At 36.1% G+C, this 144,179-nt stretch overlaps 3 protein-coding genes and 1 non-coding gene across 4 annotated transcripts; 1 reads left to right on the forward strand and 3 right to left on the reverse strand.

The window, feature by feature from the left end:
* Nucleotides 1-39,250: 39,250 nt before the first annotated feature.
* Nucleotides 39,251-47,985, reverse strand: LOC134846594 (uncharacterized). Its single transcript, XM_063863978.1, has 7 exons — nucleotides 46,590-47,985; nucleotides 46,028-46,205; nucleotides 45,445-45,673; nucleotides 44,147-45,066; nucleotides 43,599-43,894; nucleotides 40,214-40,524; nucleotides 39,251-39,949 (listed from the first exon to the last, which is right to left on the reverse strand). The coding sequence occupies exons 1-7, from the start codon at nucleotides 47,912-47,914 to the stop codon at nucleotides 39,534-39,536; spliced, it is 3,675 nt and encodes a 1,224-aa protein (XP_063720048.1). The 5' UTR covers nucleotides 47,915-47,985; the 3' UTR covers nucleotides 39,251-39,533.
* An 823-nt stretch (nucleotides 47,986-48,808) lies between these two features.
* LOC134846873 (cAMP-dependent protein kinase catalytic subunit 1-like) lies at nucleotides 48,809-95,944 on the reverse strand. Its single transcript, XM_063864284.1, has 9 exons — nucleotides 95,923-95,944; nucleotides 91,281-91,342; nucleotides 88,627-88,731; nucleotides 71,408-71,539; nucleotides 70,940-71,022; nucleotides 70,524-70,746; nucleotides 69,899-70,081; nucleotides 69,333-69,437; nucleotides 48,809-48,934 (listed from the first exon to the last, which is right to left on the reverse strand). Exons 1-9 carry the CDS (start codon nucleotides 95,942-95,944, stop codon nucleotides 48,809-48,811), a joined length of 1,041 nt encoding a protein of 346 aa, XP_063720354.1.
* Trnai-uau (transfer RNA isoleucine (anticodon UAU)) lies at nucleotides 94,766-94,852 on the reverse strand. The gene is given in 2 exon segments: nucleotides 94,766-94,801; nucleotides 94,815-94,852. It is a non-coding gene; the product is annotated as a tRNA-Ile (tRNA).
* Nucleotides 95,945-114,412: 18,468 nt separating the features above from the next.
* LOC134846595 (uncharacterized) lies at nucleotides 114,413-120,105 on the forward strand. The gene is made up of 9 exons (XM_063863979.1): nucleotides 114,413-114,512; nucleotides 115,227-115,373; nucleotides 115,646-115,751; nucleotides 116,017-116,144; nucleotides 116,409-116,520; nucleotides 117,431-117,597; nucleotides 118,557-118,752; nucleotides 119,078-119,367; nucleotides 119,622-120,105. Exons 2-9 carry the CDS (start codon nucleotides 115,234-115,236, stop codon nucleotides 120,103-120,105), a joined length of 1,623 nt encoding a protein of 540 aa, XP_063720049.1. The 5' UTR covers nucleotides 114,413-114,512; nucleotides 115,227-115,233.
* Nucleotides 120,106-144,179: the final 24,074 nt, after the last annotated feature.

A 144,179-nucleotide genomic window follows, 5' to 3' on the forward strand; every position in this document is an offset into this window, starting at 1 on the left:
AACTGCCTATTGTAATATTTCATTGTACGGAAAAAGTACTTGTTTTGCTATTTTTCTAGCTTTTTTGATGTATAAAGTATTATCAAATAGTATGACAAGCGTTTTTTCATAATATGAAGTGTTACATCACTTACTAAAAACTATGTTCATCAACTACCTGTTGACTTGCCTAATGTTCGATCTCATTTTCTGTCAAACGCCACGCTTCAGTATTTGGGGTTGATGGAGTTCGGTAATACGCTGTGCATTGTATTTCTATCCACACTAAACCCAATGACTGCAAATAATGATTTTAATCCATATTTATTGAATATTTATTCCATATTATTCCAGTATTTGTGATTCCATCAATCCCAAATGCTGACCGATATTCAGCATTGATAAAATCCCCAAAACTGACAAAAGTTGGCGATATGTTCTGCGGTGTATTTCTAAACACTCTCAACCCAATGACTCCAAAGAATGAATTCTTTCCATATTCAATCCGTATTTTTCCAGTTTTTTGGTTTCCATCAACTCCAAATACAGACCAATAATTGGGATCGATGGAATCCCAAACACTGACAAAATTGGCGATATTGTGTGCGTCGTGTTTCTAAACATTCTCCGGCCAATGACTCCAAATAACTAATTCACTCGGTTTTACTTCGATCCCTAAATTTGCTTACTGGGATATGTATCCCAAGTATAAAAAGACGACATCCACCAATTTAGCTAACCAATGTTTTAAGAATTGTTCTTGGATTCTACTGACAGTGCTTAAGTCCTTGCCTTGAAAAATTTCATTGCTATAGATAAGAATTCAAGCTCTAGCGTGTAATTGTACATATGCAAGTTCAGTTTTAATCAAAATTCGGAATCCACTTACAGTTTGCGGATTCCACTTACATATGCGGATTCTACTCACATTTCGCGGAATCCCTTTATCATTGCGGAATCCAGAACAACTAGCTATATTTGCTTGTTGCGGAAACCGCGACCCAACAAACGCGCCAGCAAATTTTATGTTACAGTTTTTGTACGCAGAATCCTCGGAAAATTTGTAAAAGGAATCCACTTACATTTTGGAACACGTTCATAGATTAGTTTCTGGAAACCAGGAACATGCAAAAATAGAATTGTGCGTCTAGGCAGTGTGCAGTGCCCAGTTTGGCCTCGTAATGATGAGATTTTTTATCTTCAATTTCTGCTAAAGAAAGAAATGAAATTCTGTAAAAAGGAGTAAGAAAAAAAGTTCAGTCGTTTTTTTTTCGAATCAGTAACAAGTTTTTGAGCTAGATACTTAGTGAGCTCGTGAAACATTTTTCATTTTTTACAAGACACAATTTTGAACGACTACCTCAAATTTAAATTGAAATTGAAGCAAAACTGAAACTTTATAGTCAGAAGTTTAAAACAAAGAAGTGGAAAATTCCTTAAATTTCCCTTTTTGTAAGCCTTTTAGGCGCACTTCTGATTTAGCCGTTTGAACAGTCCCGAACCGAGCGCCCATGGGTTTTATTCAAATAGAATGGCTTGACGAGACAAAAATCATCCTTTATAATCCATAACAGATGTAAACATCAGATCACGAAACTATATTGCCATCATAATCGGTTGTTTTTGAAAACATATCTACTATAATCCAAAAAAAAACGATCTTAATCCATTAATTTTTGCACTCAAATCGAATATTTTTGCCATGATAAAGATTTAGCCATTGAAATTAATTTTTTTGAAAGGTAAAAACCCTCTATAATCCATTATAATCGATTACAATCCATTTTTTTTAGAACTAACTTTGAATGATTTTGCAAAAATTTTGCAAAGTTTGCAAAAAATTTGCAAAATTTTTTCTCTGCCATTTACTAAACGCCATGTGTTAAGTTGTTAAGATCACCTGCTCAAGTTTTTTTTACCTCCCCCAACTGGAGAGGGGGCGTAAACTGGGGGGTGTCAATCATTAACCCCATCCACGAAATCAAATTATAATTTGTTAAACTATAGGGGGACGGGGGAATGGCAGCTGTGGTAAACTGGCAAGGGGGCTGTAAACGTGGGGGGTTAAAACAAACGGTGGATGGGGTGGTGTAAAGTAAACTGGGTGGGGCGGCGGTAAAGTAAATTGGGGATGTTCAATCAGAATATATAAGACAAAAAACATATAAATTTTAGTAAGTAATCTAGTTGTGACGGAGTAAGTATACTAGTTATGACAGAGATTGGCGATCAACGATGGATTGTAGATGAATTTCACCAAAGTAACCGACAAATTTTTTTGATTGTTGTTGGGTTGACTTGAGCTACTTAAAAGACATCTCGGGCAACCCGGGATTACTTAGAAGAAAACATCGGTGAGTGAATTATGTTCGAAACACTCACGTGAGAAGACTCTCATGCACTTGGACTGCGTGAGAGCTTTTGCATGATTGCTTTCAATTACTTATAGGACAGCTCGGGCAATCGCAGAACATAGAAAAAAACTTCGATAGCAGAAAGGCACTCACTTGATATGACCATTGTACTGAACTTCGTTCATTTGAGGGAAGACTTTTCTCTAAGATTAGCTATTACTTCATCCTCACTGAAATCACGACTGCTTTTTTTTAAATAAGGATTGCTTGATTGTAAAACTTGGCTGTTATTTGACAAATCTACCGCGGTAATTTGATACTGATACGAAAGATTGCCGTCACCTTAAGGGTAGGTGTTTTCATTCGCGTTGGTTGTGTATCGATCATTGTGCCTTATAAACATTTTAGATATTCTTATAAAGTAAGTGTTTGAGCTAAAGGAAAATTATCTCATCACTTAACAAAACCGTTGTTTAGTCATGAGTTATTTACAATTTATAGTTTTTTTTGAAAGAATTGATTTTTGATATAAATTTTTCTGAACTTGTGAACTGCCGTCAAAAACTTATAATACGTCACTCATCACAGGACATGGGACGAAAAATTTGGGGGGGGGGGCAAATTAGGATACCTAGGCTTAGCACGGCTAGTACGCGAAAGTTTAAATCGAGATGTATGTGAATGGACGAAAATGCAGACATGAAATTTTAGCAGTTAACCCTCCGAATTGGCAGTTTTGAAGCATTAGCGGTGTGTTATTAGAACGATTAGCCAAACAGTGAAGGCTAGAATATTCTGGTGTTTCAAAATTTTTGAATTTTCGAAGTCTGACGTCATATTTCTGAGAAATGCCAGAAACGGCCACTTTGGCAAAAAACCGAAATAAAACAGAACAACAACAGCAGTCGTTGCGACGAGAACAACAGAAAACTTAGAATCAGAACTAGAGACGAGCAGAAATAGCAGAGACCGTTCCGAGTTGCAACTATTGTGTCACTACAATAGTTGCAAGGCCGTTGCGAACAACGGTGAAGGGTAGAAGACATCCTTCCGGAAGGAAATGAGTGGTCTTATTTCCCCGGATTCAAGAATCCATCTAATTCCCCGGATCCATCAATACGTGGATAGCGAGACCTGGTTATCCGATGACGTTTCAATCAGAAAATGGAACATTTTTCGTAGGAGAGCTTACGAAAGAGCTTATGAGACGCTCACAGGTTGCTCAAGCTCACTGCACGACATACCACCCACAGAAAGATACCACTCTCAGACCAACTAAGGGCGCAGAGAAATGACCGCATGACAAGCAACCTGAAAAGGTGCATAGAAAATGGTGCACCAGACAAAGGTGACCTGGAAGAAGACAGTTACCGTATCCTGAGACAGTACTTCATGCAGAAGGAGGGGAGGATATATTTGAACAAGGACGTGATTGTGGCTTGCAAGAGAAGAGAAGAAGACAAAGTCCTATACAAGAATATTGCGATAGTGTTGCCGCAACTCTATCAGGCAGGACTATTATTCAAGTCGCATGATCAGATAGGCCATCAGGGGATCGACAAAGCGTATCAGAGGATCCTGAAGCGCTTTGAGTGGCCTCGAATGAAAAAGGCATGTGAGAAGTGGGTAACAACGTGCCTGTCATGCCAACAGGTCAAGGATCCAAGGAAATTGCGATTTCCTTTACAATCGGTCGAGTCGTCTGAATTCAACGAGGTGGTGCAGATAGATCACCAAAAGATATGCATGACAGACAGCGGTTATAACCAAGTCCTGGTCATGATAGATCACTTCACGAAGTACGCAGAGGCCGTGCCCTGCATAACTGCCTCGGCAAAAGAGACATGCGACCACCTGATCAATACGTGGATAGCGAGACCTGGTTGTCCGATGACGTTTCAATCAGATAATGGAACAGCTTTCGTAGGAGAGCTTACAAAAGAGCTTATGAGACGCTTACAGGTTGCTCAAGCTCACTCCACGACATACCACCCCCAGACGAATGCCTAAGTGGAAAGACAGAATAGAACGTTAGTGTCGATGCTGAGGGTATATTGTTCCAGGTACATGACCGATTGGGACAGATACCTTCCACAGGTGATGGGAGCCTATAATAGCACGCAACACTCCACCACAGGACTTAGTCCACACATGATGCTAACTGGACACGAGAAGTCTTTACCCTTAACCTTTTTCTACCCAGAGTATGAGGGAAAGAAAACGTCTCCACAGGTCTACGTGAGGGATGTGATCAGACGTCAACAGGAATTGAACGATTTGTGTAGACGAAATACTGAGCAAGCACAGGCAAGGCAGAGGAAAAAAAATCGACAAGAAAGCAGCTGGTGCAAAAGCTTACTCGGTGGGGGACTACGTGTGGGTATTTCAGAACGTTATACCACCGAGAGGAACGAAAAAGCTCCTAAAAAAGTGGAGGGGACCCTTCATAATTACGGAAGTGCACCAGGAGGGACGCTTTTATAGACTGAGTACTGGCAGAGCCGCCCACTACGAGAACATTAAGCCAAACAATCCATCGACAGAAGACTGGTGTATACCCGGAGACATGGAAGAAGGGGATTATCTAATAATGGATCCTGCTTGTGAGGTCAACGAGAAGGGCACCAGGGAGAAGAACGATGGAAACGAAGTCGTAGAGGAAGGAACAAATACACCACTGGACCTGCATCTAAACGAGGTGATCGAAGCAGATGATGAATCCTTACCCTACGCAGAAGAAGATTGGCAAGATCCCGAACAGATGGAGGTTCCCAAGAATTTGGAACCAGATCTCCCGCTCACGATACACACCCGACAGGGCGACGGGACAAGACCCAAAAAGAAATATAACCCTTTCGGTGACGACTTTGTAGTAGACAGGATAGATCTGAAAAAGATAGTGGAAGAAATGATGGGTCTTGAAGGCATAACAGTCTCACAAGACATCGACATATTAGATTATCACGACCAGGAATGGATCGAGGACCGATCGAAACCCGAAGTAGAATTCGACGACGAGCAACTGGAGTCCTACGAAGAAGATCTCAATAATCTGCGAGTCTTGGAGTGGCTGAACGAAATGACATCAGACCCTAAAGAGACCAGTGTCTCGATTCAAGACGTAGATCGTGAAAGCATGAAATACATCAAGACCGAACGAGATAATCCTTCCTGGGCTGCCCAGGAAGGGCAACTACTCATTCCGGCTTCTGACCTCGACTTGATATCCGGTATGCGATCGACGGGGACGTCGATGGATAGTTTTGTCCGGGTAGTGGGGGTAGGACTTACCCACACTGAAAACTTGAAAAGAAAAAAATAGCAAGAGAGACAGGAGACTTAGAAGCAGAAACAGGCCAGGAACCTAAGAAACCTGACCTAGGGAGGGTAGTTGAGTCATATTTTAACTGACCCAATGGGTATTCAAGTAACATAAAAAAAAGACAGTGAATTCATACTCACAAATAGAACATGTGCGATAGGAATCACAGCAGACATGATTTTTAGGACAGCGTTAGCGGCAGATTTTAAGAGAGAATAGAAAAACGTGGAATTCCTTTGGAAGCAAAGACCAGGAGTAGGTGGCGTAGCAGCCTTACCTCCGGCCGTGTCACAGATACCGGGAAAATCCTATGCTCCTTGGCGACGAGGTCGACGGAGAAGCAGCACGTGGACCCAGAGAACCTAGTCTTGTCCTTGACGAGGTTGGGAGCCTTCCTCGTGGAAATGGACGTGAAGGAGCTCTCACTTCCAGTGTACGATCCGAACAGAGGACGACTGCATCCTCGGAAATTGTACGCACTTGTACACGTGATATTCTCTGATACTAATATACAAGTATATTTACATAAGAATTATTACTTAAGTATAGGCTGAGTGACGTGCAAGAGGGTGTTAGGCTGAAGACTAAGTTGTGTGATATGTGATATGTTTGTTATGTTATGTTATGTGTTATATTATTAAGTTCTTGGGTAACAAGGGGTTAGTGACCATGAACAACTGACTGATGATCTTAGGAATAGATCCAAAGTTTGAACTGTCCAATCTTTGGTCGAATTCCAAGATTTTAGAGACCGATTGATATTAATTAATTTTAGGATCAAAATCTTTTTATCTGACTGTTTTTAAATGAGTTTTAACGAGAAGTTAAGGCGAAACTGACAAGTGTGATATTCGCGACCTCTTTTCTAGATCGTGACCTCTTTTCTAAATGAGTCAAACCTTGGAATCAAATCAATTCGAACTTAAAGAACAGAATGGAGAATTTCAATTTGGATGAATTATTGGACCTGGCAGAGGCATATGTAGGACCGATGGTAGATGCGATCCATCGTCGGCTAATGGAACGAGACTTCGCTCTGGAGGACCCGGAAGGTAGTCATGTTGCTGACCGCCCTGATAAACATCTTGGGGCATGACAACCGTGGGGACCGCCCCACGGAAGTCCTATTGATGGCAGCATACGGAGAGAGGGGAGTACTAGACCGCCCGAATATGAGAGTGATGAGGTGGAGAAACGGGACTCTCTCAGGGAGCCACTTGGCGAATGAGCCTGGGTTGGGAAGTTCTAAGACTTATCAACCAGGTGAAATGCCTATGCCCTCCAAACCCAAACCTGGGGTGACGAGAATGCATCAGGAGATGAACAGGGAGGCACGTAGAGCAAGGGCTTCAAACTAACCGAACCAGGCAAGACCTGGATGGAGTAGAAGACGAACTGGAAAGGACGAGAAGGGAGCTGGATGAGATGACTAAGACCATGCTCAGTACGGAGGAAGATAGGGACATGTAAAAGAGATTGTTCAAAGACTGCAGCAAAAAAGCAGAGAGAAGAGGTTGAGCGCTTGAGACGTGATTACAAAGAACGGATGGCGTTGACAACAGCCGTGGAGAAGGTGATACCTGCAAGGAGTGTTCCTCGTGGGCAGTCCCCGATGGAATTCTTGACGCCTCGAGAAATGAGTCAGACCACGGAAACACGACTCCCGACAGTAACAGGTCGAGTGACAATCCCGGACCCTAGTGACATCTTGGGTGATCCAGACGTGGAACAAACGGTGAAGAGGCTGATAGAAATAGCTGGACGACTAGTCGCCAACAAGAATGCACAAGGTTCCGGGGTGACTGCACCCTATGGAACAATCGAAGATGCGGGTAGAGTACGGCTCTCCCGAGGCGTGATGATCAGAGAGGGAGTTTGCGACACGACACCACGAATGGGGACGTCTAAGGCCTCAGAGAGAAAAATACGGAAGATGCCAGTGAAGAAAGTGTCTCGAGTAATAGACGTACAGAAGAATAATCAGTTGAGATATAACTTCACGGGAGTCCCAGAGACAGATCCGAGAGCTTGCTTCAATCGAGCGACTTGAAACCCGGCAGTAAACCTACAGCAAACGCCACTGGGGACATCACATCTGATACTGGGAGACAGCTTAGTCAGAGTGCTCTCGAATTTGAGGACCTCTTGGGTCACCACGGTGATGGCCTTCGGAGGCGCGACAATAGCCCAGTTATATCGGATGGTGGAACTAATGAATCCAGGGAGGATCCCCAATGTGATGATCCTGGTTGGAACGAACAACATCTCGAGAAGTTCGGATGAGGAGGAAGCACTATGGGAATTGATGATGGTGAGCTTGTTTACTACTCTCTGGCAGAAGTTCAACTGCGCGGTACTGACCGTTTGCACTGTGCCAATGAATGCAAGGAGCTTGACAGCAACAGGGAGAAGGCACAACGAAGGAGTGGTCAGGTGGAACAATATCTCGAGGAATCTCGCAAGTCGGAATGCCGGAAGGATGATCCTCATGGATATCGAACATGAGTTGAGAGCTATGGATCAGGCCAGGCTGACCACGGACGGCATCCACTTCGATAGCATAGAAGGACAGGCTTGGCTGAACAGAGTCTTCCAGGAGCGATTGGATGAGTTGGAAGTAGAACTCTTTGACACAGGAATGCTAAAGGAGGAAGGAGCATCGAACGAAACGGTGATTACCACCTTTGTGCCTCCTAACCTGGAAACACGATTGGGAACTATAGACAGCAGAGCTCCAGCGAACCAGGTCAAAGAACAGATGTTCAGGATCGATTGGGAGAAGCGCCGGTGGGGAGGACCATTCATCCTAGGAGAAGACTAGGACCTGTCAACCCAATGGAAGAGACAACTAGCACGTCTAGACCAGACACGAGATTGGAGACGACAAGTAGCGTGCGCGAAATGGAGAGACGCTCTCTGTTTCATTCGATTCATGATAGAGCAGATTTCAGTACCAGCATTGAACACCTGTGTCAAGATGCTGAGGGAGGGCGATGAGCGAGCAAAAGCCTTACTCTTGCTAGCACTGCAATCAAAGCAAACCAATGAGGGTGAATATGAAAGAACCTGAGGAGTTAGAGCCCATGATAAAGATAGGCGAAATCAGGAGATTTTCAAACAAGGAGCGGAGACTCGCTAAGGAATCTATTGGCGCACTGCCGAAATCCAGTGAGTACTGTGGACCGATCAAGAAGAAGTCGTCCGGAATCATAGGGATAGCGTACAACCCGTTCCCGAGTGAAGACATACGCGATTGCTTCTTTGATTACGAGCAGGCAGTGTTGCTAAGATTCTGGACGTCGAGAATTGTGACGATTAAGAGCGCTCCCAATCCGCAGACCAAATTGGGACTGGTCTTGGAAGAAGAGGTGACTGCACCTTCCGTACCAAAATCCGACAAAAGAGTGGAGTTTGGGTTGGGATTCTCAAATGAATTACTGAGAACGAGCTTGATGGTAGTGTGGGAACTGATGAGACCATCATGGTGTCATAGTCCCAACGCTAACTCGATATTACGGGAGATACAAGCTGTGCAGAGGGAGCTGAATGCAGACTGTAACCTGCGTGACCTTACCATCATATATAATGTGATGAAAACGGCCTCTAGGAGCAACGAGGAAAACAAAGTGGAGTTGCCTGGCTGGAGACCAGAAGACTGGGTCAAACCTGGTAGCTGTCTAGCGGAAGTCTGTGGACTGGAAGGTCACGTTTGTGGAGGTCTGGATTGTGTGAAAACCCTAGAGAGACAACACAAGCAATTGACGATATTGTTTGGGAATGTCGCGATGAAAACAAGGACGGAAACGGAACTGATCGCGGATTGCCATGGAGGAACCGAGGTGATTCTAGTGACTGCACTAGGATTCTACAGCATGTTTGGCTCTTTAGAGTCACTATTGATTCTAGAACAGAGACATGAGATGGTCACAGCCATCAGTGTAGAAGTGTTCCCAGGAGTTTTGCAAACTGAGCAGAAACACATAGGAAAATGGAGGGAAGCGATCGAGGCGGAAATGAACATCAGACACAGTGAGAGTTATTGTAGACCATCAGGAGCACGATATTTGTTGGGATCGACATTGGCTCCAATATGCAAGAGCAGATACCCGTTGCATTTTGTAGCTGTGGATGTAAAGAGTACGAGAACGATCGTGGATCAAGCCTTCTCAGTGCCAAAGTGTGTGAGACTAACGAGAATGTCCGAAAAATTGTACGAGTTGCTATGTAAGATGTTCTCAGCAGTTCCAGAAAGAACAAAGGAGGAGTTGGAATCGATACTGGGAAGGAAGTTCATGAGATACGTGAGTGGGAACTTCAGTGACTTTGAGAGACAGAAACAGAGAGGAGGATCAACTGTTACAGATTACAATACGGTAGACGACAATAATGAAGTCCACCGAGTGATGATGGAAGTGGAACCATTACTGGAAGCTTCGGGAAAACGTAATTGGAGGAGCATCATGTTGACACATGGCGAGTTTCCCTGCCACTGCTTGCTGCAGACTTGGTGGTATCCCGAGCGTAGTAATCTGGTGTTGATCTGGGACTCTGGAGAGGTGCTCTCCATGTGTTTACCAGACTCATCATGGCCCATAAAAATAGTGATAGTGAGAGTTATGATGGCGATACGATGGCTGGAAGCTCATGTAAGAGAGAACAATGGACAGGAAGCGCCAACGAGAGAACAGTTGCAGAAATTGGATTGTCTGAAAGATTTAGATCATTTTGAGACAATGTGCAAGATTCTAAACATTCCGATGGAAGTAAAGAAGATATGAGCAAGAAGACGATTGAGGCCATGGTTCAGAGCTAACATGACTGCATGGTTGTACGATTATGCTAAAAAGCATATGTCGAAGCACGGCAGAGTGTACAGTGGATATCAGCTGAACATTGGAGCAGGAGCTTTCAAGCGAGCTTTCGTGACTCATCGGAATGCAGTGACCACCGCTGTGAAAAAAATTTCCAGGACAAGTGAACGTAGTGGAAAGGAGAAGGAAGAGATGTTGAAGGAAGATTTGGAGAGAAACGTGACGTTGTGTCTCCACAACAGCTTCTGCAGGAACAGAGAATATAACGTGAATCCCCCACCTTGTTGCAAACAGAGGGTAGAAGAGCAGAAGTGTTGGAGGACTGCTTCCAACAGCGTCAGAATAGCTAACGATGTGTTGCAAGACACAGAAACTGAAAGTGCAGAGTCTGTGTCACAGGAGGAAGATATGGAACATAGACAAATGGTCGAAGGAACAAGATGCAAAAAGAAAGAAAATTAGAAGAATTTAGAAGTTTTAGAACTTCTAAACGACGAAAAGAGAAGAAACAAAGAAGTGACGAAAAAAAGTTAAAACTCAGAAATGATTTATGTTTGTGAAACAACTCAAGTGAGAAACCAAGCAACCAAGTTGTAATTGAAAACTGAAACATTTAGTTGAGTTTTGAACATTAAAGCATTTGTTGCATTTATAAATTTGCATTTTGATTTTTAGTTAGTGGCTTTAGAGACACTTACTACTTATTTAGAAAGGCTTGAGTAAAGAGTATATTTAAATATTCCAGGCTGCATGATTGTTTGTAATCAATTAGGACGACTGATCACTTTGTGGTGACCTGAAGGACTTGGATAATCTCTTGAAAAGGAAGATTGTTTCATTGTGCTTTCTAACTACAGAGTTAACTAGTTTTAATATTCAGGACAATGACAAGCAAGATTTCCGAAGGGAAGAAGCATAGTAGGATAACTTTAGCTTGTTGGTTGGCGGGACTGTCCTGCAAACCAACAACTTATAAAATCTCGGAGAAAAAGTTTTAAAATCAGGACATTGACATTGGAAGTCAGAAAAGATGTTTTTATCTTAGGTCATATCCTCAATGTGCAGATTAGTGAAAAAATTTGAAGGCTACAGTGATATAGTATGATGCCATTTATATTCTACAGTGAGTCGATATGACGCGGATAAAAGTATTTTCGTGCATTTTGTAAATTCTGTTCGATGACACTGTACCAATTTTACGAACATTGCGAGATTCAATGGGGACATTGACCGGACTGTCCGGGGAGTATGTGACACGAAACTTTAGCAGTTAACCTTCCGAATTGGCAGTTTTGAAGGATTAGCTGTGTTATTAGAACGATTAGCCAAACGGTGAAGGCTAGAATAATCTGGTGTTTCAAATTTTTAAATTTTTGAAGTATGACGTCATTTTTCTGAGAAATCCAGAGACGGCCATTTTGGCAAAAAAAACCGAAATAAAACAGAACAACAACAGCTGTCGTTGCGACGAGAACAACAGAAAACTTAGAATCGGAACTAGAGACGAGCAGAAATAGCAGAGACCGTTCCGAGTTGCAACTAATGTGTCGCTACAATAGTTGCAAGGCCGTTGCGAACAACGGTGAAGGGTAGAAGACATCCTTCCGGAAGGAAAATAGTGGTCTTATTTCCCCGGATTCAAGAATCGGGAGGGGTCTCGGGACTGAAACTCATAGTGTTTTACATAAACTTTTAGCTTCCCTGTCATGTCCTGAGTTGAATTTAATTAACATCTGAATTCTTCATTTTGATAGGATGAGAAGGTAGGAGTTGGGGGAAAGGGTTGATCCATCTTCGATGGAGATGATGATTTTTATCTACTGATCAAAAACAATAATAATTCAATAAGTAGAAGTAGCCCTGTTTTTAGGAGTGACCTCGTGGTCTGGGGATGCTGAGAACCAGCCATGAGCTCACTAATGTTGCATGTAATTAAGTTAATTTGGGCGTTCTGGTCGAAGCCGGAGAACAGTAACGTTTTTGTCGACCCGATGTTAGAAAGACCACCAAAAGAACTGGCTTGGTAGAGACGGTTAAAAGCACGTAAAACTTTGTTTAGACGTTGGCCAACGGTCTTAGGACCTAGCTTCATTTTCCGTCGATATGTGTCTTCCGGGTGAATGTTACATTAGCCAATCAGTTGTGATCACTTCCTCTAAAACTTTTGTTATTGACATAACAAATGAAATGCGCGATGATCTCTTAGTGATCGGCAGGAAACTAATTAGCGAATAGAAATGGCGATAAAGGGCGCAGCGCCGATGCCGGGCGGCGAACGCAAAACAGCCTGGTCCCTTCGAGGAAGAGGAAGAAACGTTAATCCAACCCGAACAGCGCTATCAATTGGATCTCGAAGGAACCGACGACAACTCTGAGCAATAAAGAATCGAAACACATGCAAGGACATCGGAGCGTTCCGAGAGTTTTTCAGAAACTTTGAGCAAGAAAAAATGAAACACAGGTAAGGATACCGAAGCGTTCCGAGACTGATTGAAGAGAAGAACTGTTGCCTTGTCTGAGACCAAGAGCCATACTCTGAGAAAGGAGATACTCACTGGCTGAACAAAGCAAGAAAGCGATGATTTCGGGCTCAAATCCTTGGGAAGAAGGTTCAAGTTCAAATACCAAGACGCTATATGATGAACGGATGACAGTGATCTAATCTAGTGGATAGCCTTGCGATTTTGCCCTTTTGGGACCAATGCACTCGATCACAGACTTTACTCCTGTCCCGCAGCAGGAGAAGAACAAATAGTCAGTGTCCACTTCGCCACTGAAGCCAGCATCGGATGGAATAACGATAGGAATGTCATCGAAATTTGATAGGCTATTGATGTCGATGGGATCAGCAACAGGCTGCAACCCCAATCGACGTCGTTGTCTCTGGGTCTGATCCCAGTGCTGGGCTCGGCTAGCAACATCAATGGCTTTTTTGCCGATGCTACCTCAGGTCTCAAAGAACTGTGCTAGGATATGACAAAGACAATAGATAGAATGGATTAGAGAGCTCAATATTGCCATGAAAAACTGAGAAACAAATTAGCTGATGCGAAATCGCAGACTAAGTATGACCAGGCTCTGCTGGCTCAAAAAGTCGATCAGTGCGTTGCAGAAAATTTAGCTCCAGACACAAAAGGGTCTGAAGAGGACGTATTATGATGCAGGAACATTCCAAGTCTGTTGAAAGAAAAAGACCCAGAGCAGCGCCACCAAGGTCAGACTGGACGAATCCACCGAAGCCGTATACATTGGCCTGCGATGACCCAGATCAGATTGGTTCCAGATCTGACAAAAATATAACAAAATAATACGATAATTGCGTCCATGTTTGAACCGCTCAACAAGTCCCTTAAAAAGTTCATCACGAAACTCTCGAAGTCTACTGAAAGAGCAAACTGATCAAGAAGGACACTCCAAAGTCATACAAGGTCATCCACGAAACCAAGGTCATACAAGGAATAGTAGGAAGGCTTCATTGACACCAGGATAGAGTTGATGAAGCTCCTTTTCGGGGAAGAAAATCTCTCCAAAAAACAAGAATGCAGCGCACTGAGAAGTAACCTAGAGGGCACGGACCTGAACATTGTCATGACAAAAAGGGCCACGGAATGTGATAGTATTAGGAACATTTTCGATATTTTGTTGAACCGTTTCGGCTCTTGAGTATAACGACATCTGGCGATGGCGAAGTTTGAGAACAGGCGCCAAAGGTATGATGGGTCTATTGACAACTTTATGGCCGATCTCGAACTACTGAGAAAAAGAAGTAACCCTGACAAAAAAGTTTCAGAGAGAAACCCGGGCATAGTTACCAAGTTAATGAAAGGGGTTGAAAACGACAAGGTGAAGATCATGCAGGTCACTCACTTCATTCTATCAGCGGATTCTATGCCCACACAAGATGACTTGCGAATAAATCTGTGTGAGTACCTGCAAATCAAGCCGACAGCCCAAAATCGTTACCAAAAATTATGACAATTAAAGTGGAATGAACACCGGCGCTGGTTCCGTTTGGTATAAACCTCGTCACGACATGGACAAAAGGGGCTCATGAGACAATTGCTGCTCACTAGAGCATCACGTGTCAGCTTGCACTATATACAATTAGAGCATGAAAGGCCATTAATTACTTCCTTGACAATGTGGACGCGGCAGATGAGGACCATGAAGAATTTGTGAGAGGACTAATCTTGAAATACATTCCACACTTTAAATCAGACTGAGATCAATTTTGGAAAGCAGTTTTGGAATGCAAATTAGGTTTTTTATAAATCATTTTGCTTTTAGAACTGAGTTTGAATAATTTTTGCAGAATTTTTGCAAAATTTGCAGGAGACCTGCAAAATATAAGCTATCCTTTTTACTAAACGCGATGTCTCAAAGCCAACCCAAGTTTTTTACCCTCCCTAAAACTAAATGGGGTGGGGGTGTAAATTGGGGTTGCCAATCATTAACCCCTACTAAAATCAACCAATAAATAAACCCCCTGGTTTAATTTCAAGGGGGCGAATGACAGTTGTGGTAAATTGAAAGGGGGCGAATGGCAATTGTGGTAAACTGGTAGGAGGTAGAGGGGGGAGGAATAGAAAACGAGGGGAGGGAGTTAAAATAAATTGAAGGTGGGTGTGGGTTAAATTAAATGTGGGCAGTAAGTAAACAAGAAGGAGGGGGGAGGTTCAATCAGACTGCACTAGACAAAAATTAGTCCAAATGTTAATGTGAAACTTACCATTTTATGAAACTTACCTCGCAACTGAACTAAAGACGAAATGAGATAACTTTAAAAAAAAGGGAAAATTTGTGACTAACATCTCGATAAAATCCATTATAAGGGATTACTTTGGCATAAAAAATATAAAGGTTATAATCCAATTTCAATGTATTATAATTGATTATAATGCGTTATGATGATATAAAAAATAGTTTTGATTAAAATCTAGGGGCGGATCCAGGATTTTCTCGAGGGTGGGGCGGTTTTTCAAAAAAACAATTCAAAAGTTTTTTAAATTTTTGTAGGTCGACCAAACAGATTATCCAAGCTCTCCTAAACTACTATAAAGACCCTGTTTTTGCAAAATATTCTGCGTTCTAAGTATATGATTATTGATGCAATATGAACACGACTTTTTTGCAATAAGATGAGCGCTGAAAAATTCAAGTTCAATGATATTTTGTCAGGGTAATATTGAACTTAAATACCTGCACTCAGTAAAAAGAGAAAATAATCGATTATGATATAATTATAATCGTACTTTTAGCAAAGTTATAATTCATTATGAGCGCAAACTTTAGATGTTTAAACGATTTATAATCCATTTTAATCATAAATTTTTTGTTGAAATTTAAGAAATTATAATCAATTATAATTAATTATAATTTTCCAGAAAATCTCTTATAATCTCCTATAATCTATTATAATAAATCATAATCCCTTTTTCTATCAAAAAATTAATAAAAAGAAAAATGAGATACAATGGATTACAATTTAGCTATACTGCATCAAAACACAGTAAAATCAGTGAAAAGTAAGAAATCATTAATCCAGGGGCGCATTTGACATTTTCTCGAAGGGTGGAGGCGGATTTTCAAAAATTTTGCAAAAATTTTATCGACCATTTTTAGGTCGATTAAATTGATTTTCCGAGCTCTCCCAAGGCAATTAGAAGACCCTGGGAGGACCTTTTGGGTCGGTAGGGGATCGAAATCTTGAGGAGGGGAGCGTACGCCAACCCCCCCCCCCCCCCCCCCCCCTTAGTCCGCCCCTGTTATAATCCAAATTTGATAGATTATATCTGATTATTTTTGAAATTTATAGATACAGACCATATTATGACAAAACAGTTGATTAAGATCCATGGGCGCTCGGTGCGGAGTTTCAATTCAATTCAAAATAGTTACAGTTTGCTAACACACATTTTGAAACGTACATAAATGAGAATGTTTTTGGTTTTTCCTTTTACATTTTTTTCATATACGTATTTTTTGCTTGTGAAATTTAGCTGACATGTTGATACACTCTCCTTTATTCAAATTACGTCCATTCTTCAACCTTTCCTCATTGCATTCCTATGTTTAACCCCCTATAGGTCCAGCTGCAATGAACGCCTAACCACTTTTACCCTACCCCTATCAACTTTACCCTCATTAACCATCGAGGAGAGAAGGGGTGAAATTGCGGTTGTGGTAAACTAGGGGGGTTGTGTAAATGAGGCCCGGGTTGACCAAAACTTCATATCCTACAATTTCCATATATGAAAAACTTCTTACCATACAATTCCATATAATGCCATACGTACAGAAAATTTTATGAAATCTCTATGATAAGCATTTTCCCATATATGAAAATTGTATAATAACTTTTCCATAAATTCCGAATAATTTTGAACTGTGTTCGTAACCGAACGCAAGTGGCAAAAACCTTAACTTACCACATAAATGGGAATTGTATAATGATCATTTTTTTTCTTCAAAAAACAAAATTTGGTAAATCCTTCACCAGACTAATATATTTGAATCAAACAGCCACAGAAGTCAGTTTATATCTTTTTTCAATCATATTTTGAAATTGAATGAAAATTGTATGACCAACAGTTTTTCATGCGCTTGATGTATGGAATTGTATGATAAGCATTTTCGGTGTAAGGAGGTCAACCCGGGGGGTCGGGGGAAGTGGGGTGTGAAAGTAGCAGGGGATGTCGAACGTTGGGGGAGGGGTTGTACACTAGGATGAAAATGTTCGTTCGGTTTCTAGTTTTGTAGTACGGAGATGGATTCTAATGCAATACAATGGATAATCGATTATAATATGGATTTTGAATTTGAATAACTTAGTGAAAAAACTTTATTAGAATCCCCCAAAAAAATCCATTCTCGTTGTTAAATGGGCCATGAACATCGATCAAAATGACCAATTTTTTGCTGATTTAATTCTAAAAATCTAGTGCAGATACTTAAACCAAAAGGAATGATGTTCACTTTTTTGGCTTGCAATCATTCCGTAGGTTTGGATGGTTTGATCAAGTTGGTTGATCAAAAATATAAGACTTGTTTGGTAAATCCGGGCATACACGTAATGACTATAGATTTTTCATGGTTTTGTATAGCTATTGCTCTGTAAAATGTTTGCACGACAATGAAAGTTTCACTCCCTTACTGATTGAAACTCCTCTATAAGTTTAGGCCATAATTTCAAAATTAATATCAACATCCATCTAACGTCGGAGTTTTACCGCTTACAGATCGGAAGGAAAGTTGAACTCTAATTTTGACAGCCTACGGGAATCAGAAAAGGGTTCCTTTTGATTTTAAACCAACTGATCAAACATGAAAAGTGAAAAATGAAATCATAAAAATTATAAAATTGGAATGATGTAAATGACCAATGCAAGGACGTTTGAATTATTTTTTTTAAAGCGCAGTTGAAAGGAAAATCAGAACTAATTTGAACCATGATTTATTGTGCCAAACCAGGAAGGCTCCGTTTTGGCCTGCGCCAATTTAATAGCCAGCATTTATTCAATAAAATCGATTCGATTTTGAAATTTCAATTTATGGTTGTTCCGACTTTCGTAACGAAAGTAACGGAATAATTGTGCTTAGGTTGGTATTTTTCTTCAGACTATTTTCAATTTTTAATAGCCTTTTTTGACGGAACTTTTTATATCATTCAAAAGGTATTGTTGTCCTGCCCGCACTGAAGTTTCATGGATAATAATCGATTTTATTAGATTTTCATTGTCAGTCTCTATGAAATAACAAAAATAATCGATTATAATCGATTGAAAATGGATTATAGTCAGAATAATTTTTAAACCACAAAATCCCAATGTAATCGATTGTTTTCGGTAATCGATTATTTTATTTTTTTTTTCAAAAATTTATCAAAGAAAAATAATCCATTTTGATCGACTATAAAAGATTTTAATCCTATTGCTTATATCTTTTTGTATTTTGTTTTCGTTTTTTCGTAATAATGTTACCTAAAGTAGTTATTTTTTTCTCTCGCTAAAATTAATTTTTTCCTATTTTCAATCGCATTCATGAAATTTTACAAAAGTTACCTATGGATCACCACCCCGCACGTGTAGCCGTACCCGCGGGGAGTACGTGGCGGGGGTACATGGGGGGTTGGGGTACGTGGGGGGCACATGGGGGGGGGGTTGGGGATGTTACGTGGGGGTGGGGGGGGGGGGGGGGGGGGTTGGGGGGTACAGGGGGTACAGGGGGTACAGGGGGGTTGCGTGGGGAAGTGGTAAAAAATTAAAAGCCGTTTTTCGCCCCTTTTTGGAAAACTACCACAAATTGGCCTCTTCAAAACTACTACATATTGGCAGCCCCCTGGATGAAAGTGTTCGTTCGAGTTTTGCAAAAAAATTGCAAAAAGTAAAGTCATTTGTTTACAAAATTTAATCATTTTACCTGAATTTCATGTACGAAAAATAATCCATTATTTTAAAAACAAAAATGGACTATAGTAGCATGAAACTTCCATACCCTGTTCTAGTAACTTCCCATATTTTGACATTTTCTAAAAAAAAATGATTTTCTAGCGCGCGAAAAAAGACCATGTTCAGACGCTTTATTATCCGAGTATTGTTTTTGTGATGATTGGATGCCGCAGACTGTCATTCATAATTTATATCACAAAAGGATGACCGATTTTTTTAAAGATCATTCCGCTATTTTATGTTATTAAATTTCAAGCATGAAAAGGTTTTTTTTTAGTTTCTTCTTATAGTTTTGGCCTAAAAGAATTGATTAACGCTTGGATCTACTCGGAGTCCCAAGAAAAATTGGTAAAAAGAAATTGATTTATTATGAATAATCAAACGCTAATTACAAAGCTATAAGATAAAATTTCAATACGAACTCAGTTTTCAATTTGATCAAAGCCGCAAGGTGTGAGGTTTAAAGCCGCGTTAAATCGATAGTGAGCTTGCATTGTTTCACCTACAGCTTTAAAGCGAGCTTGCATTTTTGCTCTTGTCATTGATTTTCCTTTAATATGATTTAACTTTTTCTTTGGTTGTTTTGTTGGCTCTTCTAAGGCTTCATCATCATTTAAGCGAGCTTGCATTTTTGCTTTTGTCATTGATTTTCCTTTAATATGATTTAACTTTTTCTTGGGTTGTTTTGTTGGCTCTTCTAGGCCTTCATCATCATTAAAAGGACATTTTTATGAAGTTTCTGATGTATAGGTGCATCCCAGTCAGCAACATCACTCTCATCACTGCTTCTTTCTGCAGTACCAGCAAATCCAGGGTTCGGTGAATCGATGACAAAATCTGTTTCTTCAGAAAAAGATTTATCAGAGTTGTATTGAACGTCTTTACAAGTTTCAGTATCTTGTGATTGCTCAGAGTCCGTTTTTTCGAAAGCATACTTGTTTTTGATTTCACCTTCGTCTACTGAGATGTATTGTTGACACTTGTCATCAATTTCTGACTTCTGCTTACTTCTTGGTAGATAAGAAACTTTTTGAGTTTGACCTGTTTTGTAGTGTCCAAAAGCAAACGAGTTGATTCTATCATCATCGTAAAAACGCTTTGTACCGAAGCGTGATAGAACAATTTTGTTCACCTCGTTAACTGACAAAACATGTTTGTCACTGAAGATATTGTTCATGAATTGTCTGATGATCTTACTCTCAAACAAGGCAGATTTGAATATTTTATGATGTAGTGTGCTTTTAACAAAATTGTTGACACCTTTAGCACTCCCTTTTGATTTCGTCGAATTGTCACTGACATAGGCAAGAGAATACGCATTCGGCTTCAAAAAAACGGCTTCATCAATTATACACCTTTTCAGCTAATCTGCCATTTTCAGTGGAAATTTTTTGTTCATTTCACTGAAAAGGAAATGATTTTCCGGATAGGACTGAAATCCAAGTCTTCTTTAAGAGATTCAAGGTCTTCATACACATCTTTCGTTTCTATTTCGTAAAAAAGAGATCGGTATCCTTATACATAACTCTTGCTTTTCTCCCGTACATGAACAAATTTGTAAGGTTGCAGCTTCGAAACGTCTCAGATAACGTTTCGAAATGTATAGGTGCATCCCAGTCAGCAACATCACTCTCATCACTGCTTCTTTCTGCAGTACCAGCAAATCCAGGGTCCGTTGAATCGATGACAAAATCTGTTTCTTCAGAAAAAGATTTATCAGAGTTGTATTGAACGTCTTTACAAGTTTCAGTATCTTGTGATTGCTCAGAGTCCGTTTTTTCGAAAGCATACTTGTTTTTGATTTCACCTTCGTCTACTGAGATGTATTGTTGACACTTGTCATCAATTTCTGACTTCTGCTTACTTCTTGGTAGATAAGAAACTTTTTGAGTTTGACCTGTTTTGTAGTGTCCAAAAGCAAACGAGTTGATTCTATCATCATCGTAAAAACGCTTTGTACCGAAGCGTGATAGAACAATTTTGTTCACCTCGTTAACTGACAAAACATGTTTGTCACTGAAGATATTGTTCATGAATTGTCTGATGATCTTACTCTCAAACAAGGCAGATTTGAATATTTTATGATGTAGTGTGCTTTTAACAAAATTGTTGACAACTTTAGCACTCCCTTTTGATTTCGTCGAATTGTCACTGACATAGGCAAGAGAATACGCCTTCGGCTTCAAAAAAACGGCTTCATCAATTATACACTTTTTCAGCTAATCTGCCATTTTCAGTGGAAATTTTTTGTTCATTTCACTGAAAAGGAAATGATTTTCCGGATAGGACTGAAATCCAAGTCTTCTTTAAGAGATTCAAGGTCTTCATACACATCTTTCGTTTCTATTTCGTAAAAAAGAGATCGGTATCCTTATACATAACTCTTGCTTTTCTCCCGTACATGAACGAATTTGTAAGGTTGCAGCTTCGAAACGTCTAAGATAACGTTTCGAAATGTATAGGTGCATCCCAGTCAGCAACATCACTCTCATCACTGCTTCTTTCTGCAGTACCAGCAAATCCAGGGTCCGGTGAATCGATGACAAAATCGGTTTCTTCAGAAAAAGATTTATCAGAGTTGTATTGAACGTCTTTACAAGTTTCAGTATCTTGTGATTGCTCAGAGTCCGTTTTTTCGAAAGCATACTTGTTTTTGATTTCACCTTCGTCTACTGAGATGTATTGTTGACACTTGTCATCAATTTCTGACTTCTGCTTACTTCTTGGTAGATAAGAAACTTTTTGAGTTTGACCTGTTTTGTAGTGTCCAAAAGCAAACGAGTTGATTCTATCATCATCGTAAAAACGCTTTGTACCGAAGCGTGATAGAACAATTTTGTTCACCTCGTTATCTGACAAAACATGTTTGTCACTGAAGATATTGTTCATGAATTGTCTGATGATCTTACTCTCAAACAAGGCAGATTTGAATATTTTATGATGTAGTGTGCTTTTAACAAAATTATTGACACCTTTAGCACTCCCTTTTGATTTCGTCGAATTGTCACTGACATAGGCAAGAGAATACGCCTTCGGCTTCAAAAAAACGGCTTCATCAATTATACACCTTTTCAGCTAATCTGCCATTTTCAGTGGAAATTTTTTGTTCATTTCACTGAAAAGGAAATGATTTTCCGGATAGGACTGAAATCCAAGTCTTCTTTAAGAGATTCAAGGTCTTCATACACATCTTTCGTTTCTATTTCGTAAAAAAGAGATCGGTATCCTTATACATAACTCTTGCTTTTCTCCCGTACATGAACGAATTTGTAAGGTTGCAGCTTCGAAACGTCTAAGATAACAGCTCCAAGGTAAATCTTTAAAGATTTTGAAATGGTTAAAATTGAACTTATTACAGTAAAATTTCGCTTGCTGCTCATTATTTACCATAATGAGCTGCTTACGACGTCTTAGGTTCTCCATGGTTTTTCCGAAGCAAGAGTTGATAAGAAGCTTGAAAAAATTCTTTTTGAAATCGGAGATGCCTGATTGTTGTCGTAATTTCGTGTTCAATTCAACGTACGGTTTCAGGAAATAGGACTGTTTAAAATGAAGGATTTTACTCACTTTTTATTTTCAAACCCTGTTGTACAGAAAAATTCGAAATTGAATTTTGACAGACATAATCTGTTTTGTTGAAGAGAGTTTCCATCAGTTTTTCAGTTGTTGCTTCATGGCGGCTGAATGATATTTGGTAACTGGAAAAATAAGACTGATGAATTTTCAGTTTTCCTGCTGCCAATTGTGAAGTCGTTGTTGCTATCGTGTAGAATTTGAGGATACTCCAAGTCAACCATTACAAAATAACCTCTGTCAGAATCGTCTTGCTCTTCAAATATTTCACTCAAAGGTTTCTTTACCCAGTGAAAGTCTCCGGTAGGCAAGTACTTGGTCATAGTTCCACCATACAGATTTACAACATCCAAAAAAAGTCCAAAAACTGGTGGTTTTGTCTGATCAGAATCTGAAACATACTTGTTGTTGGCTTTCATGAACCTTTTTTCTCCGATGCCATTGAGTCCACCGCGAATGGCTTTTTCACAGAACAACAGCATGTCAATATCAGATACCAGCTCGAGATTGACTCCTGTTGTCTTGAACATTGCATCCCAGGGAGCTCAAAATATAACAGCTCAATATATGATTTGTTGGTTTTTTGCTTTCTGTTACTAATTTTCTGACTACTTTGTTTTGCAAAATGTTAAACTCGAAGAAAATTTGATTTTTTAAAATTGTTTGTTGGATTTGTAATTACGATAAATTAAAAAACTAGAAGTTTTTGGAGTTTCATAGTTTTCAGCAAAAAAACTTTAATCTTCTAGATTATTCTAGAAAAAAAGAGAAAAAATGAGATTCTAATTTAGTTTTAGTTTCAAAATCATTACCATCAATTTCTAGACTAAATACATAGAAGCATACACACATACAAACAAACATACATGTAAAAAACATATATACATACATACATACATACATACATACATACATACATACATACATACATATATACATACATACTTACATACATACATACAGACAATATTTCATTCATACATATATACATACATACATACATACATATATACATACATACATACATACATACGTAAATACACACTTACATACATGCTTGCTCAATTACCCTCTTACATATGTACCTTTATTCATTCTTACTTACAAATATAACCTAAATTATTGACGAGTAGTTTAGATGTGTTTTTTTTTTCAAATAAAAACATATACAAAAAATATGAATGACAAATACTTCATTAATATCATAATAACGATTCAGCGCATCAGTGAAAAAAGCAATAGAATTGTTCAACTTCCATTGATTCAAGAAATCTAAAATTAGCAACACTGCCCAAAAGATAGATTTAAAATTAAAAAGCAGAAAATTGTTCTGAGACTACATGGGAAAAAATCCAAGCTTTCGTGAGCAAGAGAAGATGTGCAATTTGCTAGTTGCATTTGAAATAAGAGATTGATCTGTTGAATCTATCAATTTTTGAAAATGAGGAGCTTCAACAGCGTAGGAAAAGTTTTGCTCAAAATCAGGAAATACAAAAATAGCATATAAAAAAATACAAAATCTTTATGATTGAGTTTCCAAACAGAAATTTCATTTCAACTATGCCAGTAAGTGGGCAGTTTTGCATTTCTTACAGAAGAAAAATTATGCTTCTGTGAACATTAATTTTTTGAAAATGAGCTTATCTAAAAAAAACCTTCAGAAGCAAAAAATTATTTTTCAAGATATGGTCAAACATAGTTTCAAAATTCTGATAACTAAAAACAAAATTCTCAGCTCATACTTTTTTGTGTAAATACGCTCCGCAAAAAATTCCGCAGAAAGTTTTTTTTTGAACATAATTAGTAATGACGAAATGACAGAACAAAAACTGAAAATAGCAAAAGTGTCTGGGAATATCATGCTGTAGAAAAAAGAGGGTCGCAAAAGCCGACACGCGATAGTTGGAAAACTTTTATCTGACCCGGTGTGAACAAAAAAAACTGTCAATGATAAAAGATTATCTGAAAAAAATTTTAGGTCAAAGATATTGGTAATCCAATTTGATGAAACTTCCGATCTAATCAAGCAGGATGTGATTTTTTTTGTGATTTCGTTAAGAAAAAATAAAATTAATCAAAATTTTTTTGATGTGTTTTCATACTTTTTCTTCAAGAAAATTCTTAAAGTTATTTACATTCACAGTTGATTTATCGAGGTTTGACTTATGATTTTTTTGCAGTTCAGTTTTTTTCTAGTGTTCTAGTGTCAAACAGAAAACGTGTAGAGATCATGAAAAAGTGATCGACTTTTATTTTTAGAGCAGGATTTTTATTTTTAAGTTTCTCAACGGAATCAAAATTTTACCTTTTGATCCAGTTTTTTCAAATGGGGATAAATTTATCAAAAAGTGTCACATTTTCCCACAATCAAAAGTTCACTTTTCTTTTTACCGTTTTAGAGTTACAGTTTTAGCTTATCATGGTCGAAAATTATCTTGAGCATCTGAAATGTTTTTAAGTTTTTTTGCAAAAAATTAACACTATCAATTTTTTTGATGATCGCAAACAATCATGAATTTTCTCGTAGAATTTGTAGATGTGCCCTTGTGTTGCCTAATTAATTGGTTCATAATATGATAAAAAGATAGAGTATTTTCATTTTAAAAGTTTTTGCTGTTTTTTTGCTAACAAAGTATGAAGTTTTGGTTCTCAAATAAAAATTAAAAGTTTTCCATTAATCTAAAGATTTTTCCTTAGTTTAGAGAGTGAAGGTTAATAAATTGTCTTTTTAGGAGGGTTTTGGGGGCGCATTTAGTTTTGTCTGAGGCTGTTATTTCACAAAGAGTGATTATAACTTCTGTTCTTAAAAAAAATGACAAAACATTTGTGATATGTGTAGTTATCCTAAACAGTCGAACTTTTGATTTTTCAGCTGGCAGTTAATGATGGAGATTTTTTCTACATCCTGACACAAATGAATGTCTTGATTGAATATCAGAAAGATTCAGTGACCAGATATACGTTAAGGCTTATTTTGTTAACAACTATGGCAAATCTTGGAAACAGCGAAATTGGGATAGCTTACAAAAAATCCATCTGCATTAAGTTATGTGTTATCTAATTTTTGCAGCGTACTTTTGGTGATTTTGGGTCCTCAAAAACAAGAAAATTTTCAATAAAAAAAATCATTTCGCAGAGTTTAAAAATGATCCAAAACTATAGAAATACCTCATACATATTTTTGCACTCACGAATTTTTTTGCCATTAATGCATTTTTCAGTTTAATTCAAGTTTATTTGCTGCAAGGTTAAAAATTACAATTTGAGATGACAAAAAACAAAAATAACAAAAAAAAAGTTTGTTTAAGTACGAAAATCATTTTGCGGTTGAAAAAAACTCTAAAAAATTTTCGAGGGCAACTTCAAAAATACTTTGTTGTCGCCATCAAAAAAATGCTAGTCATACATTATGGACATTGTATATAGTGTACATGTGTATATGTACAGATATGGAAATTGTATGATTAGCATTTTTTCTGACAAAAAGTTTTTCTTTTTTATCTTTATCGATACACCAAAAATTATGCCAAAACAAGAGAAAAGTTCTTCGAAAATTCGATGACACCATTTAAGCAAAATGTATGAAATTTGTATGATTAGTATTTTTCCATAGACTTAGTTTATGGAATTGTATGATTAGCATTTTTGGTCTATAGAAGTCAACCCGTGTATGTAGTGTGTACTGTCTTCGGGTTAAAAAAAACAGTAGAAAACAGTTAGAAACCAGAAAACCAGAAAAAATAGCCAGGAGAAAACAGAAAGTTTTTTGCATTTTTTTGCGCTGAGATTAATTGAGTAAAAGTTCACTGATCAAAATAATTTTTATTAAATAAGTGATTTAATGATTAATAAAGAAAATTGATCGATTGATTTAATAGACACAGAGGCGAAACGAAGCTTGTCATGTCATCAACTGAAATCATCGCAAATTTATTGGCCTTATTGTAACTGTTTTGGAATAGTCCAATTTGCTCATTAAGCCTTTTGAAGATGTGATATCATATGCAAACTCAACTTAGATTTCAGTGCTCATTTAAGAATCGAAGTAACAGTTAGCAGATTACTAAAATGAGCCAGAAATATCAAGCATGAAATATTTTATTACAACTCTGCATTGAATATATGCAGTCAGTTTTCTTCAAACTTTTTAGTTTTTTGGTTTCCTTGACTTCGAGCCTTGTTTTTTTGATGCAATAATTGAATGATGCTTGTCTTTTGATTATATCTTTTGATGGTTGATAGAGAGCAACTTTAATATTTGTTTATACTCGGAAAATTATAAGTTAATGAGTCAATATTTAGAAACAAAGTCCCAATGGCGTTTGTTTCTAATTCAGCTCAATAACTGCTGTATCCATGCGAAATATAACACAAAAAAGAAGAGCTGAAAGCGGGGTGCCGGACACAAGCCGATGGGACTTGAAGCCGAATCGTAAAATTAGGGACTTCAAGCCGAAACTTTTCTCTCCAAGTCATGAAACATGATTAATTTGAAAATTTTTTCGAAGAATTTATCAATTTCATGATCTTTATTCGGTAATTATTAGCGTTTTCATTAAATTTAAGCCTCTAAATGATGTTTAGGAAAGTTGAAAAATAAAAGACGGTTGAAGGTAATTTTCTTGTCTATAATTTATGCATTTCAAAAACCGGCTGATAATATTAACGGATGCCAATCCCAAGTGATTCATTGTCATAAATAACGCTTATTATGGAGTAAAATAGCCTATGATTTTGACAAGCAACGTTTTACAGATGAGAAAATAATGATTTGAGGTGCTTGTTAAGTTTAATTTTCTGCCTGAAGTCCCTTCGGCTTGAAATCCCGTCGGCTTGTTGTCCTAGACCCCCCTATGGTACCTACCTAAAAATCTCCCTCTATAACTTACGCGCTCATTTGCTAAGTTCATTTTACATACTTATTTGCTAAGTGTAACAGCTGTTGCCAATTAGAACTTTCTCGGTTTCAGAATTGGCTGCATTTTGATTGGCTGAAAGTTCGATAAATTTGCTTGTAATTTGCTAGCTGAACCTCTCAGGTTGACAAAAAATGCTTATCATAATATTTCATAAAATTTCATAGAGCAAAATTAAGTGTATGAAAATAGCAAAATAGGCATGTTTTCCATAAATTAAATTGTATGATAAGCATTTTTTCTACACTATGAAATTGTATGATGACTATTTTTTCCATAACTTTTGTTTCGAAACTTCGGGTTTCAACCGAAACACCAACCAAGAAGTTTTTGTCATAAGATAACCCAGAGTTTAACTGGCAGTTACCATGCAGATAAACTGCATTTGGTTATTTTAGCCATAAAAGGTAATTTTTCATTTTCACATGGAATTATTTACCAAAAAAGTAACTTTTAAAACATGGCCATGGTTTTTCCGAAGCAAGAGTTGATAGGAAGCTTGAAAAAATTCTCTTTGAAATCGGAGATGCCTGATTGTTGTCGTAATTTCGTGTTCAATTCAACGTACGGTTTCAGGAAATAGGACTGTTTAAAATGAAGGATTTTACTCACTTTTTATTTTCAAACCCTGTTGTACAGAAAAATTCGAAATTGAATTTTGACAGACATAATCTGTTTTGTTGAAGAGAGTTTCCATCAGTTTTTCAGTTGTTGCTTCATGGCGGCTGAATGATTTTTGGTAACTGGAAAAATAAGACTGATGAATTTTCAGTTTTCCTGCTGCCAATTTTGAAGTCGTTGTTGCTATCGTGTAGAATTTGAGGATACTCCAAGTCAACCATTACAAAATAACCTCTGTCAGAATCGTCTTGCTCTTCAAATATTTCACTCAAAGGTTTCTTTACCCAGTGAAAGTCTCCGGTAGGCAAGTACTTGGTCATAGTTCCACCATACAGATTTACAACATCCAAAAAAAGTCCAAAAACTGGTGGTTTTGTCTGATCAGAATCTGAAACAAACTTGTTGTTGGCTTTCATGAACCTTTTTTCTCCGATGCCATTGAGTCCACCGCGAATGGCTTTTTCACAGAACAACAGCATGTCAATATCAGATACCAGCTCGAGATTGACTCCTGTTGTCTTGAACATTGCATCCCAGGGAGCTCAATATATAACAGCTCAATATATGATTTGTTGGTTTTTTGCTTTCTGCTACTAATTTTCTGACTACTTTGTTTTGCAAAATGTTAAACTCGAAGAAAATTTGATTTTTTAAAATTGTTTGTTGGATTTGTAATTACGATAAATTAAAAAACTAGAAGTTTTTGGAGTTTCATAGTTTTCAGCAAAAAAACTTTAATCTTCTAGATTATTCTAGAAAAAAAAAAGAAAAAATGAGATTCTAATTTAGTTTTAGTTTCAAAATCATTACCATCAATTTCTAGACTAAATACATAGAAGCATACACACATACAAACAAACATACATGTAAAAAACATATATACATACATACATACATACATACATACATACATACATACATACATACATACATATATACATACATACTTACATACATACATACAGACAATATTTCATTCATACATATATACATACATACATACATACATACATACATACATACATACGTAAATACACACTTACATGCATGCTTGCTCAATTACCCTCTTACATATGTACCTTTATTCATTCTTACTTACAAATATAACCTAAATTATTGACGAGTAGTTTAGATGTGTTTTTTTTCAAATAGTAACATATACAAAAAATATGAATGACAAATACTTCATTAATATCATAATAACGATTCAGCGCATCAGTGAAAAAAGCAATAGAATTGTTCAACTTCCATTGATTCAAGAAATCTAAAATTAGCAACACTGCCCAAAAGATAGATTTAAAATTAAAAAGCAGAAAATTGTTCTGAGACTACATGGGAAAAAATCCAAGCTTTCGTGAGCAAGAGAAGATGTGCAATTTGCTAGTTGCATTTGAAATAAGAGATTGATCTGTTGAATCTATCAATTTTTGAAAATGAGGAGCTTCAACAGCGTAGGAAAAGTTTTGCTCAAAATCAGGAAATACAAAAATAGCATATAAAAAAATACAAAATCTTTATGATTGAGTTTCCAAACAGAAATTTCATTTCAACTATGCCAGTAAGTGGGCAGTTTTGCATTTCTTACAGAAGAAAAATTATGCTTCTGTGAACATTAATTTTTTGAAAATGAGCTTATCTAAAAAAAACCTTCAGAAGCAAAAAATTATTTTTCAAGATATGGTCAAACATAGTTTCAAAATTCTGATAACTAAAAACAAAATTCTCAGCTCATACTTTTTTGTGTAAATACGCTCCGCAAAAAATTCCGCAGAAAGTTTTTTTGAACATAATTAGTAATGACGAAATGACAGAACAAAAACTGAAAATAGCAAAAGTGTCTGGGAATATCATGCTGTAGAAAAAAGAGGGTCGCAAAAGCCGACACGCGATAGTTGGAAAACTTTTATCTGACCCGGTGTGAACAAAAAAAACTATCAATGATAAAAGATTATCTGAAAAAAATTTTAGGTCAAAGATATTGGTAATCCAATTTGATGAAACTTCCGATCTAATCAAGCAGGATGTGATTTTTTTTGTGATTTCGTTAAGAAAAAATAAAATTAATCAAAATTTTTTTGATGTGTTTTCATACTTTTTCTTCAAGAAAATTCTTAAAGTTATTTACATTCACAGTTGATTTATCGAGGTTTGACTTATGATTTTTTTGCAGTTCAGTTTTTTTCTAGTGTTCTAGTGTCAAACAGAAAACGTGTAGAGATCATGAAAAAGTGATCGACTTTTATTTTTAGAGCAGGATTTTTATTTTTAAGTTTCTCAACGGAATCAAAATTTTACCTTTTGATCCAGTTTTTTCAAATGGGGATAAATTTATCAAAAAGTGTCACATTTTCCCACAATCAAAAGTTCACTTTTCTTTTTACCGTTTTAGAGTTACAGTTTTAGCTTATCATGGTCGAAAATTATCTTGAGCATCTGAAATGTTTTTAAGTTTTTTTGCAAAAAATTAACACTATCAATTTTTTTGATGATCGCAAACAATCATGAATTTTCTCGTAGAATTTGTAGATGTGCCCTTGTGTTGCCTAATTAATTGGTTCATAATATGATAAAAAGATAGAGTATTTTCATTTTAAAAGTTTTTGCTGTTTTTTTGCTAACAAAGTATGAAGTTTTGGTTCTCAAATAAAAATTAAAAGTTTTCCATTAATCTAAAGATTTTTCCTTAGTTTAGAGAGTGAAGGTTAATAAATTGTCTTTTTAGGAGGGTTTTGGGGGCGCATTTAGTTTTGTCTGAGGCTGTTATTTCACAAAGAGTGATTATAACTTCTGTTCTTAAAAAAAATGACAAAACATTTGTGATATGTGTAGTTATCCTAAACAGTCGAACTTTTGATTTTTCAGCTGGCAGTTAATGATGGAGATTTTTTCTACATCCTGACACAAATGAATGTCTTGATTGAATATCAGAAAGATTCAGTGACCAGATATACGTTAAGGCTTATTTTGTTAACAACTATGGCAAATCTTGGAAACAGCGAAATTGGGATAGCTTACAAAAAATCCATCTGCATTAAGTTATGTGTTATCTAATTTTTGCAGCGTACTTTTGGTGATTTTGGGTCCTCAAAAACAAGAAAATTTTCAATAAAAAAAATCATTTCGCAGAGTTTAAAAATGATCCAAAACTATAGAAATACCTCATACATATTTTTGCACTCACGAATTTTTTTGCCATTAATGCATTTTTCAGTTTAATTCAAGTTTATTTGCTGCAAGGTTAAAAATTACAATTTGAGATGACAAAAAACAAAAATAACAAAAAAAAAGTTTGTTTAAGTACGAAAATCATTTTGCGGTTGAAAAAAACTCTAAAAAATTTTCGAGGGCAACTTCAAAAATACTTTGTTGTCGCCATCAAAAAAATGCTAGTCATACATTATGGACATTGTATATAGTGTACATGTGTATATGTACAGATATGGAAATTGTATGATTAGCATTTTTTCTGACAAAAAGTTTTTCTTTTTTATCTTTATCGATACACCAAAAATTATGCCAAAACAAGAGAAAAGTTCTTCGAAAATTCGATGACACCATTTAAGCAAAATGTATGAAATTTGTATGATTAGTATTTTTCCATAGACTTAGTTTATGGAATTGTATGATTAGCATTTTTGGTCTATAGAAGTCAACCCGTGTATGTAGTGTGTACTGTCTTCGGGTTAAAAAAAAACAGTAGAAAACAGTTAGAAACCAGAAAACCAGAAAAAATAGCCAGGAGAAAACAGAAAGTTTTTTGCATTTTTTTGCGCTGAGATTAATTGAGTAAAAGTTCACTGATCAAAATAATTTTTATTAAATAAGTGATTTAATGATTAATAAAGAAAATTGATCGATTGATTTAATAGACACAGAGGCGAAACGAAGCTTGTCATGTCATCAACTGAAATCATCGCAAATTTATTGGCCTTATTGTAACTGTTTTGGAATAGTCCAATTTGCTCATTAAGCCTTTTGAAGATGTGATATCATATGCAAACTCAACTTAGATTTCAGTGCTCATTTAAGAATCGAAGTAACAGTTAGCAGATTACTAAAATGAGCCAGAAATATCAAGCATGAAATATTTTATTACAACTCTGCATTGAATATATGCAGTCAGTTTTCTTCAAACTTTTTAGTTTTTTGGTTTCTTTGACTTCGAGCCTTGTTTTTTTGATGCAATAATTGAATGATGCTTGTCTTTTGATTATATCTTTTGATGGTTGATAGAGAGCAACTTTAATATTTGTTTATACTCGGAAAATTATAAGTTAATGAGTCAATATTTAGAAACAAAGTCCCAATGGCGTTTGTTTCTAATTCAGCTCAATAACTGCTGTATCCATGCGAAATATAACACAAAAAAGAAGAGCTGAAAGCGGGGTGCCGGACACAAGCCGATGGGACTTGAAGCCGAATCGTAAAATTAGGGACTTCAAGCCGAAACTTTTCTCTCCAAGTCATGAAACATGATTAATTTGAAAATTTTTTCGAAGAATTTATCAATTTCATGATCTTTATTCGGTAATTATTAGCGTTTTCATTAAATTTAAGCCTCTAAATGATGTTTAGGAAAGTTGAAAAATAAAAGACGGTTGAAGGTAATTTTCTTGTCTATAATTTATGCATTTCAAAAACCGGCTGATATTATTAACGGATGCCAATCCCAAGTGATTCATTGTCATAAATAACGCTTATTATGGAGTAAAATAGCCTATGATTTTGACAAGCAACGTTTTACAGATGACAAAATAATGATTTGAGGTGCTTGTTAAGTTTAATTTTCTGCCTGAAGTCCCTTCGGCTTGAAATCCCGTCGGCTTGTTGTCCTAGACCCCCCCCTATGGTACCTACCTAAAAATCTCCCTCTATAACTTACGCGCTCATTTGCTACGTTCATTTTACATACTTATTTGCTAAGTGTAACAGCTGTTGCCAATTAGAACTTTCTCGGTTTCAGAATTGGCTGCATTTTGATTGGCTGAAAGTTCGATAAATTTGCTTGTAATTTGCTAGCTGAACCTCTCAGGTTGACAAAAAATGCTTATCATAATATTTCATAAAATTTCATAGAGCAAAATTAAGTGTATGAAAATAGCAAAATAGGCATGTTTTCCATAAATTAAATTGTATGATAAGCATTTTTTCTACACTATGAAATTGTATGATGACTATTTTTTCCATAACTTTTGTTTCGAAACATCGGGTTTCAACCGAAACACCAACCAAGAAGTTTTTGTCATAAGATAACCCAGAGTTTAACTGGCAGTTACCACGCAGATAAACTGCATTTGGTTATTTTAGCCATAAAAGGTAATTTTTCATTTTCACATGGAATTATTTACCAAAAAAGTAACTTTTAAAATATGGCTAGATAATTTTTAATAATAAAAAAAATATATATATGAAAATTTTTTATATAGTTATTTTTATTTTAGCAAGTGAAACAAAAGATAATAATCGTGTTTACAAAAAAAAACACATTCTTGTGATTTTTGAATTTTTTGGGTGAAAAACTCATCCTGGACTACGTTATAAACACAAAAAGTCAAATTTTGCATGCAAAATTTTTTTTCGTAAAAATTATCTTTCAGCACGAAAGCAAGTTTGCAACCAAAAAAAAGGAAATAAATATTTTTTCCTCAATTTTTTTTTGTTTCTGGAAAAAAAGCATATCATATAATTTTCATATATGAAAATTGTATGAAAAACAATTTTTGTATAAAAAATTTTAAATCATTTTTTAATGACCAGGAAGATGCAAAAGAGGCAAATAGACCAAAAAAATTCATTAAAAATTTTAAAGCACTATGAAAAAAAATTAAATTTTTCAGCTGCCGATAAAAGTTTTGAAGGTTTTCATCAAAATTTTTTGGCTTAGAATCTTCCCTGTCGAGCCCAAATTGAGATACTTTTGTTTGACTCTTTCCTTACTGCCTCGCTTTCTTTTAAATAAAAAAAGATTTTTGTCATTTTTTGTCGCCTAAATACTTACCCGCACTTATAATTGAAATTATAATCGAAATTATAATCGAAGTTATTATAATCGATTAAAAATGGATTATAACTTTACTATTTTTCGAAACAATAAAAATCATTATAATCGATTATAAACGATTATTTTATGAAAGATTGTTTTATCAATTTTTATTGATTTATAATCAATAATATTGGATTACAATTCATTATAATTCAACAAACGTCATCGCTCCATGTCGTTTTAATTTTGTTTTGCTTTGTGTGCTTTTCAGTTGGTTACCGAACTACAAAAACTGTTTTTTTTGTACCTATAGCCACCAGCGGATATAGGAACGGGGCGTCAGGGGGCAACGCCCCCTCCCCCCTCAGGGATTCGACCCTCTGCCGACCAAAAAGGTCTGCCCCCACTATTTTTTTGAGATCCCCCCACTATTTTGAGGTCCCCCACTACTTTGAGATATCCATTTTCGGCTTAGTGCCCCTAAAATTGCTTAACGGCGCCTAATATCTACTAATTTTGAGGGGGTGCGCACTGGCAAAAATGAATTTTCTTGGTCAAATTTTTCGAAAAAATGCCTGAAAAAGCTTTGCCCGTTTTTTTCAAAATTTTGCCTGCGACGCGTAAAAGTTTGCCGAAAAGGGTCTTTTAAAGGTTTTGGGAGAGCTTGAAATCAATGGAATCTTTGTAGGGTTTAGGAGACCCCCCCTTTTTGTCCCTTCTGTGAAAATCCTAGATCCACCCTGAAACGCACGTTTATGCATGTTTCAGGTCTTCCCCCACCATATTTTGATAAAAAAATTAAATAATTTTTAAATTAGTTTTATTATCAAAATATGGTTTATTGAGTTTTACTGATTTTTACTGTGTTTTTATGCAAAATTCCGATATAATTGATTTTTCTTGTGAAATAACAATTCGATAGAAAAAGTTATTATAACATATTATAATAGATTATAATAGTTTATAAGAGATTATAACAGATTGTAAGGATTTTCGGAAAAAAAAAGAAATAATTAAAATTGATTATAATTTATTAAACCGTCACCAAAAATGTTATCTTTAAAATGGATTATAAGACGTTTAAATATCTAAAATTGGCGCTTATAGTTAATTATAACTTTGCTAAGAGTACGACTATAATTATAATATGATCGATAATTTTCTTTTTTTAGGCGGGTAGTTTCGCGGGTAACAGTGCGTGGTTGGTTATGTCAAGTTCTATTCCAATAATTGTACGATAACCTGAATCCTTGTTTTTTATCATGAAATGAGTTTTTTTGGTCATTTTATTAGTTCCCATTCACTTTTTAATTTGATTTGAATTCTCTTCTAGTGAATCTTTTTTGTTTATTTTGCCGCTTAACTTCATATCATCTGCAAATAAAATGATGCTAGCATTCTTAACTGAGAAGTTATATCTTTGATGTAAAATTACGAAAAAAAAACAAAAAAAATAACAATTGCTTACACTGAACCCTGGTGCATTCTGCACTTTAAATTTAATTTAGCCTAAGCTTTACCATAGTTCAACGCCCTTAGCTTTACCGTAGTTTATGAATTGAGCCAATGGGCATTTCACTATCAAAACTAACTCTCTCTCCATCAACCTTAGGTCTATATCATAACAGGTCTTTTAAAAAAAACTGGAAAAGGCCAGACATTGGTTTGACTTTTCATTGGTTTGACCTTTCTAGGATTCAAACAGATTTAAACATTGATTTAAAAAGGTTATCCACTGGTTTACTAGTTCTCACTTTTTACTGATTTTTACTGTGTTTTCATGCAAAATTCCGTTATAATTGATTTTTCTTGTGAAACAACAATTCGATAGAAAAAGTTATTATAACATATTATAATAGATTATAATAGTTTATATGAGATTATAACAGATTGTAAGATATTTTCGGAAAAATTATAAATAAATATAATTGCTTACAATTTATTTAATTGTTACCAAAAATGTTATCTTTATAATGGATTATAAGTCGTTTAAACATCTAAAGTTGGCGCTGATAAATAAATTTAATTTTGCTAAAAGTACGAAAATAATTATAATATAATTGAAATTTTTCTTTATTTACTGAGTGCGGGTAACAGTGCGTGGATGGTTATGATAAGTTCTAGTCCAGTAATTGTACGATAACCTGAATCCTTGCATTTTATCATGAAATGAGTTTTTTTGTCATTTTATTAGCCCTCATTCACTTTTCAATTTGATTTGGATTCTCTCCTAGTGAATGTTTTTTGTTTAGTTTGCCGCCTAACTTCGTATCATCTGCAAATAAAATCATGCTAACATTTTTAACTGCGATGTTATATCTTTGATATAAAATTTCAAGAAAAAACAAAAAAATAACAATTGCTTATACTGAACCCTGGGGCATTCTCCACTTTAAATTTAATTTAGCCTAAACTTTACCATAGTTTAACGCCCTAAGCTTCACCAAAGTTTATGAATTGAGCCAATGGCCATTTCATCATCAAAACTAACGCTCCATCAACCCTCAAACCAAACTGAAGGGGTTTACATGGAGCCCGAGCAGACTCAGCTAGGTCTATATCATAACAAGTTTTCCAAAAAAGCTGAAAATGGTCAACCATTGGTTTGAGTTTTCAATGTTTTGACCTTTCTTGGATTCAAACAGATTTAAACAATGTAAGAACTTGGGAAGCAGAAAACAGAAATGGTTTCAATTATGCAAATTTGAACAAAATATAAATCAAACTCAAACAAGCGATTCCCTTCAAGCGATCTTGATTTTAGTTTTAGAAGACACTGTAAAAGATTTTTGTGTTTAATGCAATTTCAAAATGTGATGGATACACCATATCACCGAAAGGCTTAAAAAAGCAAACATGCAGTTTGATTACATCAGAAGATCTTCGCCAAACTCTTCGAGTAGCTCTGTTTGGGTTTCACTTTTCAAAAAATGCCGACTATCAATAATTTTTGATGCATCTCCAGTTGGGTTTGCGACTAGAACCAATGTAAGCGAATAGAAAAGTTTCAACGACATATAATGGTTTTACAAGAAACATGATTTGAATGATGAGGCTTATGTTTCTTACTTATTAATAAAAGCAACTTGTTGTCAGTTTCACTGACGTTATTTAAAAATGATTGAAGTTTGCTGAGTAACCTTTTTAATAACGAGTTGCCGATAAAATGTCTTGGTTTTTGGGCAATCGATAAAGGCCTTGATTCAAATTGAACGGGAAACAAGACATTTTTGAGAAAACCAATGATAACAAGGAGCAAGCTTTCTGAAAATTTGTTTTACCGTGTCTCAGAAATGTTAAAGACCTTCGCGACATCGAACAATTTGCCTGGCTATGATCTTTATAGGAGACTATATCTTTATATATCAAGAATCTGTAATCTTTAGAAAGAATTTGAACCTGTTATTTGTTGACAAACAACAAACATTTAAATATTCCAATTTTTTTTACTCACTTTGTTTTCAATAACTAAGAGCAACTGATCGCCGCCTTGCGGGTTTAATTCAATCTTATTATTATGATTATTAATATGATTATTTTTTAATTATTATTATGATTATTATTATGATTATGATTATCATTATTATTACCTCAAAATGTATGCCGACAATTAGCATCTTTCATCCTATGCCATGGCGAAAAGGAGGCCGATAGGGGTAGTTCCTCGCGGGCCTGATATACATCCTTTGCGTGTTTAAATCTTCTGGGTTACAGATTTTTGTTCCAAATTTTGTAACGAAAGTAACTGATTGTTTGTGCACGGGGTGGGATTTTTTATCTTCAAACAAACTTCGACTTTTTAACCAGCCGTTTTTGATGAGTTTTTTAAAAGCCATTCAAACGATATGGTTGTCTTGAGCTTAAACTTGAATTGATATTTCACCAGTGATCATTTTTCATAATTTTATTGGGGTTTAAAGATTGCCAATTTGGGACTGTTAACGCATGATTTGTTTCGCGCTAATAACGCGTCAGCGGAGATTTAATCCGTCTTAGAAAACGATCCAAACTGATTGAACGAAGCTTAATTGCCATAATTGATTTTTTACCAGGAGCGAATATTATCAATTTGAGTTTTGTATGGCGTGGGTGGGTATGATTTTCACAACAAATCTCAAATTTAAAAAAAGAATTTCAGTTTTTTAATGAATCTAATTTTTTCATGTTATCACTGTTCCACAGACCTTAAAAGGCAGTCGGAACGTTCAGTGCTTTGCCCTGATACGATCAGTTTTGTTATTCATTTCTTTTTGAAAAAAAAATAATTTTTGGTATCAAATGTCAGTTTGGAAAACTTTTTTTTCTTCTTTCTTTTTTAATAAATTTTTATCGAGATTTAAGAACTGAATTTTAAACGAATGGCATGAATTGGTTCAAAAAGAGAACAAAACGATTAGTTTTTGTCTAAGTCATCTTTAATCATGGAAAAAAAAAGAACTATAACGGTGCCAAATTTCTAAATTATTAGAATAATAAGTTCAAAATTTCAGGATTGATCGCTTAAAAACAAACATTTTTAGCTCGTTGCTGTTTTTCTACAATTTTTTTTCATTTTGCTTAAATTTCTTAAGAGTGGGCGCAATCGACCTAACCGGTAGAAAACAAGGAAGTTGAGTCTGGGACAAATTTTTAGCCGAGTAGAAACTTGATTGGTTTTATTATGAGCCATTGCAGTTTTTATGCACTCACAGAATCATGCTTGTATCTCTAGGAAATCAGGAAACCAGCCTTCAAACATGAGGAAATTTGAGCTGCCTTTCGTCTTCGATCGTGCGGTAGAATTTATAAGCGTATACGTCGCGATGTACACTGTGTCGTTGCTTACAACCAGAAAATAATCAAAAAATGAATTAAAAAATCGGAAATTTTTTTAAACTTTTTTGAAACTTTTTCTGATGAGAAAGATATTTCAGCGGTTTTGAAGCTCTGCAAAGTTACAATAGTTTGAATATGGGAGTCTTTTGACGACTGAAATAGGAATAATTAGCACGCGATGTAATTCGACATATCAAGTGACAAATTAAATTGAACTGACACAAGCCATTCGCAAATTATATCATTATAAGCTTCACGTATCATGTGCACGGATAAATTAAGGAAAAATAAGGGAAAAAATTAAAATACTTACATTAAAAGACTTTTCTCAATGAATTTTTTTGACAAAGCTTTTAATCGATGTCAGAGATTATTCGAATCTTTCAAGATTTTACCCTGATACGAGCAGTCGCTAAAAATTTGGTTAGCTTAAAAATTTGCCCAGTAGCAAAGAAAAAAGCCTCGTTTCCTCTATAGCATTGTCAAGGAATCCGCATAATACGCCAAAAGGTGAACTGATAATTACAGGTTTCTAATAATGATAAATAAATTTTAAAATGGTTAAATAAGGATGAACTTGAATAGTCAAGTGAAATTAGTATGCAGTGAGTTAAATATTTGGTGATGGTTGCGCATTAAGTTAAATATTTCCGGTGGAAACTTTTGCGGTGGATTTCAACTGGTTAATTTAATTTTCTGCGCCGCAGACAGTTTAAAATCTTCGAAAATTTCCATTTCCATAGGGCAAATTATGTCTCGGCAACGGACTCCTGGCACGCCTCTCGGGTACCGGAGACCTGGAGGAATCCCTGGATCCAGGGTTCGCAAAATTAGTCATTCCTTCATTGGCCCCGTTGTAAAATCTCGTCTGATTCTGGTCCAGATAAGTTACGTGAGATCGGTCACGAGGTTTGAATTCGTCAATTGGTGTATGTTGTTCAGGTGTTGTGGTGGTGGGCTTGAACGAGTGTTCGGATCGGGGTGGTTTGGGACTGTTGAAAATGTGGGTGCTGACGTTCTCAGAGGATGGTTTGTTGTTGTTGTGGTGGTGGCTAAGTTGGTTGGATAACATAGTTGGACTGAAAAGATTGTCGCGGGAGGATTTCTTCGATTGCATTTCGTCCGCCGCTGAAAAAAAAACAATCCAAATCAATTTTAGTAAAGAGTTATTGATCAACAACTTGGAGCTTAAATAAAATTGAGCCGGCGAATCAAAATTTGCTACATATTCCCATTCATTTTTTGAACTCAATCATTGGATTTTATTTGAAGTCTAAACTCACAATTAATTTCAACGGGAATAAATACTATACAGAATGAAAAAAGTTCCCATAAACAGGAAAAAAACAATCAATAGAACTTTTGAAAAATTACAAAATAGTTGTCGCAAACCCTTCATAATGTCATCAATATCGTTGTCTGGTGGGTCCCATGGAATGACCAGAGAGTCCAGCAGAGCGTCCAGATCTATCGGGATGTTGACACCGTCCATATTTGGAAAACCACTCGAAGCCTTGTAGTTCGGAGGACTTGTGGTTTCGCCAAAATCTTTATTTTTATTGGTTGAATTGTTCTCGCTTGTGATTGGTCGCTGTCTTTCCATGCGTTTTGTATCGGCCAATGAGGTGTAATGCTCCGGCTCTGATTGGTTGACGTTCTCTTTTTGATGTTGGATGCTGCTGGCGCCATACAAGGTGGTCGAACTATAACATTGCAAAGTCCCAAAATCTCAAGAGAAACAATGGTTTGTGAACAAATTGTGTAACGAGTTACTTAACATACTTCGAAGCTAGATATGACGACCCTACATAATTGTGATCGCCTAATTACACTGGTTGACCTTTTTCACCGAAAACGCTTATCATACAATTCCATACATCAATTTATGGAAAAAATGCTTGTCATACAATTTTCATACAGTTTTGAAAAATGGTTCAAAAAAGGTTTAAACTATTTCTGAGCTTTATTGATTCTTATAAATAATTGTGTGTTAAAATCATTTTTTTCCTTATTGATAATGTTTTTAGATATCTTTTGAAAATGTTTTTTAAGAAACTGTATATGAGTCACAAGCGTTTTTTGGTGAATGTAAGCTGTTTTTCATCGAAAACAGCATTTCAGTTTGAAATGAAAAATGCTTATCATACAAATCCGGTATATGAGAATTGTTTGATAAGAGTTTTTTTGATTAAAAAAATCAAAAAAATGCTAAAAACAATTTTCAAAAACTTTTAAGCGAGCTAATAGCATTATCGTTCAACAGAAGCGCTTTGAAGCGCTAATTCACAGATCTTCTGAAAAGAACTTATGGAACAATTATGGGTTAATAAAGCGTTTTTTTAAATAAAAACACGCTAAAAATCGGGGAAAAAATCATTTGAAAAAAACTCAACTTCATAGATGGAGCGCCTCAAGAACAATCGGTTCTTGAGGCGCTTCATCTAAGAAATTTTAATTATTTTAAATTTAGTTGGAAAATGTTTCTTAACGTTTTACATTCTTGCACGATAAAAATGACTAGTACTTTATGAAAATAAATGCAAAACTGGTGTTAGGTGAGAGAGTTTGGAGCAAATCACTGGAATGGTTGAATCTCTAGTTTTTGTCAGTTTCTGGGTTTTGGGTAGTCCGACTCACGTACAGGTTTGTTTTTAGTCCCAGGTACTAATTTCCATTAAATTAGGCTTAGGAATTTGATGGTTGCTCAAGAGTTGAAAACAATTACTTGCATGGAAAGCAGAAATTGATCATCAAACCTCTAAATACTGCAATTTTTCTCAAGTTTTCTTTTCTGTTCGGAGATTGCACGTTTTATGTGATAGACTTTGACGTATATTTTACCTCACTTTATTTTTAAAAGTTGTTAATCATACAGTTTTCATAAACGACCAACATCTAGTCATACATTTATCATATATGGGAAACTTCTAGTTTTCCCTATATGAACAAATATTTTTCACAGATATTTCAGATAATTTTCTGTAAGTATGGAAATGTATAAATTATGTGACAAGAATTTTCTCATGTACGGAAATTGTATGATAAGAGTTTTTGGTCATCCCGTGTAAGGTATGTACTAATTTGCCTCACTTCATTTTAAAAAAATGTTAATCATACACTTTTCATAAATGACAAACATCTAGTCATACAATTTTCATAAATGGGAAATTTCTAGTTTTCCGTATATTAACAAAAATTTATCACAGATATTTCATATAATTTTCTGTAAGTATGGAAATGTATAAATAATGTGACAAGAATTTTCTCATGTACGGAAATTGTATGATAAGAAGTTTTGGTCAACCCGGGTAGGGTATGTACTAATTTTCCGAAGAAATTGACATGGTGAAATTTGCAAGTAATGAATTGCAGACGGTGAGTAAAAAGAAAAACAAATAACCATATTAAACAAAAATCTATTTTATAGACAACCAAAAGTTATTTACTCATAATTTCATAACATAATTTCATAACTATTGCATCATTCAGTTGCGTTATCCAATGAACTGAAGAATGAGATTTGTATCATATACTTCCTCATCAGTAGCAAACAATAAAAAAATATATTAAATAAAATTTCTGATGTCACGAGCCCAAAATGTTAAGCAATTTGATCTATCTCGGGCTTAACTAATTCTAACAACCTTCAATTCCGCAATTAAAATATTTCTTTCTAAACCCAAAAGCTACTGACAACTCGGTTTACTGGAAATACACCTGAAAATTGATTCGGCTGACCAAGGTATTTGGGTTCTTTTAGCAAGATTGTTTCCAGTCGAATTGAAATTTTCACCGCTCGAATTTCCGTACACTTTTTAACATTACGACCCCCCAAAAAAAATTTTCATCGATTTTTTTTTAGATTCTTATGGTTTTCAGCATCTTGCAGAAATATAATCATTAAGATTTTTCAGGCAAAGGAAACATTTGTTTGTATAATGAAAGACCTTTAGCTCCTTTGTAGATCAATTTGGTTAATTAAATATGGTTTACACGATTGAAAATTATACTGGTAAATCTCAAAGTTTTTGTGCTGGGATTCTTAAAGTTTTCTAATTCTCTCATGTGTTAAATTCAAAGAAACTATCATGTCATCTAATGAGTGTCTCGACAATTTTTATATTCGTTTAATGCTTTAAGGCCTTTTTTATAGCCTTTTTGGCGTTCACGGAAGACTGCTTACGATTATAAAAGTTGCTGGCGTATTTTAATGAAAACAGATTTTTTAAGAATATCTTTATTTAAGTTTCACCATTTGAAATCAACTTTCTTTCTGTGTAAAATAACGCGTTCTCTTTCTTTTGTAGCGAGTTGTCGAATTACACTTGCAACCCGGGACGAGATTAAAGTTTTATGATCGGACGGTTAGGACCAAATGATATCTTTCCTTCGGTAATTCCAGTCGCGGTTAAAATTCCGTCGGTTGCGCCGGTCGCGATTAATTTTGCTTCAATCATACCGGTTGCGGACACATTGCCTTAGTCTGCAAGGTATAAAAAAAATCCAATTTTGCTCTGAAAACATCGAATTTTTGTCACCTCTGTCTGAAAATACCAGTTTTCACACCAAAACTTGATGTTTTCAGATTTTACAGACTGAGGCAATGCGTCCGCAACCAGTGCAGTCGAAGGAAAATTTATCGCGACCGTCGCAACCGAAGGAAAATTAATCGCGACCGGAGCAACCGAAGGAAAATTAATCGCGACCGTCGCAACCGAAGGAAAGTTAGCCACGACTGGAGCTACCGAAGGAAAGATATCATTGGAGATCTTATAACCTGTCGTATTGTTGTTGCTGAGATGGCTGCTGTAAGAACTTGTGCTGTCTCTCCGCCTGGGAATGCCCCTGCTCCCCTGTCCCTTCCCCTCCCCCCTCATGATTCACACTAGTTTGTCTGCTACTCCCAAACAGCTCCGGGTCCAGTTGGGCGGCAGCTGCTGTGACCACGCCCTCTATCATTCGGGTAAGAGTGAAGTGGTCCAGAGTGTTCACGAGGAGTTCCGCACACTCTCGGCTGCTCATTCGGGACAACTGGCTGCTCGAGGCTATTCTGGTCTCCCTCTTTATAGATGCCTGAAAGCAAAGTAACTTCAAACTAAATTTCAGAATACGTTTCAAGTGGTATTCTGTTCAAGTACTTTAAACAAATATTTTACATAACAAGCACAGCAATTAAAAATCTAAAAGTCTTAGCTGGGGAAAAATCCTAAATAGTTTAATCATCTCTAACAGCAATCACCATTAAGTTCCAACAAATGTTCATTTTTGATGTTCAATTGAAAAATCTTCGACGTTCAAAAAGAAACTAAACAACAAAGTGTTCACCTCTCGCGTTCTTTTGCGAAGTGTAACAGGTGTCAGCGAGCTGGCCAAACTATCAGTCGACGTCTGGAAGCGAGAACTCCTAAAGTGCCCAAGATCCGGCTTCTGAGGAATTGGAGGAGGCATCCTGAATTCCTCCAGGTCTTCACACAACCCTCGTCGTTTTTCCAACTTCAAAGTGTCAGTTCCGAAATCCAAACTTCCACTTTGTTTGTAGTTCAGCGACTCTTTCGACATTTGCTCTTCGTTTTGAAAACGAACCAAGTTTTCATCCAGCGATTGGGGAGCTCCGAAAGATTTCAAAATTGACCCCTTTTGCCGAGGTGGTGGTACTGGTTTTTGACGATACCTGGATCTTCTTCCTTCTTGTGACATATCGCGACCGCTAGAGGGCGATTCAAGGTAATCAGAATGATCGACACTCGAAATTTTACTCGGTTGTTCCAACCTTGTTGAAACATAATTTTCCTTCTCTTTGGTATCAACACCACAGTAAGCTGAAGATGAGCATGCGTTCTGATTCAGTGCACTCGAACTGCTCGCTTTGTTTTCTTCATCAATTCGCATTTTTTCTTTCTCAATCTGGCTTTTCAAATTGGCCAGAAATCCAGGGTTTAATCCACCGGTAACACCTGCAGCATCGCCTGTTCCAGGGTCGTCAGGGTCATTCGGGTCCTTTTTAACCAAGTTTTTCTTCAGTAGTTTTGTCATCATTTCCGGTTTCTTCCCGACCAGAAGTTTGCTCGCTTCTCGGAAGCGACTGGCAGATTTGCCGTATTGTTTCGCAACCTGTCGAGTGCGTTCTTTGATTGCTTTTTGAGCTGCTGGGTACTCTTTAGTTAGTTCGTACAAGTCGGACTTCTCAAGGACGAATAAGTTTGCGAAACCAGGTGAGATTATGTCGGCTGTTCGTCTGCTCATTCCTAAAAAGAGGGAAATCCAATTAGTAAATTTGACTTTCATTTGTCACGAGAACAAACTTCTTTTTTTTAACAATCGAGAGGTTGTTAATTGATTAATGAATTAGTATTGAGTTGCTTTTTGTATATAAAGCACTGTAAGGGTCAAAAAGAATCAAAGGTTTTTTGATTTTTTTTTCTCTTTTGAACTGCATTAAACGCTTCATTTGCTAAATGTAAGAAAAAATAAGCTTATATGATATTTGTTTTATTATAAAAGGTTTTCAGTTTTCTAAGATGAACAAAACTTTGACTATTTAACTTTTCAAAAAAAAAAAAAAAAGTTTTTTTTTGGCTCCAAAAATGCGCCAAAAATTCATATACTAAGTCTGAACCACCAACCTTTGATGCCTAACAAGCTGACTTCTCCAAACACAGCCCCCGGCTGCAGAGTGGCCAGAATGACCCTCTTCCCAGATGCCTCATCTTCCCCCGCCACCTGGACCACACCCCTGCTCACAATGTACATCTCCTTGCCCACCTCCCCCTTCTTGCACACATAGTCCCCTGGGATGTAGATTATGGGACGCAGTCGAAGCACAAGGTCATTCAGAAACATCTCACTCAGGCCCTGCAAAGAGGCAAAGAGCTCAAAAAGTTTTCATTTTTCCAGTTAATTTCAGGAGATTTCGATTTAATTACTTTAAAAAAAAAGATTAAAAGACTGTATTTATCCTTTCTATGTTACTCATTATTCGTTAGTATTGGCTACTAACTGTTTAACGCATCTGAATTATCTGATGATAAGTTCTTTACACCTCTTGCATTTCATCGTTCAAGAACTTTAGAAGAGCGATGTCAAAATTTATGTCAATGGACTTGCGAAAAAGGCAGTTTCCGCATATGAAGGATCACTTTGATACACTTTTTGATCATAGAAGGTAGAATTTTCTACAGCCGATTATTCTGATACTTTTTTCGTTACCTGGAATATGGTGACCTTCTTGAGTATTTTCAGATTGACGTCCAATCTCAGCTCTGCCTTGAGGTTGTCTGGGAGGGAGTCCAGAGCCTCCCTGTTGTCCACCATGTTCTGTGTCTCCCACACGTAGTCGAACCACATGCGCACCTTCAGCAACATGTAGTCCGGCACCTTCCTCGCTCTGGAACACAAAAACAATAGTCATTTTTGAATCTGGATTCTAGATTGAATGAACCCTCATAAGGTTCAAGTAAGTGCAAGTAGTGATTTTAAGGACTCAGGGGCTTTAAGAGTGAACGTAGATATCACGCCATTCTTGGAAATGTAATTTGCTCATAATCCAAAGGAACCCCTTTGGCACTTATTCACGACTCACTTTTTGTCTGACCATCTTCATTTTTTTCTGCTGTATAATTCGCGCGCATGTAAACTCCCATTTTGCGGAGATGAGAAAAGCTTTTATTCGAAATTGTTTTGAAAATCAACAAAAAAGTTTTAAGCTTTTTTCCATCATGGCTAGGGATATTTAATTTAAATCTTCGGGGTGCTAAATAGAGTCATTTACCTGAGGTAGTTCAGTGTCGCATCGCACTGTCCTCTGAAAGCATTCTGAGTACTAGTGGCCGCATCCAACACCTCCCGTAATTGACCAATCACAATCGCGAAAAAGAACACACCCACTAAGTAATTAGTCATACTGAACAACAGCTCACGTGACGTAATCGGAAAATCAGAATTACCGATCGCAGTTACCGTTTTCAAACCCCAGTAGAAACAGCGTAAATACGCCGAAACAAATGGAATCTGAATATCTCCCTGGTAAACCCAAGGATTTTTCCCAATACCGAAATCGGTTGACATTGCAAAATACAAACAAGCAGTCATGTGAATTACAAAAATAAGGTACATTAAAGTTTTCGTGATTCGAAATAAATGCGGACTTTTCAAATGTTGTTCACACTTGACGACGAACTCCGAGTAATCTTTGTATCGGAGAATTCGAACAAAACGAAGAAGACAAGGCCATCCTTTATACCCAAATAAAAAATACAAAACATCCAAAGGTAAAAGTGACATTCCGTCAACTCTAAATTGAAACGAAGCAAAATAAAAAGCTCGAGTTTGTTCATAAACACAAACTTTTTTGCCCTTGTCAATAAACTCAAGTCGGGTTTTGAACAGTAAGATATCCATCAGATATATAGTGTCGCACATATAGTCTAGACAAAACCAGAAATAGACGTTGTCGTAAATCCAGGGTTTTGAGTTGTCAAGTTGGAAGGCCCAGCGAACAGGTACAATCCATAGATTGTATAACCAAGCACAACTGGTAACAAATAACCATATAAGGTAAACATTACTTTGGGGATCAATTGTTGATGTAAACATACCAATGAATTTTTCACAACAATTTCGTTCGTCTGTAGATTTTTCATCATCATTTTCATCGTCTTCTTTATCTTCGTGATTTTCTTTGTCGAGTAAATGTTGAATTTGGTCGGCTAATCTAGATGTCGGCATAGTGCGCCCGTTTTCCTCTATGTTCGCTTTCGTTTCACGACGTTTCTTGCTATTTTTCAACGAAGAGTTTCTAACCGATACTCGATTCAGTTCTATGTTTGCGGTTGTATTGAATATTTCCATTTTGAAGTCACCAGCGTTGCTGAGTCGTCGCAAATTCATGTTCGTGTTGTTTAAAAGCGAGTCCGAAGTACTGTTCGGCCGAGAAGCATCGTCCTGACTGAACGAGATGTAGTTCGGCTTTGCGTTGGAGTTTCCATTTATGGAAGTTGGTTTTGTGTCGGGCAGTTTTGCTTGAGGCACTTCTAGCCGTGCGTGGTTTGAAACCGCCAGATTTGAAAGATTGCGAGGGTATTTTATTGAAGTCATTGATGAAGAAAGAAGGAAATTGCTTTGAGTCTCAGACCAATATGAGGCCAACAAATCAAACGCTCAATCAGTTTTTTGATTCTTTTTGAAATGGGTGAATTCGTTGTAAGTTTTGAGTTTGTATGAAAGTGTATTTGTGCAGAATGGAAAAAAAATAAAAAATTTACTTTACGTGTTTTAATCCCAATTTACGTGAACGTCAAATTAAGAAATGGTTACGGATGTCACAAATGGAATTTAACAGCGGGGCATTTCCGGAACCATTCAATAACCATAGCAGGGTGTACAAATGGGCATCTCATTTTAAGAAAAAACGTCTACCCTTTAGTCAAAAATTGAATTACTTTCCATCAGAGTGTAAAACTAGCTACAGTAGCCAGTTGATGTACATGTAGGACAGAAGGTTCCGACCGCATCATTGCAACCTTGGTGACAAGGAAATCACTGTAAATGGCGCAATCAAACTCTTGCAAAATTTCTTTGGGTGCAATCACCACGTGAAAGTGGACGGGTTAGATTTTTCTAAGCTGACTTCAAGAATGAACAAATTCAGTTTAGCTTCTAATCGTGAAAACTGCCAATTTCAAAATTATTGTTGCAATTTATCATAGCCACAAAATCGCAATTTTATCATGGCATCAAAATTATATCAAAGCATCAGAGTCACAAAACGAATATGTCAATAGCACTGTCTAATTCACGATTGTTTCATTTAAAAACAAAAAATTAATCGTCCGAAAGTGAAAACAATTTTAACAAAGTAGCAAAATAGGTTGAGCTCTTCTTCAGAGAATCTGTCTTAAAGTGATTAAAACGGAATTAAATGAGAAAGTGTGACTAATCTATGAATATCAATGAGGAAGAAGAGCGTTTTTTGTAGTTGGAGATTTGGGATCAGAAGTCTTTGAACTCCTCTTCGAACTTGCATGTCTCAGATGTCTTCATGGCTTCCTCGTCCTGCTTCTCGAAGTTACTGTCATCTCCAACTCCTTTAGTCTCAGGCACAAACGGAGCCTCCAACTGAAAAAAAACGGTTAATACAACAAAGCATTTTAAAGATTTGTTTGGTCTTAAAGTTTGTGATCTGAAAACTCCACATTTTGTTCATTTTTTTTGCAAATTTAGATTCCGAAAATTTAAACTACGCTGAATTCCAATAAGAAAACACTGTTTCAAAGTCTATAGGTCGAATTCGGCGAACCCCTGTCCGGGCAAGTTCAATACGAAGTCGAGACATCGCTGGGCATTAATTTGGTTACCCTTTATCCAGATATCTCGCCTAACTTTTATTGAGTGGCAGGAAAGTATTAAAAGTTGATTGCGCAGAAGATTGCAAGGTACCTGATTTTGCATGGAAAACAAAAAGAAACTAAAAAAAGAAAAAATACAAAAACATACCCGAATACAAAGACAAGTTTCAAACGGTCCGAACGATTAGCATAAAACTAATAATCGTAATAGACATAATGGAACCTGATCTAAACTACATTTTATGATTGGATAAATTAGATATTTTACCAATGTAAAGTATTTAATATTAACCAATCATGATCCATCTGACTAACAATCCACTTATTTGTAAGTGCTGAAATTACTTGTAATTTCAGCACCAGAGAGATTTGAATTTAACTTAGAAATTAGTTGACTCTCCAAGAAGACTTCAGCAACCGCAATAAACCAGTATACCCTAGATCTATTGAGCCTAGCAGAGACTAGTTAAGCAACCTGAGACTAGATAGTATAAGAGTAAGATTAGGATCGGTATTAGACTAAGAAGTTGCACGAATCTATCCGGCCGAAAATAAGATAGCGTGACGAGCAGACGGTGTACCCTATCCGAAATTACTCTATGAGTTATACCCATCGGTCATAACTCATCTGGTGCGACCATAAGTCTCGAACAAGACCTTAATAGCTTAGAATTAACCAATAATAGATTAGAATTTAGACAAAACATTTACAAAATGTTATACGACAATAATTTAATCGAAATGTCTCTACGACTCAATAGATCAGAGCCAATATTCCGAACGATAACAGAACTACCCGGAATTGGAAGAAGACCTCGAACCAGAGACGACATACGACAAAGCAGAAACTTACCATATAGTTATATGATAGTTCGGCAAAAGCCAGAACAAACTTTTGTATTTAGAATACTACTAGCAATGAATTTAGATTTTCATTTGCAAACATAAAATTTTGAAGTCAATCTTCAAAATCATTACAGGCGCTAAACAAAATTATTAATATACAATAACGATTGATAAAAAGATCTCAGATCGTTTTCCTAATTTCTGCAGTAATATACAAAACATGTTTAAAAAATATTTATTGAAAAAATAAAATAAAAATTAGTAGCATGACAATAAATGGTTAGTAATTATAAATCATCCTGTTGTTCCAGCTTCATCACCTAAACATAACAGCATTCATAAGCTCACTAATATCATAAAAATACTAAATCTTTTATTTACACAAATTTAAATCATTTTAAACTTAAATTCACTTAATTTTAAAATCAGATCATTAAGGCTTATCCTTGGATCTTAAATCATTTTCTATTTAATTAAATTTAAAACTTGATCATCAAGGCCTATCCTTGGATCAAAAAGAACAACTTTGTTCTCCCCCACCCACTTAACTAGTGTCTAACGACCTCAAACGTCGATTCACTATCCAACCCTTTCTAAAAACCCAGGACTAATAGAAATTTTTGAACAAAACTAATCATTCAAATTAGGATAAACAGTGAAGAACTTCGGTTATTCATCCTTCACTTGATCCCCCCTCTTACCAGACCCAGGATAAATCTTAGACTTAGTAAGTTTAAAATAGTATCTAACGAACTACTCGCGTTCTAATTATACCTGAACCTTGTGGATCGATTTACTATTCTCCAACCCTGAACACAATCACTACCCTTAAGTAAGATTAAGTAAGTTAACACCTTAGCTTACACTAGCCACGAGAAAGTATAAAATCATTCTTCGGAATTGATATACTTTTCTCCCCAACCCTGAACAAATAGACCCAGGTTAGGCTAACAAAAAAATCGTAAGGACTAACAGTTTAAGCAAATAGAAATCATTTAACAACCTTTTGCACCCGTCATCCTAAACCTTATGTCATTTAAAAACCTAGGAAATAAACAAACAATCGTTTTACACAATTGTGAAATAGATAACAAAAAATACGACCTTGTAATCACACCTCATACACAAACAGTTGGATACATTAGAACAAAACGACAAACATTAAAGAGAAAAATAATAACTAAACAAAGACAACTAACACGAAAAAGATTTTCAAAAAATCGAAACGCATTTTCAGAATCAGAAACCAACAGTTTAGACGAACTTTATAAACTAAAAGAATCAATAGATAAAAATTGCCCATTTCACGATCAATTATATTTCTCTGACTCAGAAACAACTTCAAATTCATCAAAAAGAGGAAAAAGAAGAATAAAAAAGCAGTATAAACACAAACCAGTACATTTATACAATTGGAATCAACCAATTAGACACATTGATAATTACATATTAACAGTCATCGAACGAAAAAATGAGCTCAACGCACACCCCAGGTGAAGAAAGTCCAGATGATGATGATATCTTCCCCTTTATCGTAGATGCAACCACTGATAGAGGACAGCATATATTTTGCAAAAATTTACTCTTAAATTTGTTTGAACCCGGAATCAGTCCATGTAAAACAGAGTTCCCAGATGTAAAAATCAAAAGACAAATTATCGATCACTATCTAAAAGATATATGTAACCTAACACAACAATACGGAATCTACTCCATAGAATTCAACTCACCAAATCAGAATCACAATAAAAATATAATTCAAACAGACGACCTTGATTTAGAATTTTCAAAAGTATTCTCAGAATATATAAAAAGCATCCAATATCATAACTCACAAAGAGCAAACTCCATATTCACCAATGAAGTTTTTGCGATAATATATAGTTATATATCGATATTAGAAAACGAAATCCAGATACCAAATGTCTCACCGACAGAAACATCTAAACATATAAGAGTACGACATGAAATCACACTACTCTCTAGTTTTCTAAATATAATTAAAGAAAATTTCACGAAAGATGAAGTTTCCCAACATACAAAACACGACTTACAAAAAATTTTGGCATGGTTCATAATAGATTATTTCACACATAATATTGATTTAATTTCACAAGCAAGAAAAAATTTTAGACCCCAAAACTCAAACGATGATACTGCCATCACAGAACAATCAGACTATGTTTGGGACCCCGAATGGTCTCATCCCGCATTCATAAACTTCCCACAATCAATCTCAAGTCAAGCAATAAGTACGATATCTTATGTAAGAGATTATGTAAGAGTAATACCATTAACCATTGATGCAACACCATTAAACTATAATACATTCTTACCCGATATGCAAAATAATAGTTTAAACTCTACAGTCATACACAATGAAAACCTCAATGGAACTAGGAATCTTACTCAACAAGATATCCAGACACCATCACACTTCATAAATGAAGAAATCGTACACACAACAACTACACAACAAAGTATTTCACCAATACGTCCCAACTTAACAACACCAAGAAATACAAACCCTTCACAAACACAGGTTACCTTACAATCAACCGTTAAACCTTCGGTTGCCCCAAAATATTCACACATGGATTACCAAACATACAGACCCATGACAATACCGCCAAAAACACGCAAAACGTTCACTAGAAACAATTTTGCAGACCATAATTATAATTACACACATCCATCAAAAACAAATTATCAAACACGAAAAATTTTTAGTAATTATACAAGATCTCGAAACTGGGATAACTCAATGGCACCACCTAATTCAGTAAATTTCCAAACAAATTTACATCCTCCACAGGATCGTAGTGAAAACTATCCATTTTTTCAACAAAATAAAAATATAAAACAAACATCTTATCAAATGGATTACTTATCCTCAGATGATGATTTCTTACAACCAGATATATTTGCACCCTATAATCAAGAATATCGTGGACAAGGAATACAGAAACCACATACACATCATAGAATTTTTTCTCCACAACCAATAGATACACAAAATCAACATCCAATTCAGCAACAAAACCCAATTAATACACAATCTTTTCAACCAATTCAGCAAAAAAACCCAATTAATACACAATCTTTTCAACCAATTCAGCAACAAAACCCAATGATTGCAAACTCGTACCAACCAACACAAATGCAAAATGAAATACCACTCCCATATTATCTTCAACAACACGAAATAACAAGAAATCAACTTTCAAATTTTTCTCAAATGCCAAATGCAGCAGAATCATTACAAATGACAATGAATCCATACCTTATGGGTGGATCATCAATAACATCAAATAAACCTTTAATGGTATTCACAGGAACAGACCCTGAATATTCTGTAGAAGACTATTTAAATACAGTAACAGCAAATTTGATTTTAAATATAGGACCTGAACCAATTAATACGCCACTACATCAAAACTGGATACATCGACGCACAGCGTTGATACAAACAACTTTAGATGGCGCAGCCCAAAAATGGTTTTCAGTATTGCCTATAGAAATAAAATCAAATTGGAAAAGATTTACACAAGAATTTTCAAAAATGTTTGACTCCGAAAGAAACAAACAACAACAAAGAGTTTTATGTAATGAAATTCGCAGATTACCAAACGAAACCATCAAGCAATTAGCAGTACGAATCGAAACACTAGTTCGAAAAGCATATTAATTAAATACACATGACTATAAAAAACACAAAGATGACAGAAATCTTAATGATGACCTTAACACCGCAATTAAGAAAAATAGCAATAAAAAAGAGAGCATCCCATCCTTCTTCAATTCGAGAACCCGATTTAGATTTTCGAAAACTAGTAGACAAACTAGAACAAGCAGAAATCACAATGAAACTCGAAGAAACGGAAAATCTGAAATTACAATACGTTAACAGAATTGAAACAGCTTCCACAAATATAAACAATATACAGGAATCAGATACAGACCTCGTTGAAAAAATCACTGAAATACTCAATATTTACGAAAAACACCCAAACTTTAAAGGCAAACTATCTTTCAAAAAATGGTGTAATTATTGCCGACGATACGGACATAGTATTTCTGAATGTAGACAAAAACAGCAAGACAATCAAAATAAACCTCAAAAATATAAAGAACCAAATAAATCATTCTATCAATACATGAAAAAAGATCAAAATTTACCGAACAAAACTGTGTACAGCAACAACAGTTCAGGAAAACCACTCCCGAACAATACAAATTATACAAGAAATCAATCACCATATAACTCAAATTATAGAGGAAGATCACCAGAACGAAGAAACACGCAAAATTCATCACAAAATCACTACAATAGACCAAATAGTCGAAATAACTATTCCAGACCAAATTCAAATACACAACGATTTGTTTCTAGATCTAATTCCCAATCAAGAAATAATTACTATCCAAACAATCAATCACGAAATTCATCATACAATAGAAATAGAAACTACTCCAATAATCGGAATAGAAGTTATTCAAACAACCGAAACCAGAATTACCCGACCAATCAATCAAGGAATAATTCATATAATAGATCGAACTATAACAGACCAAACAATAATTACCAAAATAGATCGCGAAATAATTCACAAAATCGACACTCAAGTTATAATAATCGTTATAGAAATTATTCCCAGTCACCACACCGGAATAATAATAACTATAATAATTCTAATAATCGCCACAGAAGTAGTACACCTAAACATCAAAGACATATCAATCAAGTACAATCTAATCCAGAAACAACATCAGACCCTCCAGGTATTGCTGACACAGTAACTGATACGTTACAACTCAATCAAATAAACTGTGGATCATCAGATTCAGAAAGCGATGCAGAAAACACTCTCTCCATCAATATGATAAAAGTCGAAAATGACTATGAACCTGTTATATATGAACAACTTTTTTCATCACACATATATGAGAATCAATCAGAACTCCTTCACAATTATTATATTGAACCCATCCATTCCACACCGACGACACAAAAAACTAATGAAATTAACACTACAAATCAATCCAATGAGAACGAAAAAACAAAATGCTTGAATACAAATCACATCTATCAAAACATACAAAAAGAACAACCCAAAGAAAAAATTTGGACAATACCATTTCTTTTAGAAAGTCCAAGAAGCAAAGAATTTCAACCACCAGATCTTGAAATTGATTTTTTAATTGATTCAGGAGCAGAATCAAATATAATAAACATTCCCACATGGAATGAAATAAAAACCTTACACCCAAAGCTAACACCTCTTGAAACCTCCAGCAAACTAGCAACAGCACAAGGATCAACATTAATAAACTACGGAAAAATTCAATTATTTCTTCTCCCCACAAGAACAATGGAGCAAAACAAAATTTTAACCAAACCATTTAAACAAATATTCCATATCACTGATATTAAATATAATATCATTGGAATACCATTTATCTCTAAATATATACCAACAATCAACATATTGAATAGTAAAATATTAATCAAAGATAAATATACAAAAACAAAAGACACATCCCTAACATTTTTTCAAAGATTAAATAAACAACCACCATTCTTTTCAAAATTTTATCCAATATATAACCAACAAAGAAAACACCTGAAACCACTATCAGGAAACATCTATAATTTTTCAATCAAACAAGTTCACCAATATGATAAAAAACAAAACAAACAAAAATTTTATATGTCAGATTTTGAATTCAAACCTATCCATAAGTTTTTCAAAATCACAATCTCATCAATAAAATATTTGAAAAACTCGAATTCAGATATTATTTCTCTACATGTATACAACAATACACCCTATCAAGTAACACTACCTTTAGGACTTTTAGGCTATTGCGAAACCAACGCTACAATATCACCAATACACGAAAAAGCATATCGTGTAAATAATATACTCCAATTACTAGATATTTGCCAATCAACAATCCTTAATGAAGAATTATCTATAAATAATATAATAAGTAACGAAAACAGAAATACGGATTATTTCACAAAAACCCCATATTTCAAACCTACATTCAACATAAGTAACTACACAGAGAATCAAAAGAAATTTTTAACAATGTTTAATTTCCAACATTCACAAATAACACAAGACGAATTTGAAAAACTAGCCAAACAACTAATTAAATATTCATCAGTCTATGCAACATCCAAATTTGATGTTGGCAAAATCAGCTCATCACTACATCTCCCATTAAAACCAGACGCAGTTTTCAAAAAACAAAGAGCAAGTAAAGTACCAATTCACTTACACGATAAAGTAAACAGATTACTCGACATTTTAGAACAATACAACATTATATCACCAGTAAACAAAGAAGAACAACCAAAAGGCAACACATTTATCAACCCTGTTATCATTCTAGCCAAAGGAGAATCATTAAAAATTGTTCTCGATGCTAGATACCTCAACTCACTCATAGATGAATCAAAGTGTAATTGGCCTATTGAACCAATACAAGTTATTTTAACAAAAATAAACGGAAAATATTTTACAACCGCAGATATGAATAGTGCATACAATCAAAAGCCATTAGATGAACAATCACGACGTTTAACACAATTTGTTATTGGAAACCAACAATACGAATTCAACCGCTTATTCTATGGAATATCCATAGGACCAGCAGCATTTTCAGCTTTTATGAGCAAAATTTTTCGACCACTAATACTCAAGAAAAACGCAATCACCTATTTAGACGATGTTTTTATGCAATCACAGACAAAAGAGGAAATGTTCAATGTTTTAGAACAATACCACCAAATACTTCAGAACGAAAATCTGAAGGCCGCCCCCGATAAATCACACTTCTTTTTGACAAGAGTTAAATTCTTAGGACATAATATAGAAAGAAAAACAATCACTCCATTGAAATCACGTATAGACGCTATTCAAAAACTCCAACCACCAACAAATAAAGAGAAAATCCAAGAATTCCTTGGAATGTTAAACTTTTTAAGCAAATATGTTTATAAAATGCAATTATATCTACGACCATTCTATAATATACTTAGACAACAAAATAATTTTGAATGGAATACAGAACATCAAGCACGATTTGAAGAAATTAAAAAACTTCTAACTGAACAAATTTCAAACACACTTCCAGACTCAAATCAACCATTTTATGCAATGTGCGATGCTTCGAACTTTGGCATCGGCGCAGCATTATTACAATCACATAATGGTACAAATAAAATGAACCTCATATCAGCAAATTCTCGATTATTCACTCAAGCAGAGCTACGACTCTCAACTCTAATGAGAGAATGTACAGCCATAATATATACACTAACAGAATACGAATTTCTGATACTTGGATCAAAACATCCCACAGTTCTATTCACAGACCATAAACCAATCATCTTTCTTTTTACACAAAAGTCTAATCCAAACCACCGAGTTTATAGATTTCAACTAATTTTAATGAAATTCCCAAACTTACATATAGTTTGGACCGCAGGAAAAAATCTTGCATTACCAGACACATTAAGTCGAAATACGCCACCTGAATTACTTACACGTAAAACCACAGTTGAAATACCCAAAAATATAAAATTCTACCTTGCAGAAAATGAAACATCACCCCGATTGGAATGCAAATATGCAGTAAAAACTGACGTTGAACAATCACAAATAAACAATCTACAACACTTCCCACTTTATTTAGATTGTCAAAATAATCACTATGAAGTTGATCTACTTGGAACATCAACTTTTAAACCAATCCCATATTCACAATGGATAAAAAATAACACCCAACAAAAAAGAGTAAAACCACACTCGCATAAAAAAGACCGTTTTCCACTAATTGAAAAAGAAAATTTAACTGATAAAATAAACTTATCAGGACCACAAACAAACGATTCAAAATACACAATAAATCAAGTTTTTGACCTCCATGACCCACTTGATACAATACCCTTATCTAAATTAGAAATTGAAAACATTTTTCTCCCCCCAACAGAAACAATTACAATTTCAACACTGAAACAATATCAAAACCTTGACCCAGTAATTCGACAACTGAAATCATGGCACAAATATAAAACTAAACCTATCAAAGCAGATTCAACTATTCTAGGAAACAAAACACTCCTCCGATATTTTCGAAAATTCAATAATACAACAATTAACGAAAACACAGACCTTCTAGAATACAAACTAAATGAATCTACAGTTCCCTGTCTCCCTTTAAGTATGATTTTCATAGCTTTTAATATTTCACATACACAAAATATTAAAGGACACTCTGGGAAAACATATTCAAATTTTATACAAAACTTTTATTTCCCAAATGCACCAATTTGGATAAAAGTACTATGCAATGATTGCATAGTATGTCAATTAAATAAACCTTATCCAAATTAAAAACAAATAGCACAAAAACAAGATTTTAAAGGACAAAGTTTGTACTTTAACCATCGTATCTCATTTGATACTAAAGGACCAATTTCACCCTCATCCGAAGGAAACTCCTACATTATGGTAATTGTTGACGCATTTACACATTATGTAGCACTTAACCCAGTACCACATTGTAACGCTTATTACGCTTACACAACACTCTATGAACACTGGATAGCCAAATTCGGACTACCAGAAATTTTAGTTACAGACAACGGTACAGAATTCATAAATAATGAAATCATTACACTATGTCATTTATATAACATTAAACACAAACCACGTACATCTCACGCACCTTGGACAAACGGCTTAGTCGAAGGTATGAACATTACAAGAATATCTCAGATGTATCATCAATGGCAATGATACAAGATATACCGAATGGTCAGCAGATGTAAAACTATTTCCCTTAGCATATAATTCACAAATCACGACAACTTTAGGAATGTCACCATATGAAATGGTTTTTAACCAAAAGCCACGCAAACCAATAATGTTTACAGCAAACTCTCATAAAAACGCACAAGGTTATTGTCAACCAAATAAAGACTCAATTTGCTATAACCTACCATTACATACATACGATGAAGATCATTTTCATCACCCACAAATTCTTAAACTAGCCTCCGGTACACACACCGAATGGATTTTAAACAGAGATAAAAAACACAATGAAATTTACCAAAAAGTAACAAAAAAGTTGTTACAAAGGCAAAATATTAATGAACAAATAAATTCACGCTTTACACCAGCCTCCGATTTAAAAATTGGAACATTTGTTTTAATACCCAATTTTAATACTCAAAAAGGAATTTCAAAAAAATTACAACCCCTTCGTAAAGGACCATACCAAATAATTGCAAAACCCACTGACGTCACATATAAAATCACCGACTCAGACAAAAAAGAAATCGTTCAACACCGAAATAACCTATTACCTTATTATCCAAAAGAATACGCACTCCGCGAACTATCTCAATTATATTCTTTTATAGGTTTACAAGTTATTCAAAATGACCCACATACGGAAAATACAACAAAGGAACAAAATGATATTCACCTCGGAAATCAAAATACAATATCAACCACCACAAAAAACAATACAAAAAAAGCTAGATCAAAATACATCTCAAAAAGAAAGAAAAAGTAGAAAAATGACAGAACAAATAATACCCCAAGAACAAATCAACAAATCAGAACATAGAGAGTCTTCACGACTTAGAAATCAACCACGTAAAAATTATAAATTATTCATCCCACAATCTAAAATATTAAAGAAAGTTGAATTTCAAAAACAACTTTAATTCTACATTTAATAATCTTTGCACCTCTGAAACATTTCACACTTTCATTTTTCAAAATAACATGCTGACAAACAAGCAGCGATTCTAGTTCATAATTAGCCAATAGGATTCATCCAATCCGTCACCTTCTATAACTTTAACACAAACCAACTAGACGAAAAATATTAAACTCCAGGCATATCTATAACTGTAACTCTACGACCTCCAGGTCAAAAATAAGCAAACCACTCCAACTTGACAACTAAAATAAATATCACCATAATATCATAACCCTCCCTTATCTAATAAACCAAAGATCAACAATATTTCCCCAACTCAGACCTCAAATATCCCCCAAACAAATATGTTAAATTAGCCTAAAGTAAAAGAACGACCATTTTATTTAGCCTAAAGTATAAAAATCTCAAAAATACCCCAGATCACTTGACAAATGAAAATAAAGACAAAAAAGACCTCCCGATCACCATAAAAATTGCCCCCAACAATTTTTCACAAAACTCAACCCACTTGTCAAAAAACTAATAAATAATCCGACCACACTTGAAAATTGCCCCAAACAACAAAAAATATTCGATCACGAAGTCATTTCTTAAATGCTCTTCTATCAAACAGTCACTAAAATTATCACAAACCTCAAACAATTTTTTACGATACTTAAAACTTTCATAATATTTCTTTTTGATATCCTTGAACCTTTTCTAATAATCTTAATCATTTTTTGTAATATTTTTTAAATTTTCTACACTATATTCGAACTATTTCTCCAACTTTCAAAAACCCTTGATTATATCCACAGGTACGATTTATTCAACTTGTCTAAATGATACGAACTATTTTCAGTAGAACTGATATTTTTCTACTATTCGTAATTTTCATAACATTTCTATCATCCCTCATTTTGACAATATGCAAATGTATAAAGAAAGCAATCATCACATTCGCTCTAGCAACAATCCTCCTAATTCTTTTCTTAGAAGAATACTATAATAAACATAAACTTTTTCACTAAAAGAATAGACCAAAAAAGCTATCAAAAATTGCTACCCAACAGTCACAAAGTCAGTCTTCACCGACATCATCCCAAGATAACCCAACAACACCAACTACCCAAAATCCTCAAACATCTACACGAATTTCCTTTCAAGATAACCCATACACTTTTGAAGAACGACACGCTCGTTTATCAGAACCACTAGAACCAGTTCAACGACAAGCACCTCTAAGTGAACCAACATATAACTTATACCCAACACTACCACAAGAATTAAGTAGAAGAAGAAATCCTAGTCAAAACCAAAATACAGTCGAAATAAATAGACAAATTATACATCCTCGACGAAACAGAAATTTTCAAACTCCCCGAGTTCATTTTGAAATACCTCAATCCCCATCACAAAACACTCCAGAAAACCCCATTGGTATATTACCAGAAACCCCTACGCTTCTTTCACAACGTAGCACCTCAAGCTTACCATCAGATTATTTAGGTTCAACACCAACATCTGAACAAATACGTGAAAATCTCTTTAACCCCCCAAACCAGGCATCACGACTACCATATTGGACAACACATTCATTTACACAAGGTGAACTAAATTTAGTCAATGATCCAATAGATATTTCTACGGATACAACAACATCCTCATCACTACCAGAAACATTATCACTACCATCAACACCATCAATAAGCCAGATTTCACCACCACCTTTTAACTTAAATTTTCCAAATAATCTCGACGCCAGATATAGAGAACAATCATCAACAAATATCCCTTTAAGACTAGATTGGAATACATTTACAGCCCCTCCACCATTATTTGGACAACATCTAGAAAGTAATCGCCTTCACAACTGGGCACTTAATAGATTACAATACCGGCAAGACATTCACGACGATATCCGTGAACACAATATCCAAATACTCCAACAAAACAGTTTACAATTAAAGTTTGAAATCACAGTTAAATTAAACAACATTACTCAACATCCCTACCCATTAAACCCACCAAACATAACAGCTCAATCACTACCACCACCATTTATAACCACTGAAGTAATATATAAATACGACAGATATACCAAAAAGACAATAGGTTACATCACATTTTATAACCCATACTCAGGATTATCATACACATGTATATTCTAAAACTATTAATTTTTCTCCAACTCCTTTTTCTAGTAATCTCAAATCAAAACATAAACCCTTCTCCCCGCACAGGACCCCAAGATTTATTAGTAACACATTACGATTGTGAAGAAAACGAACAAAAAACACTATACAAGTATGCAATAAATCAAGTATCACAATGCGAAACAGAACCCCAAGCCATAGAAACTACAAATGTAATAACAACACTTTATTCAAAAGCCCGAGCAACTACAGTTATAGGATATAAATTCACAGCAACATTTTCTGAAAAGAAAGTACATTGTTCACAAGTCTCAAACGGAAATAAAAACCGACTTGACCATGAATCATTCTACCAGAGTAATATAGAACGACTTTTACATCTCAATCCCGAAGATTGTAAAAACGAGTTACTCCGACTAAACATCACAAAAAATAAAAACACAGATAGAAAGTTAGTATATTTCCAAGTTTTTTCAGATTCTGTACATCAAGCAGAACTTGAAAGATATCAAGGACATATAAAACTAGATGAAAAGTACCCATATAACGGCGCACACGGACGATTAACTTATGATATACACGATAAACACTGGATACCACACATTGGTATAAATGACCCATCAAACTGCAAAGCAGACACAAAAAACAAAGGATACCAAGAGATCATGTTTTTCGATTGGAAAATACAACTCGAAAAAATACAACTCACACGAGATTTATCAGACAACACAATGATCTATCAAGGAATTAGATTACCTTGTAAAAACGACCAAGGTTATTGCGACCCTACAACAAAAACACAAGCAACAATTGTTTGGTTCCCCGAAGACACATGTACAACATTTCAAGTAGCAAAAATACACGCTCGTATGATAAAATTTCACGAAAAATATTTTATACAATCAATACCATATGAACAAGTAAATCCATTACGAAAAATAAGTTCTAATTTTAGAAACATTCATAATATAGAAAATAAATTAACACGTTTTCAAATATATCAAGAAACAGAACTTGCATGTAAATACAGAAACCCACTCCACAAAACACAATACTCTGAAATATTAGTTGAATACGAAAATGGATTCGACATGACCACTGGAAAACTAAAAGTTGACCCATACGCCACAAGTCATCCTCCAAATGAAGGAACATCATACATACCAGTTCATTTTCAAAAGTATACAGGTCAACCTGGTGGACATTTAAAGCCCCAAGACGATCACAGCACACGTTTACAAGAACTATCCCTAATGAATAGTACATATTTTGGTAATATCCACTATGATATTCACTTGGATATGAAACTAGACTACACGATTAGCCGAATTTTTCAAGAAATGTCACTCTCCGAATTAGAAACACTACACCAACTATGCGAATTAGAAAGAACACAAATATTACAATCACTCGCACTAGCAGTATTAAAAAAACCCTACGCAGGATATTTACTATCAGGAAATAGATCAAATTTTTTAGACTATGAAGGAAACATCTTATGGTTTTATACTTGTACTAAAAAAGTATCACCACTATACGTTTTTGAAGATAAACGATGCTATAAAAGAATCCCTATCTTTTATAAGAATAAAGTACATTTCGTTGACACACTTTCACGAAGAACCTATTTCTGGGATACCGCAGTCCCATGTGGATCAGAAAATAGCCACAACGTAGTACAGCTAAACCCTGATGAAGATAAATATTACCTTCTCACCCCATATCCCACATTAATGCAATCACTCAAAAAACTTTCACCAGAAAGCATTCGCGCTATCGGTCGAAACCCAAATATAGACTTACAATCAATAGGAATATAATCAAAATCAGATATTCAACATCACATTAGAACACAACAATTCCAAGAATTATTAACACAAATGGACACAATACAAAGACAATCAATTGACCAAAACTTACGCAAACTTGCCGAAACCGCAGGATTTGCTGACATCTATACGCAAGACTATAGCGGATATTTTAAAGACATTAAAGATTATATATATCTAAACGGTGAAAAATACCGTCCCCAAGATATATACCTATCAATATTTTTAGCTTTGTTACACTCAAGAATGAAATTCTTGATTTTCTAGGATGGCCCTACTACATCTTAGAAAAACTGACTATTTTATACGCAATGTTTAACTTTATTGGATTTCTTTTTTCACTCTTAAAAGGAATCTATAACACATGTGCTATACACACACAAGTCAATAGACAAGCAAGTGTAGCACGCATACTATTTGCAGGATTTTTTGGAATCTTTTCTACATCTATAAACAAAATTCTTTTAGACGCACAAATAAAAGAATATAACACAAAAATAGCAACAAGACAGAACACATACGACGAAGAACATAACAATGTAGATACAACACCAACAGCACCACAGTTACCACCCCTACCACATAACCATCCATTATCCCTAGTCCCACGTAATTTTCGAAATTTAGCCATAACACATAATCAAAATTTTAGACCAACTATATCACAAAGTCCCATCCAACATATAATGCCACACCACTCACAAGATGACAATACTTATGAACAAATTATAGAACAACCCCATACCACCGCTTTTCAGTCTCAAAATAATAATTTTTTTAGCCCACGATGAGCCGACAACTTGGATCCCCACACCGTTCAAATTCCCACCCAACCAACCTCACTACTCCCATTACAATAATACCACTTTTTGCTTTCCCGCCACCCGATTTCCCAACCAGTAATGTAACATCAGGCATGAATTCCGATACTAATTCACACATCTCAGTTTTATACTCCACATCACAACTCAAAAACCCGAATATTGAAACCCCCGATGAATTTACCGACTCTGAACCATCTCCATCCAATAATTTTCCCACCAACCCCTCAATTTTTTCCCAACCCCCTTTTCAACCCATATTACCAAATAACCCTGACCCATCCAACTCTACACCCTCTTATGCTTCCCAAGTCACTCCAACCTATTCCTCACTTCACTCAGACCAATCATCTCATTCTCCAGATACCCCCCGAATCTCCCCAGAACTAGATAACTTCATTACCCTACAACAACAACCCTATCACCTTGACATCCCAACCATAAACCAAATCTCATCCACAATAGATTCATCCAACCCTCCTACCCCTACAGCCTCTTCAATTTATACTGAATCATTAGCACCATGATCCACATCTACTGAATCTTCATTCAGCACTAATAGAGCTTACCGCACTTTTAAAAGAAAGTTCCCCAACCATCCTTTCCCAGCGAAACCAGGAACAGCCCGTGAATATATCAACCATCCAAAACACACTAACACAAAAGAATTTTTAGCTATCACCTTACCCTCATTTCCACAATACACCTTAAACACCCCTCACGACACTAACGAGACACGTAACTTTGTAGACGAACACGTTTTAATGCCTACCCTTCCTTGGACCTCATATTATCATTTTACTAATCCCCTTTGCTTACCTTTATCTAGCACTCACATCGATATAGAACGAAATAAGGACATGCTATATCGACTCACTACACCACTAACATCTAGACAATTTACTTACATTGGATATAAAAAATCACTAAAAACACACACTGCACCCCGAGCAAATGAATTTACACTAGAATATTACGATCATAACATCATCAGAACTAACCAAGATCAATTCTTAGACGACGATCGCTTCGCTAACCCACAAATCACCGAGAAATTTTTCATTAAAACACCATATGTATTTACACTAAATATCTTCGATCGCAAGTTTGACCACATTATTTCAGAAGCACTAACAGACACACAAGCCTACGAAAGTTTTAAAGAACGCTTCCAAATATTTTCACTAACCTTTCATTTCCTTGCACCACATGAAAGAGATTTGCACTGCTCACACGATATTATGTTGCGCACTAAACAAACACACACATTTACTTATTATCGTTTTATCCAAAATCACTTCGACCTACACACTCCCTCCAGACAACCACACCATCGTTTTCAATTCATCAATTCCAAATACACCTCACCATTCTTTCTTAACTTCACATATTGCATTAAAGATACTAACCTTCATGGTATTCTTCGAAATTATGATCCCATAACCCAAATGTATATTTTTTGTCCCATCACCAAGACCTTCAACGCAGAAGAATCCCGACCCTTCCTTATCCCACACGAGTTTGTACAACCTATAGAAATCCCCATTTTAGAATTCATCCATAACACTAAATTCAATCACAAATTATATAATCTAATCCAAAACACACCTTATGAATTTGCAGTTGGCACTGAAGAACTAACCACCATTAAAGCACTTCAATTGCTTTGGCCACTACTTCAAACTAAAAATATCATCCGCATTTTAGCTAAATTACTAACAACTTCAGATCTCATCCACGACATCTTCCCCCACGGTTTCTTCCCCAACGACTAACAGGTAAGTATGAAATATACATATTACTAACTAATTAAAATATCAGAAACTCACCATTCTTTATCCATGTTTTCTTTAGAATTTTAGCCTTCACCCAACGATCATCTGAAAAATTCACAAAAGAAAATAAAAAATTGAAAACTTCTTCAAACTGTTTAAAACTCTATTAATTTTTTTTCATCAAATAATTAAATAAATATAATACCAATGCAGTAATTTAATTTATAAATTTTTCCCCCACAAGCAGTAAATCTAAAAATGATGAAAATTTGTAACTTAATTTTCCCCAACAACTAGCAGTAAAATTAAAAATTCTATGTAGTAAATTAATAAGAAGCAAATGCAGTACTAACCTTTTGATATTTTCATTCACTCGCACAAGAATTCTATCCAAACTCGCACAGCTCGCCCACGAAGAATTGTTTAAATAATAAATTTCAGTTTCAAGCTTTCACAACTCAACAACTCTAACACACGATAACAAGTTTCAAACTTTCCTTTAACCCGGTTGGAAAGGAATTATATACTAAACAAAACTAACCAATGCAGCTTACAAAACACCACAACACATAGCATAACAGCATGACTAAGAAAAGGAAACCAACGGTACCCAAACCGGATTAACCCAGTTTAAAACTGGATAATTTATTCTTTTGAAGACTATTATAAAGTCTAAGAAAGAAATAATAAAACACAAAAAAGTCGAAAGACAAACCCATACCACAAACAATTTGATTTTTGAAAAAAGGACACAACCAACAAAACATAAGAAAAACCACAACAAACCCAACATAAAACGTTGTCACATAACAGGACCTCTCACAAAAACCGCATGCAATCATACTCCCACTCCTGGCCTAACCCACCAGGAAGGACGTCCTGAGCATGCTCTATAGCCGGCCTAACCCACCGCGCTACATCCACGCTTTGTGACCACACTCCTATTTTTAATAAGAGCTACTCAAGGGTGAGTAACTCTTCAAAATAACTGAACTAAAACAAAAGATTTTGTGAAAACAACTAACTAAAATCATAATTAAAAGATATTAAACTAATAAAAGTTTTATAAAATGTAAATTACATTATGCAATACATAGATCAGAATACAACACTAAGGACGAACATCCAAAGACAAAACGACCCCACTACACTCGAGAAAGAATGGCCAACTACAATCGATATGCCGCTCACAATCACAACTCAAAGGATTTAGAGTACGACTTGACTTCGCAGAAAAGGACTTCATTGAACTAGACCAATGACCACCTCGATGTTCAAGTATACGTACAGATCCGAGTAACCAGGCATCCCCTCCATGCACAATCTCCACGCCATTCCTAGACAAGATCAAAACACAAAGAAGTTCTCATTAATGAAACAGAAAAACCTGACATAGCCAACCATTCTGAAATCAGATTTGAGTTTGTTGCAAAGACCCAGTCGTTGTCATGAGATGACACAACGATCGAACCTGGAACTTCTCTAACAAGAGAACCCAGAAGAAATATGATGTTCGCCAAATACCAACGTCCATCATCCATCCTTTGAATTGCAGAAAGACTATTCTAAAAAACTCTGTAAAACCCGGATGGGTGGAACCTGATCTAAACTACATTTTATGATTGGATAAATTAGATATTTTACCAATGTAAAGTATTTAATATTAACCAATCATGATCCATCTGACTAACAATCCACTTATTTGTAAGTGCTGAAATTACTTGTAATTTCAGCACCAGAGAGATTTGAATTTAACTTAGAAATTAGTTGACTCTCCAAGAAGACTTCAGCAACCGCAATAAACCAGTATACCCTAGATCTATTGAGCCTAGCAGAGACTAGTTAAACAACCTGAGACTAGATAGTATAAGAGTAAGATTAGGATCGGTATTAGACTAAGAAGTTGCACGAATCTATCCGGCCGAAAATAAGATAGCGTGACGAGCAGACGGTGTACCCTATCCGAAATTACTCTATGAGTTATACCCATCGGTCATAACTCAATAATGATAACAAGGATAGCTGATTTCAAAATTTCAAACTAGCGCCGTTTTTTCTGCATGGTGTGATTGAAAAACTATACATACGCACAAAAAAGTGAAATAGGCATAAATACTACAATCATCTTCCAAAAGTAAAATGAAAAAATAAAGAAAACAAAACAAATTTATTTCCAAAACTTTTCCTGATTTTTTGCACTACAATTAGTTTTCTTTATATTAAAATTAAGATTCTTTTAGCCTAAATGGCCAATAATTTTATGTAACGAAAGTTATTCCATTGCTTTGGCTCGAAATAAGTTCCTCCACATTGTTCAAATGGTTGCCACAATAATCATAATCATTAAACTAATCATAACAATGTTTTAGTAGCAGGAAAACTTTTTTCACTGCACTCCATAACGCCTTTCTACCTTCTGACATTTTTTTCTCTATACCAGTTTACCCTATTCCATTTTGCTCTAAACTACTCCACCCTACGTGTTTTTATTAAAGTTCAAATTACCCATACAAAAATTTTTTATTCATGAAAGCTTACGGAACACGAATAGTGGCTGCTACAGTCAGGACAACGTGCAGTGAAATTTTCAACAGAGGGTAGGACTCTATACGAAAGTTGAAGCCGGTTATCAAATTGTTTTAGGGCAGATGAAGAACAAAAAATCAACGTAAAAAGAATCTTCACTATAATAATTATATAGGGCAAATCACCAGAGGATCATCAAACTCATCTGAAGGTGTCATTTCAATTGTAGTTTTGGGCAAAAAATTTAGATCTCTGAATAATGACCGAATTCAGGATAAGTAAATATTTACAATTTCTCCAATCATCACCGTATTGTTACCGGAAAAATTCGAAAACAGCTGCTGTTGTCATGATAATTTTGGCTTAGATTTTCTTGCTACTCGCAAAAGAATCTGTAGTTCAATTCTATATTTTTTATCAGCGGGCTCTTGATGCTTCCTGCAGAAAAATTGAGAAGAGCATGTTTTAACGGATTTCTCAGCTCACCCTCTTCTGGTATGTGGCAATGTAGTCAACGGGGGCGAAAAACTTGTGGTTCTTGATATCTTGAACTCCATTCCTCAATGCACCATACCGCTTCGTCACATCAACCTAAAATTATCACTAATCATAACTAAATAAGAATAACTACTAATAATTTCAAAAAAGTGATCACTCAGGTCGCTAACTGGGCTTTTTTCCCCTGCAATTTTTTATAAACGTTTTTTTTTCGGTTTGCATTGTCCGATTGTTACGAAAAGTGACATGCCGACTAATTATGCCATGACAAACATATTTGGTTTTCATACTTGACCTTGTAATACCCCTCTGGTTATACTATGAAATTGATGGCTTATAAAATGTGAGGGGGGGGAGGAAGAAAAAGAGCCGCTAGCTGATACAATGTCCTTTTTATGTTTATTTTATGCAAAATTTTTAAGATTTTTTGCTAATTTTTCTGGTAATAGTTGTCATAGGAAATCTTGCAATGAATCGTACCCATTTCTATCAATTGTTTAAAATTAAAGAGAACTAAAAACAATAATGATGGCTTCATAGAAAAATGCACCTGCCTGAATTAAGTTTTCAAGGAGGTCTTTTAACTCTGCCGAGAAGTGTTTCGGGTATTCTACTTTGCCGGAGACTATCATGTCGTACATCTTTATGTGTTTCTCCGCCTGGAAGGGGGGTTGTCCACTGGCCATCTCAAACATCAGAATCCCAAACGACCACCAGTCCACCGCCTTTCCATAGCCCTGCATAAGAAGGAATCGGTCTTACTTTTATTGTTCCGTCCACGAAATGGAAATAGATCTTGTATTCGAGGGTGTTCCTTATTTTTAAAATTTTTTCCACGAAAAATCACATGCCACAAAAATCGTCAGATGAAGCCAAGCTATCAATAAAACTCAGTCGTCATATGATCGACATAATTTTTAAAACTTGAAAGAATTTCTTGTTGATAAAAACTGTTGGTTGTAAAAAAAATTTTATAGACCTTTTTAGTGTGCAGAATTACATTTTACCTTGATTTATTGCTAAAGAAAGTTGCTGAGATTCTGTAAGCATACGTTAATGGAGCAAAATAAATTTAAATTGTTTTCTAAGCTCGCTTTTTGTTAAGCTTACCTACCCCCAACCCACCACCGCACGCGCAAAAAAAACGCCACCACTATTAGAAATATTCTGGAAATTCACCTTGCTGAGAATGATTTCTGGCGCCAAATATTCAGGAGTTCCACAAAATGTCCAGGCCCTTCCTTTGATCTTCTTGCAGAAGCCAAAATCAGTGACCTTCAGATACCCTTTGTGGTCAATTAGAAGATTCTCTGGTTTCAGATCACGGTGGATTAGGTCCAGATAGTGCATGTACTCAAACGCTAGTAGCACTTGTGACGCGTAGAATCTCGTTCTCATTTCCCTGGAAACAAAATTTTTACTGGGATAAGCATAACCTATTTTTACCAAATTCATGTAGCTTGCTCGTATTGCATCACTTGAGCGACAGTGTCTGCCATTCATAGTTTAGCATAAAAAAAACAATTGACAACGAAGTTTTCGTCAAACAATAAGTATTTCATTGTACGGCTTCTCAATATATTTGTTGTGCTAACCCGAATCGTCCAGCATTTCTGAGATGATGAAACATCTCTCCGCCAGATACAAACTCCAGCGCAATGTAGATGTACGTGTTGTCCTGTAAGAGTCATCAAAGGGGTCAAAAGTTGAGGGTCGTTATAATCTTTTCGCTTTAGAACCACTTGTCCACGAAAAAGCCAACAACATGCGTAAAACATTAAATGGCTACCCATCTATTATTACCAATCTAGTGATACATTTCATGACCGAATTCAGATCAAATAGAAAAATTCAAGTCCTTTTGTTTGAAAAAAAGATTAATTTTTGAGATCTAAAATGGGTAGTTGAGTGATTTTAAATACCTTACTTCAAAAAATATTTCTAAGTCGACTTGCTTTTTTCAACGACTTGAAAAGCGACCAAAAAATTATGAAGGTGACCTGAAATATCAATTAAGAGACAAACTGAATTGATCTCACTTCAACTAGTCAACTAGGACTGACCTTGAAAGCGAATGCCTGTTTGACGATGAATGGGAAAGAGATGGAGGCCAGGATCCTCTTCTCATTCATGGTGTGATCAAGTTGCTTCTGCTTCATCACCTTTGCCTTTTCCATTATCTTGACCGCATACACCTGTGGGGGAAGAGGTAAATTGACATGCAAGGTGTAGTTGACATGTCACTTTAGGTCAAAACCTGGCTCCAAGAGTCAACTTTCTTAGTTCTGGTTTGTTTCGTGAGTGTTTATATCACAGAGATTACAAATGTTTGATCACAGTGACTTTTGATTTATAAAGATTGGGAAAATGTAGTTGCTTCGGCAACATACTCCCGGGGCCCTGAATTGTCTGGAACGGCGCAAAAGGCGTTGCAAAAAAAATCAAAAAACCTTAACAAGAGCGGTAGCGGGGCGGTTGAGAGTGCCGTAAGCCGTTCTCACGGTCACCACTCGTGTTGTGCCATCTCTTCCTGGATGTTCCTCCACCACACGTCCAATCGGCCAAATACCTTGCGGCGTGAGGTCTTTGAGTACCCACACTATGTCTCCAACCTTCAATGGTGGTTGCATTTCGTTCCACTTGGGGCGTTTCACTAGTGAAGGTAGGTACTCATTCTTCAACCGCTTCCACAGGTGGTTCATCATCTGTTGAACGTGGGTCCATTTAGTGTAGGTTAAGGGCATGCTGTCGTCGATTACTCCTGGTGAAAGGCTGCTGAAAGGTCGTTGAATGAGAAAGTGATTTGGTGTCAGTGGCTCGTCATTTTCTGGGTAATCAGTTACAATTGTCAAGGGTCTCGAATTCAGTATCATTTCGGTGTCGGTTAAAATTGTCTGAAAAACATCAAGTGTGAGTTTTCGCGATCCAAGAACGATGAGGATTGTTCTCTTGGCAATCTGAATCAAGCGTTCCCAAGCGCTACCGAAATGAGGGCCATATGGCGGGTTGAAGAACCACTGGATGTTTTGCCGTTGAAGCTTGAAAGAGCAGGCTCTATTGTCAGCCATTTTTATGGCGTCTTTTAGTTCTTTAGAGGCTCCAACAAACGTTTTTCCGTTATCACTGGTGAGCGTTTTTGGAGTTCCCCGTCTAGCTGTAAACCGACCTGTTGCATTCATAAGTGAATCAGTTCAGATTTGGACAGTTTTCGAAATGAACAGCTCTAGTTGCAAAACAAGTAAAAATTATTCCGTAAGGTTTCTCAATATCTGTTTTGTTTTCAATGTAGAAGGGGTCAAAAAAGTCTACTCCAGCATTAGTGAACGGGAAAAGATGATTTTCGTCGGAATATTGCTTCAGTGGTAAGGGTGCCATGATTGGCTGGAGGTTGTCTGCTTTGTATCGTCGACACAAGAAACAATGATGAGCGATTGAACGAAGAGCTTGTCGTATCCCAATGATGTGGTAGCGCTTCTGCACGAAAGAATTGACGAACTCTTGTCCTTGATGCATGCAAATATGGTGTGCAGGCTGTAGATATAGTTTAACTCTTGGATGAGTTGCTAATAGAATCAGCGGGTGACGTGATTCAAGCTCCATTGTTGGGGCAAATTCGAGCCTGCTGCGCGAATGAAGCATATGCTTTTGTTCAAGGTATTGATTGAATTTAATCAGTTTGTTCTTCGCTTCCAGGCGCCGCTTCTGTTGTAGATGTTCGATCGTTTCACTGAAAGATTCTCGCTGTGCTGATATGATGATATAATTTCTCGCTCGTTCCATATCGTTACTAGTTGATTGCTGTCGTTCTTTTCGATGTTTTCCGTAAAAGTCTTGGTCTTTTGCCGATCATGAGCTCAGTTTTGTGAAAAAACTGAAAACTGCGGCGATGGTCAACAAAAGTTTATTCCACGAGGAAAAACGACAGATGTCAAAGACTGAAGGACCTGAAAACGGTTTTTGTGATGCACACACTGAGGCGAATATTGAGACGCTTTTAGTTTCTAATACAGAAGACTTCTGTGGCCATTCAGATGATTGTGACATCAGGAAGGATGGGGCTGCTAACCATTTTGATTCGACATCTATAGGTTTTAATCTTCTAGTGCCGTGATCAGCAGGGTTCAGATGAGTCGGTATATGATGCCAGTTATTGTTTTCTTGAGTAGCGTTTATTTCGGCTAGACGATTTGACACAAATATTTTTTGTTTTTTCTTCGAGTTGATCCAATCAATTAAAAATTGACTGTCTGTCCACATATGTACGTCAGGATCGACGTTAAGCTGAAGTTGTACTTTAGCAAATGCAACTAGTCGAAATCCAATAATTGCTGCTTCAAGCTCTAATTTTGGAATACTCAGCTGCTTGATTGGAGCTACTTTGTTCTTACCTATTACATAGTGAGTTGCCAATTGGTTTTCTGGTTGATCTTCGACTCTCACGTATACGACTGCTGACATTCCTATCAAGGACGCATCCGTGAACGTATGAAGTTGAACATTATCCCGTGTTGTTAATTGCCTTTTGAAAAGTGTTCGGGGAAGACTGATTGGTTTCATTGACACAAAGAGGTTTAGCAGCTTTTGTAGTTCTTTCTGACTGTTAGCGGGCAGTAATGAGTCCCAAGAACTGCCTAATTTCCAAGTTGATTGCAAAATTGCTTTGAACAAAATGGTTACTGGTGCTAATATTCCCAAAGGATCAAAAATTGAGGACACAAGGCTGAAACATTTGGGTTGTGTGTATTCGTGGGCATCCCCACTAATTGCCTTTGGAGGCTCCATGTATAGTTCGTCATTTGTCAAATTCCTTTTTTGTCATAGAACTCTAGTTGTTGGCTTAGGTGTTTCTTTTTCTGAGGCTGGTAAACCGTTCAGTACCTTGGTGCTGTTCGATTCAAACTTGGTTAGTCTGAATCCGCCTTGTTGTAGCGCTGCTTTTGTCTGGAAAGCGGACTCCAATGCGTCGTTGGGTGAAGACGCTGAGTGAATGACCTCGTCCATGTAAAAGTTTGTTTTGACGGATTCAAAGGCAAGCGGAAAATTCACGATGTTGTCTTTGGCACATTTCTGTAGAACGTAGATAGCACAAAATGGAGAGCAAGTTGCTCCAAAGATGAGTCTTGAAAACAGGTAACGTCTTATAACATTTTTGTGATCCCAGAGAAAACGTAGCGAGGAACGGTCTTCTGCTTTTATGCTTATTTGCATAAACATTCCTTCAATGTCAGCTAGTGTCCCAATACCAAACTTACGAAACCGCAGAAGGACTCCAGTAAGATTTTCGAGCAAATCTGGGCATGTTAGCAGATTATAATTTAGAGTTTGGCCTTTGAATTTGGAGGCAGCATTTGAGACACGCCTTACCTTTCCCGGCTTGTTAGGGTTTACGACTTCGTGGTGAGGCAGATACCACAATCTAGAAGGTACTTCTTTGGTAAAAACTGCTGGCTGCGCGTAAGACTTTTCCAGGTCCGTAACTAGCGTCTTTTCGTATAAATTTTGTAGATCGGTGTTTTTTCCGAGTCTTTTCTGCAAGGATTGCAATTGTTTCAGAGCTACGCAGTAGTTGTTGCTGAGACTTGAGTTGGGTTTCCAGGGAAGCCCTATTTCGTATCGTCCATTTACAAGTCTTGTCGTGTTATCCAAGATTTGGAGAGCAAGCTTGTCGTCGCTGCTTTAGTTTTTGTTGAGTGTAGTGATTCCGTTTTCCTCGATTTTCCGAAATTGCTGTACAAGGAAGTCCAGAGGTTGCTCTGTTGTTTTGTTGCGAGAAACGTGGAAGACAAAGGGCCGATGTTTTGTTTTGAATGAGTGTCGCTGTTGTCTATTTTTTTCAGTTGGTATTCGCTGGCTAATGTCCATCCAAGTTTTGTCTGTACAGCTGAAGGTATAAAGTTGTTTCCTTCAATAACGTGTAGAGGATATGTAAACAAGAATGAGTTTACACCAAGCAAAGCTCCAATCTTCCCATGATCGAGTTGTGGAAAATGATTATGCCGAAGTGTGTCGGTAGAGCTGCAAATCTCGTTCAAATTAAACAGATCTGCCGCAGGTATGTTTAAGCAAGGAGTTTTGTACAAGTTATTCATTGAGAACTTAACATCCGGTTTGTCATGCGGTGAGATGTGAACAGCATTATCAACCTTTGCAACTGGCATTTCATGATCAATGTCGATATAACGAAGAGACATTGATGTGTGTTCTATAGATGGAATTTGTAGTTTATCTGCTACTTCATCAACGATGAAGCTAAATTGGCTCCCGTGGTCAATTAATGCATAAGTAGTTCTGCTCGTTTCACCATGGGAGAATGAGACCGGTATTAGTTGTAGTTGTTCAAACCATTGAGGTTATTCTGAACAAAAACTCAAAAACTCACAGGCAGTGAATCCTCCCTGATTTTCTGCGCATACTGCGTCTTTGCTTTGTTGCGATGACATCTCTGTTTTTGATAGCTGATGTTCAGATTTGTTAGAGTGCTCGGCATCATATTATTGTAAGGTTGGGTGCATAGTATTGTGAAACAAGTCATGATGGGTGTTGACAACGAAAGTTGATTTTTTAAACTTGTTTGGGTCGTAAAGGCTTGTGTGATGAAATCCGTTGCACTCATAACAACGGTTGTTTGAGACACAAGTAGTTCGGAGGTGATGAAGGCTTAAGCAGTTGATACAAAGTTCAAGTTGTTTTACGATGTTGTAGCGTTGAGGTGGCGTAGAAGAACTGTACTGTGATGTTATGTTCGTTCTTACAAGAAGAGCATTGCTTGCGCTGTGTTCTGTATTGATTGAAACTCTCAGGTCCAATTGTTTTGGAAGCCTGTGGATTGCTTGATGTAACGTTTGAGCAACAGGGCGCTAGGGAATTGCTGCTAAATAGTTACGGTTCTGCATAGTTGAAGGATGGAAATTGATTGTGAAGTTTGTCGTAGGTTTTCGCATGCACTTCTAGCCAAATTTGTAAATGTTGAACATCTGTGTCCTGTATGTCGTTTCGCCCGATGTATTCCGTCCATTTAAGAAGCAAATCTTGTGGGACTTTACTTTTGACAAGCTTTGTCAAAGTAGAAGAATTCAAATCTGCATTCAAACTGAGATTTTTGAAGGTTTGCACCATTTGTTTCAGGAAGGCGGCAAAAGAAACAAAAAAATGTCTGCTTTTGGTGGCTGCTGGCCATTTTTCTAATGGGTTTATATACGCGTTGACGACAATAAATGTATCGCCAAAACGTGATTTAAGATCCTCTAGCGCTGGTTTATAGAAGACTGGGTTGCATGAGTAGCCTTTGATTAGCTATTTCGCCTTACCAGTCACGGCGTTTTGTAGGTAAATAATTTTGTGTGTATCACTGATGGTTGTATTGCTATCAACAGTGGCATTGAACATGTTCAACCAGTCATGGAAAGCCCGAGGATTACCATCAAATGATGGAATTTGAGTTGGTGGTAACTTGAATGTGGTTTTGAAGTCAATTTTGTCTCTGTTATCTCGATTTATGTCAAAATAGGTGGTAAATTGAGGAAAATTGCTGACCTGCCCTTTAAACTCTGGTAATGTTGTTTGTGGCGAAATGGTTCGAATCAAAGATGGTTGGAGAAAATAGTTTGCAAATTGGTGAGGGTTGCTTTTTGCTCTCTATTATCTGGTAGAAAAGAGTTATTACAACTTGGTCCAGAAGCTATCGACGCGGCGTTGATCCTTGTCTGTTGATGCATGCTAAATGTTGGTTGCATATAAGGATGCAGTTTGGACTGTGGGAAAGTTGATGCCTCCGGTACTAAAGAAACCGGATTCACATGACCCATTGGTTGCCATGAAGGTTGCGTTGATATGACTGAGTTAATTTGTGTGGTACTTTGATACGGAAATGTAGAGGTTGTTTGTGTCAAGGGATATCTGAATGTTAAATCCGAGGTTTTGGTTGTCGTTGTAGTAATGATGTTTAGATCGATATCTTTCGAGATCTGATGAGAATATCCGCTACCATTGAAATTGTTTGGAAAAACATCAAAGTTTAATGCATATTTTTCTAAATTGTAAGATGGACAAAAGGCTTCAGTTGATACTGACGGATGTCCTTTAGTTCGCATTACAGGAGTTTGCACTATACAAGAGGATGCCGCTATATGTTTTTCTGAATGAATATCTTTTATAGTTTGGTTAATGGGGTTGTAAGGCCTGTAGAAACCTTGATCTGTGTAAGAGTTTGTTTGTTCTCCAATTTGCTGTTTCTGGCTCGGTAACTTATGATGTGAAGATTGTTCAGTTGAACGTATCTGCTGATGAGATTGGAAAAATTGTTCTTGTGGAAAACTGTAGGTGCTTGTTGTGAGATGGGTTCTGAGATCGATATTGTCGCTAGGCTGCTCGTGTAGTCCCGGTTGCATTAGGTGATGAGGTTGCGGAATTGTAAACGCAATGGATGGACTTTGCAACCCTGCTGTTTGGACTGTGCTGTTTGCTGTATTGGGCTGCTGTTGGTTGTAGACTACAGTTTCCGAACTTACATCGTCGTCGATCTCGATTGTTGTATCCGTACTCAGCTGAGCACCTGTATTGCTGGCATTGAGAAAAAGCGTTGTTGTTTGCGAACGACGGGGGATGAGGGCTGCTGTCAAAAATTGGAGCTACTTCGCTCTTACCTATTACATAGTGAGTTGCCAATTGGTTTTCTGGTTGATATTCGACTCTCACGTATACGACTGCTGACATTCCTATCAAGGACGCATCCGTGAACGTATGAAGTTGAACATTATCCCGTGTTGTTAATTGCCTTTTGAAAAGTGTTCGGGGAAGACTGATTGGTTTTATTGACACAAAGAGGTTTAGCAGCTTTTGTAGTTCTTTCTGACTGTTAGCGGGCAGTAATGAGTCCCAAGAACTGCCTAATTTCCAAGTTGATTGCAAAATTGCTTTGAACAAAATGGTTACTGGTGCTAATATTCCCAAAGGATCAAAAATTGAGGACACAAGGCTGAAAAATTTGGGTTGTGTGTATTCGTGGGCATCCCCACTAATTGCCTTTGGAGGCTCCATGTTTAGTTCGTCATTTGTCAAATTCCTTTTTTGTCATAGAACTCTAGTTGTTGGCTTAGGTGTTTCTTTTTCTGAGGCTGGTAAACCGTTCAGTACCTTGGTGCTGTTCGATTCAAACTTGGTTAGTCTGAATCCGCCTTGTTGTAGCGCTGCTTTTGTCTGGAAAGCGGACTCCAATGCGTCGTTGGGTGAAGACGCTGAGTGAATGACCTCGTCCATGTAAAAGTTTGTTTTGACGGATTCAAAGGCAAGCGGAAAATTCACGATGTTGTCTTTGGCACATTTCTGTAGAACGTAGATAGCACAAAATGGAGAGCAAGTTGCTCCAAAGATGAGTCTTGAAAACAGGTAACGTCTTATAACATTTTTGTGATCCCAGAGAAAACGTAGCGAGGAACGGTCTTCTGCTTTTATGCTTATTTGCATAAACATTCCTTCAATGTCAGCTAGTGTCCCAATACCAAACTTACGAAACCGCAGAAGGACTCCAGTAAGATTTTCGAGCAAATCTGGGCATGTTAGCAGATTATAATTTAGAGTTTGGCCTTTGAATTTGGAGGCAGCATTTGAGACACGCCTTACCTTTCCCGGCTTGTTAGGGTTTACGACTTCGTGGTGAGGCAGATACCACAATCTAGAAGGTACTTCTTTGGTAAAAACTGCTGGCTGCGCGTAAGACTTTTCCAGGTCCGTAACTAGCGTCTTTTCGTATAAATTTTGTAGATCGGTGTTTTTTCCGAGTCTTTTCTGCAAGGATTGCAATTGTTTCAGAGCTACGCAGTAGTTGTTGCTGAGACTTGAGTTGGGTTTCCAGGGAAGCCCTATTTCGTATCGTCCATTTACAAGTCTTGTCGTGTTATCCAAGATTTGGAGAGCAAGCTTGTCGTCGCTGCTTTAGTTTTTGTTGAGTGTAGTGATTCCGTTTTCCTCGATTTTCCAAAATTGCTGTACAAGGAAGTCCAGAGGTTGCTCTGTTGTTTTGTTGCGAGAAACGTGGAAGACAAAGGGCCGATGTTTTGTTTTGAATGAGTGTCGCTGTTGTCTATTTTTTTCAGTTGGTATTCGCTGGCTAATGTCCATCCAAGTTTTGTCTGTACAGCTGAAGGTATAAAGTTGTTTCCTTCAATAACGTGTAGAGGATATGTAAACAAGAATGAGTTTACACCAAGCAAAGCTCCAATCTTCCCATGATCGAGTTGTGGAAAATGATTATGCCGAAGTGTGTCGGTAGAGCTGCAAATCTCGTTCAAATTAAACAGATCTGCCGCAGGTATGTTTAAGCAAGGAGTTTTGTACAAATTATTCATTGAGAACTTAACATCCGGTTTGTCATGCGGTGAGATGTGAACAGCATTATCAACCTTTGCAACTGGCATTTCATGATCAATGTCGATATAACGAAGAGACATTGATGTGTGTTCTATAGATGGAATTTGTAGTTTATCTGCTACTTCATCAACGATGAAGCTAAATTGGCTCCCGTGGTCAATTAATGCATAAGTAGTTCTGCTCGTTTCACCATGGGAGAATGAGACCGGTATTAGTTGTAGTTGTTCAAACCATTGAGGTTATTCTGAACAAAAACTCAAAAACTCACAGGCAGTGAATCCTCCCTGATTTTCTGCGCATGCTGCGTCTTTGCTTTGTTGCGATGACATCTCTGGTTTTGATAGCTGATGTTCTGATTTGTTAGAGTGCTCGGCATCATATTATTGTAAGGTTGGGTGCATAGTATTGTGAAACAAGTCATGATGGGTGTTGACAACGAAAGTTGATTTTTTAAACTTGTTTGGGTCGTAAAGGCTTGTGTGATGAAATCCGTTGCACTCATAACAACGGTTGTTTGAGACACAAGTAGTTCGGAGGTGATGAAGGCTTAAGCAGTTGACACAAAGTTCAAGTTGTTTTACGATGTTGTAGCGTTGAGGTGGCGTAGAAGAACTGTACTGTGATGTTATGTTCGTTCTTACAAGAAGAGCATTGCTTGCGCTGTGTTCTGTATTGGTTGAAACTCTCAGGTCCAATTGTTTTGGAAGCCTGTGGATTGCTTGATGTAACGTTTGAGCAACAGGGCGCTAAGGAATTGCTGCTAAAACTTGACGGTTCTGCATAGTTGAAGGATGGAAATTGATTGTGAAGTTTGTCGTAGGTTTTCGCATGCACTTCTAGCCAAATTTGTAAGTGTTGAACATCTGTGTCCTGTATGTCGTTTCGCCCGATGTATTCCGTCCATTTAAGAAGCAAATCTTGTGGGACTTTACTTTTGACAAGCTTTGTCAAAGTAGAAGAATTCAAATCTGCATTCAAACTGAGATTTTTGAAGGTTTGCACCATTTGTTTCAGGAAGGCGGCAAAAGAAACAAAAAAATGTCTGCTTTTGGTGGCTGCTGGCCATTTTTCTAATGGTTTTATATACGCGTTGACGACAATAAATGTATCGCCAAAACGTGATTTAAGATCCTCTAGCGCTGGTTTATAGAAGACTGGATTGCATGAGTAGCCTTTGATTAGCTCTTTCGCCTTACCAGTCTTGGCGTTTTGTAAGTAGGTAATTCTGTGTGTATCACTGATGGTTGTATTGCTATCAACAGTGGCATTGAACATGTTCAACCAGTCATGGAAAGCCAGAGGATTACCATCAAATGATGGAACTTGAAATGGTGGTAATTTGAATGTGGTTTTGAAGTCAATTTTGTCTCTGTTATCTCAATTTATGTCAAATTAGGTGGTAAATTGAGGAAAATTGGTGACTGGCCCTTTAAACTCTGGTAATGTTGTTTGTGGCGAAATGGTTCGAATCAAAGATGGTTGGAGAAAATAGTTTGCTGGGTGGAGAAAATAGTTTGTTGCGATGACATCTCTGTTTTTGATAGCTGATGTTCTGATTTGTTAGAGTGCTGGGCATCATATCGGCGTAGGTCTGGTTGGTTTGGAAACCTTCTACTTTTAGGTTTGTACTTTTTGCTTTTTTGGTTAAAATATGCAGACTGCTGATTAAAGTTTCGGGTTTCCTGGAGTGCGGGTTTACAAAAATTGTCGGAATCCCAAACTGGTTCTTGTAAGGTTGGGTGCATAGTATTGTGAAACAAGTCATGATGGGCGTTGACAACGAAAGTTGATTTTTTAAACTTGTTTGGGTCGTAAAGGCTTGTGTGGTGAAATCCGTTGCACTCATAACAACGGTTGTTTGTGACACAAGTAGTTCGGAGGTGATGAAGGCTTAAGCAGTTGACACAAAGTTCAAGTTGTTTTACGATGTTGTAGCGTTGAGGTGGCGTAGAAGAACTGTACTGTGATGTTATGTTCGTTCTTACAAGAAGAGCATTGCTTGCGCTGTGTTCTGTATTGGTTGAAACTCTCAGGTCCAATTGTTTTGGAAGCCTGTGGATTGCTTGATGTAACGTTTGAGCAACAGGGCGCTAGGGAATTGCTGCTAAAACTTGACGGTTCTGCATAGTTGAAGGATGGAAATTGATTGTGAAGTTTGTCGTAGGTTTTCGCATGCACTTCTAGCCAAATTTGTAAGTGTTGAACATCTGTGTCCTGTATGTCGTTTCGCCCGATGTATTCCGTCCATTTAAGAAGCAAATCTTGTGGGACTTTACTTTTGACAAGCTTTGTCAAAGTAGAAGAATTCAAATCTGCATTCAAACTGAGATTTTTGAAGGTTTGCACCATTTGTTTCAGGAAGGCGGCAAAAGAAACAAAAAAATGTCTGCTTTTGGTGGCTGCTGGCCATTTTTCTAATGGTTTTATATACGCGTTGACGACAAAAAATGTATCGCCAAAACGTGATTTAAGATCCTCCAGCGCTGGTTTATAGAAGACTGGATTGCATGAGTAGCCTTTGATTAGCTCTTTCGCCTTACCAGTCTTGGCGTTTTGTAAGTAGGTAATTCTGTGTGTATCACTGATGGTTGTATTGCTATCAACAGTGGCATTGAACATGTTCAACCAGTCATGGAAAGCCAGAGGATTACCATCAAATGTTGGAACTTGAAATGGTGGTAATTTGAATGTGGTTTTGAAGTCAATTTTGTCTCTGTTATCTCAATTTATGTCAAATTAGGTGGTAAATTGAGGAAAATTGGTGACTGGCCCTTTAAACTCTGGTAATGTTGTTTGTGGCGAAATGGTTCGAATCAAAGATGGTTGGAGAAAATAGTTTGCTGGGTGGAGAAAATAGTTTGTTGCGATGACATCTCTGTTTTTGATAGCTGATGTTCTGATTTGTTAGAGTGCTGGGCATCATATCGGCGTAGGTCTGGTTGGTTTGGAAACCTTCTACTTTTAGGTTTGTACTTTTTGCTTTTTTGGTTAAAATATGCAGACTGCTGATTAAAGTTTCGGGTTTCCTGGAGTGCGGGTTTACAAAAATTGTCGGAATCCCAAACTGGTTCTTGTAAGGTTGGGTGCATAGTATTGTGAAACAAGTCATGATGGGCGTTGACAACGAAAGTTGATTTTTTAAACTTGTTTGGGTCGTAAAGGCTTGTGTGGTGAAATCCGTTGCACTCATAACAACGGTTGTTTGTGACACAAGTAGTTCGGAGGTGATGAAGGCTTAAGCAGTTGACACAAAGTTCAAGTTGTTTTACGATGTTGTAGCGTTGAGGTGGCGTAGAAGAACTGTACTGTGATGTTATGTTCGTTCTTACAAGAAGAGCATTGCTTGCGCTGTGTTCTGTATTGATTGAAACTCTCAGGTCCAATTGTTTTGGAAGCCTGTGGATTGCTTGATGTAACGTTTGAGCAACAGGGCGCTAGGGAATTGCTGCTAAATAGTTACGGTTCTGCATAGTTGAAGGATGGAAATTGATTGTGAAGTTTGTCGTAGGTTTTCGCATGCACTTCTAGCCAAATTTGTAAATGTTGAACATCTGTGTCCTGTATGTCGTTTCGCCCGATGTATTCCGTCCATTTAAGAAGCAAATCTTGTGGGACTTTACTTTTGACAAGCTTTGTCAAAGTAGAAGAGTTCAAATCTGCATTCAAACTGAGATTTTTGAAGGTTTGCACCATTTGTTTCAGGAAGGCGGCAAAAGAAACAAAAAAATGTCTGCTTTGGTGGCTGCTGGCCATTTTTCTAATGGGTTTATATACGCGTTGACGACAATAAATGTATCGCCAAAACGTGATTTAAGATCCTCTAGCGCTGGTTTATAGAAGACTGGATTGCATGAGTAGCCTTTGATTAGCTCTTTCGCCTTACCAGTCTTGGCGTTTTGTAAGTAGGTAATTCTGTGTGTATCACTGATGGTTGTATTGCTATCAACAGTGGCATTGAACATGTTCAACCAGTCATGGAAAGCCAGAGGATTACCATCAAATGATGGAACTTGAAATGGTGGTAATTTGAATGTGGTTTTGAAGTCAATTTTGTCTCTGTTATCTCAATTTATGTCAAATTAGGTGGTAAATTGAGGAAAATTGGTGACTGGCCCTTTAAACTCTGGTAATGTTGTTTGTGGCGAAATGGTTCGAATCAAAGATGGTTGGAGAAAATAGTTTGTTGCGATGACATCTCTGTTTTTGATAGCTGATGTTCTGATTTGTTAGAGTGCTGGGCATCATATCGGCGTAGGTCTGGTTGGTTTGGAAACCTTCTACTTTTAGGTTTGTACTTTTTGCTTTTTTGGTTAAAATATGCAGACTGCTGATTAAAGTTTCGGGTTTCCTGGAGTGCGGGTTTACAAAAATTGTCGGAATCCCAAACTGGTTCTTGTAAGGTTGGGTGCATAGTATTGTGAAACAAGTCATGATGGGCGTTGACAACGAAAGTTGATTTTTTAAACTTGTTTGGGTCGTAAAGGCTTGTGTGGTGAAATCCGTTGCACTCATAACAACGGTTGTTTGTGACACAAGTAGTTCGGAGGTGATGAAGGCTTAAGCAGTTGACACAAAGTTCAAGTTGTTTTACGATGTTGTAGCGTTGAGGTGGCGTAGAAGAACTGTACTGTGATGTTATGTTCGTTCTTACAAGAAGAGCATTGCTTGCGCTGTGTTCTGTATTGGTTGAAACTCTCAGGTCCAATTGTTTTGGAAGCCTGTGGATTGCTTGATGTAACGTTTGAGCAACAGGGCGCTAGGGAATTGCTGCTAAAACTTGACGGTTCTGCATAGTTGAAGGATGGAAATTGATTGTGAAGTTTGTCGTAGGTTTTCGCATGCACTTCTAGCCAAATTTGTAAGTGTTGAATATCTGTGTCCTGTATGTCGTTTCGCCCGATGTATTCCGTCCATTTAAGAAGCAAATCTTGTGGGACTTTACTTTTGACAAGCTTTGTCAAAGTAGAAGAATTCAAATCTGCATTCAAACTGAGATTTTTGAAGGTCTGCACCATTTGTTTCAGGAAGGCGGCAAAAGAAACAAAAAAATGTCTGCTTTTGGTGGCTGCTGGCCATTTTTCTAATGGTTTTATATACGCGTTGACGACAATAAATGTATCGCCAAAACGTGATTTAAGATCCTCTAGCTCTGGTTTATAGAAGACTGGATTGCATGAGTAGCCTTTGATTAGCTCTTTCGCCTTACCAGTCACGGCGTTTTGTAAGTAGGTAATTCTGTGTGTATCACTGATGGTTGTATTGCTATCAACAGTGGCATTGAACATGTTCAACCAGTCATGGAAAGCCAGAGGATTACCATCAAATGATGGAACTTGAAATGGTGGTAATTTGAATGTGGTTTTGAAGTCAATTTTGTCTCTGTTATCTCAATTTATGTCAAATTAGGTGGTAAATTGAGGAAAATTGGTGACTGGTCCTTTAAACTCTGGTAATGTTGTTTGTGGCGAAATGGTTCGAATCAAAGATGGTTGGAGAAAATAGTTTGCAGATTGATGAGGGTTGCTTCTTTGCTCTCTATTATTTGGTAGAAAAGCGTTATTACAACTTGGTCCAGAAGCTATCGACGCGGCGTTGATCCTTGTCTGTTGATGCATGCTGAATGTTGGTTGCATATAAGGATGCAGTTCGGGTTTTTGGAAAGTTGATGCCTCCGGTACTAAAGTAACCGGATTCATATGACCCATTGATTGCCATGAAGGTTGCGTTGATATGACTGAGGTTATTTGTGTGGTACTTTGATACAGAAATGTAGAGGTTGTTTGCGTCAAGGGATATCTGAATTTTAAATCCGAGGTTTTGGTTGTCGTTGTAGTAATGAGGCTTAAATCGATATCTTTCGAGATCTGATGAGAAGATCCGCTACCGTTGAAATTGTTTGGAAAAACATCAAAGTTTAATGCATGTTTTTCTAAATTGTAAGTTGGACAAAGGGCTTCAGTTGATACTGACGGATGTCCTTTAGTTCGCATTACAGGAGTTTGCACTATACAAGAGGATTCCGCTATATGTTTTTCTGAATGAAAATCATTTATAGTTTGGTTGTTGGGGTTGTAAGGCCTGTAGAAACCTTGATCTGTGTAAGAGTTTGTTTGTTCTCCAGTTTGCTGTTTCTGGCTCGGTAACTTATGGTGTGAAGATTGTTCAGTTGAACGTATCTGCTGATGAGATTGGAAAATTTGTTCTTGTGGAAAACTGTAGGTGCTTGTTGTGAGATGGGTTCTGAGATCGATATTGTCGCTAGGCTGCTCGTGTAGTCCCGGTTGCATTAGGTGATGAGGTTGCGGAATTGTAAATGCAAACGATGGGCTTTGCAACCCTGCTGTTTGGACTGTGCTGTTTGCTATATTGGGCTGCTGTTGGTTGTAGACTACAGTTTCCGAACTTACATCGTCGTCGATCTCGATTGTTGTATCCGTACTCAGCTGAGCACCTGCATCTCCGAAGTTATTGACAATCATTGGTTTGTGTTGCTGGCATTGAGAAAAAGCGTTGTTGTTTGCAAACGACGGGGGATGAGGGCTGCTGTCAAAAGTTCTTGTCTCTGTGACAACATTTTGTCTGTTTGTCGGATGTTTGTTGCTTTCGGAATAGTTGTGGGTTTTTGCCGAGCTCATATTAGGTTGAGAATGCCTTGGACGATGATGTAAGTTGTTGTATCCGCAGTTTGGGTTGTAAAGTTGTAACTGTTGGCTTTTTTCTGCTCGCCGATCGTCTGGAAGTGAATAGCTTGTTTCTGCTCGATGGTTGTCTGTAATTGATGATGAGGCCATGTCGGCAAGCGCGTTGTTTGATTTCGTGTTTCTTCTCTCGAAGTCGTGGATAAGTTGCGCGTTGTATTGAGTTGGTGAATCGTTATCGTTGATGTCACTCTGTAGTTGTAAGAGGCGTACTGCAATATCTGTAGCTGTTGCCGTGACAAACCTAGTTTGTTCGGGCGATTCGGTATCCATGATTTCCGCTGACAATTGATTCAGTTTTGCAGTCTGGATTCTGCTGCTGCCACTAACGAACTCAAAGAACGAGTTGATTTTACTGAGCAGAGTTTTTTCTCCAAGAAGTCGGGAGATCCATTGAGCTGCATTTGGCAAATGAAAAATCTGTTCCACGCTGACATCGTTTTTTTGTCGCTATTGAAGTTGATTGTCGAAGATCTTGTCGTATGTAGGTTGTGAGAACGGCTCTAAAAAACCGAGGCGATGCGCAAATTAGTTAGAAAAAAGGAAAATTAAACAAACCCAGGAATCGATCATGATTTAGAAAAGGTTTTTTTTGAAATGTCTGTCTAAGGGTTTTATATTCTTTTTTAAATTATGTTTTACAATTAAGGCATACGCAATTAAAATCAATCAAAAATTGAAAACCAAACAAAGCGTTGTTTGGTGAACTGTCAAAAAGTCTTTTTGTTATGTATTTTTTTGTTTAGGTCCACCTATAATTTTAGGGTGGTAGTTTTAAAATCAATTCAAATGACAATTTTAATTGCAATACTCGTATTAACCTCAAGCCAATTTAAGTTTTACTTTTTTGCCATGTGAAATAAAACAAAAAAGTTGAAAAGCAATCTTCAAAGAGTTCTTCTATGAACTGTCAAACAGATTTTTTGTTATGCTCAATGCAATTCTTTCCAGATTTTTTAAATAGACATAGTCTTCAAAACTGCAGCATCAAGTGCGAGTATAATTGTTACTTTTCGATATGTCAAATTACACTTTAACAAGAAGCGTTATTGTTTAAAAAAATGCAAGGAAATGTTATTTGTTTCGTTTTCTCTTCAAATTCGAATTCAACTTTTGCTTTCACGTACAAAAGTTTCGAACCAAGATAGTTGTTATAATTTGCGAAGTAAAATTACAACAAACAAGATGAATTGGCAAGGAAAACTACAAAAGGTTTTTGTTCTCAGTGTGTTCAGAATTTGGTTATCTCTATCACAGTCTAATAAGACAGTTTTCTTTTTTTTTTTTTGGGAAGAGATTGAAATAAATTGTCAAAAATTTTTAAGGCAGCGACCAACGAAAACTACTACAAAAAACAAAACGCTCGAGTACGTTTTTTTTCTGGATTTTTTGAAAGTTGTGAGAAAAAAAGACGACAATTCGGGGTTAAACTTTAAAAAATATATTTGCCCACATCTAATCTTGGTTTTCTTCAGCTTGTCTTTTGTTCAACTATTCGTCTTCCTTTTGTTTTCAAGGAGCGCCAAAACAGGTAGTTGACATGTCACTTTAGGTCAAAACTTGGCTCCAAGAGTCAACTTTCTTAGTTCTGGTTTGTTTTGCGAGTGTTTATATCACAGAGATTACAAATGTTTGATCACAGTGACTTTTGATTTATAAAGATTGGGAAAATGTAGTTGCTCCGGCAACACAAGGCGCAAACAAAATATGCTCAAGAGTTTGAACATAGTTTACCCTAGCAGTCGAAAGCGCCGTTTTAGAATCGAAACATCGTCCTAGGATGAAAAAAGAATTTGAAAAAAAAATAATCATTCAAATAACAATGTCATTTTAATTTTACCAAGATTTTGATCCCAAACAAACAGAGTGCTCAAAAAATTCTCAAAAAAGAGCAGATTTTAGCTGAGCTACTTTCAATGCAGCTTTTAATGCATGGAGTTGAACATAGCTCTGAGGAAACTCTTCATCAAAGAAAAACTTTTCTCGTAAAATTAGGCGAAGAAAAATTGAAGAAGAAAAACATGCGATGATAACGTATCTGTCTACGATCATCAATCAAGTTACTGTAAGAGCACCCCTCATGCGCGACAGGCCGAAGGAGAAAAGCTTCAATTTAGGACTGTTTGAAGGACATTGATTCGTAGAGAATTTTCTTATATTTGGTCCTTCGCGCAAGAAAAAGACCCAGATTTTTGCTTCAAAAGTGATAGAAAGTGTACCTTCTTCTTCTTGCTCTTTTTATATTCTGCAAGCACCACTCTTCCGAAGGAGCCACTGCCGAGAGTCCTCTTCACGTCAAAGTCCTCATCCAAACTCACATCACACTGAACAAGAAAGAAATAATTTTTATTAATTTTTATTAGTTATGGTTTGAAGAATAACAAGACGGATCGTATATCAGGGCAGAGCCCTGAATGTTGCGACTGCCCCTAGTCCATATCAAATAATTTTTGTGAAAAAATGCTGAAAAACTTGCAGTTTTGAACACAATCAAAGATCAAGTGAAAAAATTTGAGTCGTACGAAACTAAAACGACCGATTAGCTAGCCTCAGCTCAATATGGAACACTTTTGAATTATCCGACTGCCTTTTAATGTATATCGAAAAGATTTTTAGAAAAAAAGTCATCAAAAAACTATAAACTTTGGACAATATCAAAAGTTAAATTAGGAATTTTGAGTCTTACGTAATTATTATAACCGATTAGCAAGCCTCAATTCAATTTGGAACTGTTTTGCTGTGCGAGATAATTCACCACGCATAAACAATTTGCGTTACGTTTTCAGCATTTTGAATAAAACCTTCAAAACGTGCATAAGTTAGTCCAGGGTATGGTCAAATTGGCAAATTTCAAACTCGAAGAACTTTGCAAACTTGATCTCAAGGTAAAATCTTTTATTTCGTATTTGAGTTTGGAAAGTCAATATCTTCAATGAGGTATAAAGTTTTTTTGTCAAAAAGTATTATATTGTTTGCCGTAATTGTTGTATTAAAAACCAACCTAAGCATAATTAATTCGTTTTCTTCGAAAGCCAGAACAAAAAAGTTTTAGAAAAAAAACATGCAAGCCCTGCTTTTTCAGCTTGAACTAGTTATTAATTTCCTACGAGACCATGGCTACTTAAAACGTTTTCATCCTCCCCACGATAACCCTAATGGATGAAAATCAAATTTCTACAGAAAAATCTACGGATTAACTAAAGTATAAAACTGATCTATCTGCAACCATTTTAAATAGACCCGATTTTTTTCTATAAAAATTAAAGTACTTCAGTGTTAAAATGATTGAAATTTCGATTCTATAATACCTATATATGGTCTGTAGATAATCACATCTAGCCAGTATATAACCTTCATACAATGAAACCTGCATATACCTTGTAGATAATCAGTATATAATTTGTATAAAATCTGTATGAAACTGATTGTGTTGTCTAAAAGCTATACTGGTCGTAACAAGTTCACTTTTGATCAACCCGACTTAAAATTAAGAAAAATTTTCTCAAAAATTAGCATAAAACTGTGAGTAGGAAAAATCTTCCTCGGTGTTATAGTGTGCAGGACTCATTTGAGGAGAAGTGCTTCAGGGGATCCCTTCAAGATTTTGAAGTCTAGGTGTTCCCGCAGAAAAAATTTATTTGTATTTTTGTGCATGACAATTAGCTTACATTATTAGAAAATTTTACACTTTAGTTTTGTTTCAATACACTTAAATTATCTGATTATCGTAAATTATTTCTAATCATTATATGTATGCAGTCTGTATAAAATCTGCATAAACTATGTTTATAATCTGCATATAATCTGTACATAACCAATAAATATTTTTAAGTATTTTATATATTTTTCAAAGTGTACATAATCTGAAAAAATATGTATATTCTTTATAAAACAATTGAGAAATATTTCTTTATAGATAGTTTGTATATAAAATGTTTTTAATGTGTACACTATTTGTTTGTAGTATGCATGAAAATTGATGCAGAAAAAAACTTTAGAGTGTTTTGGTAATGTTTATGAAATGAACATTTTCAGTATAAAGCAATTGCGGCTTTTTTTCAGTTCTCCCCCTTTGATTTTTTCTGAAAGAGAACAAATTTCTAACATACAAGTTGCCCTGTGAACAACTTTTGAACAGTTTTGTTTTGTATTTTTACGAAGGTGGTGGAGAATTGTAAAAAAGTCACAATTGCAAAACAGAATGCATTATACTCGATTATTAAAATTTTTAATCAAAGTTTTACCATCTAAAAATTAAAATAATCTCAAATAGAAATATGTATTGCTTACTGTAGATAATCAATTTTTATCCAATTTGGTGACTGCGGGTCAAACTGAACGTAGGTTTCATTGTCCTCTCTAATCTGCCTGGCTTTTTCTTCCGACTTTCGTAACAAAATTAAAGGAATATTTGTGTTCGGGTTGGTTTTTTTCTTCAGACAAATTTTGACTTTGTAACTACCAATTTTTGATGTCTTGCTGTCTTGATTGTTTTTCGTGAAGTAATGAGGGTTTATAGATTGCCATTTTGGCCAATTTGAGACAATTAACGCTCGATATGTTTCGGGCGGAGATTTAATCCGAAAAAAAAATTGTTCTTAATTGGTCGAAGGAAGCTTATTTGTCACAAATGATTTGTTATTAGGAGCAAAATTTATCACTTTGGACTTTATATGGCGTGTGGTGGGGATGATTTTTACAAAAAAAAATCTCAAAATTTTTTCCAAAAAAAGTTTCAATTTTCAATGTTGTTACTGCTCCATTGACCTTAAAAGGCAGTGAGAACAATCAGGACTTCGCGCTGATGCGAGCAGTCTGGTTTCACTTTAAGCTAGATGATAACTCAAAAGGGCAAAATAATCGTTAAATTTACCTTTGGATTTTTCTCATACTTCTCGTTGAACTGCTTCTTGGCTCTTGTCAGAAACTGCAAAACTGAAACAAATTACGTAATAAACTAATCTAAGATCAAAAACATTTCATCTGTTGTGAGAATCAAAAACAATAAAATTTCAGGTACTAATAGTTTTTGCTTTCTTTCCAGTTTCCGACCCTTCAAATAATTGCATTATTAAGTTGTCTAAAATTTGTTCTCAATGTAATTTACACGTACAAATCTTGTAATCATAGGACCACTTGCCCACATGTCATGTTTTTACTACAGTTTACTACATTGAAGCCAATTTAAAAAAAAAAGCGTTTGATTATCGAATGCAAGAAAAAAACAAGGGGGTGAGCAAACTGGAAAAATAATTTGAAAGACCTTTAGGTGTTTGAAACTTGAGGCTCGGCTCATTTTCCTGACCTCCACCTGCAATTTTTCACAAAAAAACTGTTCAAAATAGTTAGAAGTCAGAAAAAATAATAATTATAAAACGAACTTTTCGCTTTAACTAGCATCATCAGGTATCTACGACTAAATGTCAGATTAAAATTTTAGTGACTCTCTTTCCTTTTCTCCCACCTGCAACAGTTCACGGCTCTTTTTCCTTTTCCCCCCACCTCACACAAACATGAATTTTATAGTCTAACGAGTGGTTTTACAAGGTTAAATATGAAGATAAAATATGTTTGTTATGGCCTAATCAGTCTGCATGTCAATTTTCATGACAATCGGACAAAGTGAACAGTAATTTCAAATTAAAAAATTTGCAGGTGGGGGAGAAAAGGAAAAAAAGCCCAGTTCACAAACAAGATTTTTATTGGCTCTTTTTCCTTCCCCCCCCCCACCTGCAAATTTTTACATGTAAATTTGTTGACCACATTGTCCGATTGTTATGAAAATTTACATACAGACTAATAAGGCCACGACAAACATATTTGGTCTTCATACTTAACCTCGTAAAACCACTCGTTACACTAATAAATTGAAACTGGCGTGAGGTGGGGGGGGGGGGGGAAGGAAAAAGAGCCTTTTTATTTATATCATTCTATTGTCATGAGAATTGACAAACTAATTTAACAATTACAAACATATTTGGTCCTACAATTAATCTTGTAAAAACACTATTTACACCATAAAATTGATGTTCGTGTAGAGTGGAGGCGATGAAAAAGAGCCAATTTGTTTATATTGCCCGATAAATATAAAAATTGATATGTGGACTAATTAGACTGTAACCAAGTTTTATGATTTTCATACTTAACATTGTAAAACTAATCGTTACACAACAAAAATTATTTTCATGAGATGCGGGGAGTTTTAGGCTATTTTTCACTTCCTCTCCACATTTGAACAGCTCGTTAAAAAAATTATTTCGACGCCGTCAGAATACAATGAGAACTGGCATGACAAAATTCTCTTTTGAACTGTTTTGGGCTCTTTTCCTATTCTCTCACCTTTCAAAATATTAATTTTTATGTTTTTTTACGCGTTATTACGGCTAAATGTGTGATGTTACGATGTAACATATGAAGAAAAAAATCTATTCACAATTGTCAATTTGTTGCCCATGCCCAATTTCACTGCATTATAACAACGTTAATTAAGCTTTCAAAAATTGAATTTGAAGGGGGGAAACTGGAAAAGAGCCCAGTTTTGAGCTCTTTTATACCCCCTCCCCCACATTCGTTTTTCATGTTTAAAAAAGTAATTAAATATTATCATAATGCAATGAAAGTTGGCATGACAAACTAACAACTCTTTTTCCTACCAGCCCCCCACGTCGTCACACGAGCATCAATGTTATGGTGTAACGAGTGATTAAATATGAAGACCAAATATGTTTGTCATGACCTAATCAATCGGTATGTCAATTTTCATAAGATTCCAACAATGTGAACAAAAATGTCGATCGTTAAATTTTGCAGGTGGGGGGAGAGAATGAGTCTAACTATTGTGAACAGTTTTGTTCTTCGTACTTTACATGGTAAGATCACGGTGAGCATGTGAAAAAAAATTGCAACGTGCTTGTGGAAGTAGAAAAGAGTACCGCAAGATGGCTCTTTTTCCATCCCCCACCTGACCTCACATAGGCATCAATTTTATGATGTTACAAGGGGATTTACAAGGTTGAATATGAAGACCAAAAATGTTTTTCATGGCCTAATTAGTCCGCATGCCATTTTTTGTAACAAACAGAACAAAAAATCTCTTGTAAAAATTGCATGTAGGGGAGAAAAAAGAGCCGCCAAGATGAATTGTGAACCACCTCCTCCTTCTTTGACTTAACTCACATCTCCTGTTGGCTTCCTTCCTGGAGATAACCTTGCCGTTCTTTCCTCCTCCCATTTATAACTAACTTTTTCCAACCTCGCTTCGGCTACACCTGGCTCTGGTACGGTCAAAACTTAATTTACGCCATCCTGGTGATGAAAGGTAAATTCACTGATGTTGACGTAAAACTGACATTGTACGCAAGTCTTCTGACTGCTGTAAATATATTTTTAACCGAAAAAAAAAAACAATTCTACTTCAAAAGCTGAGCACGTGACAATAAAATTACGAAGTACTGAAAATCAAAGTTCGGCTCAATCAATATAGTCTTCTTAAAAAAGGAACTTCTCCTCTAATTTCTTCCAAAAAACTCTTATAGGACATTGAAACTCATGTTTTTTATGCCTTGCGACATAAAAGCACGCATTTAGCCTGCTCGCATGCATTATTTATGAAAATAGAATGAGGCGAGGGCTTTCAAAGTAGCCTTTCCCCACCACTGTCCCCACATTTCCATTCCAGCTTTTCCAACCCCCCCCCCCCACCTGACACGAGCATCAATTTTTTGGTGTAATGAAAAGTCTTACGAGGTTGGTTATGAAGACCAAAAATAATTTATTTTGGCTCTTTTTCCTTTCCCCCCCCCACCTCACACGACCGTCAATATATTAGTTTAACGAGTAGTTTTACGAGGTTGAGTATGAGGACCAAATATGTTTGTCGTGGCCTTATTAGTCTGTATGTAAATTTTCATAACAATCGGACAATGTGGTCAACAAGTTTACATGTAAAAATTTGCAGGTGGGGGGAAGGAAAAAGAGCCTATATTTTTTTGGCCTAATTAGTCAGCATGTCAATTTCATAACAATCAGACAATTTTATCAAGAAATTTAATTGTAAAAGTTTACAGATGAATTTATTGAACTTTATTGATGAGGCCAGATTGTTAATGGGGCTCTTTTCCAGTCCCCCCTTTCAAATTCAATTTTGAAAAGCTTAATGAACGATGTCATAATGCATTGATGTTTGGCGTGGTGAACAAATCGACAACTGTGAACAGATTTGTTCTTCGTACTTTACAGCGTAACATCACGCATTTAGCCGTAATAACACGTAAAACAAACATAAAACTCGGTATTTTGAAAGGGGGGAACTGGAAAAGAGCCCGGAGCTCAAATTTATTGTAAAAGGAATAAGGTTGCTGCTCCCGGGCAGGCTCGAACTGCCGACATCCGCATTGCTCATTCTGTCTATAAGTACGGCGCTCTAACCGACTGAGCTACGGGAGCTACATAAAAAGTTACTCATTCAAAATCATTTTGAAAACTGCTTTTTTATTCAAGTTCTGGGCTCTTTTCCAGTCCCCCCCCCCCGCCTTTCAAATTCAATTTTGAAAATTCTATTTAACGTTGTCACAATGCAATGAAATTTAGCGTGGTGAACAAATCGACAATTCTGAACAGATTTAATCTTCATACTTTACAGCGTAACATCACGCATTTAGCCGTAATAACACGTAAACCAAATATAAAACTCGTTATTTTGAAAAGGGGGGGAACTGGAAAAGAGCCAAGTTCTGTTTATTCCATACAATGGAAATACAAAAATTGACAGAACTCACATCCGAGTTAGATCGAAAATGTGTCATTTTGACTATCCAAAAGAAAACTTGGAGAAGGCCAAGTGTAGCTCATTTTGAAGCCCTAATGTTTGTGGTTCGGATTCAAAAATAAGTTCCGAAAGTTGTTTCGGTATCGGGAAAAACTGGCATGTTTTTTTTTTCAGACTGAATTAGACACAGGATGAGAGAGATATTTAGAAGACATTTGATACGAGGCTGACCTCCGAATTTTTTTATTAAATGCAGTTAAGAATGCATATAAAAAACGATAAATTTGACTGAGAGCAGTTGTTTTTTTATAGGCGGTAGTTTTTCGGCTGATTCCTACTTACCGCAGCTTCTAACCAATTGTATAGAGTTGCAATAAAAGCTTCAGACTTCAATTTTTATGTGAAAGAAACTTAATATTTTCTACTCTTTAAAATAAATTGTTTTTGTACTATTAATCAGGTCGCCATTTTGAATAGCAACTTGAAACACAAGGAACAGCAAAAATTAACCGAAAGAAGAGCCCAGAAAATCTTGAAAAAAAAATTCTTTTTTTTGGATTAAAACAATTTTAAACAATTGTCAAGTGCCTTCAAGACATTTTACAGTTGTTTAGAACTATTTTAGTCCAGAAAAAAAAATTTTTCAAGGTTTGTCAGGCTGATCCTTGTGTTTCGAGTTGCTGCTCAAAATGAAGACTTGACTAATAGTACAACAACATTTTTAAGTCTTTTTTTGTTTCTGGCCAACGTATCCAAATCAGCGAAGTCATTATTATTCCAAATAACCTGTTCCAAATTTTGACCGATATTATTAGTCGAGATACAAGATTCTTTTTCGAATTTTAAAGAAAAGGAAAGAAAATAAATACTTGGAATGATATTAATCTTTCACACCAAACTTACAAAAAAATATGGGGATAGTGTTGATTGATCCAGGAATTGGGAGTTACCAAGCAACTGTGTTTGCAATTAGGCTAATGGCGGTTGTAGTTTTTTGACTAATTCTTAATGATTTTAATGGGCATAATGTTTGTGCGGGGCGAATTATCCCGCATTCATAATCGCTCCAAATTGAAATGAGACAAAGCATTTGATCATATTATTCCGACTCCAATTTTTGCACTAAATTTTTGATATTTTTTATGGAAATCCAAAGTTTGTGATGTTTCCTAATTCAAACTACTCAATTTTTTTCGTGAACACATAGAAACGCAGTCGATTCAGAGCTTTCACATGATATAAGAGCAATCTTGTTTTTTTTACAGAGAAATTTGTATTTTTTAACTAACGATTTTGACAAGATTTTTTTAAAAATCATAATTAATTTATTTAAGTCTTGTGCTCGAACTCATAAACACATTCCACTTGTGTATATTTTTCTCAAAAAATGAAAGGATTTAAAAACTGCAACTTGAGATTATTTCACTCTGTATTTTTAAATAGCGCGTGGCGGATGTTTCTGGGAGAATAAAACTCAAAAAAAGCTGCCCTGATACAAGCAACCTTCTACGTAGCAGGCGAGATAGTAATTGCTCATACAACAAAATTCCAACTTTTCGTTGATGGATGTTTTGTTTTGTCAAAAAAGAGACTACTCGCACCAAAGTTTCATGGATAAAAATCGATTATAATGGATTTTTGTTCACTAAAATGTGGTCTACATGTTCAATTATCATGACAAATTTAGATAACTTAATGGATTTTTAATCCATTTTAAATGATTATTTTTGATAAGTAAAAATCCAACAAAAACTATTAAAATCGATTATAATCCATTTTTTTCATTATTTTGAATTTCTTTTTGCACACAAAATCCTTAAAAATTGATTAAACTTTGTAGATAATATTTATATTTTTGCAACATTCTGCAAAACTCGAACGAACAGGATTATCCGAGGGCGGCCAAAATGTAGTAACTTTAAAGAGGCCGATATGTAGTAGTTTTCCGAAAAAAGGACCAAAAACGGCATTTTTGACGAGTTTTTTTTTCAAGAAATTTGCCTGCAGCGCTGAAAATTTGATCGAAATACGTACTTTTTAGTGTTGTGCGAGTGCAGGGAAAATATCAACTTGGCCAACCTGAAAAAAATTGTCTAGACTTTCGTTTTCTTTTTGAAAGTCACCCCCTACGTTCCCCTTCCTTGCCCCCCCCCCTACGTGTTTATCACACCCCCAAAGGGTGGCTAAGGTTTAAACGCGGGTTTGCAAATAAAACTCAATTAAAACAATAACAAAAAAAACGTGACTTTTTATAAACTTTCATAAACGCAATTGAAATTAGAAAAAAATTGAAAAAAGTTGAGAACTTAAGTTTACCATTTCATGAAAAAAAAACACCACACAAAAAGATTTTAATAATTGGATTAAAATCAATTATAATCGATTAGTACTGATTATTTTTTTTTGATCAAATATTTTGAAAATAACTTGAAAATAACCATTATATTCCATTTATAATCTATTATAATCGATAATTTTTGTTAATTTATAGAGACTGAAAATGAAAATCGAATATAATCGATTATTATCCATAAAACTTTATTATCCATAAAGCTATTCAAACTGCTTCCATTCTTGTTCGAAAGAACCGAAACAAAATTATGAGAAGTTTAAAACTTGAAAAACGTAATCTTTTGTCTGAAACTTTTTTAACAGCCACTAATATTTCGCACAAATTGGTTTTAAGCAAGATACTGCGACTTAATGCACTGAAATAAAACAGAAATATGACTTCTGATTAGAACAATTCATTGTTAAATTTTCGACTTTCTTTTTAATATAGTTACATATCTAAATAGTTACAATATAGTTTTTCATATCTTTTTAAAGTGTTTTGTTTCGTTTTTATTGGCCGCACGACCAGAGCCCAGTTTACAAATAATGGCGAAAGCAACGGAAAAACTGTCAAGTAAGAGAATATATCAATGTGTTCCCATTCAGGAAAGAAATTTATCACCAGTCGTTTTTAAAACCAAATCTTAAAGATTAGACAACTTTGAACATTTAAATAAATCTTCTTTTTTTAAATAAATCATAGTGACTAACAGGGGCGGATTTAGGGGGGGGGGGGGGGGCGGTGTGGGGGAACGGACGCCTCCCCCCCCCCCCTCAGGGATTCGACCCCCTGCCGACCCAAAAATCCGCCCCCCTCGAGAAAATCCTAGATCCGCCCCTGGTGACTAAAACGCAACAACAGTTTTAGCAAATGAATAAAGAACTTCGAAAATGGTAAACAAGAGTAAGCAGTAATATGGTTTATTCGGAGCTTAACATTTTCGTTTTATCTTCAGCAATTGTTTTATTTTCGTTTTTTTTAATCATTGCAATCAAATCTCAAAAACTAAAAATCTCGAAAAAAAAGTTCAAACATTAGCTTCTACCAAAGGGCAAAAATTTTAATTTTCAATATGTTCAGCTGTTGACAATAAGAAGAAAGAGTCCAAAGGAAGTTCTTCCAAATGGCAGCCCATGAGTTGGGCCAAGAACAGGGCCACCAAACCCCCCAGGAGCAAGCAGCAGTCCGTGAAGGGGGGCAAAGGGGGCGGAAAGAGCAGAGGTAAAAATCTTTCGCTTTAGGTTCTGACCACGAGCTGGGTAAAAAGAAAAACGAATAACCCGAGTGTAGAAGATTTTGTATTCTCATTAGAAGTTTAAATCTAGCTAAGTTTCAAGCACTCCCCGTACCCAAGTTACTCAGTTGATAATATCTGACAAATATAGTCGAAATTTCTAAATCACAAAACAACTCTATTGGGGAAGAAATAAAAAAAACTCATAAATTTTAATTAATTGGAAAACTTCAAAAATATTTTTCTTAGTTTTCATAGGAACCAACGTCTACAAAAAGCATAAAATATAAGCAATTTAGATGCATTTTCGAAGACAAAATGGACCAAAAAAAGGATTATAATCAATTATAATCGATTATTATGGATTTTTGTGCATAACTAATTAATAGAATTTGAATATAAGTAATGAATTATAATCAATTATAATTGATTATAATTGTATCTAAAAATAAACGAATAAATAATCGATTATAATCGATTATGATGGATTATAATTAATTTTAATTTGATTTTAAAAAGAGAGATTGTAATTGATTATGATTTGCTTAAAATCAATTGTTTCTCAATTTTAGCAAAACTGGTACTAAAGTTGTAATATAATCGATTATTAGCGCTTGAAACTGGATGCGGGAAAGTTTATTTTAAGACGACAAAGCAAAGTTATAGGTTTATGCTCTACGAAGTTATAGTTAAGAAGTTTTGATTTGTACAAATTATTTTGGAGTTATAATACAGTTTAATGATCTAACCAACATATAATTTCTTATTGTCTAAACATGAGAATTAAAAAAATAAATTGATAACCTCATCAAAACCATTTTTTTCTGTACAATTCCCAAAAACATTTTTGTCTCCTATTGCAATCTTTTAGTTATTTTTTCTCCTAAGAAATCCTATAAAAATCTTTTTTTCTCCAATGAACCCCATTGAAATGTATTTCTTACTAGGCGTTGCTGCATTATAAATTTGAATGAAACCCGTGTAGAATTTTGAACAAAAACTGAGGGAGGGTTTGTGCTTCATCAATTTCTCAAATTTTCGAAATTTATTGAAAAGTATGACCTAAAACCACACAAAAACAGTAAATTATAGTTTTCTCATTATCTTCTTCATTAAAACAAGGAACCTCATTATGATTCACTTTTTTTTTCAAAAAAACAAACTTGTTTTCGATGTTTTGACTTTTTTCATTTTGCATCAACATTTAATTACCTGCGCAGTAACAAGTATATTTTGTGGGTGCAGGATTCGGTTTTTGATTTTTTCGTACGGCAAATCTAGAATTTTTGAGAGCGTTCTAATTTGATTTTCCGAGCTCTGCCTCCGGTTGGTAAAAAAACCGTGGCCCAGTAAAGTTTGTGCCACAGGCTTATTTATGATCGGAAGTTCCAGAAAAGCCGTTGTCGGCCTTCTTTTTAGGTCGACAAATTTGATTTCTGAGCTCTCGGGAAATAATATAAGGACGCTTTTTTACAAAAGTTTTCTGCGCCGCAGGCAAAATTTTGAAAAAAGGCTAAAACTGTCGTTTTGAGAACTTATAAGAAATATTTGACCAAAAATTGCGTTTTTTTTCAGCGCGCGCTCCCCCTCAAATTTTGTTATATTGGCTCCGAAGTCGCCTTTGGAAAGTTTTTGATATTGGCCAGCCAATAATGGATCTTGTAAAACTATACCAAAGGGGGGACCTTTTGGAAATATCTGTAAACCAGAACTGAGGGGGCGTATGGTTTCATCATAGGTAGTAAGTAATATGTATTTATTGGCGCCAAGGTTTCTTGAGTGAAAAAAAGGAACCCAAAACAGGTATATTTTGTCCTCCCTAGGTACTTCGCGTGCTCCTCCGAGTAACATAGCGGAAGAGGAGGATGAGACCCCGGGAGCGCAAAATGGGGGGAGTGAAATTCCCCCTGCAGATGAGACAAATCTAACGCCAGGAGGGGGAGGTGGAGGCGGAGGCGGAGGAGGGGCTACTTCTGATGTGAAGAATCCAAAGTACACTGAACACTTTACTAATATAAGCGCAGAGGAGACTAATCCGGCGGTGACAGGGGCAGTCACCGATAAAGGCAGGCAAATACTATATTCATTTAACCAATTAAAAGCATCATATGATGAAAAAGAACTCCCCAAATACGAACGTGGAAATGGCGCGAACGATTTCTAGTTTCGAAAGTGGAATTTAATTTTTGAATTTCCAGCGGAATAAAAACTCAACCTGTTGATCCAGTTTTCTCAAGTTGGGTTATTGTTATAAAAAAAGCGTAAATCGTTCTAGAAATTCAAAGAGCTTAAAGGTCTTATATATTTTTTTGAAATTCGAAAGCTGAGATTTTTTCAACAAATTCAGTGTTTTCTTTATGTTTACCTGCGTTCATTACGCCTTCATTACTCTTTTTCAATTTTCGATTGGCTATGTTTCAATTAACAAACAAAAGCTTGCGTTAAAAGTTAGTGTATTTTTTAGCCAACGAGGGAGACGACACAGGAGCCACTGGAGGTAAAGGTCTAAAAGAATCCACTTAACACTAATTTCTTCCATATCAAAATATTACATTTAAGTAATATGGTAATATAGAAGGAAATTAGTTTCACCAATTACTCTACTGCCCAAAAAAACTTATGTTTTTTTGATAAAAAACTGGTCTCTAGATGACCTTTCGCACAGGAATAATGTAAATTGACGGCAACTTTCTGTTGAACAATTTCTGATATACAAAAATACTTTATTATCATCATCGTTCTGACCACTTTGTAATTTTTTGTTGGATTCCTGGAAAATCAAACATATTTCAAAGATATTTTTGCAAAAAATCAAAATCGCCAAAAAAGTATGAAGGTCTAGCTAAAATCTTTCTTCATTTTTTAGAGACATCAGACATTGATGGTTAAGAGCCGCGTTATGAAAAAACTGATAATTTTTTTTTGGTTTCTGTGAACTGCAGTGTACCTATCAGTAAGCCATAACAGGTTTTATTTTAACTCTTTCCAGATTGAGTTATTTTGTTGAGCAACGCTTTTTCAATGCTCTTTTCATGCTGTTTTTTTTTGCGACTAGAATCTTTACGTCGAACACTGTTGCAGTCGAAATTTGAATGAAATATTTGTCTTAAGTTCTATTTGCCCTGTGCTACTCTTCATTATAGGGACAGGCAGCAAGAAGTATCGCTACACAAGCGACAGCAGCAAATCCAAGAAGGAGAAGGTTAGTAAGAAGAGCAGTGGGAAGACCCAGAAGACAGACAGGAGCAGTCCCACGGGCACACAGCAGCCACAGCAGCAGACGGCGGGGGAGTCGCCCAGATACCAACAAACACACGGCAGATACAAAAGTGGGCCGATTATTTTCACAGCTTTATTATATATAATTTTAACTGTGTGTAATTTTTTGAGGTTTTGGCTTGAACTTGAAATTAAAGTCAAAATTACTTATGAGCGATACCATATATAATCGCTTCTATTTTTTTCCCGAATTTCGAGAATGTTTTTTTTTGGAAAGTTAGTTTCAAGACAAAACTTTACTGAACATTTTCAATGTCGTCTCCGGTCAAAAAATGATATAGCAGTTTGCTTTTTTAGATACCGCCTTAAGGTTAGTTGAAAGCTCAAACTTGGATGTTAGTTCCTTCAGTTTGTTTAGTCATATGACATTTAAATCAATCTAGTTTGTGAAAAGTGTGAAGCGAAAATTATGCACAACCTTCTTTACTCGTTGCATGCCATTAAATTTTATGTACGTTGTTAGATCTCTCTAACAGCCCCCCCCCCCCCATCCCGAAGCTCATTATTAAGAAAAGCGGGTTCACGTTGCTTGGTACAAAACTCGCATAAACTGCTTAAACGTTAAAGTAGTCCTTAATATTTGTTTTTAGGGGGAGATTAGTTGAAGAAATTCTGGTCATGTCAAAGGTGAAGCCTAAAAGTACGTGCATCACAGCAAAAACATGCTCTCACCTGTTTTATGATGTCTATTTAGTGACATCGGGGAGGCCACTGAAGACGTCTCAACAACAGGACAGAAGACCGACAACGCAGACCAAAATACGAACAAAAGAACCACTGCTGCTGCTCCTACAGTCACCTCCAAGGCGCACCAGACCAACGTCAAAACGGGGGGAGGGGTGTACGGGGACACCTACAGTGCTGTTGATGTCAAAAGCGCCAACAGCAGTGGTGAGAAAAATCCCCGAGTCATTTTTCCGAGTTCGTTTTCCCGAAAATGGGTTCAAAGTTCTCCAAATGATTGGATGGAAATGAGCGGTAAAGAAAGCATGGAACAATTAGGATCGTATTTTGCTTAACGCTAAATTCAAAATGAGAAGAAAAATAAGGAAAAAAATTACTCATCAGCGGCATCTAAACGTGTTATTGCCTTCATACTACTAATCTTTGCCTATTAACATTGACCAATTTATTCAACAGATGGTACAAAAGTTCAGTATGTTAGTGGCACTGAAAAAACCGAGACAATTAAACGACAGCAAAACCAAACTGGTACCGTCCGTTCAAGAAGAAAGTCAGCCGTGACGACAACAGTGGCACCAAATGAAACGACAATGATCCGAAGTACATCTCGGGCAAATATAACGACTGCAGTCACCGAGACGAGAGGAAGAGCGACGACTGTAGATACTGGAGCGCCACCGCCCACTACTACTCGGACGCCGGGTGGGGTGACTACTGGGGGAAGCGGAATGCCGCACTCAACTGCAGTCGCGGATAGAAGTGGAGAACCGAGTAATTATAATTACTCGAAAGAAGTGAGTGTTTTCTTAATTCTTTTTTCAAATTCTTGAAATCCTTGCGGGCCAGGCAACAAATTCAGCGCAGAAAGTTAATAAAAAAACTGCATGAAAATTTTCAGCCGGAGCATAAAAGCGATTATCCGCAAAAAGCTGACCAGCTCTTAAATTGGAGCATTATTTTAGATAAATCGTCCGAATTCAGTGTCAAAGAACAAATAAATACATTCCTTTCTGTCTTGTTTTTCTTTGTTTTTTTTTCTGCAGGAAAAAGATTTAATATTTGATCACGCTTAAAATTGTTTTATATCGGTATGACGTTTTTTTTTCAAGGTCAATTTAATTTAAATTGTGGATTTTCCTGGAAGAAAACAAAAAGCCAATTACCTGAAATTTCAATCATGATAAGTTCTAAAATGAATATGATTTTTAAAAAGGGCTTGAATCTAGTGAAGACTCTTTATGTAGGTCTTGGTAATTCTTTTTTTGTTTTTTTTTTATATTAAAAAGTCTCAAACTTTTGACTTCTCTTTTAGTTCATTTCATTGACTTTTTGAAAAGGAGGCCATCTCCATGATCAAACAGCGAATGTAAAATTCACAAAAACATGATTGCCTTCTAGTTTCGATAGCGGTTTTCATTTTCAGACTTTCCAGCGGAATCAAAATTTTACCTAGAGATAAAGTTTTCTCAAATTGGGTTCTACTTATCAGAAAAGTGACAGTCAAAATTGGTTCTTGAAATTCAAAGAGCTTGGAGGTCAGTTTTTTTGTTCATAAGTCCGAACTTTAAAAAAGAAAGTCAATTTTGTTTTCTTGTTTTGTGTTTCCTTTCGTTGATGATTCTTTACCAATTTTCTGTCGGCTATCTAATAGTTTTCAAAAGTTGAAAAAAGTTTATGACCATTTTTTTTCATTGAAATTCGCAAGTTGAAGTTTTTTTTTAAAAAAAAACAAGCCAGTGTTTTTTCTATTTTTTCGTTCATGATTCTTTTCCAACTTTCTGCTGGCTATGTTTCAATTTTAAAATTTGGAAGAAATTTCGAAAAACTAATCTTTTTAATCAATTTTTTTGTTTAGCAATTTGAGATGAAACTCTTTAAATAGTCTAAAGATATCGATGGCAAAGCTAAACAGACTATTCAACTATGAAAAAAAAACAAATCAAACTTAAAAATGTAGAGATTTACACCCGTACAGTTTGAAAAAATGAGTTTTTTTTGTTTCAAATTATGTTAGTGTTGTCAGACTAAATTGAATAAGTTATATTTCATATTTCTTTCAAGCGTACCGAAAGCAAAAACTACCCGCTTTGGTTTTCTTGCTCTAAGGGGCTTATTTTTGCAGTGGTTGTTTTTTTTTTCATCGGATATAACGAGAGATGGTTATATCATCAGAAAAATATTTTAAAATTATCAGAAAACCACTAGCTATTTTACTTTCGATCATTCGATCAGTTTTATTTTGAAAAAATCATGTTTTAAACTGATAGTTCGGCAAAATTGGCGAGCTTAGAATAAAAAACGCGAGCTATAATTCCTTAATCAATTTATTTCAAACTCAATTATTGTAAAAAAAAATTGTTTTTCTCAAAATTTGTCAATATGTTAGCAGACTATAGATATTTCCCTTTTTTTACTAAACATAGTATGTGAGGCGATAAAGTTGAAAAAAAAATCATCATTTCTGTATAAGTTTTCAATTGTCTCAATCAGGAATTTTTTTATAGGAACTTGGAAGGATAGTCAGAACGGTACAATCCCGGATGTTTCCTGATACGATCCTTCTTGTTCCATAATGAATTAAAGCAAACTACGTGGTTCAAGGAGCACCTTACTAATTTAGAAGCAAATCAATCTGTTCTCAATATTGGGCGTCGGAGCAAGATATGCAAAAACTTGAATTTGTCTTATTTGTTTTTACTGAATTTCATGCTTTTCAAGAAAAATCAGTACAAATACATGTATTAGAATTCAAAACTTTCAGGGCTTTCTCTTTTCACTCGCAGTCTTGTTAAATATTTAAATTCAATTAATAAGTTAAAATAATAATTGTTATATTTTGGCAATCAAACTAAAATTAGATTTTTGACTGGCAATGACATTTTTATAAAAATTTCATTCATGGCCTAACTACTCAATACTTAGCTTGTTTAACACTTGTCAGTCTTTTTGGAAAGCAATTTGAAACAAGAGTAGCCAGTTGCTGTGCAAGTAGCAAAGAACTTTCCGACCACATTGATGCAAAATTAGATTTGAACCCATTTTTTTCTTCATTGTTGTGCCGTTTGTGATGCGTGGTAGGATTAGAGAGAAAACAAATTTCGATTTAAATTATTGGTTTTCGATGAATCTAATAATGTTTTCAGTTCGAATTAATTTTTCAGTTCGGTAAATTTCCCTTAAGTGAAATTTAAGGTTTCTTGCCACTGGAGAAACCTATGAAAAAATTTTATACGTCGTTCAAAAAACGAATGAAAAGACTTTGTTATGATACACCACTCGAGTCGTTCTGTTGATTATTGGTATTTGGATTATTTGATGATAGGTGGAATAAAATATTTAAAAAAAAGATCTGAAACTCGTCCGTGAACGCAGCAGTGGTCGGAACAAATAAAGCGTAAAAAATGTTGCAGGCTGCGACCCAGGGTGAGGACAAATGGACAAAGACTCTACGAACTACTAGACACGGAGACCACAAAGAGGGAGAGGGGGACGACTACTACTACTACGAAGGCAGCCAGGTTACTTTAGCTTAGCCAGTTTAGTAAACAAGTACTTAATATATTACCGAGATGGATCGAAAATCTTTCAATTGCAAAATAAAACAGATGCAAGCGCGAACAATTTATGTGACAGAGCGGAAAAACGTTTAAATTTATCTATTTTCTATCCTTATTGTTCCGACTTTCCATTCCGAAAGTAACGGAATATTTGTGCTCGGGGTGGGTTTTTTTTTTCTTCAGACAAATTTCGACTTTTTAACTAGCCATTTTTAACGGAATTTTTTTCGATCATTCGAAAGGTATTGTTGTCTTGAGCTCAAATTTGAAAACTTTATATGGCGTGTGGGGGGATGATTTTCATTAAAAAAATTTCACATTTTAGAAAAAAAATATTTTTTTTTGTTTTATTTCATTGAATTTTTTAATGTTATTACTGCTCCAAAAACCTTAAAAGGCAGTCGGAACACTCAAGGCTTTGCCCTGATACGAGCAGTCTTGTTAAGTATTTTCTATCCTTATTAAGTAGGGTTAGAAACACAGGAAAGATCTGATTTGTCTACTTTTTGTTCCGACTATCGTGACAAAAAAACCTAAATATTTGTGCTCGAGTTGGTTTTTTTCTTCAGACAAATTTCGACTTCTTTATTAGCAATTCGTTTTTCGTTGTGATCATTTTTCCTTAAGACATCACCTGACTAGGCCTATCAGGCCTTTCGATGTCGTCGCATACCAAAATTATGTAAGTTGACACATGTCTATTGAATAATTTCGGATATGAAAACATTTGATTATTGTTCCGTCTTTCGCAACGAAAGTGTTTGTGCTCGGGTGGTTTTTTCCGACTTTTTAATTAGCAATTTTTGACGGATTTTTTGAAATTTATTCAAAAGGTATTGTTGTCCTGAGCTTAAATTTGAAAAGATGTTCCACCTGTGATCATTTTTCGTAAAGTTATGGGGGTTTAAAGATTGTCATTTTGACCAATTTGGGACAATTCACGCGCGATATATTTCGCGCTATTAATGCGTAAGCGGAGATTTGATCCGTCTTAGAAATCGTTCCAAATTGTTTGAAGGAAGCTCACTTGCCATAATTGATTTGTTACTACGCGCAAACTTGTTTGTTGCATTTGTTCAACAAGGAAAATGGAAATCTTTCAAAACTTTGAAATGTTCACTTGACAATCAGCCGTTTTGATTATAGCCGCAAGCTCCGTTTGCAAAATGGACAAAGTTAAAGATGACAATTTTTTTTTTCTTGATCATGGGCTTCTCAAATTGGGCCGAATTTGTGCTTTTGATCCAGGCTATCTATATTGTTTGGTATTTCATACTATCGCGATCAACATTTAGCCTTTATGGTGATATTGGTTGTGGTCAAAAGTTTTTGCTTCCTACGACGGACGGATCATTTTTTGGTCACGCCTGTGGTGAGGATGTTTGCCTCGGTCGCGCTTGGCGCACGCAGGATCTCATTGGTGGCGCGGATTGCGGATGCAACCATTCGAAATGCAAAGTCTGGAAATATTAAAATCGGTCACAGGAGTCCGCAAAGGCTAAGTTTTGATCGCGATAGTATGAACTACCAAACACTATTCGTGATAGCCTGGATAAAAAAACCACAACTTCGGCCTAAATTGAAAAGCCCATGATCAGGAAAAAAACAGAGAACTTGTCATTTTTAACTTTGTCCCGACAAGTAGCAAGAAAACAAGGGTACCAGCAGCCCTTTGAGAACTCAATGATCTTTTTTCATTCTAAAAGAAAAAATACCGATATAGAGATTTTTTTGAACAACAGAAAATTAAAACTTTGAAAAATTAAAGAATACAAAAATGTCTTTACACCGGAAGACAACCAGTTAAAAACCCTGAAGAAAAAAGGTCCTAGCTATTCATACATATACACATCTCAGGGGCAGATATACAGGGGCGGACTTAGGGGGGGGGGGGGTATTCGACCCCCTGCCGACGCTCAGGGCTTGGACCCACTGCCGACCCCTTTGTACTATTTAAAGATATCACGTTTTGGAGACGGACACTAAAGGTTTTCTAATTTGAATAATTTTGCAAAAAAGATACTTTTGAAAACCCACCTCCATCGAGAAAATTTTATATCCGCCTTTTTATATATAAATTTATATATTTATTATAATTTATATATAAACTTATTTATATATGTGTGTGTGTGTGCATGTGTGTTATGAGCTTTACGACATTATTGTCAAAATTATGTAGTGAGCAAAAAAAAAGAAAAAAGAATTGATCGCTACGTAAGTGGAACTATAGGTTACAGAAGAAAAAAATGTTCTGAAATTGTTAGTTTCAACTTAAAGTATAAACACAAACTAAAACTTTTTTCTAAAAAACACAGTGTGAAATGAAGCAAACTGTTGCAACATAGTCATACCTAGTTTTTCCTTCATTCAAGTAATTGCGGTTTTTTTGAATAGAACTTTTTGATTCTTTTTCTGGTGGTCAGGAAAAACCTTTTTTATGAAAGTTACTCAAGGCTTGTTATCTCGCTGCTTCTTCCAAGAATCCTGCTAAGTTCTTGCAAGATAAACTTGCGTTTTCAAAATTATTGAAATAGCGTCTATCAATATTGCACGATAACCCTCATTTGCAAGATCTTCCATTTTTCAAAATGAAAAAAAAATCAATCTTTTTTATCCGGAACTCAAAACCCAACTGCTATTTGTCTTTTTTTGTTAAAAGACCAGCGCATCAGTAATTATGGGTACTATTTTTCAGGGTACGTATGTGACGTGGGATACTGAGACACAGCCAGATGGGCAGACTAGAAAAACCAGACAGTCCACAGTTCAGAGACAGTCCCCTACACTGGTGCAGTCATCACAGAAGCGCATGGCCGGCTCATTCAAAGGTGAGAACATGCATGATTTGTCATACAAAATAGAGTGAAAGCATAGGGGTTGAAAAAATGTGTTTAATTGCCTTAGTAAGAAACGATAATAATCACAAATTGTAAATTGTTTCCAAACATATCTAACATTTCATCACTTTTAATACTCGTCCACAATTTCGTATAAAAGTTCCTTCCATGAAAAAAATATATATTTTTTATATTGTGGAGTTGCATGATCAGCACGTTTTAAATGGAATTGGACAATAAGTGTTTTTAAATTTGTGAATTCAACAGATGCATACTTTGTTCTTGGAGCCATCAGCTACTTTATCGTTCGTTTTTGTGTGGTGCACTGAAATAATCAAGGTAATTTACTAAAACTTGACGGATAAAATTTTGAAAAATCTTTTATTGTATCCCGAAGATCATCAGCCAATAATCACAACTTATCCCATAGCACGAGGAGCGCTTATTTGAATTTTTAGAAACATACCAGATAAAACTGGAAAAAATTGATACGTATATTTATTTTGAGATCCGTTTTTATTTCAAAGCCGAAGTACTTTTGTAAACAGAATGAATAAAATGGGACTCAAACCTCCCCTCAAGAACTCGAAAAATCATCAACGCCCAAAAAGTTTCACTATTTTATATCAATTTTCAGCCGACTTTTTTTAAAATGTTTTCAAGGAGGCATATAGTGTTCTATTACAATTGACCAAGATGTGTAAACCATTTTCTGTTAACTTAAAAAAACTGAAAAATGGATGTATGAACAAAAACGACCGGGACAAATGATAAGGGCTACATATTTTTTTGTAGTTGGGCCCAGAGGAGGCCGAGCATCTACAGTGGACCAACAGAACAGACAGAAGCCAGACTACCGCTGGATGGAGGAGGGCGGAGGGGAGGGGGGACCCACCCAGGTCAGAGACTTCAACCGGGAACCGTGAGTAGCGAGATGTGATGATGGATTTTTGAAAGATGTACTTCTGTGTTTTTTTAAATGATGCTAAACATTCTCCGTCACTTCAATTTATTCTCCGTCACTACAATTCTGGCAGAATCCTACCAATTCTGTCAGAATTGTAAAAACCTATTTTGAACTTGCAGCATGAACTCTTCCGACTCTGTGTGGAAGCAGGAGCATGGCCACACTTGGGGAGGGGGCTGGGATACCCTGGACTCAAAAGGCATTAAGGCCAAGGGAGTCCACTTTGACTCAGATGTGGAGCAGTTCACGGACACTAGTGACGAGGCAGTGATGAGAATCTCCATTTTGCTCAAAATTTCAGACGTTTTTTAAAATATTTCTGTAAGAACCAAACTAACTCAATCCTCGTAATTTGTTGAAAAAAAATCACTTTTAAAAAAATCCACAGTTTAAACGTTAATAATCAAGCAACTAGTTTTGAATTCTCACAAAACTGTTACAAATAGTTTTCTATAATTGAAATAAATTTTGAATTCTTTTTTGGCGTCAGATTTTTTGAGAAAAACTCAAAAATTAAATTCTCCTCACTGAGAGCAGGAGATCACTGTTGGAAGTGAGAAATACGAGGCTGAGTTTGGGAAGTACCGGATGTTTGATGCGAAGGGCTTCCAGATATCACAGGATGTGAGGAAATTTCTCAGGAACAACAGAGACGAAGGCGAACTCAGTAACCGTTTCAGTTTTTGCCTCAAAGTCATTCTGTCTGATATAAAAAGCTAAATGTTTGACCTAGAATGTCAGAGTTATTCATTGATGTGCGACGCTATGTTTGCAGCTTTCTCATACAAAGTTTAATAATTAAGTCTTGAATGCATTTTGCAGAAAAAGTCTTATACAAATGAGCAGAAAAAGTCTTATACAAATGAATAATTTTTTTTAGAGATACGGGTCCACTGCTTATTGAATTTTTTCTCAAACCACGTGACCAGGTAACCACGTGACTTGTGTTTACAGCTGCTCGTCGTGATGCAAAGATGGCTCTGCAGGAGATCACAGACATGATGCATGATAACCTCATGAAGAGATTCCCTCCATGCCACGACGCAGGTGAGTGTTTTATAAACACTAGGATCACTGCAAGATCTTATGGTGCATATACAAAACCGACCCATAGAAAACAGTCCAATACAAAATAGTCTGAAAAATCATGTAATGGAGGAAAAAAACAGTCCTGGACAAAACAGTCCGGTTTATAATTGATGTTGTTATATAATAAGTTCGACATGGGGGAAGGAACTCAGTTTTCCTTAAATCTGGTTGCAAAATTAATTTAAGCTCTTTAGGACATCTTTTTGCTAATTATAGTGAAACGTCCAAAAATGGCTTAAAACCAACGCCAGTTTTGAAAACTTTCGCAAAAAAATGGCTACAGCGCAGATTGTTTCGGGTGAAAAAGTATCTTTTGAATTAGATTCAATTAGAATGGGAAAATCATTTTTGTCAGCTTACGAAAAAGCTTAATTTTGTCAGCTTATCTATAGCTGAATAAACCGCCTGACAAAAATTATGCACTCGTCACACAGGGGTGGATCTAGGATTTTCTCGAGGAGGGGGGTTCAAAAAAAATTTCGAAAATTTTGTCGACCTATTTCTTTGGGTCGACCAAATAGATTTTCTGAGCTCTCCCCTAAGCTCCACAAAGACCAAATTTTGAAAAAAAAACAGGCCAAAAAACGCGTTTTTAGGCTCTTTTTGAAAAATTTTTGACCAAAAATCGTGTTTTTTCGGCGAGCGCCCCCCCCCTTAAAAATCAGATGATTTGGCGCCCTTGGAAAAGTTTTAGGGTCAGTCAGCCAAAAATGGATGTCTCAAAATAGTACAAAGGGGGACCAAAGGGGAAATCAAAAGGGGGTGTACAAAATAGTACAAAACTGCCTCAAAATGTCTCTGATTTTAAAAAAATGCAACGAATGTTATTCAGATATGATGTTCGGACCTGGTACTATGGGGAGTCCAGGACCTGGTTCGCCCATACTCGGCGGAATTGGGCAACACCCTAGAGGAGGATCCCCTCAATTTGGCCATCATCCACCTCCTCCAACTGCGATGAGTATGGGGGACACCACGTCTATTTTCTCCGAACACCCACCGCCAGGTAAGCTTTTCCAATAATTATTGATTATTTTTCGTGTGTAAGAATACGTGAACTAATTTGAATTAATTTTATTTTTCACAAAAAAAAGAGTTAATCTTGAAAATTTTGAAAACAGTTCAGAAAAAAATCACTCATTTTTTCCACTTTCTTGAAATAATTGACACGTTTTTCGTTTTTTTTAATGTATTTTGGCTACGAGATAAACTATGAAATGTTTTTTTTTCTCTATAACCGAACAAAATTTTACTGCGTTTGATGTAGGAAGACACCAATTTGGCAGAATTGTGAGCAGTTTCTATCCTTAAGATCTGATTTCAGTTTCTTCCGCCAATTTGGACCCCTTTTAATCTCGATTTTCAATCTGTTTCAGCCTTCAGCTCCTGTGGGTGGATTTGTGAACCCACATCAAGTCCGAGAGGAGAAGCAAGCGGTCATAACAGCAGCCGGGGTAAGGCCCGGTTTTGAAACGCTTTCTCATAAATTTCTTACCCATCCCAATAAAGCTGAGAAAGGATCTTCGTTGCTATCTTCATCCAAGAAATCTAAGCATAATTTAAAAAGAGAATCCGATTCAAGACAAATTCGATTGCTATAAGAGCAAATCAATTGGCATGTAAACTTCATATGTTTTTATATGACCTTCATGAAAATGTAGCTGCGATTCTGGTTAACCTATTGCTACCATATGATAGCAAACACGTCTAAATTTTGTCCAAATAGCTCTTTTTTCTCGCATTTAAATGGATATCATGTTCTCAAATGGGTTCAATCATGTGTTCAATTGATGTAACACAGTGTTCTATGTACGGGATTATTGTATGTTATGACAGGATGCTCCAGTGGCTGGCTTTCACGTAGGCACTGAGCCCCTGGACAGATTCTTTGCGAACCTGACCGGAGAACACTGCCAGTGTGCCAGGGGGGAGCTTGGCAAATTCTCCCTAGAGTGCAAGTGAGTCGCAGGCTGTGTTGATTTTCTTGGCAGGCGGGGGTTTTAGTTACTCGCTAGGTGAACAGGCCACCCCAAAGAAAAAAAGGAGGATTAATGGTCCTAAATGCTTCGAGTATTCTACATATCTTTGAAATTTAGAACTAATAATTTTTGTTCTGGAGCTTGTTAACAAGAAAAATCAAATAAATAAAGCCTTTTGTCTTTTAATTTCCACACATTTGAGTTGAATGATTTCTTAGATGTTCAAAATAACTCTCGCAAGAGTTTCGACAAAAAAAACTATCGAAAAAGTTCTGAACTTTCCGACTGCCCTTTAACGTCGACGTGTAGTTTTAGCTTATAGTTATTTAACTTTGCGAAACCTTTTTCTTGTCTGAGATCCGTGCTAAGACTAAGAACAAAGTGATATGTGTTACATCTAAAAACGTAGTAAAAAAATTGCTTTGCTCAATTTTATTTAGAAGTTTTTAGGTTGCCCATTACACTTTAAAATTTAGCTCTTGTTTTTTAAGAGTCGATGAACAAAATTCACATTGTTATATAGGTCGCGGTGGTTTTTTTCTTTCGTTTTTCTTTTGTTTTTCTTTAGAAAAAGTCTTATATTTGTTCAGGTTCAAGTTTACTTTTTCGCGGTTTGGCTTTTGATTCATTTTTAGTTCATTACCTTGTTTAAAACGAAGGCAAACTACACTATAGAACAGCGAAAGTCGAAAAATCACAAAAAACTTGAAAGATTTCTAGTTTCAAAACTTTATTTTCAGAATTCCCAGTGAAATAAAAACTTTATCTATTGATTCAATTTTCTCGATTTGTTTTAATTTTAGCAAAAAAAGTTCGATCTTAAACTGTTCGTGAAATTCAAAAAGGTTAAGGACATTTGTTTTAATTTAAAATTCAAGGTTGAGGTTTTTTCAAAAACAAGCCAGTATTTTTTCTGATTTCTCATTACTCTTTTCCTTGCGTTCTATTGGCTATGATTTTTGTACGGAAACTGTTTATTTCTCACCTTACATTAGCATTGAACAATTTCAAGCAACAATAACTTGAAATCGTTTCCCTGCTCAACAGCAACTAAATAAACATTGTTTCTACATGCTTTGAGTATAAAAAATAATCGTAGCAATACAATGCAATGAGATTTTTTTAACAGGAAACAGCTCAGACTTATAGCTTATATGAGATCAAAAATTTCATACGAAAAAATTTTTTAAAGAAAATCTATGCCTTTTTTACATTTCAAACTGAATTTCCGGCTAATTATTTTGATATAAAATAATTATACACCGTCAGAAAAAAAACGAATTTGTTCCGTACGGTTATCTATTCCTCTTTGTCAAACAACACAAGCTACATTGGCGAAAAACGCTGTTTCCTCGAATGATAAAACTCAAGCTAAAGGTAAGTGCAGCAAAGCGAAGCGGAGCAAGTCCAAGCGGAGCACGTGCAAATCCCACAGTATTAAAATTTTGGGTTGATACGTGTTGCCAGCCTGTAAGAATAGACGCAAACACTGTTTAAAAAAATGCTTTAAAAATAACGTGCAAAGTGCATATGCACGCGGAGCGCACTCATCGCTAGCACTCTGGAATTGAAGTTTCATCAAATTCTGACAAATTTGCATTCGGTTTCTTGCGTACAGACAGTTTTGTAGCAAATAGGACCATTCAAATTAGTTTCACCTTGTCCATCACTCTAACACTTTGTAAACACAGTTTTTAAGGTCCTTGCTTAAACTAACTTTCAATTTTTGAGAATTACTGTCGCGCCCTTTTTTGCGAGATGACTTTTGTTTTTTTGCGCTTTTTTTGCGAGTTGTGTTTTGTTTCCAGTTGCCTTTGTAACAAAGGTTAGAAATCAAATACGAAAATGCAATTTTAATGTTTTTTTTTAAAAACGAAAATCATAAAATTAGTAGGCTCGTCGGTTGCCTTACTCTATTAATGTTGCACCACATCTCGTAACCAAGTTCGCTGCTCAAAAAAACTTATCAGGGAACATAACTTTGGAAACTACTTAAAACTGTTTGGTTGCGAGAAAAGCAAGCTGCATCAAAATCTATTTCGAATATCTCAAGAAAAACATGTAAAACTCACAAACTATCTAACTTTTTAGGAATGCAATGGCGGAGTGTGAGAATTATCGAGCGGCTGCTTCCGAATCAACGAAATTGAAGTTGGAGCGAGTTTACAAAGACAGGGAGTTTGAAATCATCTCGGACTTCGAAGAAAAACTCAGACAGAAAGACATGGCACTATCCAGGTTAGAATACACAAAGAGTTTCTTGAGGTATTTTTTCTTGAGTTTCTTGAAAACATGGTAACTGAAATGGCAGTTTCTCTAAAGTTTTGACTGAAAAAAATAAAACCAGAAATTGGTTAGATATCCTAAGCCAACTTAAGAATTTAAAATGCTATCGCTTTTTGAATGATATATACCTGTAAATTGTTGGACATTTAAGTTTTGGCCTTGAACGAATCCAAAACTGACTCGGAAGATTTGAATTTATAACATCATAATACTTCTTGCTCTAGACAGGCACTGGAGTTGTGTGAATTAAAGGAGAGGTCTAAGAGAGAGATGGCTCAATTGGAAAGACACTACCTGCAAGTCATGGACAGCGAGGGAGAGAGACTAAGGGTAGGAAAAGAAGTCAAGGGGGGTTTGTTTTAGATGACTCATTGCGAATTAAATATGCCTGCTGCAGATGATAACTTATAAGTGAAATATATCAAAGGGGGTGTAGATGATTTCATGAAAAGTGACATATGTCGGGTAAATGTGCAATATAGGAAGTTGCAAACATTTTTTAAAAAATAGGGGTCGTTGTTTTCTCCATTTACTTCTTCTTTTTTTATAAAGTAGCTCTGTTTTGATCGAATTAATTTTCTGAGATTTTTTCCAGCGTAAGCACCAGAAGGAGCTGGAGGATTTGGGGGAGGAGTTGTTTGAGAAGACGAGGACAATAAGTGAGTTGGAGGCTGAAGTCAGAATGGGCATTGAGACCATAGACCGGGCACACACAAACCTCAAGTGAGAACAGTCATTTTTCCCCTATCATTATACTTTTAGAAATGGAGTTTAGACATGCATAAAATTCCGTTTCAATTTTTTGTGATTCATCGCCAGCCAAACATCTCCTTTTCTAGCTTTCAATTTTAAAAAAACTAAATGGAATTTGAAAAATATGATTTTTGTTTCCGTGAAAATTATGCGAAATATAATCAATAACGATACCATTGAGTTTTTTTCTTGTTTTTTTTTATTTATTTGCACAAGGATAGCCAGTTTGTTTAGAGAAGTGTTGGACGAGAAGAGTGAGTTGAGACTGGAGCTGAGCCAGACTCTGCACTCTGTGAAGATGAAGGAACAGTTCACAGAGGAGAGGATGTACGCCATGCAGACAGATGTGAGTCATTCATATACTCTCTAATTTGTTATCATTCACGAGATATTGCAAAATAGTCATCCTTAATGAACAAGTTTAACTTTTTACCCTGTGTAAATAGGTTCGAATCCCGCTGCGGTTGCTGCTCTAAAAGCACTATTTTTTGTTTATAGACGATTGAGGAATTTCTTGACTGCCAAACCTTTGCTTAACAGTTTTTATGAGGGGGGGGGGGGGGGGGGGTGGCAATTAACTTTGTTGATTGAAAAGAAGTAAACTTGTATGTTGTTGCCCGGGTTGACCAAAAATGCTTGTCATACAATTCTCATATATGGCCCATACTTTTCATACATTTAGAAAAATAGCCTGAAAACAATATGATTAGCATTCTCGCATTTATGATAAAAGATAATTATATTACAAAAATTTTACCATTTTACAATGATTTTTCTTTTACCAGGAAGCTCGGGTTGAAAGAAAAAAAAATTATTATACTTTTGTTTAAGGAAAAATGGTTGTCGTACAATGCTTATCGATATTCCATAGAATAAAAAATACACGAACCAGCACGATAGTCATTTTTTTCCATTAACGAAATTGTATGACTACCATTTTTCTCAAGTCCACCAGTCTTTTTTTCTCAAAATTAGTATATTCTGGCACCGAAGGCGCCTTTAGAAAAAGTCTTAGGGTCGTTCAGCCAAAAATGGATATCTCAAAATAGTACAAAGGGTGGACCCTTTGGGTCGGCAGCGGGTCGAATCCCTGAAGGGAAAGGGGCGTCCTCCCCCCAAATCCGCTGGTGTGTATGACTAACATTTTCTCGTAGAAGAATGGTATGAATAGCATTTTCGGTGTATTTTGGTCATCTTGTGTGACTGATAGTAAATTTATACTCTTGATTGATAAAATAAAATTGTATATGTTGCAGCTGAACCAGGTTGCGCTGGGTGATCTGGAGCCGATCCTGTTAGGTCTGGATGAGGTGGAGATGTGTGAGTTGATGGGTAGAGTGGACTACACTCCATCTATGAGGGAAGTGATCAAATTTCTCAAGGAGACAAACCCAGCCACGTGCACTTCACTCATAGAAGAACAGTTGGTGATTTTCTTTGCAACTTTTACCGTGGATTTTTTTTCAAATATCTGAACTAGCCGATAGATCTATCTTCAACTATTAACTAACCTAAACAAAATATCCACCCCTAAAAGGGATTTTTATTGAACAGTTTAGCATATACAAAACTATACCAAGTGAAGAATCTCACCTCTTTTGTAAAAAAAGGGTGGGTAGTTAAAAAGAGATAAGATTCATGAGGAACCCGCGCGGTGAAATGATACTACTTTTGACAAATTAATTTTTATAGTTTTTAAAATAAGTTTATCTTTTTTCTCTGTAGCTTTTTTGCGCTTGCCGGAAAACATCAAAGAGTGATTTTTTAAGAGTTCCAGGAAAAATTTCCTCTTGGTTTTTCAGCATGGAACAAACTGGCACAGAAAGTTTCGAACAAAATTTTTAAAATCACCTTCCTAACGTTCAATCCTGAAAAAAAAATTATCAAGAAAAATGAACGTAGTGAAGACTCTTATATAGTTTCTGGTTTTTTTAAATTTTTTTTAAGAGTATTGAAGCTGAGTGATTTTGATTTTTTTGCGGTTTGACTTTGATTTTTTCAAGTTCAGTGCATTTCCATTGTTGAAAGGAAGGCAAACTCCACAATCGAACAGCAAAAGTGTAAAGGTCACCAAAAACGTGATCGACTTCTAATTTTGAAAATGGAAATTAATTATCAGAGTTCTCAGCGAAATAAAAGTTTTGTCTATTGATCCAGTTTTCTCAATTGGGTTTATTTTAACAAAGAAGTGTCCATTCTAAATTGTTCTACAAATTCAGAGTGCTCTAAGGCCATCTAGTTTGTTTCTTCAAAATTCACAAATTGGGAAGATTTTTGAAAGAACAAGTCGGTTTTTTTTCAGTTTCCTTGCGTTCATTACTCTTTTCCAACTTTCAGTTAGCAATGCGTGTATCATGCATTTGGTATCATGGTCGTGTTTAGTGCCGGCCATACATATGAACCCTCGGCCGGGTATCTGTTGAAGAAGTTGGTGCACAGACTGGATGTGGACTATGACTTCACCCAGCGACTGTTCAAGGCCATCAAGCCATACTCCACCCTGGACAATGTCATAGACTTAATCAACAAATTCACCTCAAAAGACCACATCACAATGCTACACAGGGCAAACCTAAATGTTAGTTTTTAGGTATAAATTTTTAAAATAAATGGTGAGAAACTCACAAAAAAAATAACGAAAAAAGTTACCACTAACAATCAACGTCAGGCATCAAAGAAAAAGAAAAAGATAGTCAATAGAAAAGAGAAGTCAATCACTAGATAGTAAATAGTCAATACAATTGTCGAGAACACTATCTTATTTTTTCGTCAAAATATGTCAGAAAGTTTCAAGTCCTACAATTTAAAGTAATAAACGTGCATCTGTTCGAAAAATCTTCAAAACGGTTTTTTTTCGATGACGGTTCTAATAATTACAACAAGGGGATCAATGTTTTTGTCAGATCCCTCCAAGTGAAGCGATCCTGAAGAAGTGTCTTCGAGAACTAGCCCCCTCGGCCATCAGTCGAAACCTGATGAAGATGTCGGAACTGCCCTATGAACCAGTAGTGAAAGCAGTGCGCATGATGAGTGACCAGCAGCTGCGCATGTTCTGCTCCCAAATAGGTCGTGACCTTTTACCCTCTGATAAGGACTCCTTGGTGTTGTTTTTGGAGAAGAAAGATGCGGGTTACGTGAAGGAACTGTTCAAGGCCGCAATGCCCCAGCTGTTCACGCTGACCGGAATTGCCATGTTAGTCTTTACCCAATCATAGCACGTCAGAAAACAGAACTGAGGTTGAAAAAAATAGTAGTAGATGTTTCAATTGGAATTTCGTTAAGAAATGTATTTATTGAAAATGAATGGTTATTTAAATGGGACAAAGTAGTGGAATACTTTTTCTGATCTTAGAATGCAAACAAAAAAAAGAAGGGAAAACTGTTTTTTGTATTTCAACAACTTAGTTGGAACCGAAGTAACTGTCAAGAAAATTAGTTTTTTTTCAGGCTGATATCTGAGAACTTGAACATCACCGAACGTAAGAAATTGATGGGCGGCAGTGAAGACCTGAACAAACCAACTCCCAAGGCCATCGCTAGATTCGAAAGCATGCTGTCTAGAGAAGAGAAAAACCAGATCTTCAAAGAGCTCAAGTACGACCTAAACGAACACCAAGTTGAGAGCCAAATTCGAGCCACAGTTCGCCGAAATCCAGCCTTCGTTGAAAAGATTCTTAAGAAGCCCCAAAAACAGGATGATGGCGAGGAGAAGAAAAAAGAAGAGATCGGGTTAACTATTGAGTATGTATTATCCCAGGGGGAGGAGTTTGTGATGAAGCTGATTCGGGAGGTCTTGAAGGAGATGGAAGTGAGAGGGATTCTGCAGATGTTGTTGGATATTGGCAAATTGAGGATCAAAAACAACGGCAGATGTTCTTGTTGGTCGCAAAACACCCTCCCGAATCCATGCCCACATTCTGCTTTTATGTAACATTATTCGTGTAAAAGATACTTAAATAATATTTTTGAAAAACTGGTTTTGATAAAATTTTAAGAGAAAAAGAACAAAGTCTAGACATAGGTAATACCAACATAAAAACGCAAGAAAACAGCAAAGCGAAAGTTATTGTTCCAACTGTTGAAAACAGAGAGGAACTTTGGATTCGGGATTGTTTTAGTTTTTTTTCAACGCAAAATCAGCTACCACGAAGACTCATCGTACGGGGTTGAGTGATATATCATATTAAAGCCCTTTCAGTCGTAAGTCGAACCACATATAAAATATTCCAAAAAATTTCCCCAGATCGAGAAAAACCGGTTTGAAATTTTTGATTTTTTTGGTCTAAGTTCGAGCCAATTAGTAAGGTAGTTACTAATTGCAATAGCTTATTTAAGCTTAACTTAAGCGGTGAAAACTTAGTTTTGCTCAATTAAAGGTAGTTTTTTGAGTTTTTAGCGAAATTTTGGGAATCAAAAATTTGAAAATTTAAAAAAGTTTCCACAAAAAACTGTTAATTTTTTTTTTCGTTTTTCTTGTCAATTTTCTTCAAAAATTGTAATCCAATTGACATATTTTACTATGACTCTCAAACATGCCAAAGTTTTTTTTCCGCTCAAATTTTTTTTCATCACAACATGCAGAAAAATACGACACAAATTTGACAGAAATTTTTTGTATTTTCTTAAGACTGTGGTCGGAACATTCGGTGCTAATAATTTGAAGTTTGATCATTCTTTAAGTTCACACTTTATTTCCCTTGTTGAAAGGAAGGCAAACACCACTATTGAATAACAACGAAAAAAAACATACATCGATCAGAAAAAAACATCGATGGGCTGCTGGTTCAAAATGAAGTAGTGGAAGAATTTAATTAGCAACATGTGCAACCAGGAAATGGTTGAAACTGGAGGATCCAAAATAAATGTTCTAATCAAAATGATACAAAAACCTTGAGACTGGTGACAAGAAAAAATGGGCAGAGATATAGGTATCTTCGTGCGTGAAGAGACTCGACATCAAATAAAGCAAAAAAACTGACAACAATAATCTTAAAATGATAGCTGTGGAATTCAACTAAGAAAATAAAATAATATTATCTTGTGTGTACAATCCACCAAGTTCAGTCAATAGCCAGAACCTAACCAAATTTCAAAATATAGTGGTTGTGCCAGAACCAAATCAAAGAGCATGCGGAGACTTCAATGTGAACAGCATGCGTAGCTCAAAAACTAGGACTCAAATTTGTCGCTTAATGTTAGGGAATGAAATTTTCGGCATGAACAAAAAATAACCAACAAGTTTAACAACAAAGTAAAAAACAAGACTAAAATATCTTTAACTCTCAATGCATCACTACGGCAAAACACATCGATTTATGTTCAACTTTTAGTTGTTTATCGTTCAAATTCGGTTGGTGACAAATTTTATATCTAGAAATGGTACCGAATTAACAAACAAGACTGCTCGTAGATCAGGGTGAAGCTCTGAATTTTCCGATTGTCCTTAATTCATAGCCAATAGTTTTTTGGAAAACAATTTACTAAAAATCTAAAAATTTTGGACAACATCTAAGTGTAAAAGTTTGAGTCGTACGAAATTATTCTGACCAATTAGCTAGTTTCATTACCATTTGGAATGATTTTGCTGTGCGAGATAACTTGCCACGCATAAATATTTCGAGTTACGCACTAAGCTTTATCAAAGAAAACTCTTCAAAGCGCGCATGGCCAATTTCCCAATTAATTTTCATACCCTTAGAACTTTACAAAAACTTATTGTAGGTATTAGCATTTTAAATTTGAACTCAAGAAATTGATATATTCAATGGGGTATAAAAATTACTGAATAAAAAATACACCGAACATTAATATTGCTTTTTCTTCGAAAGTCAAAAAAAAGAATTTTAGTATGTTAAAAACTGACTGGAAGTTGACTTTGACTACTTAGAAGAAAAGGTGAATGAGTTAAGCTGCGGACAGGGTTTTACTCATCTACACGCAATGCTTATTGACAGTTTAAATATTTTTATCCCTAAGAAACCAAAACCGGCAAACAAAGACAAGGTTTTTTGGATTGACAACCAATTTATACCAGGTGCTAATAGGAAGAATAGATAAAGATTAATTCTTCTGAAATTTGGGAGCGTAGATGCTAGAGATCAACAATTTTGTTGGAATTTAGTGGAAAAAAAAACATTTTTAAAGAAGAGAAAAATAACGCGGCTGTATATATATTCAACAATTTTTTCAAAAACATAGGCAATAAGTTAGCAAAATAGTTGCTACAAACACACGCCAAAAAAACACCAAAAAAATAGGTGGGAAATCAGGGTTTTTGAGACCGGTGAAACCAAAGGAATTGAATAAACCTTGGAAAGTTTGAAACAAAAATTCAACCTAGATTGCCAAAAACTTAATCAGGCTTATGATAAGTATATTGAAGTAGGTCAGAAACGCGAGAAACTCTGAAAACAAAACAATCCACGAAAACATCAACCGAAGACCAGGAAACAAATAGAATTTGGATCCTCACACAAAAACACCAGGACGCGAGTGTTGAGACCTTCTACGAACCGTTCTCAAAGACAACCTCCATGATCTAACAAGTCGACTATTTTACCAGGTTACCTTGCTTCTGACGAGTCTATGTTTATTCCCTCGTATACCTCCGATATAAGCGATTGGGAATGGATAGCTGGAGGTTTTCCGTGTAGAAACGTAGTTAGGGAGCGAATTATTTCGAATTCCGTAAATGATTTACAACAGGATAACAACACTGATAACTCTCCCGAAGCAAATGATAACCTTAAGGTTGAGATTTTAGAAACTAACCAAGACGACGCGCTAATAACATCGCAGTGACCAATCAGCATCAGTCCGGTGGAATCTACTACCACCACTCAAGAAAGGGACTCGAAGAATAACTCAACAGCACCACTAAAGGAAGACTCCCCAGTGATCTTCCCAATCTATTTCATCTAATAAACAGGGACTCATCTGATGAAGCCCTCTGCCTAAGCCAAAGTCCACACCTAAACCCGGTAATGAACCACCCATACGCCGGTCTAATAGAAATGTGGGCCCGCCAAAGTTCTATGGTAAGAGATATTTCATAGATGTTGTAGATGAGCTTCAAGTGGTTTCTGGCACCGCATCGAGCCCTATCGTCCTGGACAACAACATCAGCGAACACTCTGACTTAACTCACCAAGGATTTCCTTCGGACATAGTGACTATTCATTCAGACCCTTCTTCACCAGATCTTCATTCATCTTCATCGACGGACGAATCCCTACGAATTGCTGCGGACAATTTTGACGACAACATGGATCTTGACAGCGACTATTCAAGGCCGAACTTGAAAACTTTATAAACTGCTACAGAAACTGTAAACTCAAAAACTAATCATAACATTTCGCTAAGCCGATGCTATATGTTTTTTTTTCCTATTTACTACAATACTTTTGGATTGTTAACCGCCTGGGACATCATTTAAATTCCTTCGGATTAGTACATACACTTCACCTTAATGTTTGGCTACCTTTAAAACTTGATAGAAATGCTTTATACATGTACTTGATAGTAAAGCTCACTTAATTACATTTGGACTCAGTTACATTCCAAGGAATTTAACTTCGTAATTTTTCTGATTTCGAATTCGTCGACATACTTTTACATCCGGCGGATGTTGGGTGTTTATTTTAATCCAGCAGTTAATTTCATATCATTAACGGCCTTATTTAAATGCACTCGTTAATTTTTATCTCTAATCTAGTACACTTATGGTGCTTAAAATTTAATTTTGTTTCCCAAAGGGGAGAAAAGGTGCACTTAGTTAGTCACTTTTTGCAATATAAATTTTTTCTGCTTAAAGGAATGATGTGGTTCTACTTTATATACTCTAGTTTAGCTAACGATTACGTAACCATTCTAACAGGTCACTTAGATTTGACCTTCACTTTTTCATTCTCTCCGGCGAAGAGAATGCTCTCTTCACTTTTTATTGTTTTAACTTTAGATTATTTCAATTTTATTCTTTTGTTCTTTTAATTGTAAAAAGTAGAATTAGTTGCAACAAAGTAACATTTTATCACGTTATATATCGCGTTTTTAGTTATAGCTTTCAAAGTAGATCCATATATAAACAATTAAAACTTGGTGAAATGATTTTCAGAGTTTGAGTCGTTAGTGTCACTATACTTCAGACGGCAAAAAACGTTTCGTTGCAAATCGTTAGCTAAGAGACAAAAAATTGTGGAAAAAACCTCCTCTATGAGCAAAATTTTTTCTTACTCTCACAAAAATTAGGAAAAACAAAAAAATATGGGTCAGGCGAAGCCCCCGTAATGAAATATAAATTATTCCCTGCACCTACCAGCTCTTAGAAAATGATCGATTGTAGCACTTCTTCAAAACAAAACATTTTGAGATAACAATTGACACGCTTTGAAGTTTCCATAAGTAGATGCAAATGTAAATCAATTAAAAATGATTGGACTTAAAAATATAAAAAATTTGATTTTTCCATCATGATGAAGCACGCCGAAAATATTTATCATGTCAAAATTTAATCAAAGTAGTCAAAAACAAACATGCCAAATCGTTTTAGAACAACGGATTAATTTGAATTTTCTGTATTTGATTTTAATCATTTAAAATAGTGCTACTTTCGCTTTTAGATTTTAAGTTTCACGGCATAATTTTAATACACGTGGAACATTTTGCGACAAAGCAGGTGTAGAAATCAATAGTTTTCATAGTTATATATTTAATAGAGTATGGATACTGTTTTATTTTGAGAATTGACCAAAAAAACTTTTCTAATGCATGGCCACTCAAGGCGGATTTTGTAGTATTTATATTCAATACCTACGCTCTTTTACCGCTATTTGGCTCTTTACCAAATTCGCCAGAAATGATCGCGTGGGTGGGAAATTTATCGCTATAAGTTGAGACAGCAAATTGAAAACCATTAATTTCTGTTAAGACAGGCAGTCTTCATGACAATATTTTTCAGGGGTCCAGTTTTTTCAAATCAGTTTCTTTCTCTTTTCGAAAAAAACTGACGATTTTGTTTGCTTGTCTGCTTTTTTATGGTGTGTTTGAAACATTCGATTGTCTTACTTTTTGTTTTTGAATTTAGATCAATTGAGCAATTGATCTTGTCTGCTTTTTTATGGTGTGTTTGAAACATTCGATTGTCTTACTTTTTGTTTTTGAATTTAGATCAATTGAGCAAAATTTACAATATCAAAGCTTAAAAGTTTCATTCAGATTGAAAAAAGAATCAATAAAACAGGCATAAAAAGCGACTATTTTTCTTTCTTAAAATGAATAAAAAGCTTTAGCGTACAATATTAATGTGCCGTTTTTGCTATTCAAACACAAGACTAGAGCACCAACCCTGGTAAATCGCTTTCCTCGATGAAGCTACGGTCCCTAAAACAAAAATTTGCAAAACTCGAATTTTTGTTTCATAAATTTCGAGTTTTTTTTCAAAATTTTTCTCGATACTCATATAAAATAAACTTCAGTCGGTTAATTGATTGCGTGCTTTAAACACATCATCCATCTACTTGCGTTTGCTGACGTCTTTTTGTAGAGTTTTTTCGTTTTTGCTGGGGGGGGGGGGGGAGATAGCTCAATTGGTCATTACGGGGTGAGATTGCTCAATTGATCCTTGAATTTTTCTTGTCAGTTGAAAAACCCTTATGCCTCGAAATTAAAATAACGTTCAACTTTACTAAAATTTATCTAAAACGATGGACATTTGAAAATAGCAAACTTAGTTTCTGTGGGATAATCCTTGAAGTTATAATTATATTTACGCTAGCTACAAGCGCCAAATCAGTTTGGCACAGAAAACATTTCACTTCTTCAGTTATATAATTTTTTAACTCAAAATTGGGCGTGGGGGAAACCTAAAAATTTTTCAAACTTTTTTTTCTGATACCTTGGAATGTAGTTGGAACAGTCACGACTCTGCCTTGATAAACGCAGTTTTTTTTCTACTTTCGAAGAATTTCATGGAATATACATGCCTGTGATTGTGCGTTTTCTTCAGAGCTAATTCGACTATCGATTAATGAAAACAATGACTAAAGAAAATATTTTCAACCCAATGAAGTCATCAACTCCCTGCTAACAGCCAAGAATTGCTCTTCCCAAGAAATGCTAACTTTTCGAAAACTGCCATTTTTATCACATTCAAAACCTAATATTTGAAACTGGCATATATTTTTTTATGCTAGCAGCTCGAAAACAACTTCAATTATCCAAGGAGAGTGTAAATTTACCGCTAGTTCCAAACCCTTTTACAAGGGTCATATAGTTAAGCAATATCAAGCTTAAGCATAATGTCAAGATAACCAAGCAAAATCACAACTAATTCTTTTATGAATTACCCGGTCAGCCAGAACGTGGTTTCAATAAATTGGAGCTGCTAATTTAACATCTGACTGGTTCGAAATGGCCATTAAAAGAAACTGTTTTAAACAAGTTTATTGCAACAATGCATACCCCAAATATCTCCTAACAAGCTATTGAACAGTTTAATTTTCCTTGGCCATTACCAGAAAACAAAAAATGAAAACTGCATCAAGAAATGCGCTGTGCATTATTTGTTCATTCCTATATTATTCAACGCTCGATGCATCACGTGAGTTCTTCTTTGTGGCAATGTTTTTAAACTATTTTAAAGAGAGGGGGGGGGGTATATGGATCTTCACCCTTCCTTTAGGAATTTGACCCACTCACTAATCGCAATGTTCGCGATTGTTAATTTTTACTGGCGCGAATCACAAGCGGCAAATTATTTTGGCTCCGAAATCATACCAGATTGAAATTAGGCAGGCTTATTGATCCGAACAATCATGTGTGATAGTAATATTCTTTTCTTTCTAAAATTACTTCATTTTGAAGTTTTCATTTCGAAAAAAAATTATATCACTGGTCTTTTAGAAGCTACTTCAGAGAGATTGGAGAGCGTAAGAGACATTCAGAGGCTTACCCAGATATAAGAATGATCTGGCTTAACATAACATTAGTATGTGTATTGAGAGTGGAACTTGAGGTTTCGATACCCTCAAAATTCTGAAATTTAAATTGTCTGAGAATTGTTTGAGAAACCTTTTTTATATATAAAATTAGGATGGAACTTAATGAAAAAACGTAATAGCCCTCGGCCAAAAGGGTGTCCCACTCTTTAACCCCACGATATTTAACCCCCTATGTTTACATCCCCTACTTCTTAACCCCGTAAAAAATAACCCCACACAATTTAACCTTCTTTTAATGACGATAATTTGTTTCAAATTGACTTCTTTTATTAAGACTATCGGCAAGGCCATTTCTGTTCAAATCTAAAACGCATTTAGCAGCGTGCATGTTAATTCATTTTGGTTCGCAAAATTTTTCGCGATTAAAGCTTTGATGTTTACCGACGATATGGTTCCGAATCCCTTTCATGTAAGTTTCACTTTGATTCTAACAATTGGTATTAAAAAGGGGTTAAATTGTAGTGGGGTTATCTAATTTTGGGGTTATTTGAGAGGGGGTTAAGAAAAAAGCTGTTAAAAACACGGGGTGATAAGCTAGGGTGTGCCACTCTTCAATCCCTCGGAATTTAAACCCCTATGTTTACACCCCCTACTTTTTAACCCCGTAACAAAATAACACCCCGAAAATTTAACCCCTTTTAATGACGATATTTTGTTTCAAATTAACTTCTTTTGTTAAGTCTTTACACAATCATAGTAGTATTCCAATAATAATTTAGGCCAGAGAAGCCATTCTTAATTCACTTCATTTTGTCGCTCAAAAATAATTACATTTTGATTGGCTCAAGAAATAATCATTCATTCACGCGTTTAAAACAGATAACCTATATGGGGCTAATTGAAGGCAACGAACCAAGTTTGTGAAATTTTAAAAAAATCATACTGCCTATATCTTTAACCATTGTTATACTACTATCAGATATAATGTTTGAAGCGTCTTTCCATTTCACTTTATCTTTGAAATACAGACAAGTACTAGTGGTATCAGGCCACGAGTATTCCCGTAAACGCAGAAACAAGATAAGTACCAATTGTAATTGCTCGAAAAACGCATTTCAGAAATGCACCGCAACAGCTATTACGGACGGAGAAAATTTTTTTGAAACGAGGGGATCGCATCCCAGTAAAGGGAAAATGATTGCACATTTGCAAAAAGAAGCTTACGTCCAAAAACTTAATTTCTATTTTGCCTCGGGTGGGCACCAAATTACAAAAAAGAAAAAACCGGGTGCTCAAGAAAAATTGCAGAATTTTAGGCATGTCTACGAAGAAAACGGATTTGCATTTTTTTCGCGCTATGGCGAACTTGAGTTAAATTTTTGTTCTTTTGTTTTTTTTACATATTTTCATTTGAAACTTTGTTTGTCAGTTTTTTGAGAAAAGACGTCTCCTTGCAACTACCCGGAGACGTAGAAAAACGATATGACCTGACTCGTTTTTGAAAAATACTGTCTCTAGCAATTCAATTGCGGAACAATCGCTTCTTTGGATAGGACTAGGGGCTGGCAAACCCTTTAGAAAATGCGCTGTATGACGACAATTCAAAAAAAAGTTGACAAATATAAGATGGTTCGAAAAATTAGATAAATTATACTTAAAACGATTGGTATTTCAATTTAAATTGGTCCGCTTTAATCAATTTGTTGGTCACAACCAGGTCTCATTCCATATTTCATTTAAATTCAGCCAGTTAATTTTTTATTGGCAGGAATTGTTTCAAGGTCAAGTTCAGTTTTGGGATAACCTAATCCGTTTTGTTAACTAACTTGGTTCATGTCGCTCGGTTCGTTTTCAAGTTCATATCAAAATCTAGACTATTGCAAGGTTTTTTCTGTTCAAATCTAAAATGCATTTAGCAGCGTGCATGTTAATTCATTTTGGTTCACAAAATTTTTCGCGATTAAAGCTTCGGTGTTTACCGACGATATGATTCCGAATTCTTTTCAAGTAATTTTCAATTTGATCCTAAAAATTGTTATTAAAAACGTGGCAAAGTGTAGTGCTATTATCTAATTTTGGGGTGATATGAGAGGGGTTAAGAAAAAGGGAGTAAAAACACGGGGTGATAAGCTTGGGAACCCTCTATTCAGATTAATAAACTCTGTTTTAAGAGGACAGTCTGGATATACCAGCTATCGAAGACAACGCCAGAATACTTGTGCTCGAGATATTTTTCTCCAGATAGGTTTCGACTTTTATCAGACACTTATTGGCAAGATTTTCTATTTTATGTGAAAAGTAATGTCTTGAAATCAAATTTGAGCAGATTTTTTTTCACCAAAGATGGTTTTTCGCAAAGTTAATGTACTCGAAACTTGACAATTGGACCGGTGTGTGATACTTACCACGCAATACATTTCGTCCATAACGGCGAGATAATTGGCTTCGATAAATCAAAAAATGCATTTGAAAAAAGGATTCGCACTGATAGGGGCAGTTTAGTTGATGTTTCAAGGATTGGGTTTTCTAGAAACCGTGTTTTTAAAAAAAGGGGGTTTTCAGCAATTGCGAAAGCGTCAGTTTTCTACATAGTTTTTTAGTTACATCTTTGTCATTTTCAAAAATTTTTACTGCTAGGCCGATTTCAAGTTAAATGTTTTTCTTTTTTCTGAAATTGTTTTTAACTGATCTTTTCACAAAAAAGTCTTGTTTGTTATTTTCTAGGAATCGAGATGCCTCAGAAAAATGAACCTGGTGAAGTCTCCCTGCAACGTAGAATCGCCAATGGATACGAATCACCAGAGAGACCATTTTATGTCAAGATTGTTTTCAAAAGAGATGGATACTACACGTTTTGCGGAGGAGCCATCATATCGCCCTCACGGGTGCTCAGCTCTGCAAATTGCTTCAAGAACCAGGATAGTTAGTTGTAATTTTACTCAACTGTTGTAGGCTCAAAAATGTTTTGAACCTCTGCTGTTTTGAACCTCATGGTTTGTTAACCTCTGCTGACTAAAAAACATAGGAAAAACTTCCAGTGAACCGCAACTATATGAAAGTAGTTGCATTTTCTTTGCATAAAACTTATTTCGCTTGAAATGCCGAGATAGTAGGAATTAAACATATTTATTCATTTGCCTAATAAAAATGAGTCTATTGATACAAAAAATAATTTAAATTTTTTTCTGCCAATTTTGATCACCACAAAAAAACTTGATTTAAATCAAGTATGGTATCATAGTCCAACCAAAGATTAAAACCTCAGAAAAAAACCTGTGTCGAGAAACGCTGGTTTGATAATTTTTGATTTTCGGAATAATTTATTCAAAATTTGAGGCCTCAATTTGATTCTACTGCAACATGATGATTATTTTTCATTATTTATCACTCTCGCAACTTTTCATTTAATTCATTCACTTTTAACTTGAAAATAACTCTAAATTTAGATAAACGAAAAAAAAACTGAATTTTTTCTATGTAAATTTTTTGGGATATTTTCCTAAGGCTTGTCGCTTTTTCTAATTTTCGTTATTACGGCTGTCTCGGTGTTTTTCTGTATTGTTGCCAGAAACTAAATCACAAGTTATATGGCCTGGTTGATGTTTTCAACGAGCTGATTATATATAGATTATATGTTAAATCTTTATATATAGCTAAAACCTATTTTGCAGACAAAAAAAACAAGCTAATGGGAAAGAAAAATAGTTTTTTTTTTGCTTTTTGAACAAGTCTGATCACAGCCATTATACATAATTGACAATTTTGATAGCTAAAAGCTAAAACTGTTCCTTATGTCTAGCCAAAATGTCTTCTACGAGAATTTTGCCGCTGAACTAACTTTTTCACTATTTAACTAATGTGCATAGTAGCAAAACTTAAGTTGATGATTTGACATCTATCAACTCAATATGTGTTATATGTTTATGAAAAAAGGGTAGAGATGGATTGTAAAAGGAACTTCTTACCGAAAATGTTGCCAATATATAGCGATAATGTGTAAGCAATTTAGGTATCATTTTCTAATACAAAAGCGAGAAAATAGATTAATTTTGCAACGATTATATGGAATCAGAATTTCAACGAAATCTATTTTTGTCCTCAAATATTTTCAAAAAATTTGAAAATATGACTCGCTGAGTGCATGAATTTTGTTTTGAATAAAAATTCAGGCACAACAACATCTGCAACTTTTGTAAAATTTTAAAGAGTCTTTAAAACATCTTACACAAAAGCTCTGACAAATTGCGGGATATAGTTGTTTTGAAAAACCAATAACATATGAAAGATGTAACTTTTACGAATCAAAATGTATCATTAAAAGTATAGCTGCGCGACCATGAACTAACTAAGAACTGCCAGTTGAAATTTATCCACCACCCCACTTCTACCATCCCTCCTCCCTGGTGGTTGTCCATATGGGGGTAATATAAAATCGTTCACTGACATATTTCAATTTTTCATTGTCACAATGCTTAAACTTTTTCCGCATTCATCAGCAGATCAGTTTCCGGATCATCAGATTATATTTTTCATGACCTTCCGATTTTTAAAACAAATATATTCGTCAAGTCTTGCAAAAATTTTCTCTAAAAGATTTTTATTCTGGCCTTTTTTATAACTTTTTTATAACTTATAAAAACAGGAAACAGAATCGGTTTAGTTCAAGAGAATCAATAAACGGCGAATTTTAGTAATTTTTTATTGCACGGAATTAGCAACAACATTACACGTATCAAGATAAAAAGTGGGCTTGTTCATGCCCTGATTTGTGTGATTTATGTATTTTTTCACAATGAGATCATACTTATTTCACGCAGTTTAATTAACAGAAACTCAATTGCAAACCAATTTTGAACCGATTAAAATATTGGCATTTTATGTTCTGCCAGGTTCGGCTCAAATAGGATTCTCAAATGAAACGACTTATGTGAGAATCGAACCCACGCCGAACTCCCCGGAACGCACTATGTATACGCTGAGCTTTATAGCTGGTATTGCTAAGCAACTATACTGGCTTTATACTATACCTTCAACTTTAATGCTAAGTAGCATTAACATCTTCCACCCCCGAAGGAGCGAAAACCGGAACGAGCTTAACGAGCGGCCGAGTGTAGTTTCCGGAAACGGTCCTAAGGTTTGCGGAGCGGGCGGTGTTGTCTTTGCCGTAGTTTAGCGACATTATGCGTGCTAGTGGGTTGTGGCCCCTAGGGCTAGTGGATTCAACTAACCACACCATATCTCCCGTTTTCAAAGAGTATTCGGGAGGAGCATGCCACTTAACTCTTTTATTGAGTGTAGGGACGTACTCACTTAACCATCGCTGCCAAATTGCGTTTGCGTACGACTCCGCACGGGCATAGCGTTTAGAGTGAGAATAGTTTTCACTCGACCTTAGAGACAGAAACGTTAGACTGTGCTGACCTAAGAGGAAAAGATTCGGCGTCAAAGCCTCAAGACTATCGCGGTCGTCAGGAACGGGAGTGAGTGGACGGGCGTTTAGCGAACCTTCAACTAGTCACATGGTTGTGTTCAAAATCTTGTCAGTCAACTTTCTTGACCCTAAGATTGCATAAAACACACGCTTACAACTGCGCACCATTCGCTCCCATGCTCCACCTTGATGTGGTGCACTTGGCGGATTATACTTCCACTTAATGCCTTTGTGTACGAGCGACAGTGGAGCTTCTGCGTTCCAATTTTTGATGCACAGAAGAAGCTCTGTTTCGGCTCCTAGAAAGTTTGTTCCGTTGTCCGACAAATTTTTGAGGGTTTTCCTCGCCTAGAAATAAAGCGCTCGATAGCCATCACACATGAACTTGTGTCCATGGATGGAACCAACTCAATGTGAATTGCGCGAGTCGTTAAGCAAGTAAATAGAAAACCCCAGCGTTTCGCGGAATATCGACGAATGGTTACATGAAATGGTCCAAAATAATCGACGCCGCAGTTCGAGAACGGTGGCTGGCGGTAATCTAAACGCTCAGCGGGAAGGTCAGACATCATTGGAGTAACGGTTTTCGCTTTTCGCTATCTACAGCACACGCAATGTGTTTCAATAGCTCTTAATGCAGATCTTAAGCGTAGTACAACAAATTGCTGATGAATGACGGAACGAAGGTAGTCGACGGACTGATGTTCGTGCTTAATGTGATAAAAACAGAGAAACAATCGGATTAGGCGATGGCGGCTATCCAAAATTATTGGATGGCGAGTTTCGAATGCGGTTGCAGAGAGACGTTGGATACGGCCGGTAGATCTAATTAAACCGTTCGGCCCGATAAAAGGCGAATACGATGATATACGGCTCGAAGTTTTCACATATTTTCCAGCTGCTAATTGTTTACTTTCAGCTGGGAATGACAAGTTCTGCTGGATCAATTATGGCCTTATCTGGTGATCTGAAATGTCTATGCTTAGGTGAGAGTCTCAACATATATGCGACCAGTCGCTTTATCTTGGAGAACGAGCTATACTCTTCCCAAGGGAAGGCAAAGTCAGTCGAAACTGCAGTGCACGGAAAGTTGGAAGAGACCTCTAAACCCTCATTTAGATCGTAGACCGGACCATTCTGGCGAATTTTGTCAGTAACTTCCCTTTTGGATTGAAAGGCCAATCAGAAGTTTTTAAAAAGGAAGGGCCGTTTACCCAACTGCTTTGCCTGAGGGAATCAGCAGTAATACTTCTAGTTCCGGTGTCAGCGGGGTTGTTTCCACTCAAAACATGGAACCATTGGTCAATTGATGTTGACTCCAGAATATCGGCTACTCGATTGCCTACAAAGACGAGCTGTTTGCTTGTCGAGTTCAACCACTGAAGAGCTGTTGTGCTGTCAGTCCACAAGAACACTTTGGAAACACTCAGTGTCAGAGCTTTCTCGATATCATCCTTTAGGCGACTATCAAAAAGCGCAGCCTGAAGCTCCAACTTCGGAATTGAATGCATCTTCATCGGGGCTACTCTTGCATTACCGAAGACAAACGCTAGTTGACATTTGGAATAGGCGTTTTTCTGAGCTCGAAGGAATGCTACAGAACATAAAACGTCCAATGAGCTATCACCGAACATGTGCAGCTCATATTCATCTACTGGGAAGTCAAAATAGCAACGAGTTATTATGAGCTCCCCTAAAACTGGCAAACCAGAGTGCCATTCAGTGAATCTGCGGCACAACTCAATTGGCAGTGGGTCGTCCCACTGTTGGCCACTCAATCTCCAGATATCTTTCAGTAGCAAACGTGCGCGTACGGTATACGGGGCGACAAAACCTATGGGGTCGAAAACGGAGGACACAAAACTAAGGACCGATCGCTGCGTAACAGAGTCTTTGAGTTCGCGGTTGACTCCTCTGCTCACAACCAACGTATCGGTGACGTGGTCCCATTTGAGACCGAGAACATGCGATGCGGTTTCCGGATTAATCGCAGCGGTAATAATTACCTTACTGTTGTTAGCACTGGTCTCAGGGGAATTTAGTTTCGAAGACAAATTGGGAACGTTGCAAATTGTAAGATTGGGAACGTTGACAAATTGGGAACGTTGTAAGATTAAACCCACCCAACTTAAGCAGTTCAACTAAACTGCGACTTAACATTAAAGCAGTCTCTGAGTTTTTCACAGACCCAAGGTAGTCATCCATGTAAAAGTTGTTTAGCACGGCGTAAGCGGCATCGGGGTAACGATCTTGGTTATCGACGGCTGTTCGGCGAAGAGCATAGTTAGCACATGTCGGAGAATCTTTCGCTCCAAATATATGCCTTGTATATTGAAATACACTCGCATCTGATGTGGGGTCCTCCCGCCGCAAAAAACGCAAGGAACATTGATCGCTTTCTAGTAAGCCGACCTACTTAAACATGCCTTCGATATCTGCGGAAATTGCGTATTTGTGCTCTCGGAAGCGCATTAAAACGAATAAAAGGATCTGAAGCAGATCGGGGCCGACGAGAAGGGAGTTATTCAGTGAATTTCCGTGAAACCTAGAAGCACCGTTTAAAACGCGCCGAAATTTGCCGGGTTTGTTCGGATTAAAAACTGGGTGGTGCGGTACGTACCATTCTCGGTCTGAACGGTTTTTTGAGTCGTGATGGCTAACCGGGACTACGTAACCCTTCTCGACATCACTTCGGATATCTGATGCGTATTGAGTTTTCAGGTTTAAATCTTTCTCTAGACGCTTTTCAAGAGACTTAAACTGGACCAACGAAGCGTAAAAGTTATCGGGAAGATGAATGTTGTCATCAGCCCAGAGCATTCCGACAACATAACGGCTGCCATCATGAATTGTGGTAGAGTCAAGAATTTTTTGTGCACGTTTATCAGCTGAGGAACGGGGATCAGCTTGTTTAAACGTGCCATACGACTCTAGCTCGTACCATTTCTTCACTTGGTCTTCAACATTGCAATTGAAAATGGTGGCTCGAACACCAATTGGTGATGGAAGTGGGCCATTGAGAACCCAGCCAATGGGCATACGGACAGCGACAGGGGTGTTTTGATTTCGTCCTTGGAAGTATTCGAGAGGCTTGATTGCATGAGAAACATCCTGCCCTAATATCATCTCAACGTCGGAATAGTTGTAGGCAATAGGTTTATTTGGCTGCAGATGTGGAAACCTGTCTTTGAGAATGGTAACGTCAATGGTTTCGGAACCAACGCTCAAACTGTCTTTAACTAAAGGCGTAACCCTAAACGAATATTCATGGTGGTCGAATTTGGCAAAAACTTTCACTTCGACTTGTTGCGTGGGAATGGATTCTGTCGAATTGAAGCAATTTACCAGAATATCTAGCTTTTGGCCAGTTAAATTTAAACGCTGTGCTAGGCCCGCCGAGACCCATGAGTGGGTACAACAGGAATCGCACATTACAAGAGCAGTGGTCACATCTGTGTGTGAACTTATTTCCAATTGAAGCACACGAAGGAGTCCCGTTAGTTTCTTGTAAGACGGCGAACCGTCTACGTTCGATGACGAAGTTTGCGGCTCATACCGGTTCGGCGGGACGGTACTGTTTGAATTCGAATGGCTTGCATTATTGCTATTGTTTAACTCTTTGTTTGCAGACCTTACGCTGAAAACTTTCTCAGCACCATGCAACAAGACATTATGGGTGCTTTCACAACCAGGCTTAGTGCATTTGCGGGCTTTAGGGCATTTTCGGAACATGTGGTCAGGTTGAAAGCATGCAAAACACAACCTATTTTGTGCGGAGAATTGAGCTCGTTGAGTTGGGGTCTTTTCCTTAAACACAGAACACCTCCAGAGTGGGTGTTTACCCTTAAAATGGTTTTTCAACTTTTGAAGCAGCGGCAAAGACTTTTTTAGGTGGTTTATGGAAACAAGTCTTTGGAGTCTCCTCAGGTCGTGATTTATTCTGACTCACACGCATAAGTTCTGTGCCACAGCCTTGTCGCGGAGCCAATCATTAAAGTTTAAAACGGTTGGTTGTCTCCAACATTTCTTTACAGAGTGGAGAGACCATGACTCTTTCATATTTGGAGGCAATTTTGAAATAACTTGATTGAAAACGGATGTACTCTTCAAGTCATACTCATATCCTAACGATTTTAAAACTGCGACAAGACTGGATATACAGGAAGCAAAACTGATAATGCTTTCTGAATTGTGCATTTTGAGAGGTGGAAAAATCGAAAGTTTTTCAAGATGAGCTGCCACAATTGTCTGTGGGTGTCCAAATTTCCTCTCTAGAGTTTTCAAAGCGTCTTTGTAGAATACTCCACTGTAAGCGAATTCGGCAATTGCATTCATCGCTTTGCCTGAAACGAGAGTTTTGAGATATGTCAGTTTGACATCATCACTTAAAACTTTTGCATCGATTGCACTTTTTGACCTGACCAAATCATTCAGGCCACTGCAACGGATTTCCGTCGAAAGAAGACAATTTCCATTCAGGCAAGGGACCTTTCTGGCTCAGTGTCAAGATTTCAGCTAGATCTTCATTTAGGATTGGTTTACTGCCCGAGAACGTAAATGGGCCATATTGTTTGTTCTCATTTGTATAAGGCGCCATCAGTGGTTTTGAATAGATTGCGGCGTCTAAAGCTTTAGAATCAACGACATAAAAAATTGTTCCTCCGCTAGAGAACGATTGAACATTCGATGGCTGTGTGACATAATATGAGTTAGGGGAGAAGGTGACTGTTGGAGGATTGAGAGGACCAACGTTAGTTGGTAAAAGCGGTTGGTACACAAAATTTGCGAAATTACTTGGAAAAAAGGTTTGTTGAGCAATGGGCATTGAGCTCGTCGGGATATTAGAATGATGAAAACTACTCTGCATCAAAGGGTTGTAGGTGTATAGGTTGGTCAAAGGTAGCTGTTCGTGTGGCTCATACGTACTGTTTACATTTGGATTTGGCAAGCTGACACTTGTATTTGATATATAAGGGACGTTAACACTCTTTGAGTTTATACACGTGGTTTCGAAATAATCAGCAAATGGATGTGAGTTTTTAATCATCGTCAGATTTCTACTGAAAGGCGGTTCAATACTTGAAAATGACAAGAACTCGGAAGCTTGTTCCAGATTGACACTTTGAACTGGCGCCAAGGGCTGAACTATCTCCTGAGTTGGGAATTGAGTGTTCACCCAATTTCTTGTCCTGTCTTCCTCCGTTTGGTTCTCCTGAACGGCCATTGCCAATTTCGATCTGCTACGACGAAGTTCACAAATTTCAGAGTCGTCTTCCAGATAATCAGGCTCTTCGATAGTTGCTTCAGCTAGCTTTTGACGGCTTTCCTCTAAAACCACATCAAGATCAAGTTGACCCTTCATCGACTGAATCTGGATCTCTTGCTTTTTCAAACGAAGCTTAGCCTCTACTTGGCGTTCAACTTCCTCGCGTCTAATTTTTGCAAGGGCTGCCTCTCTTCGACGCTCACTCGAAGTCATTGATGCAATCTTAGAACGCTGTGAAAGGGGTTTCTTGGAACGGACGGATTTGCTTGGCGTTGGGGTTCGTGCAGTTGCTACCTGGTCCACTTGATGTTTAATTTGAAAGTAATTTTTAGCTAGACCTAATACATCGTCATGTTTTGCAGTGGTAGATCCTAGGTAAAACTCATGTTGATTTATTGTCTAAGCAGCGTTGTTGCTGTGCATAGACAAAGATTTAAGCTCATCATTTTTCTCTATAATTTTTTGTAAGCAAATGCTAGATTTTTCTATGTACGTTTCAATTTTAGCTGGTCTATCATTCGCACTTATATATTCCGTAATTTAGGCATGGTAATCGAAAAGATTTGTTTCGAACTCTTTCCTGGCAAGATAAATTTTGTTTAGCTTGTGGCCGAGATCAAGCTCCATTTTGAAATATTTGTTTTTAAATTAGAGCAAAAAAATAGTGTCGGTTGACGGAATCAAACTAGAGTCAATTCAAGTAGCCGCGTCCTATACCGAACAAGAGGATCCTCTCAAGACCCCTACAATTCTCGTAGCCTACGGAACAGAAGGACAACAAACTACAAGTTTGAAAAAAAAAGATGAATTTAACTAATGAAAAAAAAACAAATCAAGATTTATAATGCCTAACAAATGTTAAATATTCTTCCACTGTTGTCATTTGTGAAATTTTTCGCTTTTCTGCTTTTCTTTTCTTTGAACTTAGTCGAAGACTTTTAACTTTATTGATAAGTTCGGACAGATTGGGGAAATAACGTCGAAAGACTCTCAAAATTTTTATTTCTAAAAACGCTGGAGGATGAATTAATTTAAACTTACGAATTAGTTCTTTATTGCTAGCTTTTCTTTTTGATATTAAGTGTTTGGTCACATTAATTGTTAATATTCCTGTTTCAACCAAACTTCCATAAATATTGGGGGTATTTTGACGGTGTACGTAAATAATGGCTAATATTTTGTTTTTATACTCTTTTAAAATTTTAATCAGACTTTCTGGTGTAAGTGGGTTATCGTTGTTTGATCTATGCTTGCTCAATGAATTTATTATAACATCGTGCCAAATTATAAAGTTTTTCTCTATCATACATTTTGGGGAATTGCTTAAAAGATATTGAACAGTCTTTTGCCGGTTATTTGCATTCAAACTAAAGCTTAAACCTGGAACTGCTTTAAAAGTGTCGTCGAGGCGTTTTTGTAGAGTTAATGGTAATGTATTTACGGAGTGATGGAGAGAACTCGCAGCAATGATGAACACCATTGAGAGTGATAAGCGATACGGTTGTTTTAATGGCAATCAATTTAAGGAGTCTGTTGATGTAAAGTCGTCACATAGAAATGAAAAACAAGACAAAAAAATTATCACGATAAAAAGTTTAAGAACCCTTAGCTGAGGGTTTTGTAAGGTTTTGCTAAGGCTTCGATTCAGTACTATTTAGATTAACGCGTACGGTTTATCGGTTAAACTCAACGACGTTACGGCGAAATGGTAGTAGTAACGGTCGCGGCGGTATGCGGCCAAAAACGGGGCGAGCCGAGCAAATTTTTAACGTTTATCCAACCACTGGAGGAAACCGAGGCAGGGATTCACTCAAAAAACTTGCTCGACACGATTGACGTTTTAAACGGTTGAACGGGCGAGACGAAAATGGTGTTTTCCAATTTTGCTCTAAATTCGGGCAAAAAACAAAATTTTTGTCAGTGAAAGTTTTGGGAAAAGTTGGAATAAACTTTTTTTTATTTTTGAGAAATTTTTTCTTTTTTTGAAAATTTTTATTTTTTTTTGCGAAAATTTTTTGGAAAAATTTCTGGATTTTTTTTTCACAAAATTTTTTGGGTTCGAGATTATACTGGGGTAAAAGGGTACTGGGTAGGGTATGAACTAGGATTAGGTATCTAGTACGGTCTTAATCGGTTTGCAATTAACAACATCGTATGTAATTTTACAGCAAAATATGAAATCTAGCAAATCCTAATAATGACAAAAAAAAACTATGAATCATAGCACCCATAGCTTCAGTTTATAGCATAATTGAGTTGAGAAATGGACAAAACAAAAAACAGGATCGCTCTTACATGTTTTTTGTCGGGACGAAAAGTTCATCGGATTGTAGACCAAAATCCACAAAATTTCGGGTGTTGCCGAGAATTTTTTGGGTTTCGGTTTTTGGAGTTGTCGGCCCTCTGCGTCGTCGGCCAATCAAGCTGTTTCTTTTAAATTTTGGTCCAGAACATTTTCGGTTTTGTTAATTGTCCAAAAATATCCTTGGGTCCTTGGTTTTGGTATCCGTCGGCCGATTTGAACGTTGGCTAATTTATCCTTGACAAAACTCGAAATTTGGGCGGAATTGGCGGAAGCATCAGTTACAAAGCTTTCTTCCGATTTCGTGATCAACCTCTTTGGTCTGTAGAGTGTCACTGTCTCCGCAGTCGCGGATGCTGCTTTGATTACTTTTTCACTTGTTGTAAGTGCCAGCTTAAAGTTACCTCGCAATTTGTTTGAAGCAGAAGCAAAAGCTGAGCTGAGTGATGAGCCTTCCTTGAAAAAGCCGATGATATAAACTTCATCTGAAGCCTGTATTTTTATAAGATTCTCTACAGTCTTCAATTCCTTAGCTGCTTCGATTTCCCGAGTCGCGGCAACAAAATATTCTGGCCTTTTTTATAATTTTTTGATAATTTATAAAAACAGGAAACAGAATCGGTTTAATTCAAAAGAATCAATAAACGGCGAATTTTAGTAATTTTTTATTGCACGGAATTAGCAACAACCTTACACGTATCAAGATAAAAAGTGGGCTTGTTCATGCCCTGATTTGTGTGATTTATGTATTTTTTCACAATGAGATCATACTTAGTTCACGCAGTTTAATTAACAGAAACTCAATTGCAAACCAATTTTGAACCGATTAAAATATTGGCATTTTATGTTCTGCCAGGTTCGGCTCAAATAGGATTCTCAAATAAAACGACTTATGTGAGAATCGAACCCACGCCGAACTCCCCGGAACGCACTATGTATACGCTGAGCTATATAGCTGGTATTGCCAAGCAACTATACTGGCCTTATACTATACTTTCAACTTTAATGCTATGTAGCATTAACAATTTTTCTTTTAGATTGTTCCAAAGTTCTTCAAGATTTGTCGAAATTTGCATCACGTGGAGCTAATATGCTGGATGGTCAAAAATGACCTAAATTCGATTATGCAGGGTTTAAGGCCACTAAAATGAGAAACTAAACATATTGATAGGAAAAACTGTGAACGGAAAAAGTGAGAAAAAAAAACCATTTTTAGATATATCAACATCTAACTTGCAAACGCAACGTATAAATTTGCGAAATGAGAGTTTAAAATTACTGAAATTTGTCTCAATTGCACAATTCCGACTAATTTTAGAGAAAGAAAACTGATTATAACGTATTATAATCAAAGATAATCAATTAAAAAGAATTTTAGTATTTAGAAAAAAGTCATAATGATTTTAATCAATATTAATCGATTATTTTTTGTTCTTTAAAGACAGACAAAAAAATCCAATACAATTGAACTTAAATGCTCTATGAACATATGCATTTCAGATAAAAGTTAATAAGTTTTGTGACATGGTTTTCACAGCGCTGGCGATATATATATCTATAACATGCACATATAAACAAACCTTTTTTGCAGTCAAAATGAACTATTGGGAAAAAAAAACTATTTTCATACTCAGCAAGGTCCGTTTATTTTTACCTCAAAACCCAGACTGAGGTGTTTTGTAGCTTTTTTTGCTAATCAAAGTCATTTTTTGCGTCTAGAGTTTTCTCTTGGTAAAACTATTGCAGCCAAATCCGATCAAGTTGTGGTTGAGTTGAAGCTAGAGGTCAAGCCCGTCCTGCCACACTATCATTACCATGACAGGGGTTCGATTACACAACCTGTCTTGCCACTATGCTAAGTGCCTCTAAAGTCAGTTAAATCCTTGATTCAAGATGATCAAGTTCTAGGATATATATTGCTCTCCAGTCATCTATACTGTGTATTTTTCGGGTTGTGTCCAAAACTAAACTGCTGTTCATAATCGATTTGATGAAATTAAAATACGCCGTTACTATTACTATATGAACAGTCGGAATAGCAGGATTTTTTGCTCCTTATCTAAACAACAGTTGACAACAATTTTATCGCATTTAACAACGGAAAATGAAAACAAGTAACTCAAAAATTTCCCGCGGAAGGTGAAAAATTTCCCGCGGAAGCTGAAAAATAAATCTTCCGAATAAAATATGAATTTAAAGCAATCACAGACGAAAAATTGTAATGACGCCAATAATGATAACGCCTTGTGCTAAAAAAAATCATACGACTACTTCGAGTTTATGCCTTTGATTTTTTTCTGAAACTTCATTTACTGAAGCATAATTGCAATCGTTATTTATTTAACTATAACTTAAATGAATGCAATACCCGCATCCGAGTTTAGGGGCAAGTAATCGATTATAACGGATTGTTATTGTTGACGACTTTTAATGATTTTAATTACCAAAACTAGGTCTTTAAAGGGTTCATAATCGATTATAATCATAACATTTTCCAATAAATTAAAACGTATTGTAACCGATTTTAATTGATATTAGTTCATACAAAAACTCTTTAAACCATTATAACTGATTATAATTGATTCTAATCTCTTATTTTGCCAGAACTCTGTCACGCAAAAAAGTATATTTTAATTATATCTCGTGGGTCAATATTTTTTGTGAAAAACAAAATCTCTAAAAACAAGATGTCTTCTCACACTTTCGCTCATCTGAACGCAAAAATTTACCGCAAAACAAAGTTTCATAGAGATCCTTTCATTTTTGATGAAAATTTCCCGCGGAAGGTGAAAAATAAATCGTCCGAATAAATCATGAATTTAAAGCAATGTGCTGATATTTGGTTGAAAAAATTTTTAAAATTCATCATGAATTAACTTCAATGGAGAATGAAAAAATACAAAAATTTTAAAATTGAATCGATATAAAAAAGCTTTCAAAAAAATTTCACATTTTTCACATAAAGGAACGTCTACGAAAAGCTTTAATTATAAGCAATCAGATGTAAGGTCCAAATCAAATCACAAGGATTATAACCAAAATAAAAATTTTAATAAGGATTATAATCAAGGGATTCTAACGGAATTTTTGTGTACAACAATGAATTAGAAATTGAGATTACAATAATCAACTATAATCAATTATAGTTGATTATTATTGTATCAAGAAAATAGATAAACTAATAATAGAGTAAAATGTATTAGAATTGATTATCACTTGATTTCAAAAAGAGATAATTGAATCATTTTTTTTCTCAAATTAAGTAAGACTGGTACCAAAATTGTAATATAATTGCTTATTCCCGTACAGAAATAAAATAAAAATACAGATATGCCCAGGGTTAATCCATTTGTTGTGAGATTGCATATCTGTCCTGAACTGTATCAGACATGTACAGACCTGGAAGATACAAAAACTATAATGTTACAGAAAAAAAATAAAAATACAGATATGCCCAGGGTGAATCCATTTGTTGTGAGATTGCATATCTGTCCAGAACTGCATCAGACATGATCAGATCTGAAAAAATTTTTTTTTGAAATTTTCGAATGAATTCTCATTTTTTGTCACGTGTCTTGTTTTTATCGTTGAAAATAGTTATTTTAACAAATAATACTAAAACTCGTTTAAAATTACGTCCTTGTTTTCAGTTTTTGAAAAGCAGGTATAGAAATAAATTCTACAGACGTAGAGCTTTAGAATAACGTGTTTGTAATAATTCTAGAACGAAAAGTCGGGTGGCTAAAAATAAAAACCTGCAAAAGAAAAAAAATTTTCAGATTTTTCTATTATTCCAAAATAGCTTCCCCGCGGTCTGTAGAAATTGAAAAAGTGTTTTTACAAAGGATTCATTGTTTAGCAGGAGTATTATTTGTGCCACCTGAGTCGATCTCCCATCGTTTTAGTTTAATATTTAAGAAACTCGCTGATCAAAAGCTTGCAGTTGCGATAACCGGATGCATATGGGAAAAACTATTTCAGATTTGTACAATATGCTACTGAGCTTAACATACAAAGATGACTTGAGGACAATATCATTTCTTGTAATTTGTTTTGGCTCGCTGATAAA

The sequence above is a fragment of the Symsagittifera roscoffensis genome, chromosome 5 (genome assembly GCF_963678635.1).
Source record: "Symsagittifera roscoffensis chromosome 5, txSymRosc1.1, whole genome shotgun sequence".
Classification (NCBI taxonomy): Eukaryota; Metazoa; Xenacoelomorpha; order Acoela; family Convolutidae; genus Symsagittifera; species Symsagittifera roscoffensis.

Bases quoted from the DNA above. Each gene is read 5' to 3' on its own strand.
- LOC134846594 (XM_063863978.1), bottom strand. From the start codon at position 47,914: ATGACTTCAATAAAATACCCTCGCAATCTTTCAAATCTGGCGGTTTCA. The intron at 46,206-46,589 runs GTAAATGACTCT...TTTGTGTTCCAG, and splicing joins GCGACACTGAACTACCTCAG to AGCGAGGAAGGTGCCGGACT. The intron at 40,525-43,598 runs GTTATAAGATCT...GCAATGTTATAG, and splicing joins CAGCAACAACAATACGACAG to TTCGACCACCTTGTATGGCG.
- LOC134846873 (XM_063864284.1), bottom strand. From the start codon at position 95,944: ATGACTTCGCTGATTTGGATAC. The intron at 88,732-91,280 runs GTAAATTTAACG...TTTCTTGTTCAG, and splicing joins AGTATGAGAAAAATCCAAAG to TGTGATGTGAGTTTGGATGA. The intron at 71,023-71,407 runs GTCAGTCCTAGT...TGACTCTTACAG, and splicing joins AACAGGCATTCGCTTTCAAG to GACAACACGTACATCTACAT.
- LOC134846595 (XM_063863979.1), top strand. From the start codon at position 115,234: ATGGCGGAGTGTGAGAATTATCGAGCGGCTGCTTCCGAATCAACGAAA. The intron at 116,145-116,408 runs GTGAGAACAGTC...CAGTTTGTTTAG, and splicing joins CGGGCACACACAAACCTCAA to AGAAGTGTTGGACGAGAAGA. The intron at 116,521-117,430 runs GTGAGTCATTCA...TATATGTTGCAG, and splicing joins TGTACGCCATGCAGACAGAT to CTGAACCAGGTTGCGCTGGG.